This window comes from Bombyx mandarina, chromosome 09 (assembly GCF_030267445.1).
Source record: "Bombyx mandarina strain Sakado chromosome 09, ASM3026744v2".
NCBI lineage: Eukaryota > Metazoa > Arthropoda > Insecta > Lepidoptera > Bombycidae > Bombyx > Bombyx mandarina.
Genome location: NC_143216.1, coordinates 179,743 through 294,542, shown reverse-complemented (window position 1 = coordinate 294,542; position 114,800 = coordinate 179,743). Strand labels below are relative to the sequence as shown.

At 40.8% G+C, this 114,800-nt stretch overlaps 7 protein-coding genes and 1 long non-coding RNA gene across 9 annotated transcripts; 3 read left to right on the top strand and 5 right to left on the bottom strand.

The window, feature by feature from the left end:
* The first annotated feature begins 17,220 nt into the window (after window positions 1-17,220).
* LOC149502277 (juvenile hormone acid O-methyltransferase) lies at window positions 17,221-17,960 on the top strand. Its single transcript, XM_089730088.1, has one exon. The coding sequence runs from the start codon at window positions 17,457-17,459 to the stop codon at window positions 17,820-17,822; it is 366 nt and encodes a 121-aa protein (XP_089586214.1). The 5' UTR covers window positions 17,221-17,456; the 3' UTR covers window positions 17,823-17,960.
* A 476-nt stretch (window positions 17,961-18,436) lies between these two features.
* Window positions 18,437-21,585, top strand: LOC114253317 (uncharacterized). The gene is made up of 3 exons (XR_016323612.1): window positions 18,437-18,878; window positions 19,641-19,749; window positions 20,816-21,585. It is a non-coding gene; the product is annotated as an uncharacterized LOC114253317 (long non-coding RNA).
* Window positions 21,586-23,633: 2,048 nt separating this feature from the next.
* Window positions 23,634-39,130, bottom strand: LOC114253274 (uncharacterized). Its single transcript, XM_089729618.1, has 16 exons — window positions 38,998-39,130; window positions 38,017-38,150; window positions 37,415-37,539; window positions 35,495-35,652; window positions 33,542-33,708; window positions 32,878-32,980; window positions 32,108-32,329; window positions 31,521-31,724; window positions 30,640-30,826; window positions 30,431-30,573; window positions 29,799-29,921; window positions 28,916-29,120; window positions 28,205-28,371; window positions 27,642-27,737; window positions 26,450-26,578; window positions 23,634-24,583 (listed from the first exon to the last, which is right to left on the bottom strand). The coding sequence occupies exons 1-16, from the start codon at window positions 39,070-39,072 to the stop codon at window positions 24,434-24,436; spliced, it is 2,388 nt and encodes a 795-aa protein (XP_089585744.1). The 5' UTR covers window positions 39,073-39,130; the 3' UTR covers window positions 23,634-24,433.
* fh (frataxin) lies at window positions 39,099-40,600 on the bottom strand. Its single transcript, XM_028188082.2, has 2 exons — window positions 40,236-40,600; window positions 39,099-39,488 (listed from the first exon to the last, which is right to left on the bottom strand). The coding sequence occupies exons 1-2, from the start codon at window positions 40,515-40,517 to the stop codon at window positions 39,240-39,242; spliced, it is 531 nt and encodes a 176-aa protein (XP_028043883.2). The 5' UTR covers window positions 40,518-40,600; the 3' UTR covers window positions 39,099-39,239.
* A 2,086-nt stretch (window positions 40,601-42,686) lies between these two features.
* On the bottom strand, window positions 42,687-48,118 carry LOC114253414 (putative carbonic anhydrase 3). Its single transcript, XM_028188288.2, has 6 exons — window positions 48,094-48,118; window positions 47,265-47,480; window positions 45,218-45,378; window positions 44,135-44,221; window positions 43,306-43,533; window positions 42,687-42,950 (listed from the first exon to the last, which is right to left on the bottom strand). Exons 1-6 carry the CDS (start codon window positions 48,116-48,118, stop codon window positions 42,687-42,689), a joined length of 981 nt encoding a protein of 326 aa, XP_028044089.2.
* A 907-nt stretch (window positions 48,119-49,025) lies between these two features.
* LOC114253162 (MYCBP-associated protein) lies at window positions 49,026-51,684 on the top strand. The gene is made up of 2 exons (XM_028187924.2): window positions 49,026-49,535; window positions 50,444-51,684. The coding sequence occupies exons 1-2, from the start codon at window positions 49,036-49,038 to the stop codon at window positions 51,681-51,683; spliced, it is 1,740 nt and encodes a 579-aa protein (XP_028043725.2). The 5' UTR covers window positions 49,026-49,035; the 3' UTR covers window position 51,684.
* Window positions 51,685-54,124: 2,440 nt separating this feature from the next.
* Window positions 54,125-86,856, bottom strand: CAH3 (Carbonic anhydrase 3). Of its 2 annotated transcripts, XM_089729617.1 has the most exons (8): window positions 86,601-86,856; window positions 85,277-85,404; window positions 84,860-84,940; window positions 71,682-71,831; window positions 68,952-69,093; window positions 65,856-66,052; window positions 63,548-63,687; window positions 54,125-54,517 (listed from the first exon to the last, which is right to left on the bottom strand). In XM_089729617.1, exons 3-8 carry the CDS (start codon window positions 84,873-84,875, stop codon window positions 54,392-54,394), a joined length of 771 nt encoding a protein of 256 aa, XP_089585743.1. In that variant the 5' UTR covers window positions 84,876-84,940; window positions 85,277-85,404; window positions 86,601-86,856; the 3' UTR covers window positions 54,125-54,391. The 2 variants fall into 2 exon arrangements, with proteins under 2 accessions (XP_089585743.1, XP_089585742.1); XM_089729616.1 differs by lacking the exons at window positions 84,860-84,940; window positions 85,277-85,404; window positions 86,601-86,856 and adding an exon at window positions 83,107-83,356.
* A 7,149-nt stretch (window positions 86,857-94,005) lies between these two features.
* Window positions 94,006-111,465, bottom strand: LOC114253407 (carbonic anhydrase 3). The gene is made up of 9 exons (XM_028188276.2): window positions 111,396-111,465; window positions 107,100-107,209; window positions 105,533-105,607; window positions 104,503-104,554; window positions 103,691-103,717; window positions 101,225-101,392; window positions 97,952-98,199; window positions 95,303-95,512; window positions 94,006-94,113 (listed from the first exon to the last, which is right to left on the bottom strand). The coding sequence occupies exons 1-9, from the start codon at window positions 111,463-111,465 to the stop codon at window positions 94,006-94,008; spliced, it is 1,068 nt and encodes a 355-aa protein (XP_028044077.2).
* Window positions 111,466-114,800: the final 3,335 nt, after the last annotated feature.

Below are 114,800 nucleotides of genomic sequence, written 5' to 3'. Positions count from 1 at the left end.
TGGAGACTTAAGGCACAATTTGACTCCTTTTGTCCATTTTAAATTAACAACATTAGTTGATGCCGTATCTTAGAATTGTTTTTTAAATATTTATAGAAGAGTACAAGGAATTAGATTCGGCATTTTAATGATGTTTATTTAGGTGAGATAAAAACAAAATGATTTAAGAGCTTTTCCAGAAATTCATGACATTTGAAAAAATCTGTTGTAATGAATTTCTCTTCTAGCTCATTAGATCATTGCCACATTTCACTTGTAAATTGAAATTGTGTCATAACGACGCTATCCATTAATAAATCTATGTTTATCTGACGTCCTAGCTCTAGACATTGATGCAGTGTAGACCGTGATTACGTAATTTTTAATTGGACAGACTTAGGTTTCGAGATTTTGTTCTGTTTGTGGGCCCAGAACCCTTCTGGTAGTGTAAGACACATTGTGCTCGGCCGCATAGTAATCATATGTTTTGGTTTACTGGGTCAGAAATGCACGGTTCTAGTTAACTTGAGGCTTTCAGGTATCATAAGAACTTAGGTTAGGAGTTAAGTAGTTTAGGTGTCCCCGGCACCAGTAAAAAGTACATCAGTCAGCAGCGCATCGTGGACCCTGGATTCAAAATGAATCTAATCTCATCAGATCACATCACTTACCAACCAAAGACATAATAGAGCACGCTGGCTCCCTAATCTGTTGTAATCAGCTCGAGTTGAATGGACGATTGATGTACAATGCTGAATTGGTTCCGATAGATTGATTTTCTAAAACGGTGGCCTCATTGTACGGATCGGATTGAGAGGTTGTTTCGCAGATCCTTCTATTGTTGTTACACATAAAAGGACAGAGAAATTTTGAAGAATTTTACTATTGATAGGATTTACTATGTACTTGTACCGAACATATAGCTCAGCTTAAAGTATTCCATCAGTTTCACTGTAGCTGATCGAGGAGGTGCTTGACGATACTCCACAGGTGCTTTAGTTTTGCAAGCTGTGACTGCGAAATTACACCATTTTTGTAATGAATTATAGTATAGTAATTTCAATGCATGTTTTGTTGAAGTGTTTATAGTTCCATTTTTATTTATGACGTAATGTTTACTTGTCATCCGGCAAGTAGAGGCATTTTTAATAATGACAATTGCGAAAATAGCGGGTCTTTAAAAATTAAACCTGGATTATTGGAACACCCTAAATACAATATAGATTTATTGGTGTTAATTAATAAAAACGCATTAAATAACCCAGACTAATCACAGAAATCTTTCTATACTGATATTTATATTATTATTTCAACAAGACTGGCTAGGTATTTGGAGATAATGGTAAAGATATTTTAAAAATTACCGTCAGCACCATCTTCGTGTTGAGGCGTTCTGAGAACAATACCACTTTACTAAACTTCATCGTTCAACACTTTCAAGCTTTCGAGGCGTCAAAATTAGTGTCCGTTTAATTCTAGCGTTATTTTATTATTATTTATTGGATATAGACATGCCTGTCTTTGTTTATTATCGATTGTACCAAGGATGCTTGCGGATTCGTCAAAAAGGCTTCTTGTAGTGACCGAAAGGTCCTCAGTCGGTGTGCCGTAGATAACTGGCTTATTTGGTGACAATTTTATGGTTGAGTGACGAGCGAAAAAGGATTCCATTAGGGTGTGACTCCCAAACTACTGAAGTCAAGGTGCCCCGCGTGTTCCTTCGGGACCAAAAAATGCAAACACGAACAAAAAAAAATGCTCATCCTTACACTTGACAGTAGAAATTGCTTACAACGTAGGAGAAAGGTAGAGGAAGTTTTCGTAGCACTTGTGACTTAATAATTGCGCATAATTTACAGTGACGAAGTTTTACATGTATAATAATTTTATAATTACAACTGTGCAGTAAAAGAATTCATCGTGCATACTTCTTTTTAAGAAAGCTAGTTATTTTTCGTATTGATGTGACTGTCCGTAGTAGTGACGGCATCAACTCGAGTCATGGAACTTTCAGCTTCCTTGTCTCATCAGCTCGCGATAAAGTTATCGGTTTTTTATTTTATTTTATTGCTTAGGTTAGTGAACCAGCTCACGGCACACTTGGTGTTAAGTGGAGCTCATTGACATCTGCAACGTAAGTACGCCTCTCACCTTGAGATATAAGTTCTAAAGTCTCAAGTATAGTTACAGCGCCTGGCCCGCCCTTCAAACCGAAACGCATTACTGCTTCACGGCAGAAATAGGCGGGGTGGTGGTACCTACCCGTGCGTCGTCCTACCACCAGTAAATTTAACCAGTTTAATCGTGAGTTTCTCATTTAGAAACTACAGTCTGTGGTTTGGTTTGTTTTGATATTTAAAAGAATGGTTCATAGCCTAAGATGAGAAGCAAGAAGCGTTTAGGAACAGGCGGGCCTTGAGTTTCTTGAGCTCGTCTAGCCGTCATAGGAAACAGATCACTGTGAGTAATGCCGTTAGCATATCTAACAACACATGGAGATTGCGCTTCGATTCATTGTATTTCATCAATTGAAAAAATATAGGAAATATTTTAAGGAAATGATCGCAAAATCTAATATTAATAATAATAATTTAATAAAAATGCATTCCAAACCTAACAAACATTTACAAAAAATGAAACAAAAATTAAAAGAAAAATAACAAGGCTTGGAAACGGTTACCGGCTCAGTAAAGCCTAACAGTACCGAGACAATCGGTACTGCGGCGCTGATCTTCACGATAATCCTATTTATACACCGAATAGAATCAAATAAAAGCAAATAGGCAATCAGTATGCGTCGAATTGGGATGAAGGATGGAAACGAAAGACCTTCCCGGTAGCTAATTGGATTAGTTGTAGAGTTGTAATCAGAGTGCCGTGTACAGCTCGCCTTACTCAACTTTATTAACTTGTGTCTCGCATATAACTACTATAGATTTGTTCTGTAAATATAAATATTCTGATCAACTAACTACACAATATTTATTTTTCATTAAACGAATATTCCTCGAAATAATATTTGTTTCATAGTTATGAGTTTTTGTGTATCTAACAAAAAAATAGTTTTTGAAACCTCTATATTATTTTCAAGTCTCATTTAGCTACATGTTTGCGCTAAATTTACGCTAATTTCTTATTGTCATCACTTACTACCATGAATGTGGTGCAACTATTGCTTTGTAGTTTCTAAGACGTAATCGGTAAGAGACCCGGTGTATTTCCGTCTGTTGATTCGTCTGTGCCGAAGTAGTTACAAAATTCTATTAGGACAGAATGGCAATCCCGGGCCTGAACGTAATCTGTTACGCGGACGACACGTTGGTCGTGGCCCGGGGGGGAGTTTTGCTGAGTCTGCCCGTCTTGCTACGGCTGGGGTAGCGCATGTCGTCGGCAAAATTAGGAGATTGGGCCTCGACGTGGCGCTCAGTAAATCCGAGGCCATGTGGTTCCACAGGCCCCGGAGAGTGCCACCTGTCGATGCCCATATCGTGGTTGGAGGCGTCCGTATCGGGGTCGGGGTGCAGTTGAAGTACCTCGGCCTCATTCTGGACAGTCGTTGGACCTTCCGTGCTCACTTTCAAAACCTGGTCCCTCGTTTGTTGGGGGTGGCCGGCGCGTTAAGCCGGCTTCTGCCCAACGTCGGGGGTCCTGACCAGGTGACGCGCCGTCTCTATACGGGGGTGGCGCGATCAATGGCCCTATACGGGGCGCCCGTGTGGGGTCAGTCCCTGGCCGTGGGGGTGGCGAAGCTGCTGCAACGGCCGCAACGCACCATCGCGGTCAGGGTCATCCATGGTTATGGCACCATCTCCTTTGAGGTGGCATGTGTACTGGCTGGGACGCCGCCTTGGGTTCTGGAAGCGGAGGTGCTCGCCGCTGACTATAAGTGGCGGGCTGACCTTCGTGCCCGGGGCGTGGCGCGTCCCAGCCCCAGTGTGGTCAGAGCGCGGAGGGCCCAATCTCGGCGGTCCGTGCTGGAGTCATGGTCCAGACGGCTGGCTGATCCTTCGGCTGGTCGTAGGACCGTCAAGGCGATTCGCTCGGTCCTTGTGGATTGGGTGAATCGTGACAGAGGACGCCTCACTTTCCGGCTCACGCAGGTGCTCACTGGGCATGGTTGTTTCGGTGAGTTCCTGCACCGGATCACAGCCGAGCCGACGGCAGAGTGCCACCATTGTGGTTGCGACTTGGACACGGCAGAGCATACGCTCGTCGCCTGCCCCGCATGGGAGGGATGGCGCCGTGTCCTCGTCGCAAAAATAGGAACCGACTTGTCGTTGCCGAGTTTTTTTTTTTTTTTTTTATTACTTAGATAGGTGGACGAGCTCACAGCCCACCTGGTGTTAAGTGGTTACTGGAGCCCATAGACATCTACAACGTAAATGCGCCACCCATCTTGAGATATAAGTTCTAAGGTCTCAGTACAGTTACAGCGGCTACCCCACCCTTCAAACCGAAACGCATTAACTGCTTCACGGCAGAAATAGGCAGGGCGGTGGTACCTACCCGTGCGGACTCACAAGAGGTCCTACCACCAGTGATGTGGCATCGATGCTCGGCGACGACGAGTCGTGGAAGGCGATGCTCGACTTCTGCAAGTGCACCATCTCGCAGAAGGAGGCGGCGGGGCGCGTGAGAGACGCACAATCCCGCCGCCGTCGAGCGGGGGCCAGGGAGGCGGATCTCGCCCAAGCCCTGGCCCTCTAAGTGTTTCGGGTCCCCCTCACATGTCGGTCGGGGACCGGCGAGGGGGGCCTAAGAAGACGACGTGCAAGCTGCTCTGCACGCGTTTTACGCAAGAGCATCCGGGTGATGGAAGGCCGGCTATCCTCGACCCACGCTGGTTCTGGCCCAGCGGGGTATTCCGTAGGGTAACCCACTCTAACCGGCGCCATCTAGGCGGGCTTCGGACAGTCTGCCGACCGAGAGGGCTGGTGGTCGTGGCGCCGACGACCGCCAGTCCGGCGTCCAGAGGGGGAGGGTGATGGGAGAGATGTGCTCCGCACTAAACGCTTCACTTTCCCCCCTTTGCCTTGTCATGAGTTCTGTCTCATGCGAGGTTTGGACGTTGGTTGTTGAGCGACAGGAGGTTTTAGTCAGTTCGACTCTGACATACCCCGCCCAGTATCCCCAGAAAAGGGCGGAAGTCCGGCGATTTCCTCCTGACCAAAAAAAAAAAAAAAGGACAGAATGGCAAAAACGAGTACACACCTAACAAGTTTTTATAAAATCATCCCCAATTAAGTCCCCAAAGAAATATACTCATATAAATAATATATTCATTTAAATTCAAAATGTTGACTTTTGTATTAGAAGTGCTCAGTCGAGAATTTCAACAGAAGCGACTCTTGTCAATTACACGATTTCTTCGATTTGTGATGTCCGTGAGAATATTCTCGAGACTTATTCAGTTGGATTACAATTGGTTCGAGCTGAATAGGAATCCTTGCGACTTATGGACAAGCGTAGCGAGACGCGGATGTTACTAGGCACATTATTAAAACCGTTTCCTTGTACCTCGGCAGCTCCTCATAAAAACTCCGCCAAGTACATTTAGGATTCACTTTAATGCATTAACTGATTATGCTTTAACTATACTGTGGTGTTACTGTAGCAGATTCTTAGAACGAGAATGGTGACGCAGTATTCGAGGCCCGACGTGATTCTTCATTGCATGGAAATGTCTGCTACTCTTCAAACCGATAAGCACGATTGTTTAGTGGAAGAAATTTGCAAGATCGTGCTCACAATATTTCCTACCATGAGTATTTAGAATTAGGAGCAGGGGAGAAAAAGTGGTTATGGTACCAGAACCAAATTTCGGTCTTACAAGGTAGGCAGAGGAATTTTATTTTTACCGGCCAAGCTCCCAGTGAATTAGCTATGTCTAGCTATTTAACAAAAAATTCAACGACGTTTGACGTTGTTTTATTTTCTATACTAATATTATAAAAAGGATAGATTTGTTTGTTTGTTTGTATTGAACAGGCTCCGAAACTACTGAACCGATTTGAAAAATTCTTTCACTGTTTGGAAGCTACACTATTCCCGAGTGACATAAGATATAATATGTTTTGAAAAAAAAAATAGAGATCCTTACTAAAATATAATGTAACCAAAGGTGTAAAAAATTACCTAAAATATTCTTTACATCGCGTGCCCTGCGAAAACTATTGATGATAGAATAAAATAATGTACTACGACTTTTGTAGAACACATTATTATTTACAAAAAGTGTCGCGACAGCATATATCTAACTATTAAAGTTATGCCGCAATAAGTGTTCTTTTATTACAAAAAATAAAACCACGTCAAATATCGTTGAAATTTTTGTTAAAGACCCGAGCGGAGCCGGAGCGTGCCGCTAGTTTAAAATAAAAGAACACTTAATAATAGTGCGGCATAACTATAATAGTTAGACATGCGCTCTGTCGACACTTTTTGTAAATAATAATGTGTTCTACAAAGTCATAGTACATTATTTTATTCTATAATCAATAGTTTTCGCAGGGTACGCGATGTAAAGAAGATTATAGGTAATTTTTTACACCTTGGGTTACATTATTAAAGTTTGAGTAAGGATTCCCAATTTTTTCAAAAAATATTATCGCCTATGTCACTCGGGAATAGTGTAGCTTCCAAACAGTGAAAGAATTTTTCAAATCAGTTCAGTAGTTTTGGAGCCTATTCAATACAAACAAACAAACAAATCTTTCCTTTTTATAATATTAGTATAAATTTATAAAAAAAATAGATTTTTTAATAAAAAATAGATAATACTTTATTTATTTTTATCAAAATCAAACAAATAAGAAATTGTAGGAATCGGTTCAAATTATGTACAAATATGTGCAAGTACACATAATGTTTCAAAGCAAATGAAAGTAGGTAAGCATCTAATATTCTGTTACATTACATACTAGGTACTACATAACTATAACGTTTGTACTATATTTGTTCTGGTTCCATGCTTCGGGAGTCTCTGTTTGATTTAGATGGAGCTTAGACAGTTTTAATTGGCTTTTAAAGAATCTGGAATATAAGTAGGATAATTTTGTGTTTTGTGTAAGTTTTTTTTTGCTTCGAGAGGAGATAATTGCACCTACCTTCTGCCTACAAATATACCTAGGGGTGCCCGGGACACGGAATTGAATACATTCCGAGTCAATTCCGTGTCACCCAATAGTCTGTATCGAACGAAACAGAACGCAAGCGAGGCAGAGAAGGCAGAGGAGGGATAAGACTAACCAAGAGCGCATTACATACCCGGCCACTAGCAAGAATAACCGATTCAAATATTTAAGTTCGTGTCGTGATCATTTTGATACTTAGATCCAGAATCGTATAGCTGAGTTGCCAAAGTAATTGGTAAGAGATGGTGGTAAGACGTGTGCACACCCGATGCTTCTTACCGTTCTGTCTAATTGATTCGCACGTCCTGTACTACAAGCGCGACGCTATATTCAAACGCGATGCCTTTGTGATAATTTGTTTTTTTGAGCATCCCAATTCTGAAACAAAAATCTCCTTGAAGCGAAATTAGTACGAAATAGGGAACTTCGATTTGTATTCCAAATGAAACCGAACCCACGAGCCTCATTCCTTTTGGAACGTCGCCAACACAAAGCTCACTGCACGTATTGACTACGATCCTATTGACTATATCTTATATGATATTAGATTTTGTCCTCGGACTAATATTTTTATGCTGATTTTAATAAAAAGATAAGGCAACCAATAAAAGAGCCGGCATTAAAGCTATTTTTATTAGCCCACGTTATAAGAATTGATCTTTATGAGATCTAAATATTAGATTAGACATATGAGGAATACAGTTTCACATATAAATGTGTTTTGAGGTCGAAATGATGTCTCAACTCATGTCTCATCTCAGGCGGGATGTGAGTTCTTCTACATGACAATGCTTGTAGATATAGACGGGCTTGAAATTCCATTCGAACTATGAAACTAGTGACTGTGCTTTATGCCATAAGCATATTTTACTAGTGGTAGGACCTCTTGTGAGTCCGCACGGGTAGGTACCACCACCCCGCCTATTTCTGCCGGGAAGCAGTAATGCGTTTCGGTTTGAAGGGTGAGGTAGCCGTTGCAACTATACTGATACCTTAGAATTAATATCTCAAGCTGGGTGGCGCATTTACGTCGTAGATGTCTATGGGCTCCAGTGACCACTTAACACCAGGTGGGCTGTGAGCTCGTCCATTCACTTAAGCAATAAAAAAAAGCTAATCTAGCGGCCACGCTCACAAGCCGTCACCAGATGTATTGTATCAGCGATGCCCCTAGACTGCTCGAGTGGCGCGTCAATTAGCGGCAATTGTACGTCATGTAAGTTTCCTATATTTATTTTCCCATTTCATTTTATTATTGTATTCGTGGTAAGAAATTGTAAACAAAAAATATTAACAGTGTATTGATCTGTTGAATGGTGGAGCTCGCCATCTCACTCCGAGTCTCTGGTGTTGCCTGAAAGTCGGGGGAACATTATTTTTCTTTCATTGAATCCAGAATAACTACAAAGATGTTTGACAAGAAATTTTTCGATGGCTCCAACCCTCAGAAATCTTGCGCTCGTAGTAAAGATTTCTGTGGAACGGAATTCTTATTTTTGGTTAGTGATGCCCGATGCCCGATGTATCGCTATGCCACAGATTGTATTCAATCAAACATACTACCGTTTTGAAAACCGAACAACTAAGATTTGGTCAAGAAGTCATTGCTGTCCAGTGCATTGAATGATCTGATTTTCTATCTAGCAACCGTTCTTGTAAATATTTCTCCAGAATATCGTCGTCAAACAGATAAAAACGCATCACGATGTCTTAGGTCGATTGACTTGTTTACAAAATGACAATGAAGGAATCCTCATCGTTTGGTCGAGTCGAACTGTCCCTCCCTTCGTTCGTATAAAACACTCATTTTGGTAATGTAGATGCATTAAATAGAAAAATATTTAAATTAAAACTTGAACTAGCACTGTATATTCGATTATCTCATTTGGGATGAATGAATCGATAGAGCTTTTCAGAGAAAAAAACGTTTAAAATTCTCGTCACAGCTCTTTTTCTAGGTGTATTAATTTCCCGTTCACTCGGCTAGCACCATATCTCTCATTTATAATACTATTTTAAAATGAGCGACTTTACAGCTGTGGCGGATGTGCTTAAAACACTAAAAGAACCAAAGTAATTTGTTTATTTATTACTTTAATGTTCTTTTTTCTTAAAATAGATCTCTACCGAAAGACATGCAGACCACAGACCACAAAATGATGCCGTCAGTAGTGCAACAACGTTGAGGACTCCCATGCCCGGACCATCATCGGACATTATAATTTTTGTTTGCCCCTTAAAAAATATTTCAGTTTAACTTAGGATGAAAATTGTAAATTGCACCAAACAATTTGGCGAAATCGATAAACAATATACTCAAGTCAAAGTTAAGATCACGATTCTGAGATCAAGACCGACGTCGAATAACTAACCCATTGTCGGAGTCCGGGCCGCTATAAATTATGTCCGACTGTCCCCTTCCCGGGCCAATAGTTTGTAACTAAAGCCCGGGATAGGAAAGAAACAGTGAGACAGTTTGATTTAATTGAAATATCAATTATAATTTAATTGCGTTAAAATAAACAAATCAAATCAAATCAAAAAAGTTTTATTCAACATAAATGAAAGTACATACTTGTTGAACGTCAAAAGAACTACCACCAATTCACAAGAACTAGCCTCCGTCCCTAGAAGAATTGGCAAGAAACTCAGCGGGCATGTCTTTTTTTTTTTTAAATATTAGTTTTTTTTTTTAATATTAGATTTTTAAAATATTCATTTTTACAATAAGTAATTATAACATAACAATTATTACAATATTGAAATGTCCGGAGCGAGCGCACAATTCGACCCTCAAAATTGGAAAAAATAATTGCTCTATTGCAAAAATAGGTACAGTTTAAATATAGATACTTCTCGTAGGCTATATTTGAGAAAATCAGGTCCTCGCATTTGTATCACCACACCGCTCGCCACCGAAGCAGAGAATCACCCCGATGGAAGTTAAAGACTTGATCAAAGACCTACGTCCTCGCAAGGCTCCCGGTTCCGACGGTATATCTAACCGCGTTATTAAACTTCTACCCGTCCAACTCATCGTGATGTTGGCATCTATTTTCAATGCCGCTATGGCGAACTGTATCTTTCCCGCGGTGTGGAAAGAAGCGGACGTTATCGGCATACATAAACCCGGTAAACCAAAAAATCATCCGACGAGCTACCGCCCGATTAGCCTCCTCATGTCTCTAGGCAAACTGTATGAGCGTCTGCTCTACAAACGCCTCAGAGACTTCGTCTCATCCAAGGGCATTCTCATCGATGAACAATTCGGATTCCGTACAAATCACTCATGCGTTCAACAGGTGCACCGCCTCACGGAGCACATTCTTGTAGGGCTTAATCGACCAAAACCGTTATACATGGGAGCTCTCTTCTTCGACGTCGCAAAAGCGTTCGACAAAGTCTGGCACAACGGTTTGATTTTCAAACTATTCAACATGGGCGTGCCGGATAGTCTCGTGCTCATCATACGGGACTTCTTGTCGAACCGCTCTTTTCGATATCGAGTCGAGGGAACCCGCTCCTCCCCACGACTTCTCACAGCTGGAGTCCCGCAAGGCTCTGTCCTCTCACCCCTCCTGTTTAGCTTATTCGTCAACGATATTCCCCGGTCGCCGCCGACCCATTTAGCTTTTTTCGCCGACGACACGACTGTTTACTATTCTAGTAGAAATAAGTCCCTAATCGCGAAGAAGCTTCAGAGCGCAGCTCTAGCCCTAGGACAGTGGTTCCGAAAATGGCGCATAGACATCAACCCAGCGAAAAGTACTGCGGTGCTATTTCAGAGAGGAAGCTCCTCACGGATTTCCTCCCGGATTAGAAGGAGGAATCTCACACCCCCGATTACTCTCTTTAGACAACCCATACCCTGGGCCAGGAAGGTCAAGTACCTGGGCGTTACCCTGGATGCATCGATGACATTCCGCCCGCATATAAAATCAGTCCGTGACCGTGCCGCGTTTATTCTCGGTAGACTCTACCCCATGATCTGTAAGCGGAGTAAAATGTCCCTTCGGAACAAGGTGACACTTTACAAAACTTGCATAAGGCCCGTCATGACTTACGCGAGTGTGGTGTTCGCTCACGCGGCCCGCACACACATAGACACCCTCCAATCCCTACAATCCCGCTTTTGCAGGTTAGCTGTCGGGGCTCCGTGGTTCGTGAGGAACGTTGACCTACACGACGACCTGGGCCTCGAATCAATTCGAAAATACATGAAGTCAGCGTCGGAACGATACTTCGATAATTCTATGCGTCATGATAATCGCCTTATCGTTGCCGCCGCTGACTACTCCCCGAATCCTGATCATGCAGGAGCCAGTCACCGTCGACGCCCTAGACACGTCCTTACGGATCCATCAGATCCAATAACCTTTGCATTAGATGCCTTCAGCTCTAATACTAGGAGCAGGCTTAGGGACCCCGGTAATCGTACTCGTCGAACTCGACAAAGAGTTCGACGTGCAACCTAACCCATGCATCAGCCCGCTGAGTTTCTCGCCGGATCTTCTCAGCGGGTCGCGATTCCGATCCGGTAGTAGATTCATTTGCGAAGCAGCTACTCTTGAGTTGTTAGGTATCCTTCGGAGGTGCACGGGCAGTTGTTAGCAAATCCCGCTCCTCTTGGCTGAGCCTTTGCTCGCCCACCTGTCCTGGTGAAACTGGAAAGGCCTTCGGGCCACCAGTAAACTTTCAATCATAAAAAAAAAAAAACCGAAGCAGAGATCATCTAAGCTTTGTAGAACCACTGCGTTCACCCGCTGTGCATCCAAAAATCATTATTGCGGCATATTAAGCGGTTTTGGAGTGAACTTGTCTGAGAGTACTCAGTAGTGGGCAGCTTGTGACTATGCCTTGGTATTGCTGACGTCCACGGTAGCCACTCATCGTCAAGTAGGCCGCAAGGTCGTTAGCTTAGAAAAGGAAACTAAAAAAATGCAACATCAACAAACTGCGGTAGTGAATGGAATATATCATTTAATATATAAGTAAGAAGATAAATATTTTCTTTGTAACAATATTTTTGGCACTACTAAGTACATAATCAACTATCTGCATATTATGTGTTATTTGCTGTGTTATATAAAAGTTACTAGGTGTACTCGTCCGCTTCGTTGGGCATTTAAAATTAACATTATTGTTTCTCACCCCCACAAAGAATTTCATCATTAACACCCCCGCAACTGGTGTAGAGAATCCAACGCTCATATAAATATTCGCCTATCTATTAAGTACATGTATTTCCTACATGGATACCAAGTTTCAAGTCAATCAGATGCATTGTTCAGTAGTTATAACGGAACATCCGTAAAAATCACTGCAGATTTAAATATTAGTATAGATTAACGTATTGTTTCATCACCACCTTTGGTTTCCGTTCCATGTAATCGATTTTCTTAGTCTTCTCCCACAAATTGTGCCCTGGATCCATTGTTGTTGGGTGCAGCCGGCAGCTTGCGGATTGCAATGACTTTTGCCACTTTTGTCTGTTAACAATGGGTCTCTGACAGACGATAGTCAGTGAGAATAAGGAAAAGAAGTCATTTCAATTTTCGCTGAACAGATTTATTTTTATTCTTTTTGGGTTTGTTTCAATCGTGGACTTATCGGATGCTATTATTGTTGAAGATTCATAAGTACTCACAGTTGTCAGGTGGGCGGTACTCCTTTTGATTTATCTTTAATATTGATAGTATTTTGAATTCTTTATGTAACTCAGAGGAAACAATGTGTAAAAAGAACTTCTAAAGCTAGTAAAAGTAGCTAAATGTAGCGGACAGATTTAATGACGTCATACCCACGAGCCCGGCTCATCTGACGTCATAAGTCTACCGAAACTCATAAGCAATACAGCTCGAATGTCAGCAAATGAGACGTAATATTGAAACCTGAAAATTAATTAGTAAAATGGCTCTTACTCTACAAACGGGAATGAAAGATTGAAACTAACTGAAAAATCGATAATTCTCCCGCGAATTAGTTGAATATCTGCGCATTTACAAGGAATGGTAGAAACCGACCATTCAAATTCGCATATTGCAAACTAATACCAATATACCTATTTTATTAATTGTTGGGAACCTCTGGGTGTACGCATGGATTTATATTATCTCTGGTTTTGATATTTACCGAATTTCCATAGTGAGATTCTTTGAGGAACTGACGAGATAATCTCATCCATTCCCTTTTCACGAAATCCACACTTTATTATTGTCACCGCTTATTTCCTCCCGCGTTAGGAGGAGTAATATCACACCCCCGATCACACTCTTCGGCCAACCTATACCCTGGGCCAGGAAGGTCAAGTACCTGGGAGTCACCCTGGATGCATCTATGACATTCCGTCCGCATATAAAAACAGTCCGTGACCGTGCCGCATTTATTCTCGGCAGACTCTATCCCATGATCTGTAAGCGGAGTAAAATGTCCCTTCGGAACAAGGTGACACTTTACAAAACTTGCATAAGGCCCGTCATGACTTACGCGAGTGTGGTGTTCGCTCACGCGGCCCGCACACACTTATACACCCTCCAATCCCTACAATCCCGCTTTTGCAGGTTAGTCGTTGGGGCTCCGTGGTTCGTGAGGAACGTCGACCTACACGACGACCTGGGCCTCGAATCGATCTGCGAACACATGAAGTCAGTGTCGGAACGTTACTTTGATAAGGCTATGCGTCATGATAATCGCCTTATCGTTGTCGCCGCTGATTACTCCCCGAATCCTGATCACGCAGGATCAAGTCACCGTCGTCGCCCTAGACACGTTCTTACGGATCCATCAGATCCAATAACTCTTGCATTAGATACCTTCAGCTCTAACACTAGGAGCAGGCTTAGGGACCCCGGTAACCGTACTCGTCGAACTCGACAAAGAGTTCGCCGTGCAACCTAACCCATGAATCAGCTCGCTGAGTTTCTCGCCGGATCTTCTCAGTGGGTCGCGATTCCGATCCGGTAGTAGATTCATTCGCAAAGCAATTGCTCTTGAGTTGTTAGGTCTCCTTCGGAGGCGCTCGGGCAGTTGTTAGCAAATCCCACCCCTCCTGGCTGAGCCTTTGCTCGCCCACCTGTCCTGGTGAAGCTGGAAAGGTCTCCGGGCCACCAGTAATCTTACAATCATAAAAAAAAAAAAAACTTTATTATTGTCAAGAATCACGCTGTTCAACTTTGCTCCCAAAGATATTTTCTCCCTTAGTTATGTTTAAAATACAATTTGATATACGACGCTGTTGGCAGAGTGATATATACAGCTAAGATTGCCCAAATCCCCAGCGTTTCGGGTCTCCTCCTTACACGGAGCGGTGAGGGAAACAAAAGAAAACGAGGAGGTGAGACGTATGCACCCTTCTTCTAATTAAGAAACCGCCCCTCTGCCGTTATCGGATCCTTTTACTTCCATATTTATAGAGCATACTTTTCAAAAAGTAGCGTCAAAGTTTAAGTTTAATAAAGTCACAACGTCGATCCCAGACCATATTATTATAGTTTGAAATAAATTTACTGCATAACTTGTGACACGAACTTTCCAGTTTTCAACAACTTTTCCACAAAGCTCCGACCAGGGAGAAATGTTTTGAACTCATACATTCTTCATGTAATTTTATCAAAATGGTTACATGTTTATCACAAAATTCAGTTAGTATTGTATTTGCATAATTCAGTTTTATTCATCAAAACTGTAAAAGAAGTTTGATTTTAACAGCATGTAGGTATATTGCCTTTAATTGTTCCTTGAGGTGACTTAGCTTAGCTAACTAACTTAGCTAGTCTTTTGCAAATAAATAGTCTGTGAGTATGTCTTAACATTTAGAGTATGCCAACGACATTTTCAAGATAAGGTTTTAAATAAAAGTTCCGAACAATAACATTAAGACCATAGGTAAACCGAGCAATTTCAAGCACTCGGTGAAAGATCTTCCCTTTGTCGATGTTTCCAAATAACCAGTTACAGCATTGAACTCATATCATTAACTCCAGGTAGGCGGAGCCATTGATACTCGATATCGCATCCGAGTGATGTGGGACAAAAACTTATCGAAGAAAACAACTAGAGGAGGCTACGAATACTAAGTTTGAAAATGTTCAGAATTCAAATTCATTGCGTTGCTGTGTAGTGTATATTCAATGTATTTTGGATATTTGTCAACAGATGGCACTATAACAAAATGTTGTTACACCACTCAAACAGTACGCGTACGACATAGAAAATCATTTAAGGGTATAGTACTAAAATTGGCTGCTGCTAATTGGTAAAAGGCATTAACAATATACATATCGACGCTTGAAAGGCAAACGTGACTAAGCGACAATGCGTGAACTTTACAGTAGACTAATTTAAAGTTGAAATACCTGAAAAAAGTTCTATTTTAACGAATCTAGCTGTAGGATTGAAACGATTTTAATAGACCTAGAAATATTTTTTTTTTTTCGCATCGAATATGTTTATTGCCTATCATTTATGTACAAAGAAGTTAGGTATTGTCGCTTAGTCACGTTTGCCTTTCAAGCGTCGATATGCTAATTTTGTGACAGCTGCGACAAGTTTTGTGACAATTTGGAACCTCAACAAATTCATATTTTGTTTGTTGGTGACAAGTGCCATGTATCGTATATACATATTATTATGTACCACATTCCGACCCGGCAGGCTAGTTCTGGTCCAGTGAGGTACCGTAAAGGAACGACCGACGTAGAGTATCCAACTACCGCCTCGATGATCCGCCGGCCTTATGTCCTTCGAAGAGGCGGTGCTGTCGGCATACTGGACTATCCCACTTGGCCAGAATCAAGCTGCCGGATCGAAAGCACCATACACCGCCAACCGATTGTTCTTTAGCAGCGACTCTGTAGAAATGCTGTCATACGGTCCGTTAAAATGGTCGGTAGCGCCGCGCGGCTTTTCCCCTTCAGGTCGCCATGTAACCATCACCGGGGGGAGACCGCCGCCATCCGTCGGAGCCGGATCCTATATTGGCCCCCGGGTCGGCGACGACAAATCACCATCAGAAACAAAAAACAAAAGTCATGTGGCGTCACATAATCTATTCGTAAAGCGTACAAAGTCGTTTGTGTTACGGAATACTTGTGAAGCAGGGTACAGCTGTCATTACATAGAGGGGGCCAAAAATAATTAACAAAAAAAAAAATTTTTTTTTAAATCGTGCTTCATTTAAAATGCTTATGAATTTTATAAATGTTAAGAAAGGTAAGAACGGTAAGATCAATTAGATTAATTTGTGCTTAAAATAGGTAATAATGCATACGCATGTAGATAAAATGTACAGGAATTAGTTCAAAATCTCTCTTTTTGAAATACAAAGATATTATTGATATATTTGTCTTTTGTTTTTATTATTATTTTATATTCAATTGCAGAATATTAGAATTACACTTTGAGTTAATTACAGTCACTAGTCTGGTTACTCTCTCTGTTCCGAATTATAATTTAGAACTTGTTTTTGTATGTAGGGTTATACATAGACACGTGTATATTTAAATATATACATATATAAGATTGTAGGAGTATGTGTATTAAATTTCATCCTTTGTATAATTAAAGCTTTTTTTATTTTATTTTTATTGCCCTTGTAGGCAGACGAGCATACGGCTCACGTGATGGTGAGTGGTTACCGTCGCCCATAGACTTCAGCAATGCCAGGGGCAGAGCCAAGCCGCTGCCTATCGCTTAATACTCTCCACAAGCCTCGTTTGAAGAAGGACATGTCATAGCGTTCAGGATACACCGTGGAGGGGAGCTCATTCTATAGCCGGATGGTACGTGGCAAAAAAGACCTCTGGAAACGCAGGTATATTTGCTTGCAATGTTGAATCCGGTTGTAATAAATACTTAAGTCAGCTTGGCGCGATACAGTTCACAGTTTACAATGAGCGAGCACTGCGAGACTGACTCTAACGCAAGGAGGTATGCGAATTAATGTAATTAATTAATGTATCAATTAATGTAATAAAAAAAAATTTCAGTATTTTTCTTGCAAGTAAATATTTTGTAAAACAATTTTGCTAAGAAAGAAATGACTTTTGAGTTGTTTAGTTCTATGTTCATTCGTTTTTACTTATATTTTTTTGTTTGGATGAAATAATAATTCTATAAAGGAAAAACATAGTTCTATCTGCACAATATCGAATGGGCGTAAACATAATATTATATTGTACTATGAAAATAGTATTGCTAATCTTTTCACTCCGACGTCAATCCCCTTTGTAACCCAAAGTTGTATATTAATACAACTTTGAAATACATGAAACTTTGAATCATGAAATAGATGAAACCATATAATAATGAACAACTATTGTAGAAGTTCCCCATTTCAGTTTTACCATGAACGATGATGCTGAACTGTATGGGAACAGTAGCAGTATGCAAAGGCGAGACGCTTTGAATTCGTTAACTGAATATTTACCTAAATTTCAATGGAAGGAAAGTAAAGAGAAGATTTTAGACATCGGTTGTGCTGACGGAAGTGTCACAAATATCCTTAGCTCATGCTGTCCCACGGACTTTGAACTTTTTGAGGCGTGCGACGTGAACGTTAAATCTGTTAAATATGCTACGGAGCATTACGGAACCAGTAAGATGAGGTTCAGAGTCATGGATATAGAGGGTGACCTACCGAAGGAGATGGAAAGAAAGTTTGATCACGTCTTCTCATTTTACACGCTGCATTGGATCGAGAATCAAGAGTGAGTTTTCAGTAATCAAATGCTTCGTATCATAATGAAATTGTGGCGGTAGCCATCTCAGAACACAAGATGTTTCGTGTAATGAAAATCAAACCCGCAAATTTTAATTTGCGTGTTTACTGGTGGTAGGACCTCTTGTGAGTCCGCGCGGGTAGGTACTACCACCCCGCCTATTTCTGCCGTGAAGCAGTAACGCGTTTCGGTGTGAAGGGTGGGGCAGCCGTTGTAACTATACTTGAGATCTTAGAACTTATATCTCAAGGTGGGTGGCGCATTTACGTCGTAGATGTCTATAGCTCCAGTAACCACTTAACACCAGGTGGGCTGTGAGCTCGTTCACCCATCTAAGCAATAAAAAAAAAGAAACACTATGTATACGTAAGTTTGTTTAATTTTTTGACAGATGCCTGAATTTCGATTATGACATTTTCAAGATAATCTTGCATTTAGACAAGTTCCGAACAACAACATTCGGATCGTCGGTCAAGCAATATCACCCTCTCGATGGAAGATCTTCCCTTCATCGTTATACCTTCCACAAAACTTCTTTTTGCATTCACTTATTTGTTGACGACAAAGATGAGTCCACGTCGGCTATTCCGGTCGGCAGCCCGTCAGACCCAGGCCGCCACTGCTCCGCGACGAGCTCATGGGACTGCAGACTACTGGACTGCCTCATGGGTTTCAAAAGCGAAAGCGACTCTTGACCGGCACTATCCAGAACGATTCAAATCCGCTGTCTTCCGCCTTCATCGGTTGTTAACAATTATTATTTTTATCATAGTGTACACTCTGGTATCTTCCTGCCGCGATGGCGTTAGATACTAGGCGCGTGATTTTTAGTTTGTTAGTACTGCTTCATCACCTCACGTAATATGAAACTTCCAGGAGAGCCTTTCAAAACATTTACGATCTCACGGCAGATGACAGTGAGTGCTTCCTAACCCTGCTGGCTCAAATGCCTGTCTTCAACTTATTTGATGCTCTCAAACACACTGATAAATGGCGACATTGGCTAAGATACATCAAAAACTTCATCTCACCATACTATGAGACTTCGGTAAGACAGATTTGTTTATTAAAGTTTTTTCTTATACAGTTTATTCTAGCATTGTAAAATTATAAATTATTGTACGTCAAGTTTTCTCATTATATTATCTTAAACAATCAACATTGATATATTTTTTCTATTTAATATATGCAGTATATTCCAATTATGATCATACATCATTGCGCTAACTTTCAAACTAAAAAGTTGATATTTTTAAATTGAAAGATAATATTTTAAATGACAATTTGATAGTATAATGCCATTAAAACTATGACGAAAAGTTTTTTGATACACCAAAAGAAGTAGAATGTAGTAAAACTTATTGACAAACAGAAAATCATATAATTTGATTGTATTCGCTCAAAAATTTGTGTATTTACTGAGTGATGCAAACGACATGATTTGACGATGATACAATTTGGAAAACATATTAAATACTTCGATCATTCCTTGGGAATAGGGTGACAAAGTTTGGGTGGAGAAAACGGATTGTTTTACTGGGTTATTCAATAATGAATAGCCGGATATGTGTTTTACAGAATTACAGAAACTCTCATTTGGTGCAACGGAGCATCCAAATTTGTAAAGTAATAAAGTTTAGTCGAGAGAGTGTACTGATTTTCTAGGTCTCACGGTGCTTACGGGGGTGAATTAGGACTGTAGTGATACTGTCATTCAATATTTTCCCTGGTTGTTTAGCGAGAAAAGTTGCCAGCTACTAGCACGTAATGCACTACTAGCATGTAATAAAGGCATTTGGTGATTGGTCAGGATCCAGATGTGGTGATAGAGTTACTACTCAAGAAAGTGGGTTTCCGTTACGTGGACGTGCGCTGTCGACAAAAGAAATTTGAATTTTACGACTTAAAATAATTTCGGAGTGAGTATGACTCTACCGTCAGGATAATAATACGAAACTGCAGCAAATGGTTATGGGAACTATTTATTAGATTTATATAATATGGATGATAACTCTCAGAGCAATCCCGGCAGCCGCACCCGTACTCTAAGACAGTTCACTCTCTACTGCCTGTTCTCTGGTCTCCTCTGAAGTCTCTACCTCGGACCGTCTAGTCAGCGGTTCGAGGGTATCAGCATTTTAGGACAAATATATAACAGAACGAACAATGTTTACCATTATATATTGAACCTCTTGCAACCTTGCCGTGCTCTCCGTCCCCAGTAGTTGTGCAAATTACAATTTATGCTTGTTTGTTATTTTCTGACTCTCATTGATTTTCGACTGTCGTGAGCCCTGAGTGATATTCCTCGAGATTACAGATTTAACCTCGCACTATATTTACACACCCTGTATATAGTTCTCATTAGATACATACTATATTTATACTCTATGTACTATATTTATACAGAGAGTATAAATATAGTAGGTATGTAATGAGAATTCTAATATACGAGTACATTTGGAAACCGTAATCAGGCAATTATCGTTTTGTGAAAAACTAGGAAAAGTTCTCAACAAAAACGATTTGATGCGTCCATCTCCAAGTAGAGCCAGTAGCTTGCTTGATCAATACGTTATTTTTATCCGAAAATATTATCAACTTAATTGTCATCATAATCTAGTTGTTGAATGTCTAAACCTGTTCTTTCTACCACCGGCTCCGATAAATAACCACATTCCTGATCGAAAAACCTGTGTAAATAAATAAGAATATAATATGCAACTTGACCTTTATATAAGTTATTTAGGTAAAAAACGGAGTATTAAATAAATATACACAGGTAAAATATGGTAAAATTCGCGACAAAACGATGTTTTTGTATAATGTATGGTAATGCGGTGTCCTCTGTATTCACGTGCGCTCACATTGAGCAAACTGTTTGTTAGTGACCTGGATAAGTGTTATTATGAAGTCGCATACATGTCTGTCAGTGATAACAAGCAGTCCGCTTAAAAAACATTTTAGAAGCTGTTCTGTTTCTAGATCTACTAGAGGCGGTGAGTCCCTTCAAAGTAGGACAAGAGTTGCAGGAAGAATTACTCGATGACGTCATGGAAGTCGCAAAAGAAATGAGAATTATAGACACACAAAACAACACAGCCAAACTTATATATAACCTAGTTGTTATACACTGTCGAAAATAATATAATACAATATTTTAATGTACCTAAAAGAAGACCGAATTCAACAAAATAAAATTAGAATATAACTAACTTTACTAAGCCACCATTTCAAAGCATCGGCTACAAGAAAAAAAGAGTCATCAAAATCGGTTCATGCAGAAAAAGAGTACGAGATAACACGCACATGCAACAGTAGGCAGCGGCTTGGCTCTGCCCCTGGCATTGCTGACGTCCATGATTGACGGTGACCACTTACCATCAGGTGGGCCGTATGCTCGTCTGCCTACAATGGCATTAAAAAAAAAAAAATGCAAAATACAGTCGGCTTGAGAACTTCCCCCCTTTTAAAGCCGACCAAAATATAAAATTGTAATACTTTAGGTATTCATGTATTATGATAATCTAATTTACAAAACATCAATGTAACATAAGATTGTTATTGTATCGAAGCGTGTTTGTTTCTTGTTTTCTTGTTTTTCGTTGATGTATGAAGACTAACAATGTAAATTCATTATTTTGTAGTAATGAAAGAATATATGTTCATTTTAGATATAATTATTGTGCAATTTAAGCAAGAATAAATAATGAGTTTGATGAAGGTCCCGTTAGTGTACCAAAGGTCGGACGCGCGACCGCCCCTCCCCCCTTCAAACACCATCCTACATCCATTTAAGCTACAATGTGCTGAATGCTGATTTTAATAATAACAATAATAATATTTATTCAAGCCTCTTAAACTAGAAACACGTACAAGAATTCTTAGCACTAGTATAATAATATACATGGCTTTTTTATGAGGTGTACAATAACAATATTCCCTGACTTTTATGTTAGGAAAACCTGTGTTACAAAAGTCAGTGGTTCAGTGCTAGGTCACCAGGTAAAGTAAGTTAACCAGGAAGGGCGATCTGTAAGAATTATTGTCTGTATCTGTAATCTGTAAGATTGTTTGACGAGTGTGATTATCGTCGTTTAAATGCCAATTACGGTTCGACATTAGCCCTGTGAACTCCAGTAATCACTGACCCGGATATGTGTACTTAAGAAATGTTCTCGAACGACTTTCACGGTGAAGGAATTATATCGCGTAATAAAAATTAATCCCGCAAAAATAATTATTTACGAATTCACTCTTGTGTGCCCGCACGTGTAGGTACCACTACCTGCTTTTTGCCGTCGAAGTTTATAGTTATTGTATTATAAAAACAGAAAGTCTGCAGTTTTGGTTCATGAACATAATTTGGTTCTGTCACGCGCATGCGCGACCGAAGAAATCTAGGAGGCCATTATCCCGGTGCCATTAACCAAAAATCATTGTACATTTTTACATGAAATAAAGATTTTATTATTTTATTTACAGCCGCTTTTATTTAAGCGTCCATTTTAGGTGACCCTGATGTGATTTGAAATAATTAATAAGCATTATTAATAACAATATTCGCTTAACTATTCCATTTTAGTCGTATATTTAGCACCGTTATTACTAGTTTTAAGATACTCCTGTAAAAAAACTCTTCACGAGACAGGCAGTGCCTAGTGTGGAGATTTTTTAGCAAACTGTTATGTGTAAATGTTTTCAAGGTTAATAAATAAATAATAATAATTATTATTATTATTATAAACTCATGTCACAAGGTGATTAGCAGCATTGATCTTGTTGATATTTATGGGCATCAGAAATTATATAGAACAGACAAGGCTGTATGGGCTTATATCCCCTTGCCTTTCCTAATAAGGAAAAATTGTACAAAAAAAATTTTTTTATGGGCTCTATAACAACTTAACACCAGGTTTTTATAGCTTAGATGGGTGGAATAGCTCACGGCTCACCTGGTGTTAAGTGATTACCGGAGCCCATAAACATCTGCAACCCACCTTGAGACATGAGTTGTAAGGTCTCCGTTTTTATAGTAGAATCGCCGCGCCCATCTATAGTGCAGACGGCTCCTACATCCTGCTTTAAATGAAGTCCCCCGTGGCATCTCAGCACGGACATGTCCTTGTGCGCTCGAGGTAGGCAGGGCTTGTCGTTGTCTTCGACATGGCCAGTGACCGCTTTGTTTCAATAATATCCTTAGTAGCTCTTCACGAGGTATTATTAATCAACTATCCGATGATTTGCACGCGAAGTAAATTGTCGCTTCGTAACCAGGTGACCCTCTACAAAACTTGTACACGCCCGGTCATGACCAGTGCAAGTGTAGTGTTCGCTCACGCGGCCCGCACTCATTTGAAAACCCTTCAAGTCATTCAATCTCGGTTTTGCAGCATAGCCATTGGCGCACCGTAGTTAATGAGGAACATTACTTTGGGAAGGCGTCACTACACGAAGATCCTCATGTCGTGGCCTCCGGAAATTACATACCCGTCGACGTCGCCCTAAACACGTCATTATGGATCCTCCCGATCCATTAACGGTGCTTTTAGGTACCACAAGCACCGGTCACCGTCCTTGTCGAATCCGTCACTCGCGACGAAGGGCTCGACGAGTGAATTAACCTATAGACACAGCCCACTTAGTTTCTCGCCGGATCTTCTCAGTGGGTCGCGTTTCCGATCCAGTGGTAGCGTCCTCAGGTTAGAGCCCTGAGAGTTCACCTACACGTTATGGTTACGCTAATAGTCTCTTAAGACTATCGGTTAGGTAGGATTTTTTTATGAATCAATGAAAAACGGCATTGCCACTGGCTTCACAGTTCATTTATTTTTACTAAATTCACTATAGCGCTATTAACATCAGTTTGTTTATACGCTGCAAGTGATTAAGCTAATAACCCTAAGCAAAGATCAGGGCGGCAGGGACTAGTGAAGGCTCTCGGGTCCGTGGGACTAGATTGTACAGAAGATGAAGTCGTTATTTTGATTTTGTTTAAATTTTAGTAATTGATACGACGATGGAGTACCTCCGCCCTGCAGGAACTGTAAATGGCATGACGGTGAAATTTAAGCTATTTTATATATCAATATTACTATCAAGTAATCTGCTTGTCTACTGGTACCTACCGATTAGATTTATTAGGTTGAGCGAGGAGCCCGTCCGTACAGTAATTATTATTATTATTATTAATACTTTATTTCAGTTTTTTTTTTAATGATCGAGTCTTATTTATTGGTTTGATTCAGTAAAATATAATTTATGAGGGGTGTTTAGTGCGGTCATAATTATTATAAATCGAATAAGTTTTGAATGCATTCATAAAAATAAAAATGCTAAAAAAGCTAATTTTTTCTCTCTGGACACTAATATAAATAAACATGTAATTTTTTATTCCAAAACTAAAGTTGAGAATTAAATTTAATAAGCCACTTTTGTAACGACTGCTGGTGCGGGACAGCAGCGCGTCTCTTCTTCATAGTGTTACGACAGTACTGTACGTTATGATATTATTTAACCCTCTGCGAAGAAAGTTTTGAGAGAGTCAATGTTAGAGCGCAACTGTTCCTCCCTGCGCAGCGCGGTGCCGGTACAGCTTCGAGACTACCAGGTCCCTCCAGCGGCGCGGCACAGCTCGCGCAGGCGCCGCGCGTCCGCCCGCCTGCAGACGTGCGCGCGCGCCCCCGCTGCGCCCCCCGCCCCCGCCGCCGACACCAGCTCGCTCCACGGGAGTGGCCATTCGTCTCTGAGATACTGGAAGTAGATAAACGGTTTTTAGGCCCAGCACACACCTACACATTATTTCGACGTTGGTACTCTTTGTTTGGCCCTCGACAAACTGCCCAGACAACAATACGGTTTGGAACAGTATAAATAATGTCTAATAAGGTTGACCACTACACGTGAAGCGTTTAAGACGAAGGTTCGAGAACTGTTTCTCAGAGAGTTAGCAGAGTCATCTAATTGATAATATTTGTTTATATATGTTTTTATATATATATATTTGTGATATGTATATGTATATATTTATGTACCTAGTCAGGTCATAAATTCTGTCACATGTTTACTGTAAAATAATTGAAACAAGTTTATTCATTATGTAACCATTCATATACCAAAATGAACTTAACAAAACATAGATTCTTATGACACTAAAGTTTATTCAAAATGACCTCCGTGATTTTGAATACAGGCCTTCAATCTGCGCGGCCAGTCGTCTATCGCAGCACGAACGAGGTCCATGTCAATATCGGTGGCTGCCTTAATCAAGGATGTCTTGAGTGACTCCAAATTGGGATGAGGCTTTGAGCACGCCTTTTCCTTCAAGTGTTGCCGTATTTTGTAATCTAACGGATTCAAATCTGGACTGGAGGAGGGCCAGTCTTCGTGCCGGATGAAGTCGATTTCACGCGCCGCCAGCCAGTCTTGTGTGCTCTTCGCTCTATGAGCTGGCGCCGAATCTTGTTGGAATACCCAGTGCCTGTTATTGAACATGGTATGAGAAACAGGTTCCACGAGGTTCGTCAGGACTGTATTTTGATACACAACTGCATTCGTTTTTACACCTTTCTCACAAAAATGTACCTCTGTTAAGCCCCAATAAGAAACTCCCAACCATACCATGAGCGAGGATGGAAAATGACCTCGTTGGACACGCGGAATAGGGTTGCTCGCTTCTTCACTACTGTGTGCGTACACCTTATCATTTTGTTTGTTGTAGCTCTCTTCTACGTTAAAAATTTTTTCATCCGAAAAAAGAATTTCCCGATATTTTTTTCCCGCGTACCGCTTCAACAAAGCGCGGCATCTCTTCAGTCTCAGGTCCATTAGACGAGCATTCAAACGATGTCCTGTTTTTCTTCGATATGCCCGAAGCCCTAAGTCTTCATTTAACACCCTTTTCACCGTGGTTCTGCTTAACCCCATCTGAAGGGCCAACAGTTTCTGCTTACGTTTGGGATTTCTTTGAATTCGCGCCTTCACAGCTTTTATCACTGCTGGAGTCCTAACAGACCGAGGGCGACCACTTCTTGACCTGTCATCTACACTAGAGTCTTCATTGTATCGTTTGATGGTACGATAAACGAATCTTTTGGTTATATTCAAATTTTTCAGTATGTTAAAAATTAGAATTGGCGCGTAACCGCAACGATGCAACGCAATAACTGCAACACGGTCTTCTTTAAGCGTAACTCCATATTTAAAAATGAGTAAAATTCTAAAAGTATACATTTTTATTTTCATGAACAATTCGAAATTCGAATTCAATAAACTTTTTTGTGGCCAGCATTCTAAAAGAAAAGTTTTTACTGTGTGACAATACTTATGACCTGACTAGGTATATGTATTTATTTAAGTACGAGTATTTGTATCTATAAATATTATGTATGTTATATATACACATATGTTTCAGCAATATCACCTTCACACTACACCTACCAAGATTCATTTCTGCACTCCCCTAAGATAGACTGTTAGAGAATGCCTATGGCATTAAGTCCACCTTTATACTTTCTAGTATATGAATCTATAAATAAATAAATGAAAACAGTCGAAACTTAATGGGTAACGAGGTTGGGGAGATACGACAGCACGCAGCGAGGCGCCGGGTACACTCACCTGGTCGAAGGGCTGGTGCCCTATGTGGAACATGGTGTGCAGCAGCGGCGCGCGGGGGCCGGGCGGGGGCGGCGCGCCCAGCTGCCCGTACACCCAGCGCGCGTGCAGCCGCAGGTGCTCGTACACAACCTGCAGCACCACCACGCGCCTCTGTACTGAACTCACTTGACGTGCCGACAGATTGCAATTCAAAGATTTCATTTGACAGAAATATTTTTTGCAGTCCTGTCACAAAAGGACCCTTATACTTCTCTCGACCGTCAAAATAGTTTCAATTGATCAGTACTCGCTACCAATACGACGCTCGCTCACGCCGGCAGATCAGTAGTTTGAATACATCGAAGGCCACGTCTCAATTGCAGAGCGGTTGTCCCCCCGGTCCCACCGCACGCACTGCTCCGCGGCACAAACACGCATTGGAGTCGCATTAGTACGTATTCCGCTACCAGGCGTATCCCTGACGCCCAGCGCGTCTCGGGCTACCACCACCCGTTGGGACCAAGTACTGTGTCTATAGTCCTTATAGTGCACCCCGCCCTTTAAAATCGGTGAGAACGTAAAAAAAAAAAATTTTTTTTCCTACTTAAGCTGATAGCCTTGAGAGGCTATTTCAGCGTAACCTTAACTAGTAGGTGAGCTCACGGGGCTCAAGCAGGAGTGATGCTAACACTGACTCTAGCAAGAGCAGTGCTTTGCAGAATCTACCACCGAATCGGAAAAGCGACCCACTAAGAAGATCCGGCGAGAAATTCAGTGGGCTCTGTCTGTGGGTTAATTCGCTCGTCGAAGCCTGCGTCGCAAGCGACGGGTTCGACGAGGACGGTGACCGGTGCTTGTGGTGGTACCTACAAGCACCGTTAATGGATCGGGAGGATCCGTAATGACGTGTTTTGGGCGACGTCGACTGTTTACCGTTCGGTCTACAGGATCGGGTATGTAAAACAATATACTGATAACAAATAAATGAAACCAAGTCACACTAGAATTACCTGTAATGTTATAAGTTGAAGCTTGAATAAGAATTATATGTGGATGGACTGTGTGACAGAGAGTACGAGACAGCAGGATGGGAGCGCAGAGATGACGTATGAGAAGTCGGAATGAAAAACGCGGTCAAGAGGAAGAGGAAAGCGAATGGGGAGGGGGCAAGGCGGAGGGAAGTTATAGGGTCAAGCTAAAAGGGGATAGGAACCCGCAGACTGTCCCGGCCCGGCGCCGTCATGAGCAGCCGGTCCGTGAGCGCCGCCGCGTCGCCCCCGCGCTCCGCCCCCGCGCCCGCCACGTCCCCCTGCGCGTACGCATACGGATACTGATGGGCGGGACTACTTCAAATAATGTTTGGATTCAGGTTTTTATATTATTAATGAATTATAATTTGTGATAAATACCTACCTACATAGAACTTGAAAATTAGAAAATATTGTTTCAGAGGTCCTATCACCCACCAGTTATCACGCAAATTATAATTTGCGTAGTTGTGAGTCCAGACGGATAGGTACCACCGCCCTGTCTATTTTCTGCCGTGAAGCAGTAATGCGTTTCGGTTTGAAGGGTGGGGCAGTCGTTGAAACTATACTTGAGACCTTAGAACTTATATCTCAAGGTGGGTGGACTCCAGTAACTACTTAACACCAGGTGGGTAGGTGTGAGCTCGTCCACCCATCTAAGCAATAAAAAAGAGAGTAGAAAGACAGAGGAGGCTCGTCCTACATGCCCTCCGCGCGGGAATTGATAATTCAAATTAATAGAACTAACCTGTAACTTCAGTTGAGCGAACTCAGGGAAATCCTGTAGACCGTGTTGTTGGGACAGACGTTGCGGTCGCCGAGACTTGCTGAGCAGGCGCTGCAGCTGCGGCTCCAGCGGCCCGCGGTCCGCACCGCACAGCGCCTCGCACACGCAGCGCGCGCCCTCCGCGCTCTCTGCGGACCACCACACTGAGCTAACCCGTCCACGCGTGGACCTCAACAACCAATCGCACGGGGAAAGAAAATAAACTACATAGATAAACAGCTAATTGTATTGGTATAATTTTGTGGGTAGGATTAAACGACGAAAGGGAAGATCTTCCACCGAGCGGGTGATATTGCTCGGTAGACCGACGGTCCGAATGTTGTTGTTCGGAACTTGTATATATGCAAGCTTGTCTTGAAAATGTCGTAAGCGAGATTCAAGCATCTGTCAAATATCTTGCGTTGTATTATGGCTACCCGCAGAATGGAAAGCAGTCGACGTCGCCCCAAGCACGTCATTTCGGATCCTCCCGATCCAATAACGGTGCTTCTAGGTACCTCAAGCACCGGTCACCGTTCTCGTCGAACCCGTCGCTTGCGACGAAGGGCTCGACGAGTAAATTAACTCACAGACACAGCTCACCGAGTTTCTCGCCGAATCTTCGTCTCGAAACGTGAAAAGTTACGAAGTGTCAAAAGGGACTTCGTAATTGGAATAGAGTATATACTATACCTTTTTTCCCTTTTTCCTCTTCTTTCTTAGCCCAGTTCTGTATTTCTTCGTAAGCGATCATGATCAGAACCTGCAGCAGCACCGAGTCCCCGAGCGGCGCCACGTGCGCGGGCAGCGCCGCCTGCAGCGCCTCGCACGCCAGCTGCAGCGGCGCCCCAGTGCTGTCCACGGACCGCTCCACGTACGTCAGGCAGAGCGACACCGTCTGCACAACGACACACAAGCGGACGTTCAATGTTGTGTCTAATAACTTCAATGTCTGCCATAAACCAATAATTAGCCTGTTTTATTCGACGTTACGGTACCTTCGGAAGGCGGCAATAAACACAAAATATAAGCAGACCGAGTCGAGTTTCGGAAGCGGATAGCACCGCCGGGACACCGCGCGTGGAATGGTAACTAAGAACTAATCGCAGAATTATTGTGATATCTCAAAAATTTATTATAGTTTTCCTAATTACGGTTATTTTTCATTTTTGTTGTTGGCCTCTAGTCTTTTGAATGCCTTCTAAAGCCATTTTTACCTTAAAAACTCTGTAATCGGGAAACAAGAACGAATTGTTTTTTAATAATGTGGCAGGTAGCCATCATACAACGCTAGATAATTGACAGATGCCTGAATCTCGCTTACGACATTTTCAAGATAAAGCGCATATATACAAGTTCCGAACAACAACATTCGGAGCGTCGGTCTACCGAGCAAACATCACCCGCTCGGTGGAAGATCTTCCCTTTGTCGTATACCTGCAACTGGTGACCCCGACGTGATTTGAACACGCAACCTTCTGATCAAAAATTGATCTGCTCAAAAAAGTATTCTTACTCGAAAATATTAAATTACTATTAAAAGACATACAAAGTTACATATTTAATCACAAGTTACCTGGAAGAGTGAGGCGCGGGAGGCGAGGGCGCGGGCGAGCAGCGGCCCCGCCCCCCGCACCACCGCGCCCCCCGCCGCCCCCGCCACCGCGCTCAGCCACGCCGCGCGACGCTCGCTCCAGATCTATACACGAGGATCATTGTGTTCAGACCAAAACGCGTTACTGCTTCACGGCATAAACAAGCGGGGCGGTGGTACCCAGCCGAGCGGACTCACGAGTTGCCTTACTACCGGTAAGAGAAGCGAGGCATGCCGCCCCGAGCACATGGCTTGGTGAGGAACTTGTTAAGCAGATGAGGAACCGCGTGCACCGGTACAACGAAACTTAGCGGCCGCCGCGTCCCCGGACAGACGGGGTGCGATGCAAGATGGCGCATCGGCACGGAAAGTTGCGGCAGATCGTGGCAGATTACGAACATTATTATTACGATTTCCCCGATGTCATTTGAAGCTAGTTCCACCAAAATTTTTAGTTGATATTCTTTTGGTCTGTGAGTCTAGGGCCGATGTTTGTAAAAAACAATCTCAATAAAACAACACGTATTTTTATGTTCACAAATTGCATAAGTAAAAACTGAGTGCTAGTGGTGCCACGGGGGCACTCAGATAAACGCGAGTGAGAGATCGCCCACCTGTCTGCGGTCCAGGCCGGCGGCCCAGTCCCGGCCGGACATCTCGAGGCCGTAGCACAGCGTGGACTTTATCTCCGCCTTGCTGCCCACGCTGACGAGGATGTAGGTGAGCGCGCCGGCCGCACGCGCGTACTCCTCGCCGCCTGGAAGCGAGGGGGAGGGGTACACGCAAGGCGGGGGGGCGCGCGGCGGGGGGCGGGGGTACGTACCGTCGCTGTCCCCTTTAAACCTGCAGTACCCGTCGGCAGTGCAGAGGAAGCCGTCGCAGCTCTGCGGGCCGGCGCCGGTCGCGTACCACTGCGCCCGCACCGACCACTTGCTGTTGTCCGGGCTCATGTTTCGCAGAGCTCTGACCAGCAGCATGCGGGCCAGTAAGCAATCTCGCATTGTCAACACCTGGAATTAACACTTATAAGTTCTTCTCAGTGGAGAACTGATGAATTGATTGAACTGAGAAGGTATCAGCGTGCAGCCAGCGTGCTAATACCTCACTTCTATTTAACCCTTTAACTGATGTGTAGATCACCGGTGCCCTACACGGCGCACTGAAGTAATTATGTCGATTTCCGTTACTATAGCGCCCAAGGTTTGCCTAACTTTCCCTTCTTTTGTTGGTTAATGTATGTTTTAGTCTTATGTATCTTCGAAACAGATTCATTTTCAGTATCGTTTGAGTTCGTCTTTCCTCAGAGTCTACTAGATATTCCGGCGCCTGTGTAAGAGAAGTTCAAAGAGGGATATCGACATAGTTACTTCAGTGCGCCGCGTAGGGCACCGGTGACCTACAAGGTAGTCAAAGGGTTAACTATGCTTATCAGTTCATTGCTGTCACGAAACATCCAGGTACACATCGACGTTACAAAGTATATATTTAAATAGTAATATTTCCTTAATGGTGCTCTTAGCAACACTTACGGTCAGACGAAACCCAATCTCATACCTTTTACTATCGTTGACCGACATCCGGTACAAGCCGGTACACGATGTCCGCTTGCTTTAATTAACTGCTTTGAAATTAACTTTACTTTAATTCAAACAGAACGAAAATGTGTCTTCTTTTTGTAACAAAATACTGAAAATCTAAGTTGACCTTAACGATCAGCGCCCAGGAAGGTTGCGGCTGAGCCAACAGCACCATCAGCTCTAAAGCCAACGCCGTTCTACTGGGCAACTCCGCGCCTCGGGCCGCCCCTCCGTCGTTGACGCGGTCGAAGAGCTGAGGACTCACGAAGGTGTACCAGGGCTGCGGGCCGTCCTGTGCTGGGATCTGCGTTTGATCTTCGTTTGTCAAGGCCTGGAATCATTTGTTAGCCATTACAATACTAGCTGCTCTAAACTAAGCAAAGCAAAGATGCCTTGAAACATCAGGACGACTTCAAACTCAATGAATGTGTTCAGGGTCCAGACGTTTATCACCTAGGGACGACAAGATGGAGTCACCGGGCGGCAACTGTGACACCGACCCGGGCTTGGGACAGGTATCACGGCAGAAGTAGAATGTAGGAAACGCAGAACGGCTTCGAAAGCAAGAGTAATTAGGGGAGCCAGGATAGTAAATATTATTTAATTTACAGTCGGGCTGACAATTACCGTGGCACACTGTTTAAGTAAAACAATTTCGAACCTTTGTGTACTGAATAACGGAAGCTTCTTAACGTGTGACAATCAAAAATACACCTGGTGTATAAAATGTAATGGGGCTCCTCTATACACGAAGCATTTGAAGAGCTCGTTGCACTTGGCGTGCACGTCGCGCACGTACCGCGCCCCGCCCCCCGCCCCCGCCCCCGCCAGCTCGCGCCCGCCCCCGCACACGGCCGGCAGCAGCTGCGCCACGCACAGCAGCGTGTTCAATATGTCGTTGAGGAGCAGTGGAGTTGTCGATGTACTCGTGTTGGTCTGCGAGAGTCCAGAGATGAATCATCGGTGTAATATACTACGAGCACTGTCCTCTATGTGCATGGTCTCTTCAGAGGACTGGTTACGAATATCTGGAGAAGCGAACATAGTCCAGCTTGTACTGTACTTGTACTTGTACTGGGCAGTAACAATAGAGCCAAGTACCAAGTACTTTATGCTAGGAGTGGTGGAACTGTAGAAATATTAGTATAGTTCTACAGTTCCACCACCCTAATAAAAGTACTTTTTTAGTGCCATTACCGTAGTCCGAATTTTGTAATTCATAAATGTTGTATGGTTATACGTTCCTGACTATCATTAAAGACATTGCTGTTTCCAAACCAATACTATTCAGACTAAGCTTGTATTAAGCTGTGTGTTCACGGGAGCTCACGATTTTTAGTCAATTAGAAAGTTGAATTGAAGTTGCTCAGATACAGCTGGCGCTGACGCCGCCCGCGGTGGTTACATATTTACTTAGATATAGTAAGCTACATTGTAATCCTCAAAACGAATACTATTTTTTTAAATATTTTAACAGTAATTACCTGGCAATACCGAACAGTTAGTATTGTAAGAGTTTCATTAAGCATTCCCGCGAATATCCTTTGCGCGACGCGAGGAGGCACCGTGTCCCACAGGTCCTGTCGACTTCCTGGCAACAATGAACGTGTGTTCGTATCTCCAAATAGTAGTATTTGTGTATTTACTATTTAACTTTAATTTTCAAGTGTCATTAAAAGGCCACTATAATTCATTAAGATTGGAAAATAATCTGAAAAACTTCACTCGACGCCACTCAAAACAGATCATATAACCTACAATTCGCTCTTATTTATTTAATTACAAAATTCTAGACGGTTGAAGCCAATAATATAAATAAGTTATGAATGTTTTTTATTTATTTTTATTGCTTAGACGGGTGGACGAGCTCACGGCCCACCTGATTTTAGTGGTTACCGAAGCCCATAGACATCTACAACGTAAATGCCACCACCAACCTTGAGATATGAGTTCTAAGGTCTCAGTTTTTACAGTACAACGGCTGCCCCACCCTTCAAACCGAAACGCATTACTGCTTCACGGCAGAAATAGGCAGGATGGTAGATCCGTGCGGACTTACAAGACGTCCTTCCACCAGTATGACACACTAAACAATCTTCATTTATAATCACAGCATGCTCTACCCCAGTACTACGAGTAATGTGCAACTCGCCATTCATGTAGAGCCACCAGCCCTGCACGGAGGGCGCGCCGCCCCCCACGCCCCCGCGCCCCCCCGCGTCCTGCAGCACGTACAGGGACAGCACCCTGCAGTGCAGGTCCAGCACGCGCTCTGCGACCGCCTCGGACATGGCCACGTAGCGCTTGTAGCACGCCTGGGAACATCACCATACTTCCAACTACTTTACTGGTAGTAGGACCTCTTGTGAGTCCGCACGGGTAGGTACCACCACCCCGCCTATTTCTGCCGTGGAGCAGTAATGCGTTTCGGTTTAAAGGGCGGGGTAGCCGTTGTAACTATACCGAGAACTTAGAACTTATATCTCAGGGTGGGTGGCGCATTTACGTTGTAGATGTCTATGGGCTCCAGTAACCACTTAACACCAGGTGGGCCGTGAGGTCGTCCAACCACCTAAGCAATAAAAAAAATGTATACTAAACAAATCGTCAGATAATCGATTCGTTTGTACCAGCACCACTCACGTGACGCGTCGAAAGATAACGTACTGTCGTGCTGCAATACAATTAGTAATTTAGAAGTGGTATGTATGCAGCTTGGATGTGCCCTCGGCATTGCTGAAGTCCTTGGGTGACGATAAACACTCACCGTCAGGTGGGCCGTATACTCATCTGCCTACAAGGCCAATAAAAAAAAAGATTGTGTGGTTTTATGAGACCACGGTAAAAGTGAAACTTTTCTTCACATTATAGACATTTAACAAAAAAAATTTGAAGTAATATTCCATTAAGGGTATAAAAATCGCTTTATCAATCTTAATTTTATGCTTGGAAAATTGGAATGATAATGGGAAAGGATAAAAGTAGACTAAGTCTCCAACTATTTTTTTTATTGAACCCGCCGCCATATTGACCTTGGCTGCTCTGACGAGTGCCTTTCACTTTATCCCTACTCCGCGGCCGACCGTCACGCGACATGCAACACACAGACGAAAAAGTTTGAAACGATGTAATAAAAGTTTCACTTTAAAAGCTATCAGAGAACAAATCACTGATGAGTCACACGTGTGATGTGATGATAACCGGATATAACCGTAATTTCAAGAACTGCAACCCAAGCCCTCTTGCACGCCCTCTTGCACGGTCAATGTCTCAATTATATTGAATCATGTTTGCCAAATCACGTCACAATGTGAACGCGAACAAAATTTTAAAATACACAACCAATAAATGAACACGTGTACACCAGCCGAGACCACGTAGCTACCTAGGCGGCACTGAAAATTTCGGGAATTAACGAAGTGACACAGCATTACTATTTAAAAATATATTTATTGCTTTTCGAAGTATTCTCCGCGAAATTTGACACATTTTTCCATACGATGGAACCAATCATTGAAGCAACCATTCCATTCGGAAGTTGGGGTCTCCAAAATGGCCGTTTTGTACGCACAGCATCAACGTTTTCTTGGGTGACTGCAGTTTTTGGACGACCTTGACGGGGATCATCACTGAGCTTGACACGTCCACGTTGAAACTCAGCAAACCAGCGATAAATTGTGGTTTTGGATGGGACTTCATCATCAAATGCAGAAATCATCCGGTCAACACACTGTTTTTGTGTTAAACCACTTCGAAAGTCATAATAAATCATCGCTCTTGAATTTTCTCGAGTCAATTCCATTTTCTCAACGACTAAACAAGTTTGACAAAACCTCGTGACAAGACCGAGAATCTTTTTTTAAATAAATAAATGGTATTCGATTTTTAAAACCAAGGAGTTTTCAATTAAAAAGATTTTAATATGACAGGAACAGTGGAAATATTCCATTCCCGATACTTTTAGTGCAGCCCTCGTACACAGTAAAGTATTTGAAACGTTGAAATGAATAATGTAGAAATAATAAACGCGAGATTAGTCAGTTAAAGTACTTTTGGTGTCCGAAGCGCGAAAACCGAAGAGAATACTGTAACTTAACATACTTGCAATATAGAGAATCTTTCAGCGTTGCCAGAGTCTTCCACGTGCTGTAAGTAGCAATACAGACTGTTTTTAAGCAGTGCTGCAGCTCCCAGGGTGGCGGTTAGCACCGGGAGGTCGGCGTGATCCAGTGCCTCTTGCACCAACATGTGGAGATGCTCTAGAGGCGGAAAACGTACACAGATTAATAATAATAATATGAAATTATAAATTTTACCCTTTATGGTTTGAGAAATAGATTTTTGAACGAGCCAAGTAAATTGTTTTTTTATAACTTAGATGTGTGGACGAGCTCACAGCCCACCTGGTGTTAAGTGGTTACTGGAGCCCATAGACATCCACAACGTAAATGCGCCACCCACCTTGAGATATAAGTTCAAAGGTCTTAAGTAGTTACAACGGCTGCTGCACCCTTCAAACCGAAACGCATTACTGCTTCACGGCAGAGATAGGCAGGGTGGTGGTACCCACCCGCGCGGGCTCACAAGAGGTCCTACCACCAGTAAAATGTAGCTACCGATACAAAAGTGGAAGATTAGTTATAACTCCAAGCAATAATTTGGTATTTGTTATTAGTGGTGAATTAAATACAAAGGGTTTTTAGTATTTTTTTTCGTATACATATTCAATACGTAATCAACAATCGCTTCCGTTTTAACATTGCTAATGTCCACGGGCTCACAGTTCATGTTATTGTAAGTGCTTACCAAAGCCTAGACTGTCACTGTAGCCAAATGTCTTAAACGGGAATGTATTACTAATTTGCGGCAAAAAAAGGTGTTTTTTTATTGCCCTTGTTGGCAGTCGAGCACACGGCCCACCTGTTGGTGAGTGGTTACCGTCGCTCATAGTCTTCAGCAATGCCAGGGACAGAGCCAAGCTGCTGCCTACCGTTAAGTACTCTCCACAAGCCTCGTTTGGAGAAAGACATGTCGTAGCGCTCGGGAAACACCGTGGAGCGGAGCTCATTCCAAAGCCGGATGGTACGTGGCAAAAAATATCTCTGGAAATGCACTGTGGATGACCGCAGTGGCTACAGGTAGTATGGATGAACTCTGCTCCGGTGGCGGGCGGTGTGATGGTAAAAACGAGACGATGGAATCATTCAAACAATTCCTCAGAGCATATGTATTGTTTTATTACATTTGAAGTCAAACGACCCACCCGATGGTGAGTGGTCCCGCTTACAGAGGACAGTAAGGCCAGGGACGCAACCAAACGGCTGCCTACACCAGAGTGGGTTCAAAATATGATTAACAGTAAATACGCAATTTAAAATCTGCAGAATTCTAGGGATGTTGAAAAAGTGTGAAAGGTCTTCTAACAAAAACTTTTTCCCTAGAGGTCCGATATATTTGAAGTTTCATGTATTCTAATGCATAATTATTACATACGTAACATGACATATATTTACAACCATCATCGTTGGCGACCTGCTGCCAAAGTACTCGTCTTATTTATTTCAACGACATGCGATGAAGCGGCTGGCACACTGCGTGCGGACGTGTGCACGATTCCAAATAGAACTTTCCAGACAAAGCATTAATACAACATTAAGCTTGCTCGTAAAACTCAGAGCCGCGACTAGCTTTTTGTAACGCCATTTTATTATCGTACCGCTGTTATAGGTCATAAAATATGAACATACTTAAATCATCCGGTGCGTATAATGGGCGCTTAAAGATAAGTATCCAAATAAATGTGGGCGCTATTCTCTTATGGAATAAAAACAGATACCTACTCTAAGGCTTTGGTAACTTTTAGTATTTAGTATGCACGTAACCTAATTTGATACGTAACATCAAAGTCCGCTTTATTAAAACTTTTTTTTACACCTTCAAGATCAATTTGCAAATTGAGAGAAAACTGTTTCGAAGTGTTCAATGTAATTTCTGTTCTCATTTCCCGACCCGGGCCGTTACCTAACAGCGCGTCACTCGACTTGACGGTCAACTGTACGAATTTATCCGGATCAGAAGTCTTCGCCACTCCTCCTTCTAGTTTCTCTTCTTCTTCTTCGGTGTTCACGAACATTCCAGAACCTTGTCTGAAGACACATTAGAACTATCATTAATAGCTGTCTACTGATAAGAGCACTTAAAGCTCAATAGTTCTTTCTGAAAAGGAGTCTATCCTAAATACTAATGAAAGCTGCATCACATTTCGTTATTTCAAAAAATAATTATTAAGGTATCCACAGACAAGACCTTCCAATAATCATAAGAATTTAATTCCTATTTTGCAACTTTCTATAGAAGTGAACGAGTTCACAGCTTATCCGGTGTTAAGTAGTTTCCGGATCTCAGAAACGTGAATGCCACCAATCTTTAGATATGAGGTCAAAATACACAATAAACTTGCCATTGTTTGTAATCTGTTCCAAGTCTTGTAAGTGGGACGCATGGCTGAGCGGGGACTATGGTACCTAGCTATAAAGGCTCAGCAACGCTCAGTTTAACTATAATTTAACCCTATACCACTATAGAAACCATTTCTAAATAAATAGTTGAAAAGATACAATTACTTGAAAGCAATCGAAAATTCCTCTTCAAGCCATAGCACTATTTTGACAGCAGCGAAAGAAGCGTTTCTAGGGAAATCGAGTCTACCACCGACTACACTGCGGCAGATTGTCTCCGATAAAACTGTTTGGTTTTTCTGAAAACACCCAAATAAATAAAATATCGGCACCTGAAGTTTAAGGATTAATTGCATTTATCCTACTTGCTATTGCAAAACACGGTTTCTCAGTTTTTAAACAAAAATTTTAGTATCATGCTTTTATTAATTTAACAAAATTTTATCCTAATATGTATAACTATATATGTATATGTTGACAAATAATTAACTTGTTAAACAAAGACATGTTTACTTCTCCTTTTTAATTATATATAAATTATTTTAAGATATCATAATTAAATTCTGATTTTTTTCCAAATTTAATACTTATTTATAAGCAGAGCTTGATATATATATATATGATATAGCTTGACTAACATTAACCTAAATAAATTTTGAACCAATTTTGAAATCAGATAAAAAGTTGTCAAGCTAAGCCTGTTGATGAGTCGACTATTATCAAAGCCGGCAATGTGACTTTTGGACAATTATTGGTAAATCAGAAAAACGAATTATTGACTTTGTATTCCATTAGCAGTCACAAAACTCTTCTGAACGACATCTTAGATAAATAATAAGTTATGTATTAACCTTTATTTAATGCAGGTTTTGAACCGTATTCTTTGAAGGAGACGATTATATTCAAATCAATCTGTATTGACATATCAATACCATTTTTTTGTTCAAATGCACAGATTGCCACCTTTGATAATAGACGACTTTGATGTAGTCATTAATTTAGTATTTTATATGTATTATATATAAATAAGACATTTACCCATTTAAGTAGTATTTAGTACATAACAATTGAGTTAGCTTTTTATTATGAAACTTTCAATCATTTTATGTTATTATTAATGTGAATAAAAACTCTGGATAAACAAACCTGATAATACTCCAAATCTCTTTGCAACAAAATTGGGATCCTATCAATAATATTTCCATCCTCAATAACTTCCATTATCAAATAAAATAAAAAATCAATAATAAAAAAAACAACTGTATATTTAAAATAAAATAAAAACTGAAATGAAACCAAATCTAAGGAGATTGCCTCAGTTACTGTTTGAAACTAAAGCAAAGCTTATGCTGAAGTACCACACACTATGTTCTTATTTCTTATGAACTTTAAACTAAGCTGTGTGAGCACTTCGATAAATCAACTTTATTTTTAACTATCACTGATATTTCTTGTTGCAGGAGTTTGTGGAGTGTGACTCCATCGTGTTTGTAGATCCAGTAGCCTCCTCCCTCGAGAACTAAGTCATAGCGCTTTGGTCCAGACGTGGGGGAGCTCAACCAAATCTGTTTATTTGGTATCTGCCGGTTTATCACATATGTCCCGTGCTTTCCTAATGATATGGTTAATACACCATCCTGAAACATGGATTATTTTATTTCTAAGAAAGAATTAAGAGGCAGAAATGTTTAGGGCTTTTATATTATCATTACTCATTATCATTATCAGTCTGGGATTGCCCAGACTGTACTGTACTGTTTTAAAGACAAATCTTTAAAACTGTCACATCTCGCACTTCTGGCATTGCTGACTTCCATGAGCGATGGTAACTACTCACCATCAGGTGGGCCACATGCCTATCTGCATACAAAAAAAAAATCTATGTCTCAAATGCTATCAGAATTGTTACTGTTCTACTCTTATAACCAGATAAGATGACCATAAAAAATATACACAGACTTTATCAGTTTTTAATATTTAATATTAATTAAACTATTTTAACAGTATAGTATTGTATTTATTTAGTTTATTTTACTTTACTCTTTATGTTTCAAATACTTTAATCTTTGTGCGCACAGAAAATTACATGTAATAAGAAAATAAGGTTACTCTTTTAAATTATTGACTGTTAATATGGTGTAGTAACATTACGCTTTGAAAAGAATATTTTAAGTTACAACTGGAATTTAGGAAGAGCATACTTTAAATATTAAATTTTATGTTAACTTAAGCATTTGTTTCATTCAATCCCACCTTTTATTATTGGATTAAGTTTCTCTCACAACTAAAGTTTTTGCAAAAGGTTTTATAATGTCCACTTTAAAGAAATTATTAAGTAAGAAGTGGTTAAGTATGTAGTTACCCACATTGAAAATTTAACTTACGCTGTATGTTACGTCAGCTCCTTTCAAATTCGGTGCATCTTCGATTAACTGCTCAAAAAAATCACACAGCGACTCTAAGGTCTCGTTGCAAGCCTCTTCAAATACTAGAGGTTCCTCTTCATTGCGGATATTATCAGATAATCTTCGGTTATTAAAACCACAACTAACATTCAGTCTGCAGTCTTTTAGTATACTACTGCTTTTTCGTATCGCGATAGGGGCGAGACTATTGATCTGCGGCCGCACCAGCCACCGGCGGGTACGTATTATATTCCTAATCATTTCGTTAAATTCTACTCCGTAATATTATTTTGATTCGCATTCTTCAGGAGGTTAAGGTTTGTTGACATAATATTGTCAATGTGACGTCTCGTTTGTCATTGTCAGCCTTGACTTTTTGTATCATTCGCAAAGGGAAACTTCTAATAGTATACTCAATTTAACTATTCAAAATCGTTGCCTTTTAGTAATTATTTTGATCGATATGATTTTGCATTTCAAAAAAGACGATAAAATATTGCAATGGTTGAAATTTTAGGCAAATCTTTGTTCTGCTCTTAATACACATTAAGACATATATATTTAGGGTATTTCGAACAATCAAAAGACACTAATATGCATGAAAATTATTCCATAATTCTTGTAAAGTCAGTAACCTATAAAAACAAACAAAAGCGTCATTATCTTTTGATTTATTGCCTTTGCATGTTTAGATGAACATGCTGATACAGCACCTAATTTATTTCATTCTAAAGAGTGTGTATCAAAAGTATATGTAATATGTATGTGTGATTAAAATTATAAATATACAGTCAAAATCCGTTATAACGACCTCGAAGGGACTGCTCATATTCAGTCGTAAAAACCGATAGTCGTAACAACCGGTGATGTTTAATGTGTATCGTGCAAGTACAAACAAATCGGTAGGGAATTATTGGAAAAATATATTTATACCTATATAATACCTACGCGATTTTTTCTTCAATATTAATTTGTTTTATTTTTCTTTGCGACATTTTGAAAGTTTCACGAATAACTCCACAAAGTTTAGGTGCGTCTTGTGTATAGATAAGTAACAAACTAACTGAAGAGATATGAAGAAGCGGGCTTTGACTACCGCATGCACGTGTTTTGTTTCTAAGAATTAGAAAAGACCCTACACTAAACTAAATCCTATTGTTTTCTTTCCTGATTTTAAAAGCCATTGAAGTCAAATGTGGATACCTATTCAAATTGTTTACAATACAGCTTAGCCGGTCGCTCTAACAGATCTAATTCTCCGAAATATTAGTTAAATGTGGTCGTTTTATGAGGTATGTCGCTATTACCAATGTCGTAGAAAGCAATATTTTTAATAAGGCGGTCATATGGCATTCAGCTGGGACCTTTGTTCTTGGTTATTATAACCGGCACGTTGTATTAAACGTGCAGTGCGTGCGTGCAGTAAACGGTTTTGACTGTAGTTTTCTTTATTCTTTATGATTAGATGATTGAACGAGCTCACTGCCTAGCTTGTGATAAATAGCCTAAGAGTCCATATGGACTCGACTTTTCGGGTAGGGTGCCAAACCTCATACGAGGTGTCTGCCCCTAGGGGATGCGTGGGGCATGTGGGATTTCACGGTCTGCAAATTTTAGGAGTAGACCATGGGACCAAGGATATTTATGAGGCCGTATCCACCAAACGGCCTCCCTGGAACTCTCTCACCCGACGTCCGATCTATATAGGGGTTCAAAACTCGGACAGAGTAGAAGGGGTAGAGATGATAGTCGACGACACTATGTCTCCGTTCCGGTGCGGCAGTCATTCAGGCCACATCAGGGGTTGACGCTGGTGTCCCGACATACCCCGCTGAACCAGAATGTTACAGCATGCACTACCGTCAGATTTGGCGAATGTAGTATGCCACCGGACGACACTTCTGCAATAATTATTTAAATTAAAATATATTTTGTGGACTTTGAGTTGTTAGATAATCGAATTACGCAACCAAAATATAACTTCCTATTTTAGAAAAAAATATTTATCGCTATGATGAGTGGACGAGCTCACGGTTCACCTGGTGTTAAGTGTTTACCGGGGCTCATAGACACTTACAACGTAAATGCCGTGACCCACCTCGAGACATGAGATTGTCTCCGTTTTTACAGGGCACTGGCTGCCCCACCCTTCAAACCGAAACGCAGTTTGCTGCACGACAGAAACAGGCAGGGTAGTGGTACCCGTGTTTACTCACAACTACTCACGCTACTTTGCCCTGTCACCAGTACCTTAACGTATTTGCGTTATTACCTTTAGCGTCTCCGATTATAGCTGCCATTTTCCTTTATTTCGTATGTAATTGCGCGCCCGACATCCAGTTCTTGTTTTTTTGTCGTCTTCATAGGTACAAAAGAAACATATACATATGGCTTAGATTATGTTGCAATACAAGTACATAGCGCCAGCAACTACAGCTTTTCTTCACATTCTTCAGATTCTTCTGGTAGCATATAGGCATTTTGTGGTGGAAGCAAACTTAAATTGTTTTCATAGGCAGGTGAAAGAGCTGATATTGAAGGTTCAGGTACCCTCGGTAGCGGCAGTAGAGTATTGTACAAGCTCCAGTGTGAATTCACAAAAAAAACGTGTCTGTTTTCGTTTTGTTGGAGTGGCCTGAAATTACGGAGATTAGGTTCGTCCCACGGGTCCCAGAGCTGACGGAATTCGTTCATCTGTAAATAAAATATTTCAAATGAGGATTTAAAGAAACCTTACCAATACTTGAGAATACTATGTTGTCTCTTAAATTAAAACAAGTTTGTCTGATTAAAAACTCGAAATAAAAGATATTACTTAATAAATTAAATTAACATTTTTTAACTAATCACCAAAAAATGACAGAAAATACGCCTCAATGTCAGTATTGATTTAATACACCTTTGCCATTGAGTATTACTTATTGTGAGTAAAAAACCTATGACAACCACAAAAAATAAATAGCTTTCATGCGTGAGATTGTCCTTTGTTCATGTTAAAAATGTCTGCGAACAAGATTAATAATAGTATGTTATATCAGGGTACTATTACCTGATCAAACGAAGCAAACAAGCAAGCCCTCGGCACCAGCCAGCGGACCACAAAGCTGTCCCCCTTGACAGTTCTCAGCTCGCCCCAATACAAAAAGTAATCTTCGTAAAACATTGGCAGTAGGTGTGACAGTGGCTCCGGACCTATGCGGGTACTCGTCTTAGCTTCCTGAATCCTTGAGAAACCTTCAACTACCCAGCTTAAATGTTTGTCAGGATTCACTCCGTACTGAAATTTGTGGTATAGCAAGAATATTTACCCAAGGCATTATGGGTGGCAGGTCCAGTTCCGTAGGGTAGAAACACAGGTGGACGGACGTGCTCACGGCTTATCTTGTCTTGCAAGGGTTACAGACATTACTTGACTTCCAGCAACCGTGGGTCATGAAGTCAAAAAAAAATTTTAAGGCTAGAATACGAAGACGTGGTACTAAGCTCTGGGAAGGCATTGTTATTGAGGACACAACTAAGAGGATGCTGTCTGGCCTTTATATTTTAGCTGCCAAATGAAATGGAAACGGCAATACGCATGGCCTCCTTTGTCTGTGCTGGTACCACCTATTACATTTTGCTTTGGGTTACATTTTATGACTGACCACTCAGATAATATCAAATATCCTTGCGATCTTGGAATAGTCGAAATAAGCTTTTTCTTTCAATACTAATGCCCTGAGGAAAACTGCTGAGTCCGAGCATCACCTCTAAGTGAGTGAACAGATTGAAAGTCAATCAGACCAAATGAGCATATAATTTGTACAACCAGCATCCTATTTTTTATGAATTGAGGAGATAGTACGGCCATTCGACCTAGTAGATAGATACTAACCAACCTTTATCAAATAGCATATCATTACAACTCCGTCGGGGTGACGCAGAGCTTCCTCCTGCGTCATGTACTCAGATCGGAAGAACGTTACCTGTTCGTTTAATAAATTATTCTTTTAGAACTAAAACAGAAATCGAATGAGTAAAATTTATGTGAGATAATTATAATAATAGTCATTCAGTACAGCTCAGTTCACCAAACCAGTCTAATGGTATCGTGTTGATTTACGACCATCACAAAAAGCAATTATTATTACTAGCTAGGTACTTGATGATACATAATAATATGTTAGAAGTTTGACTAGTTAGAAAACAAAGGGTGCATGTACTTATATACGCGCGTAAGAAGTTATACTTTATTTATATATATATATTTTTAACTATTAAATAATTAATAATAAATATGAAACGTTAATAATTTAATAATATTTAGTATGAATTCTATTAAATAATAATTTTATCATTTATATTACTAAAAATGAATGCTAATAACACTTTTTTTACGAGTGTACATGCGCGAAAGTTCACCTGCGGCTATATTCAGACTCGCCAAGTTACGTTGGTCGTATTGTAATGAGCGATTTAGTGGGCAACTTCATTCTGTTAATTTTGTGTCACCGTGCGCGCGCATCGTAAAATTTCACTCTCATCAATTTTTCATAACGCGCCTAAAGAAGTATAACTTCAAAATATTTCTTTCCAAATACTAGTTATAGGACCTCTTGCGAGTCCGCACGGGTAGGTACCACTACCCTGCCTATTTCTGCCGTGAAGCAGTAATCCGTTTCGGTTTGAAGGGTGGGGCAGCCGTTGTAACTATACTGAGACCTTAGAACTTACATCTCAAGCTGGGTGGCGCATTTACGTTATAGATGTCAATGGGCTCCAGTAACCATTTAACACCAGATGGGCCGTGAGCTAGTCCACACAACTAAGCAATAAATAAAAACTCAAATGTGCACTGATGTTTACTTTGTTGTCAGCGGATGTTGCTGCTGAAATTGTGTGTTTCAAATTTATATTTTTTGTTTAACTACTAATACGTCTGTTTTATTTCATACTTATGTGCGTCCTAAAGAATGATTCACCTGCATTTCACCAGGATACCTTCTATCGTCGACTGTGTGGTCACAGCCCTCCATCATGTCAGCTCCCCAGTGGAAATGAATTTGCGAAAAGATGTGCTTGTCTTGGAACGGTCCACCTTCTAAGTACGGTCGCTCTGCTTTCCATTTCGCTCCAATGAGGACTGCGAATTTATATATTATTTTGTGTGTTTGGCAGGGCAAATTTTAGACTTCTATTTTTGGGTTCTTCAAGAGAACAGTATAAAGCAAAGAGAGAATATAAGCAATCCGGCGTAGGCGAATTGCCAGCCACTTGAGCTTAACGCGAAACTCTGAGACGTGATCATATTTTCGTAAGCCAAATATAAATCTAATATTAATAAATAAACTGCTTAATGAACTAAGGAGATCTGCGAAAGCTTAATAATTGAGTTGGTAAAGTTGGTTGGTTTTATATTATTAATAGATCATTAAAGTTTTGGTGTTTCTCTGCTGAATATTCAGGATATGGTACCATTTTGAACCTTTTCTACAATGATTAAGTGAGTTTTATTCGGCTGTTTTGTGACTCCCAATCGAAGGAACTCATCTTGTGATGCGCTTGCTCATAGCTTTGCAGGCATGTTAATTGAGTTTAAAGTAATATTTTTATTAGCTAAATTATATAATAGCTTTATAGGATCTTATGACCAAGCTGTATCTAATCAGCATAGTGACATCAGAACAACTTGTTAATACACTTTTTTATAGCTTAAATGGGTGAACAAGCTCACGGCTCATCTGGTGTTAAGTGGTTACCGGAGCCCAGACATCTGCTACTTAAATGTCGCCACTCACCTTAAAATATGAGTTCTAAGATCTCAGTGCAGTACAACGACTGCCCCACCCTTCAAACCGAAACGCATTGATGCTTCACGGCAGAAATAGGCAGGGTGGTGGTACCTACCCGTGTGGACTCACAAAAGTCCTACCACCAGTAATTACGAAAATTATATTGTCTCGGATTTAATTTCTATTACGCGCTGCTATTCCTTCACCGTGGACCTCAGTCGTGAACATTTGTTGCGTACGTATTTCGTTAGAAAAATTGGTACCCGCCTGCGGGATTCGAACACCGGTGCACCGCTAGATACGTATACACCGGACGTCTTATCCTTTAGACCACGACGACTCAATGATAAATGAAACTTTTTTTTGCTAAAACCATTATTTACTGAAGATGCATCATTTTACAAGTGGGAACGAGAAGGGGACCGAGAGAGGACAGACAGACCGTGTGTACACGTTTGAAGTTATGGCAATAATTGTAGCTGCGTTGTGTGTTTATGATGTTGTTTTTGTGCTTACTTTAGGACTACGTTGGCCGACAAGCAAGCCATATTAAATTCCTCGACACTATAAACATCTAAATATTACAAGCAAGTTTCCAACCGTAATTATTGCGAGCGCTCGTTTGCATGCGAAGCGCTCGGGGCACGAGCTGAACAATTTTGTATTGCGCAAATGTCGTACATGAGCAAACAAGCTTTCATAAGTAAAACAAACGCCACACACGAACGCCAGAAAATTAATTACTTAGCGCCGCTCAAGCTCAACCTTGTCGCGGTTGTGCTGATTCTGCTCTTAACAGGAATTTTGTACCAATTCTAACGCTTTACTTGATTTACTTTTAAATAAGTAGGAATAAGTTTTTTCTGGGCAAGCCAAGCGGGAAGGAACCGAATATACTCCACGAAAATGTGAGTGGGCCACCCAAGGGGGTAAAGAGAGGGTGGGATCATTCCCTCCAAAGGTGTGGGGGGAATAACAGCTCGTCCCACGAGGGCACTCATTATGAGCGCTCCCATACCACTCCGGTTGGACTAAACATCACTCCATAGCGGGGGTCCAGAAGCTCCCTCCGTAACGCTGTACCATCAAGTGGTCTTGCGTGCAAGGGAGCTATGTTGTGGAGGTGCTTATGGGTCCAGCGTCGGCTCGCCCATACATAGCAAGAGCTAGCCTCTGATATTTACTGATATGATATTACTTTATATAAAAGGTTTACTTTAAAAAATGAAATAAGTACCTGTATATCCAGTGTTTGAAAGCTTAACCTTATGAGGGAAAACATCAAAGTTGTACCATTTTAATTCAGGGCATGTATATGGTATGGAGCCAGTTATAGAAACATTGATGGGGGTTGGGAGGTGACCTTCGAAGTCACTCCAGTAGTATATCCATTGTAACGTGCCATAGAGAGGGACTTTTTCTGCTTCTTCGTTTGGTGTTTCTTTCACCTCATCTAAAAGTAGCATCTTCAGTTAATATTTTGTGAATTCGATAAAAAGTCGTTTCGTTTATAGTGGGCCGCACTGTACACATGTGCACGTTTTCATTGCCTTTACGATCATTATACAAGGTAGAGAGAGGTGCTTTATTACGAAATCAAATTAATACGTTCCTTTGATATTGAATATCGATGTCGTTATCGTCTTACTTCGTGAATGTGTTAATAAATCAAAAAGTTTACATTATTACGAGTATTCAAACAGGCGTCTACGGGCGCTTTCAAATCGTTATGCCTTTATTACAGAACTTATGCACAAAATTTACAAAATATTAAACTTGGGCGAATATACTTAGTATATCTATCGGTACAGTACCGTGAGGCGGGAAAAGTCTATTTTCACACAACGATACAATAATGTTATGGAACTTCGCGAACACATATTTATCTATTTCAGATTTATACAGAAAACGTGTGCGGTCGGTCGTCTGTTGCCGAGAAAGCTCGTTCGTGGATGAGGAGTACGAAGACGACGAAGCCTAACACCAGGTGCTATTTTATAAATGTAAACATATCATCATATCATTTGAAGGAATTTGAAGGAATGGATAATTCAAACGTTGTTTACCCGTTTTCGGTTCTGTGATTTTCATTTTATTACTTTAAGCGTTAACACTAAAATTTAGATTTTCGAAAAATAAACAGATATTACTTTTATAGGATTTTTTTTTATATTGTCCTCATAATGTCAAAATGAAAACAATAAACCACATAGATTATGTAACGTCATAGTTTCTGGACGAAAGATACGAAATGTACATCGTCGATGTCTGATATATGTATGTATATAAAATGTTCGTTTGCGCGTTTGGAAGACGTGGCCTGTACGAGTTCCGGTCCTGTACACGTCGCATGTTCTTCGAGCGAGCAGCGTGGCGCGGCCTGTGCCGATGCTAGTTGATCTTGATACTCCAAGAGGATGCCGAGAGCACGCAAGATACTCTTCCGCTTGATATAGAACAGTATCTTATGATTTCAGTTACATTAGTATCGCGACTATAGCAAATTGAAAAAATTCATTAGATGCTAATGTTAGATAAAAGAAAACGCACAGGAGAATGTGAGTCGAGGAAAGAACATTCGCAGGGTTCGATCTAGTTCAATCTGAGTTTCCGTATCTACGGCCCCATGATGATTTAATATGAACCAAGCTGAAATGTATTGGTGTTTCAATTGTTTGGGCCTTGCCAGATGCAGCTTCCTTGAGCAATAAATCTTGAAAGCGAAGTTCACTCTGCACGGTAAGCGTGATGCCTTTTGCTTTCACTTCAAACGCTTAGCGATACATAGCTAAACGTAATTAGTTCATTCCTCTATCTCTTTGTTTTGAGTTTTTTTTTATTCATTCATAAAAAACTTCAATAAAACTTTTACCACTGTATTCAAAGATAATGTAATTGATGCTTTTTCTTATAATCAATCAATCATAATCTAAACAAAAAATTGACATTGTAAATGTCATCAAAGTACATGCTTAGAGATATAATTGCATACTATAAATAGAAGAAAAATGAAGAGCATTAAAACTATAAAAGAATTTGAAGAAGAATCAAAACCGGATCCCGAATTACTTTTGTGGGAGAAATGGATACAGGTACGAAAAGAAGAAGCAATGAAAATATCCAAAAAAGTTAAAAGGCCACAAATAGATTTAACAATGAACTTAGTAGAAAAAGTTAGAGAGGAACGAGAGCGTAAAATAGCATTAGAACATGCACAGATAGATAAGAAGCCATCTTTGAGAGGAAGTCTTTGGGAACAGCCACTAAGGTTACACCAGACATGTGAGTGTGGGCCCATTTATGAAGTCCAAAGAACTGCAGCAGAAGTTGGTCGTCCTCATATTGTAAAATACATTGGTGTACCGCGTCATATACAAGAGGAGGAAAAAGGTTTAAAAGGGGTTTCGGAAAGAAATAAATGCAAGAAACTGGATGCAGATTACCAAAGATATAGAGAAAAGAAAGAATTCCTTTTAAAAGATAAATTAAAGAAAATAGATCCCTATAGGTACGGTTTACTGATTTTTATTTATTATTTATTTATTCCAGCTTTTCGAATTCGAGATCGCCTCACTAGTTTCGTGGTCAGTGATGCTATCTATATACTGCGGGGTCCTGGCTTGATTGCCGGTTGGAGTCATAATTTCATTGAGAAAGATTATTCGAGGTAAAGGCCTCGTGTCAAACATAATTTAAAATTCCAGCCTGGGGCTGTTGAATCTGTAGCTTTTTATTATTCAGAGGACCAGAATGAGAATAGTATAGGTCTATGCGTAAGCTATGAATCCCGTGATCCGCTATCTTACGGTTAATAGCGACCTACAGCTACTACAAGCGACTGTTGTATTTACCCGTCACCAATACCCAGCAGCCGTCCGGCGTCCGTAGAAAATTATTACGTTACGTTGCGTTGCGTACTGTTTACAATCCAGAATAATACAACGGTTTAAAAAAAAAATTTTTTTTAAGTTATGTTTATTGCCTTTTTTGTAGAGGGAATCCTAACAATGTTGTACACTTGCTTCAGGTTAGCTATGAAGTTTTCATTTTCTTTATTTTTCCTCCCTTCCTTTCAATTGAGCTATCATAAAACAAAAGATATTTGGCAAATGCCGAAATGCAATAACAGTATTTTTGAGATAAGTTTACATTTATAAAAGTTTTGAACGTTTTGACATTTGAATATTCGAACCATTGGTCTATCGACCAATTTCACTCAATCGGTGGAAGATTTCCCTTCATCGTTACCTCTAAAAAATTATCAGCCCCACCACTTGACTATTTAAGCTACTACATATACACCAGTTGTGATACTTTGATATCGTAATACCTTTTCAAAATATATAAATAAATGTAACTAAAACACTTTCCAATATAGAAATGTAGATAATGTAAATTCTCCGGAATATTTTTCAGGCCAGAAATAGATGGTTTGTTAGTCATTGGTAAGAAACCTAAATCTCCTCCACCAAGAAAACCTAATATACCTTCCATAACAGTAACATCATCCGCTAGTCGCTTAGAAGACTTTTCAAACATCTACGCGGTTCGAATTAACAATACAATAATATACAAGGATCTTCCTGAACAATGCGTGGAACATTTCACAAAAATGCGGAGTGAGTGTTGGCACGAGGATCGAACCTCTTGGAGTTATTACTTTAATGCGCCAACCAAAATTGCCAGTAGAACTAGTTTGATGCTTGAGAACCTTGGGACAATCTCCTTGAGATATTGTTGGAAGAAAATAAAAAAGACAATACCATTTATACCCGAAGATTATTATGAACAAGTTTACTTCTTCAATAAAAACGAAAATGTTCTACATCCAGGGCAAAAAATAAACATTAATTTTACGTTTTTATCTAAAAAACCTGGAGTTTTTAGTGAATTTTGGGAACTCAACTTTTGTAATATATGTTTCTTTGATACACTAGCTCATAAATTTACCTTAAATTTGTACGCTGATGCTGTTGAAAATATCGAAGAAATACTGCAAAAGACTGGTTCCACAAAAAAATACATTACAGATCAAGTTTTAATTGATTATATCCGCAAGATATTACAAGAAATACTCATAAAATCTACGGAAGAACAATCATTGAAGTATCCTTATAAAGACAAGTTATTGGAGGCGGATTTGTTTGTGATGAAAAATCCGGTATGCTTCTATCATCAAACACAAGTTATGAGGATGAAAGAATTGTTTTCAGAGATGTTACCGAACGCTCCATGGGACTTGTCCATAACCACTTGGAGGGCACTAATTATGTCTAAAGGCTTTGAAGAACGAATGACTTACTATGAGCATCTGAAAGAGTCTCATGCTGAGTTATTAAAGCCTTGGTATGAAGGCGAAGATTTAATGAAGCATAAGTATCGAATAACGAAACATCTTTTAGGTCAATTGGCTGATAAGCTTGATGAGGAATATGATAGGTTGAGAAAGTTTTGGGTACACGACAGCAATATTTCCTTGAGCTCAAAAGTGCCAGTGACGGAAGGAACTTTAGCCGTCGTTGAGTCTGAGAAGTTGAGAAATATTTTCTATCTACACGTTTACGACCACGTCGCAATTACTGTCGAAGCTTTTTCTGGCATCCTCAGTAGCTTGGATTTGAATCGATGGATAGAATTCGATTTCTGTCGGACGTGAAGAAGCCTTAGTAGTTAAAATAATTTACAATATCTAAAACCATCTACACGATTTGTAGATAAATGAAAATAAATTTGTAAAAACAGACTTTCGTTCCTTGATTGTTCGATTATGTATCCCCATCTTCCTATTGAATAAAATAATTTTGTGAGAAGCACCAATAATAAATTTAGGACTAGGAGCATGACAGTCGTTCGTAATCGAAAATGTAAATTTATGTTGAAATTACATTTTACTATCAAAAATATAGATAGACGACCCGCCCTGTTGTAGTTTTGCTTGGCTACAGGAGCTCATTAGCCGCATGACGTGGACGTGACGATGCACTCTGAGACGTAATGTCCAGGTCTCACTTGCTTTAAAGATGACTATCACATCCTCAATAGTCAAGAGGAACGATTGCTTCGTGGCAACACTGGTCAGGACGGTGGTACCATATATACGCATAGTCTTGATACAAATTTGGAAACTGTCGTGGCCTAAAGGACGGGTGCATTCGTATATTGTTATGCAACGGTGGTCAAAACCCGCAGGCGGGTACCAATTTTTCTAATGAAATACGTACTTAACAAATGCTCACGATTTGACGATTGACTTCCACGGTGAAGGAAAATACCGTCGTGTAATAAAAATCAAACCCGCAAAATTGCAATTTGCGTAATTATTAGTGGTGGTACGACGTTTTGTGAGTCCGCACGGTTAGGTACCACTACCCTGCCTATTTCTGCAGTAATGCGTTTTGGTGTAAAGAGTGGCAGAGCCGTTTTACTGTAAAAATTGAGACCATAAAATTCATGTCTCAAGGTTTATGGCAGCATTTACGTTGTAAACACCTATAGGCTTTGTTAATACCAGGTAGGCCGTGAGCTCGTCCAACCATATAAGCAATAAAAAATATGTTACAGCAATAAAATTATTAAGGTATAAAATTAAAACTTCTATTACGGTTTAACCACATGCTTAGTGCTTAGAACAATTCAGTGGTTAACCTTTCATCGGATCTGAGTCGGCGATTCTGACCCAGTGATAGATTCAGCGAAGCACTGCTCTTGCTAGGCCTAGTGTTAGAAATCAAGTTAGCCCCGTGAGCTGACATACTAGCTTTTTTTTTTTTTTGTCAGGAGGAAATCGCCGGACTTCCGCCCTTTTCTGGGGATACTGGGCGGGGTATGTCAGAGTCGAACTGACTAAAACCTCCTGTCGCTCAACAACCAACGTCCAAACCTCGCATGAGACAGAACTCATGACAAGGCAAAGGGGGGAAAGTGAAGCGTTTAGTGCGGAGCACATCTCTCCCATCACCCTCCCCCTCGGGACGCCGGACTGGCGGTCGTCGGCGCCATGACCACCAGCCCTCTCGGTCGGCAGACTGTCCGAAGCCCGCCTAGATGGCGCCGGTTAGAGTGGGTTACCCTACGGAATACCCCGCTGGGCCAGAACCAGCGTGGGTCGAGGATAGCCGGGCTTCCATCACCCGGATGCTCTTGCGTAAAACGCGTGCAGAGCAGCTTGCACGTCGTCTTCTTAGGCCCCCTCGCCGGTCCCCAGACCGACATGTGAGGGGGACCCGAAACACTTAGAGGGCCAGGGCTTGGGTGAGATCCGCCTCCCTGGCCCCCGCTCGACGGTGGCGGGATTGTGCGTCTCTCACGCGCCCCGCCGCCTCCTTCTGCGAGATGGTGCACTCGCAGAAGTCGAGCATCGCCTTCCACGACTCGTCGTCGCCGAGCATCGATGCCACAACACTCGGCAGCGACAAGTCGGTTCCTATTTTTGCGACGAGGACACGGCGCCACCCCTCCCATGCGGGGCAGGCGACGAGCGTATGCTCTGCCGTGTCCAAGTCGCAACCACAATGGTGGCACTCTGCCGTCGGCTCGGCTGTGATCCGGTGCAGGAACTCACGGAAACAACCATGCCCAGTGAGCACTTGCGTGAGCCGGAAAGTGAGGCGTCCTCTGTAACGATTCACCCAATCCACAAGGACCGGGCGAATCGCCTCGACGGTCCTACGACCAGCCGAAGGATCAGCCAGCCGTCTGGACCATGACTCCAGCTGACATACTAGCTAGTGAGTAACTGGAGAAGCCCCATAAGCTACCAGAAATTCGTTAGAAAAAAGGTTTAGTTTTCATGTTATTATTTTCCACGTTTTAATAGTAGTTTTCTGTAATTAAAATTATTAAGCAATGCCGTTCAGTGCACCTCAATTAACTCATACCAGTGGAGCTTTGTTAAATGTTCTGTTCGCTTTCGATGAACTCTTAAAGACACGTAGAATACTCGTATACCTGTATATACAAGTGACATGCTTCATGCACACGTAAAAATGTACATAGTTATCGTAATTAATATGTATAAACTACCTACCTATATGATTTAATAATTCGAACTTTCAAGTAGGTAGAGTCATTGTAATAAAACACAGCAAAACGCAAAAATAGATAAATAGTATTTTATTAAACTTAAACGAAAACAATAATTTGATTAATCTATTAAATTTCGTAAGAGGTAGTGCGGGTTGCTATAACGAAAACGTTATAAACATTTCAATATTTAAACAAATTACAGTAAACTTAATAACGAACCGAGTTTTAATTGGTGTGAGTTTATTGTTAATGCAAAACGCTCACACAAACAGAATACCCTTACGTCATCATTTCACTGTTCTAGTTCTTGTTTCATTGATCGCAGAAAATTTGTTGTTTTCAGAGTTTTGACCTAACTTGCTTAACGTAAATAACGGAGTGGCCCGGCGGGTGTCTCTGGGTCGGACGAACGTTTCTCTCAATGGGTTGACTGTCCGGCCCTTCAAGTTGTCGAAGTAGACCCAGCTGGGAACAAAAACGCTCTCATAAAACAATGCATTAGGTCAAGTGTAAAAGGCATCATGAAGCAATAAAACTAAGTAACGTTTTACCCTAATTATTTCTCAATTTTATTGGTGCCAGTACAGCATTCAGTGTTGGCCTTCAACATTTTTTATAACTGCGAACAAGGCATACGCGGTCATACAGCCCCAAGCTAGGTTTCCCTGTACTGTGGGACACGGAGACTGATATATGTAATTATGTACGTTTAAATAGATACATAATAATATATAGATATTGAACATTTAGATAAAGAGCAAACAAACTTGTAAATCACACGAATGCTTGCTCGATGTGGGAATCGAATCCACGACTGTCGGCCCACGACTCTCGGCAGGAGCACAAACTTCTGCCAACAACAACCAAGTCACCCAGTCAGTTGCACTTTAATTGATGAGATTACGACTGACCACCAGCCTACGTAGTTTCATACAATACTTATCTAGTACTCATATCCTCATCTATTTCTTATTTTAAATACCCAATATGTAGTACCGTAGCTTTTAAGAACTGGCAATATGCCAATATTGAAAATTAGGATGGATGGGTTCCACCATTAGCTAAATCTGCTGAAAAGCCTCTTTGAGGGTAGTATAACTGATGCAACGATGAAATAACAATTTGAATGTTCTCTCCCAAAGAGTGCAATGATGGTCGGGCAGTGCCGGTAGTTTGGTATAGCAACCGGACAGATCTTTGGGTGCCATGGTGCTTAGTTATTACTGAAGTTTGTATAAATTGATACCACAACGAAACATCCATGTTGAGGTACTAGATCAATCTCTTCATTGCATTAGAATCTATAAAACTGAACATAATATTAATCCACGGGATGACAGTAAAGGACTGTCTGTTTGTAGAAATTATACTCGTACAACAAAAACCTGTACTTCACTATAAAGTGGGTTGCAAAAACTAGTAAAAAAAAAAAAAAACATACGTGTGGCACTCGGGAACTGCCGCGGTAAAGCTATTGCATAGCATTTTTTATCAACTTATGCAATTATAATTAGACAATGATAATTTAATATTAAAACAATAATAAAACAAGACCACGCTATATTAAACATTAATAAAAGCAAAACATTAACAGCTGTCCCCTTCACACTCATAAGCTAGACCGTGCGAGAGAGAGTGGGCAGACTTTTCATGATGCGCATGCAGTGTGACGTCACGCCACGCGCTTATTCACAAACACTACACAAGCGCAACGTGTGAATGTGTTGAACGCGAGCTGCATGGTAGGGTTAGATTTTTTTCGTTACGGAATTTCATGATTTGGTCGCCGCGCTCAAGGCCCGGGATCAAAGCTATGCAATAGCTTAATAAAACTCATGTTTTTAATAATGTAATCAAATCAAAATCTAATCTTTTTTGTATAGTCAGACAAAATGTTTTGTACCAACAAGCTGTCAGTTCAAATACAATATTACGGATTACGTTCACGAAATTGTAGGCTTTCTGTTAGTTTTCTAAGGAAAGTGAGTGATCCATTGACGAGCAGCGAACCGACGGCCTGCTTAGTTTTCTCCATGTTCGTCGGTTCGTTTTGCTATTTTATTAACAAACTAGCGGCCCGCTCCGGCTCCGCTCGGGTCTTTAACAAAAATTTCAACGATGTTTGACGTTGTTTTATTTTTTTAAATAAAATAACACTTATTGCGGCATAACTACCTATATAATAGTTAGATATATGCTGTCGCGATACTTTTTCTAAATAATGATGTGTCCTACAAAGTTATAGTACATTATTTTATTCTATCATCAATCGTTTTCGCAGGGCACGCGATGTAAAGAATATTTTAGATAATTTTTTACACCTTGGGTTACATTATTGAAGTTTTAGTAAGGATCCTGAAATTTTTTTTCAAATTTTTTTTCAAAAAAGATTATAACCTATGTCACTCAGGAATAGTGTAGCTTCCAAGCAGTGAAAGAATTTTTCAAATCGGTTTAGTAGTTTCGGAGCCTATTCAATACAAACAAACAAATCTTTCCTCTTTATAATATTAGTATAGACTAACTCAATGTGTGGCCAGCGCAATGAAATCAAATTACAAAGTACAACAGAAGTACGACTAGCCTTTAAGAACAGTTTGCAGCTCGCCTGATGTGGCGATCTGGGCCAGGAAGGTCAAATATCTGGAAGTCACCCTGCATTACTCAATAACCTTCCGTCCTCACATCAAGATAGTCCTCGATCACGCCAAAACGGAGTATGCTGTTTTTTCGTAGTGAGGTAACGCTTTACAAAATATGTATCCAGCCCATCATGAAATAGGCAGCGTGGTGGTGTCTATCCGAGCGAGGGCACAGGACAACCCTTCCACCGATACATAATTAGACAAATTTTAATTTTTCGGATTTTATTTTTATTCGTGCACCTTGCAAGTCATTTGTCGATTAAGTACATATTTAATTGGATAAATCCAATTATTTAATCTTTGTATAAAATACTTAATAAATACTTAATCGACAAATGACTACTGAAATTTATTTCAGTAGATACCTAAATACTTAACCTCTTTTTTCCGGGCCGGGGGCCGAACCTCGCAGGAGGTTCCCGTGAGGCTCCCCCGCGCTAGATAATGTGGGAATGAGGGATTATTTTTTAAACTTTAACATGACGTTTCACCCTCATCAGGATTGCGAGTTGACTGACCTTAGATAGGCTTCTATTTAATTAGAAATAAGAATCTCCCAATAAATCTAGCTAACCATAACCGCGCGTGAGGGATGAGAATGAAGCTGGGGTGGTACTTTGTTGGGAGTTGTCATACGATATTACAATTAAAAATCAGCCGACACGAGAGAACACCGTCTGGCAGGCCTCGTGTATACTAAGGTTCATAAAAATATTAACTTGTTACGGCGATGAGTAATCTGTAGATGAACACTATTTTCAGTTCACATTAGGATAATCGTTTGACCGCAACGATTTCGCCTACCTTACTCTCCATTTAAGAATGAAAGTAGGGGTTACAGCGTTCTGATTTTTACAATACATCAACAAACAGTATATGAATATTTATGTTTTCAGGATGTAGTTACCGCTGATTCCCATCTTTTATCATTGCGTGTTTATACATTTGGTCACTCAGTCGGTAAATCGATGATGTGGTACGAATATTTTCTTTTAATTGTAAATACTGCATCAATCTTCCAGATTTCCGGACGTGTGCGGAGTGTTTCTGTATGTAAACAAAAATTCCAATAACCGGCGCTCGAGATTTGTGTTGTCTACCGATGCTATTCTGGTTTTGAATGTTTTGACTAAACGTTCTGCCAGCCCGTTTGTCCGAGGATGATATGGAGATGATGTGACATGTAAAATGCACTGTTTTGTGCAATATTCTTTAAATACATGAGTTGTAAATTAAGGTCCATTATCGGATATAATAATTTTTGGTGAACCAAATGTACAATTTATGTTATCTAATGTAAGACAAAGCGTATTTATTTATTTATTTTGCTTTTTTGGCTGATTTATTTGCTTACATTGTGTAATCTAGTGTTGACGTGTTTCATAGGTCGTATTTTCACCCATTTGGAGAGAGCACGCACAATACCAACCAATACCATATTTCGAACGTTCCAGCAAAGTCGATATGGATTCTCTCCCATACTTCTTCTGGTATGAACCAGGAAAATACAGGAAATTCAGGGTTTCAAGGACGGATCTGTTGGTACCTGGTACATTTCTTGACAAATAATTCTGTCTTCGTCAAGGTTAGGCTACCAGATATAGTAACGTGAAAGTGCTTTCATAGCAGAAATGCTAAAATGTTTTCGATGAAGGTATGTAAGAATGGCTTCTCGGAGTGCTGTAGGTGTAACGATGCGTCCTTGTTTCATAAGTATCTTATTCTCAACAGATAATTCAGTCACGTTTCTGTAGAATGGTTTTATTTCTGGATTGTATCCTGATTCTCTCCAGCCGGTTTTTAAATTTTGACAAACTTTTGTAAGTATGATCTTTTGAAGCTGTTTTCATAAGTAACTGTTCTAATTGGTTAAGGTCAGTCATCCGAGTGCTTAAAAGACGTAGTTCATTTTATGTACAAGCCCTTCTACCTCGGAGGGTTCCGTTTCAGGGTTTGATAATCTAGAAAGGCAATCAGCTAACGTGTTATTTTCACCTTTCTTGTAGTAAATGTCATATTGATAGCTTCCCACTACTAGGGCCCATCTTACCAATCTGTTATTGGCTAGTTTAGGAAGGTTGCGGCGTGCTCTCATAATATGTTTATGAGGCTTATGGTCGGTAACTAGATTAAATTTCGTTCCTCTCAAGTACAAGATCATTTTTTTTTATATCAAATACAATATTGCTAAAGCCTCATGATCAATAACAAAATATTTCATTTGCGCTGGTCGGAAGCAAAATCAATTGTTCTATGTTCGAGTCCTGGTGGAATAATACTGCACCCAATCCCTGTCCTTTTCGGAAGCGTCACATGCTAAGTAAAGGGGACGTTTCTCGTCAAATGCAATCAATTGTTGTGAAGAAGTTATGCATTTCTTTGTATCTTCAAATATTCTGTTTTCATGATCATGATTTCGTGAAGATGTGGTACAAGCCGATCGTAAAAGTTATTCCTAAAAATGATCGTAGTTCTTTTGTATTACACGGTGCTGGGGCCTTGGTTATGGCGTTAATTTTGGATTTGGTTGGGTGGATGCCATGTTCATCTATTATATGACCTAGGTCTGATCCTGTAAAAAATTACATTTCTTTAAGTTAACTTTCAGGCCGGCGTTTTTTAAGTGATTGAATACAATAGGTAAAGTTTGTAAATGTTCTGAAAGATCTTTCCCTGATATATGTCGTCAAAATATATAACTACATTGGTGCTATCGTCTAGCAGTTTAGCCAGAAAATGTTGGAAAATGGAAGGAGCAGTCAATACTCCCAAAACCTACTGTATTGGAAATACCCTTTATGTGTTGACAACGTCAAGTACTTTTTCAAATCCGGTGCTATTTCAAATTGTAAGTATTACATGCGTCTTTAATGTCTATTTTTGAAAATAATTTATCGTTTGCGAGATTTTGGCGTAGTTGATCGAAAATTGGAACTGGGTGTAAATGTTTGATAAGTACTAGATTAAGTGTAGTTCTGTAGTCTCCACATATCCTAACTTCTCTTGTAGATTTCAGAATGCTAACTGTGGGTGTAGCCCATTCAATAGGTGTAATATTAGGATCTACTTTTCTACTATACCCGCTGAGATCAGACTCTCTAACTCTCTTTCTATATTTTTTCATGTTGAATTTTATAGGACTTGCAGGAAGGTGGATCGGTTCAATTTCTGGTTTGACATGTATGTTTACGTAATAATTGTTAACTTTTCTTAGGTTTCCATCAAAGAGTTGTACATGTTTATTCAGTATTTGTCTAAGAGTTCTCGCTGTTGATGTTTTGATGGAGTATACTGATTTTGGAAACTCCATTTCAAAATCTTCACTCCAATGTAAGCCAAATAACATTGGTTTGGCTTTTTTCATTACGAAAACAAGTAGAAATATTTGCAGTCCGTCGACTTCGACTGTCACTTTTGTAATTCCCTTTGTTTTATGTTTGTGTTGCCCTATGCTTTAAGTTTCGGGGCGGTTTGTAAAGATAGTGATTCTAATTTTTCCCATAATTTTGTGTTTATTATTGGATACGCAGAGCTGGGGTCCCAATCCATAGTGTAAAGTATGTCATTGATCCGTACATCGATTTGTTTGCATTCTCTCTTACGTTTACCCAACACGCTGCAGATAACATTATCATCGCTTTCTTCCTCGTTATTACTGATAGATGACGATGATGATATTGAGGACCTATGAGGTCTTGTTATTTTTTTAACTGAATTCGGCTCCCTTCAGTGTAGCTGATGTAAGCCCGCACAGCGTAAACAATGCATTGGATTTAATTTCGTCTTATATTTTAATGTAATGGTACGTTTTTTTGTTTCGCTCTTATTTATTCTTTTAATACATGTTTGTGGTGTGATTTATTCTGACTGTTCTGTGGATTGATCGATTGCAAAAATTGTTAGAAAGTTACTTCTCTTGGTATTCCGTCAACCATTTGAATTAAATCAGGCCATCTTTGTTTCAAGTCGATTTCTAAATATTGATGATTCAATCCAGTGGCAAAGCGGTTACGTAAATGTCATTCCAGGAAGTCATTAGTGTAGTCAAGTCATCGTGGCCTTACGGATAAGACGGTGTTCGAATCTCAGGCGGGTACCAATTTTTCTAATGAAATACGTACTCAACAAATGTTGACGGTTGACTTCCATGGTGAAGGAATAACATCGTGTAATAAAAATAAAACCCGCAAAATTATAATTTGCGTAATTACTGGTGGTAGGACCTCTTGTGAGTCCGCGCGGGTGGGTGCCACCACCCTGCCTATTTCTGCCGTGAAGCAGTAATGCGTTTCGGTTTGAAGGGTGGGGCCGCCATTGTAACTATACTTGAGACCTTAGAACTTATATCTCAAGGTGGGTGGCGCATTTACGTTGTGGATGTCTATGGGCTCCAGTAACCACTTAATACCAGGTGGGCTGTGAGCTCGTCCACCCATCTAAACAATAAAAAAAAAAGTCACAATCCCGATTAAGACTTTATAATATGTTTACATAGTGTCCTATCGTTTCATTTTGTTCTCTAGTGCAGTTCCAAAATTCTGTTAAGGCTCGATACCTCGTCTTTTTTATGCCATAAAAGTCTGATACAAATTTTGCTGTATGTGGCTATATCGTCAGGATATAATCGCTATATAATCAGGAGTTAAAGCTACTTTTAATTCTTGGAATATCTCTGGTGTTAGTAAATTCAGAAGCAAATCTTTCTGTTCGCTGTTATCGATATCAAGAATTTTGCATTTGTTTTCCAAAAAATCAATGTGATCGTCAATTCTGAATGTATCTGGGTTGTATTTACCCATGTTGAAATTTTTGATTATACTTATCTTGTTATCCGTACCATGTTTTGTGATAAAGTCGTTCGTCACGCTCTTGGCTGTTGTATTACAAACTGCTTGTACCAACAATTTCAAGATTTGTAAAATCTGCTTTTGCTGATTTTGTTATGCATGTACAAATAATGTGAACTGTTCATCAATCATCTTAATTTAATTTAACTCAATATAATAAAACAAGGTTTTTAAGACATAACGTAAGATATAATAATAATAATAGATGGTAAAATAATAATATGTTAGAACTATAATTTAATAGATAGAATATGGAAAATAAGGATACAACATAAACCCAATACAAATCAGTAAGATTTCAAGGTTAATAAAGTATCAACTTGTTGTAATACGTCGAGTACTGCTCTGTAGAATGCTACTGGTTGTACTACTCGTACTAGTAGTTTTTAGAAACATAAAACATTTTTAGGCATCATTTTAACATTACAACTGACGTGATTTTGCGACACTTCTTATTGTGCCGATTTATATATAAAATTACACCACGAATAATCGTTAAACTACGAGTATAAAAGAATAGAGGTAAATTAATCAATTGGTCTGGAGCCGAGAAGTGCCTTATTATTATTAATTATGTGATCATAAGCGACATTAAGGAGACTAAAATTCTTAATTAATGATCGTTATTCAACGTTGCGAGATGTCCAATTCCCTGTCAATTATGTCCGGGTCAAAGCTAAAGATCTTTAAATCTTTAGTCCTTCTCGAACAGAACTATTTCACGACAAGAGAGAGCAGGACAATATTATAGACTTGGGATTTTTGGAATTATTAATGTTGAGATAAATTAGGCTGTCCATCTACAAAAAGTCATTAGCGAGTGAGTATTTTTTATATTTTAGAAAAATATGTACATATTTCCGTAGAAAAATCAGATGCGACAGTTATCCGTGTTCTTTGAAGTATCCATTATAAAATTGAAACGCTCATCACGTTACGTCATCATCACACACAGAATACAATATACTATTATAATATGCGATTTCGAATTTGTGAGCTCCGAGACACGAGGCACTTACGCGTGACACCACTACAACAAAACACTTAGAGAGTCTAATGCGGTTAGTGAAGACAATTAATATTACTGCTATTCATACAAATATATCCTCATAAACGGCGAATATAGCATAGTAAATTTACTTTTATATATTACATTATGTGTGTTGCTCCTAGACCCTACTTCGAACTGTACTCGTATGTCCCAGCTAAGCCCCTACAACATATTAGAAAGTCGGATGCAGAGCTCCTACGAAACAAGCTGCGGTCAGTGGAGATACCGCCGATAATTTATGTATATGTCGGAGACGGTCATTAGTTTGGTAATAAAATGAAGCGCAGCACGATTTCCGAGAGACAAAATCATCATAATTATCATTATCCTGCCCTTCTCCCAGTTACCTGGGGTCGGCGCAACATGTTTTCTCCTTCCATACTCTTCTATCATATACCATTTCTTCGCTCACTCCCCTCTTACCCATATCATCTTTCACGCAATCCATCCATTTTTTCTTAGGTCTACCTCTTCCTCTATATCCTTCCACATTCATAGTTAACATTTTCTAACATATTCATTCCATATTCTATCCATTCTCGTTACTCCACACATCCATCGCAACATTCGCATCTCTGCTGCATGCAATCGCCTTTCATCATGAACATGATGACAACATGATCGTAATATCATCAGAACTGGGCTATCTTGGTGCTACGACAGAGCCTATCTCATGGAGGCGCGCATAGATGCCACTTCACTTACCAACCAGACTTTTTGAAGGGCGGTGCCTCCATCCTAAGAATTGTCATTTGTTTTCGTTTGCTAACGTCAAGACAAGATTTCTAAAATTTTCTAAGTCAACAAATGTGTTTGGTGTACTCACTATTTCTCTTAACTCAATCACCCTATTAGAATATGTCTACCACCATCTATCAGTCTTAATAATGCGGTTTCTCCGACATATATATCACAAGTTTGATGGAAATACAATATTTGTATTCTTATTTACCTGTTCGGAACCAATTTGTACAGGTTTCTCGTAAATGATCCAAGTGACACACTCGGTGTAGGGCGGTGTCGTCAAGGAGCCCTTGTAAGTCACGTAGTTGCCGATTTGAAGGTCTTCTCTGTCCATCCATAATAGGGATTCTGGAATATTTGCAACAAAATGACAAACACCACTATTTAAAATACTCCTGAAACTAGGTGTGTTGAATTATTTTAAGAAAATAGCACTAAAGCTGCTCATGACGAATGAGCGATACCTTATTTTCTGAAACACCGAATTTGGTAGTTAAGAACTTATGAGAGGCAAATCTTCCGGTTGTCGTGGCTTAAAAGAGGCACCGGCAGATACCGGTTTGCGCAATTGCTATACAATTTAGTGGCCCTAAGTATATATTCAAATACCCATATGGGTACGTACTGAAAGCCTCCTTTGATATTGCACTAGTTCGGCAGGCAGGGCGTGTCATTGAAAAACGAATAAATAAAGCTTAAATAAATAACTAATGGAATGGACATAATTCATGAAACCTTGAAACCATAACGACGTGCTACGTTTGTTAGTAAAATATTAAAAAGCTATATTTTAAGAGTCCAACAGGCGTTCCGTGTACAGCTGGCGAACGACGCTGGCTCCAAGAGTCACCTTTCTTTTTTACCTAAACAGGAACGCGGCCCAGGTCATCTTGTTGATGAATGTTCCCAACGAATATGACTTACGTACAATTTTGTTATAAAATGATGTGGCGCGCTTTAATAATAATGTATTTTTTCAAAATCTACTTATGTGTACATACATATATTTACAGGTATGACAGATCATGGTAGAGTGATGGAGATCAAATGATAAAGCTACTGATAACACGGTTTGGACTGAAGTATTTATTCAAACCATAGAAATTTTAGCGTGAATCGTCTGCGTTGAAATTCACTTAACAATAAACATCGGCGTATGGTGGTGCAAAGTCGCACGATCTCGCAATGCCCCACCGGGACGGAAATTAATTCAATAAAAACTCAAAGAATAGTAATTTTATTTTGACCACTCAGTAATAGTGGGAAGTAGTGGGAAGGTGGGGCACTCCACATAATTTAATCATTTCGAAACGAGAAAATACGAACGAACTGAAATTGTTTTCTTCGCGTGCTGAATCTCCTCGCCAAATTATACTAAAAATGTATAGTGACCATTCAATGAAAAATCAATTCCATATAGAATAAAACACAAATATAAATTTGTGGGTGGACGTCTTGTGAGAACGCATGAATGAGACCAGCAGATCGCCTGCTGGTGCCGCGAGGTAGACATTTGTATGTTCCGGTTTCAAGGTTGGGGCAGTCTTTATAATATAGTTGCGTCCGAGCTTCAATAGAATACTTAATAGGTGTTTACGATTTTAGAAGCCCGGGAGGGAAAATTGCTCGACACTTGACCCTTGGAATTTTTTCTGTCAAATCAGCAGTGGTATAAGTACTGTTAAAAATACAGGAAAACTCGGAAAAAATAAAAAGAAATACGATCGGAAATGTAACGAGCGAATTACATTATTTTTTGCTGAATTCCCAACTAAGAATTTCATTTTTGATCATTTAAGAAGCAATTCTTGATTCTAGAAGACAGTGTTAAACGAAATAGCTATAACCGAGCTTTATACCATATTAGATTAGATTACTACGTATCTTCCAACAAGCATGGAATAATATAAAATAAAGCAACTTATATAAAAGGTCAAGTTAGTGCAAAAGTTTCCTTCACTGATTCCTAAATGAGAAAGATAGAACACCCAATGCAAACAATCTCGGTAAAGTTTAGTTTCTTTTTATACCTTTATTACAGTCACTCCGGTTGTTAAGAACTTTTATGACCTTCTGATCAAGGAATACCGTTTATAAAATATTTAGTATAAAACTTATTTTTATTGACAGAGTTCTGGTTCTGGTCGTGCTGTTTGGCAAAGTCACCAACTATAATTGCACGAATGGCCTGCGTTGTGTTCAATGGTTCAGTAACAAGCAGATGTAGGTAATAAGCTTCGGTCGGCTTACTAGCAAAGATCAAAGAAAAGGAAATGACAAAGGGGCCCCGGAGCGATCTGGTTTGATCGCGTATCAGGGAAGGATTCCGCCTGGAAGTTCTTGAGTTAAAATGCTACGGGTGTGTTCCTACATTAGTGACCACCCGGGACTCTCTGTGCTGTAGCACGGGTCCCGGCCTCGATTCTCGATCGGAATCAACAACTGTCAGTGTACCGTATTTTAGGCGTCGACCCTAGCCTGCCAGGATTCAATATTTGTTCTTTGAAGAATCTTACCTGAAGTAACATTCATGACTGACTCCCTCTTCTGAATCCCCTCCAGACCTTGTACTAGTCTATCGAACCTCGGGTTGGGAGCGTCGACAGTCTCCAGGAGGAATCCGACCACAGCCAATCCATCGGGATGGCCCACCGCCGTCTCCAAGGATTCGTATTTACTGTTATAGTGGACGAAGTGGCATTCTGCGGCATACCTGAGCAAGCAGTCATTAAAGGTATTTAAAGTCTGTAATAGCTTGCGCTGTAGGTCAAGTTAGTTCCCAACGTGAAAACTCTGTACCATATCAACGTATAAAAATACAAATGTTTTAATAACAGGTTCTCGACTATCGGGGATTGATATAACTTTTTTCTTGTCGTTGGTGGCAGCGTATGGTTCATCTGACAGTAATAGCCGGGCATGACCAGGAAACTGACTACTGGTGTAGAATATTTTCCAATACAATGAAATAAATTCATATCTCTGCAGAATACCGGAACATTTATTACAGGGAGTTAATTTCGGAGTCGGATGATACGTGAGAATAGTGATATCTTAAAACGTATCGCGGATGCTCGCAAATCTCCGCAGTAAGTAAATAAGTAAGGATGTTTTTTTTTCTATGGTGCGAGAATATAAAGTAGATCACGGCATCATCTTAAAGAATTTCTGAAAATTTTCTGTGTGAGCTTTTATAGCAACCCAACGGCCAGTTGTTACTTGTTTTATATAATGCGACCATGTGACAATGTACCCCAACTTCGAGCCCGAGGTAATTAATAACATAAGTGATAATGAACTTAAAGGCTTGTTCGTTTCTGACAAAATAAAACATTTAAGTAGTTCTTAAATATTTTACTAGGGTTAGGTATTTATGGGACAGAAGTGTAATCGCGCGACCTCTAAATTCCACAAAACGGTTCGGGGCACAAGTGAAAATTTGCTAACAATTTCACGGATAACCACGACCTGAACTTTAATCAGTAAAAGTCACTTTACGACCCTGAACATGATGTCAAACTACTTGCGTAGCTTAATTGTTTAGGGGTATAATGACGTAAAGCTTCATTTAAAATATATCATTTTCTGCAAAGCTTATAAATAAATAAGTAGACTTCAGTTCAATACCATTTTGTCTTCAGTCTGTGAATCAATTTTCTTTTTTACACAACGTGTTTTAGTTTTGGGAAGAAAAATATTTAGGATCATCATTTTCATAATATTGTTATGTGGTACGTAAAATTAATCTGAATCATGAGGTCAAATATAGCTTATTCGGCGAAAAATTGAAGCACGGAATAGCTTAAACACGGCGCATTCAAATTTTGTTCTCGCCAGGCCGTTTATAGGGTGGTACAACACTTATGATCGTTTGCATTCCCTGGATCACCAAGTTGGCTTAGTAATTTATTAATGCAATGGCCAAACAAAAGGTTTGACGTGGAACTTAACACACAATCCACCGAGTTTCTCGCCGGAGCGTCTAAGGGAGAGTTGGAACCGTCCAACTCCCCCTTAGAAGCGGGAACCTCGTGGAAGTTCTAACAACCGTGTTAGAACTTCATCACTTCGAGAAGCTGGGCCCCCAACAGATGGCGGCGGCTGGCTCATTGAGTCGGCTCTAGCCAATCGTTAGGGGACCTGAACCAGTGGCCTTTAGCTGGGTGTGATGTGGTCCATGGCACTGTACGAGATTTCCATATGGACTCCTGCGTGTATGCGTATCGTTACCGCAGCACCTTCTTCGAGGCAGCGTGCGCTCTCACCGGAACGCCTTCCCTGTGATCTGGAGGTAGAGGCGCTCGCCAATGATTATGCATGGCGATGCGACCTCTGCAACAGGGGGAGCCACGTCCCGGCATAGGAGCGACCAGTGCTTGGAGACTCAGATCTCGATGATCAGCGAACCTATTGACTGGTTTTTGGACCGTCGAGGCGGTCCGTTCTCACGCGGAACATCGGGGCGCGGCGCGCTGCCTACCTAGCTATCTTCACTCTAGCGTGCTAAACATGGAAGCAGTTTTCCGGAACTGGAATGGAACCGGAGCAACCGGTTGATGGTGTATCGCGTTCCGACCTAGTAGTATGGTTTTGGTCCAGCCGGGTATACCGGAACGCCAGTGGCACCGCCTGGGGCAGCCTGGTGGCTGTCGTACCGAGACGGCCGACGTGTAGTCGTCGACTATCGCCTCGACGACCCGTCGGTCGGGCATCCTAGGGGTGGCGCCACGAGTCTGGTTGTAGTGTTGACCGCGGCCCTTCTTCCCTCCACTGGCTGAATTCTGACCCCGGCCGGAGATCGGATGTTCGGCGAGTGAAGGGAGCAAGGGGAGTCGCGCCGCCTAGAAGATTGTCGGCTCTCTCTGATACCTCTCATCGTTAACAGTGACCGTAGTTGTTCAGGATCACATTTTTATGTGGAGTGTATTTAAATGGTATGATCCCGGATATGTATTACGTATTATATATTTTATAAATACATGTAACCAGAATTCCTTTTCCCTTTCTCAACCCTTCTCTTCTTCAGTAAACTCTATAAATTTATCAAGACTAGACTATTAGCCCTTTAAGACAAGAGATAAATTGGGAGCTTAGTTCCTTCGGTTGTAGCTTTGAGTTCATAAAACAACGTAACGTATATTCGTTGTAAACTTTTATGTTATAAATGGACAGTAATTTATTTGATAGGCATATTATTCGAAGAGTAGTTTTGAGCGGACTGTCACGGAAGTAAAGTCTTATATTATAATTTCGTTTATAAGTTAGATCCTCTAGTTATTTATGAGCCTTAGTGTTAAAATGGATTTAAATAATGAAGTGTCAGTGATTGTTGGCGAATATCGAATATCGCGCGAACACTATTTTAGGTAATTTTTTACTATTAGTAGTGTTGTTTATTACGTGTATGGCGTGATCATAAAATTATTCTAAAGAAAGACATTTTATAACAAGTTTTTATGAAATCACTTGTACATTAAAATTTAAAGAGAATTTAAAGACAGTATATTTTTTTAAACAAGATTATAGTTTTGCTTTATATATACTTTCTCTATATAAATTTGGTACTGTATTTTAAAGATCATACTAAAAATATAAAGATATTATTAGCTCACCCGTGGCCATCGAGCACGTGCTCGCATCCGGTGAAGTCATCTACAGACCAGTGGAAGTGCATCTGCTCGAAGATATACTCTCCGATCAGGGGACCCCCGCTGAGGGTCGGTCGCACTGACGCGTCGTTGAACGTGAAATATGCTACAACACAAAATCTTCCTTAGCAACGGGTGTAGGGAAACAATCACGAAAACAAAGATCATATTACTAAACAATCGTGTTGGGTTGAAATAAATGTAATCTTCCGGAAATTATTACGGTAGACAGCGGCTTGGCTCTGCCCCTGGCATTACTGAAGTCCATGGGCGACGGTAACCACTCACCATCAGGTGGGCCGTATGCTCGTCTGCCTACAAGGGCAATAAAAAAAAACATTATAATTGTGTAGTAAAAATTTATTGCGGACGCAATGTATCAGATATAAAAAATAGACTTGTGTAGTCCGCGGCAGACACCCTCATTTTGGATTTGCTAATTCCGGTAATTTGAAGTTTCTAAAACGACAAGTATATAGTTCATGTTTATTTTAGCAGAAGTTTTTTTTTTTTGTACAAACTATAAATATTTAAGTTTCCAATTTCAAAGCAGTGACTTTCCGTTTATCAGGTACGTACGATACCGCCGTGTCACATCTTATACGTTATTGAAGGCCTAAGTTTGTATTTATTCGATTAAAATAGAGAATACGCCATTTCATCATTATTCTATTTTCTTTCCAACAACTTATCCGTTTCATTCTATACTTACTTCAACTATCACAAAAGCATTGTCATGAAGAAAAAAAAAAACAGCAATACAGCTATGAAAGGGCTTGTCTGTAAGTACGAGGATTACTGAGTTAGAGGGTGAAATAAATCCCAATAACATCTCGATTGACATCTTGAAAAAAACTCATCCATTCTGTAAATAAGGTTCCCTTTCCTAAATCACTAAAAATCATACATATCCAATGCGGTGACCTCGATGGAAATAGGTAAGCTACTCGTTCGTCTGTGTACAATACTGAAAGTACGTGTGCTATGAGAATATTAGACTTATTCCAAATCAGGGTAAGGCCATTGCCGCCCGGTCTAGCTTGTTACGAGAACAGTTTTTCGGCACGAAATCCTGGATTGTACGCCCCTAATGTCATTTGCGATGTATTTACGCTTTTAAAAGAATATTTATGTTATACCTATATCAATCTTGCGAATAATTTTTGTTCGCACTAAATCACGATTTTGGCTACCTCATTTATCAATGCGCTCTGATAAGATAAAACTGAAGTCTGTGTAGTTGTAACTAGTATGTACTAATAATAGTTTTCGAGTGCTTATTTATCGAATTAATATTGAAACATTATTAATAAATTATGTAGTATACTTAAAATAGTTTGTGATTACTCGTTATAGGTTATGCTTATGTTAGCATTATTTACGACGGGCATCATAATCATAAGTGCATAGAGAATGATTGCCAAAGTCTATAGTCTAGAGTTAACAAGCAAGAAAACGTAATAATAATATGAAACAAACTCGTTTTGTAAAAAGAGAAAAGGTAAACTGTATATTTTAGTCAGTCTGTATCTAGGGTGGTACTTATTCTATGGTCTGTGAGTATACAGTGGCGACTGCCCGCGTCGTCACCGCTGGACCTGACCGAGGACCAGAGCCGGCCGGCCTTATGATGAAGAAAAACGGAATTAAGCTATCTTTTTATATTTACTGGTGGTAGGACCTCTTGTGAGTCCGCACGGGTAGGTACCACCGCCCTGCTTATTTCTACCGTGAATCAGTAATGCGTTTCGGTTTGAAGGATGGGGCAGCCGTTGTAACTATACTGAGACCTTAGATCTTATATCTCAAGGTGGGTGGCGCATTTACGTTGTAGATGTCTATGGGCTCCAGTAACCACTTAACGCCAAGTGGGCTGTGAGCTCGTCCACCCATCTAAGTAATAAAAAAATAAAAATAAATTTAGTTATAGGCGTTTTTATATTAAGAAAATAATTTTTTGTTTTTTTTTAAACTACAGTTACATATTATCTCTAATAATATTTGTGTTTAATACAAACGTTTCCATTTAAAAGACCACCAAATGAACGATTAGCTTGTCTCTATCCACAACGCCTTTACCAACATAACATATTATACTCTGCTTTAGGCCACAATTACTTCTATCGGCAGCAAGAGTCAGGGCTATTAGCGGCACTCGGGGCTCATTGCAAATACATTGGAAAATGTTTACAATACTAATTGAATTAGTAGGTATCACTCGAAGTGAGACGTGCTTCTCAAGCTCACTATGCAACAGTGGGTTATACAAAGAAACCGTAACGTAAAGACTTTCCGCAAGCGTAAACGACATGTGATGAGTGTGTTGATGAGATCGTTTCTAATTAAGTTAAGTCTAACAACTTAGCATGGCTTAAAAAGACGACCGGTATCAAGAAGAAATAACAATCTAAAATGAAATTTTGATGACTCACATACTTCATTATAGAGGCCATTCATCAAAGTAATCATTAGGAAGTTTACTAGACATATTGATATGACAAGCCCACGAACCGAGTTGAGGTTGCTCGGATGGCCGCATGACTACACTGAGTGACTAAATTGTAGTTGCGTAATTAAGTTCTCAAATTTGACAGTACGAGGTAGGTATGCTAGAAGTGTATTAATCTAATAATGGCCTTGGTTAATTGCTTTAGGTGACTTACTCGTCTCGCAAATAGGTGAGCGGTTACATACCAGTAGATCCATTATTTAAAAGTATGGCGTTAGCGTTGCTGTCCCAATATCCCTTGAACTTCAGAGGATCGAGCGAAGACCAAGTCGGGCACCGGCTCAATGATATAGCAATCGGTGATTGTGAAGGCCTTAATCTTGAAATGTGCTCGGCTAAAATAAGAAAAATATATTACAGAACATGATAATCAGGAACAACATTAAATTATAATTCTAACTTTGGAATAAAAAGTAACAAGCCACGACATCAAGGCGTAAGAGAATGTTCAGTTTTAATGAATATCTTACGTTTACGAACTTATTAATAAACGAGTTGTAACGAATCCTATCTCGTCCTGTGATTTCTCTATTTCGATCGTGTTTCAAGCTGTAAGTCGGATAATTAATAAAGGCAACGCGTCGTCACTATTCCCAGAAGGCCGGTTACCAAACGAAATGATAATTAAAAAGTTTTCCTGCTCGAAAATGAAAACGTTTCCCATAAGGATAAAACTTTGAAAACATAACATAGCTAATTTATACCTAAATTGGCTCGTGGGGCATAGCATTACAATGGAAATGTCGCCACCCGCCGTGACATGAGACATGAGGTTACAGTTCTATTCTGACTGTGATGTGTAATGGCGGAGCGGATGACTGCTTCAAGAAGAACAATCGGACGATGGTACCAGCCCGGGCGGCTCCGCGCTACCACGAGTAGTATGACAACGACGTACGACGCAAGATAAACGATTTGACGATTTGTAACGAAGTCTGTATTTAGATAAGATTTTTTTAAGTATTTATCTACAAAATATAATACAAATATTTATATTTTATATTTATCTACATGTGTGTATATGAATATCTTTTCTGATAAAACGCGATTTTATTTCATTTGAAGTTCTAAATATAATTTAATCTATATATATAAAAATGCATTGCTGTTCGTTAGTCTCGCTAAAATTCGAGAACGGCTGGACCGATTTGGCTAATATTGGTCTTGAATTATTTATCGAAGTTCAGAGTAGGTTTAAAAGGTAGATAAATATGAAAATTCTCGGAATTAAATAAAGTTTAGGTCTTTTATTTATCGATTGAGGCACTACGAAGTCTGCCGGGTCAGTTAGTAATATACCTAGTCAGGTCATAAATTCTGTCACATGTTTAATGTAAAATAATTGAAACAAGTTTATTCATTATGTAACCATTCATATACCAAAATGAACTTAACAAAACATAGATTCTTATGACACTAAAGTTTATTCAAAATGACCTCCGTGATTTTGAATACAGGCCTTCAATCTGCGGGGCCAGTCGTCTATCGCAGCACGAACGAGGTCCATGTCAATATCGGCGGCTACCTTAATCAAGGATGTCTTGAGTGACTCCAAATTGGGATGAGGCTTTGAGCACGCCTTTTCCTCCAAGTGTTGCCATATCATATAATCTAACGGATTCAAATCTGGACTGGAGGAGGGCCAGTCTTCGTGCCGGATGAAGTCGATTTCACGCGCCGCCGGCCAGTCTTGTGTGCTCTTCGCTCTATGAGCTGGCGCCGAATCTTGTTGGAATACCCAGTGCCTGTTATTGAACATGGTATGAGAAACAGGTTCCACAAGGTTCGTCAGGACTGTATTTTGATACACAACTGCATTCGTTTTTACACGTTTTTATACTTATGACCTGACTAGTTATATACCTAGTCAGGTCATAAGTATTGTCACACAGTAAAAACTTTTCTTTTAGAATGCTGGCCACAAAAAAGTTTATAGAATTCGAATTTCGAATTGTTCATGAAAATAAAAATGTATACTTTTAGAATTTTACTCATTTTTAAATATGGAGTGGACGCTTAAAGAAGACCGTGTTGCAGTTATTGCGTTGCATCGTTGCGGTTACGCGCCAATTCAAATTTTTAACATACTGAAATTTTTGAATATAACCAAAAAATTCGTTTATCGTACCATCAAACGATACAATGAAGACTCTAGTGTAGATGACAGGTCAAGAAGTGGTCACCCTCGGTCTGTTAGGACTCCAGCAGTGATAAAAGCTGTGAAGGCGCGAATTCAAAGAAATCCCAAACGTAAGCAGAAACTGTTGGCCCTTCAGATGGGGTTAAGCAGAACCACGGTGAAAAGGGTGTTAAATGAAGACTTAGGGCTTCGGGCATATCGAAGAAAAACAGGACATCGTTTGAATGCTCGTCTAATGGACCTGAGACTGAAGAGATGCTGCGCTTTGTTGAAGCGGTACGCGGGAAAAAAATATCGGGAAATTCTTTTTTCGGATGAAACAATTTTTACCGTAGAAGAGAGCTACAACAAACAAAATGATAAAGTGTACGCACACAGTAGTGAAAAAGCGAGCAACCGTATTCCGCATGTCCAACGAGATCATTTTCCATCCTCGCTCATGGTATGGTTGGGAGTTTCTTATTGGGGCTTAACAGAGATACATTTTTGTGAGAAAGGTGTAAAAAGGAATGCAGTTGTGTATCAAAATACAGTCCTGACGAACCTTGTGAAACCTGTTTCTCATACCATGTCCAATAACAGGCACTGGGTATTTCAACAAGATTCGGCGCCAGCTCATAGAGCGAAGAGCACACAAGACTGGCTGGCGGCGCGTGAAATCGACTTCATCCGGCACGAAGACTGGCCCTCCGCCAGTCCAGATTTGAATCCGTTAGATTACAAGATATGGCAACACTTGGAGGAAAAGGCGTGCTCAAAGCCTCATCCCAATTGGAGTTACTCAAGACATCCTTGATTAAGGCAGCCGCCGATATTGACATGGACCTCGTTCGTGCTGCGATAGACGACTGGCCGCGCAGATTGAAGGCCTGTATTCAAAATCACGGAGGTCATTTTGAATAAACTTTAGTGTCATGTTTTGTTAAGTTCATTTTGGTATATGAATGGTTACATAATGAATAAACTTGTTTCAATTATTTTACATTAAACATGTGACAGAATTTATGACCTGACTAGGTATATATATTTTATAACGTCATTACAATGAGGTTGTTAAGAGAGTTTTAACTATGAATATGAAAGGGCTTAGAGGAAGAGATGAACTTAAAAAAATTGGAGAGATTGCGTGAAAGATGATACCTATGTATAAAAGGGGAGTGAGCGGAGAAATGGTATATGATAGAGGAGTATGGAAGGAGAAAACATGTTGCGCCGACCCCAGGTGAGTGACTGGGAGAAGAACAGGAGAATAATGATATTTTATTTTTTTATTTATTTATTTATAATGTTATAATAATTTTTAAAGCAATAAATTTTGTATTAGACAAAAATAATCACATCGCTTGGTAATTACTCTGTCTACAGGTTGCACCGTGGTTGATCGAAGGTTGCACCGCCTTTATTAAAGAGGATGTTAAAGTTTTGATAAGTAAACTATTCGTCACTACAACTATCATAATTCATAGATTTACCAGTAAAAGTCTCGGTTGTTTAATTGACAAAATGATGTTTAGAATCGGCAGCCCTTTCCTCGTTAATAAACTGACAATGTGATAAGAAGAAAAGCAAAAGATAGAGTCAAAATAAGGTTCAGACAACGCGACATTATACAATAAGAAGGCGCTCCAAAGATACGAAAAACTCCTTTATTTGAAGTTAAAGAAGAATATAAGAAAACACAAAACAAAATTTGGAATGTTAATGATCGATACCTATATTGTTTTCGGCAGAGTCATCTTGTGTCTTCTTGTGGTGGTTGAACACGACTGAATAATAATTAAAAAAACATTTTTTTTAATAATTATTAGTAAATCGACATCATACAGAAGGACTAAATAATTGAGGAAGAATAAATAAATATACATTTGACATTATGGTAAAATATATTTAATTGTCAAATGTTAACAAACATAAATAGGTACATAATATGCTCATTCTTCACCGTAAATCCAAGTATGCTATTAAAGACGATAGAAGAAATGTGTAACTGTTGTAATTGTGGGAACATCGTTATGATTACAATATAGCGGTAACAAGATGATTTTATAGAACGTCTTTGACATTCAATTACCGTAACTGAGTGCTGTGATATAAATGTAAACCAATAAAGCTGTGGGTGCTGCAGATTGATTGACAGAATCGCGTACTGAAAGTACACACGCAAACCAAAATCATAAACACGATGACCTTTTCACCTAGGACAGTGGACCTAAAAATAATAATGTGACCTTTTCCGATTTGACAGTATAATCACCTCATTGGTCTAATATTCACAGCACATCTTCTGGTTATTTATCTAGCAAAAATAGACCCGATCGATTTGTGATTTGATAGTTGGTTTTTATTTAAATGAATATTTGTAAATTAACAAGAAATATGTTCTCCATGTACATACTCTTTGGAGCGTTTCTTAATGCTTATAATGTTTCGTCAGATGTGAAAATGGTTAAAGGAAACGTCAACGCCAAAAAACTATGGAGTTCCAAACTAAAATCGCAAAATTGTAGGTCATGCTTTGATTACACGATTGCTACCACTGGTCTCTTTTTTTCCCTACCTAATCGTTGATAGCCTAAAGGGCTATTCCAACTTCGCGCTTCCAATTAGCCCTATAAATAACAGTGCTTCGTTAAAATATCTACCACCGGATCGGAATCGCGACCCACTGAGAAGATCCGGCTAGAAACTCAATGTGTTGTATCTATGGGCTAGTTCGCATGTCGAACTTTTCGTCGGGGTCGACGATTTCGACGAGGACAGTGACCAGTGCTTGAAGAGCCTAAGAGCACCACACCACTTGTCTCAAGTGAAGTCTCGCGCGCAGCACGTATTTACACAGGTCCAAGTATTTTTGCTCGATTTAGGAAAACAAGACTACTTGCCATTTCTAATTTTATTTTAGTAATCTTGTGCTTAAATTAATGAAACAGAAATGTACGGAGAAGGGACGAGCGAGGGTGTCGGGTATTCCTGTTGCGATTAATAATTTATGAATTCTCTTCTTCATTTTCGGGAACAGTTGGGCTCAAACGTACATTTCTCGATGGTTCCATAGAGACTAAGAAAATAATCTCAAACAGAAAGTAAACACACACGAAAATGTTCCATTAAGGATTCAATACTTTCATCGGCTGCCCGAAACTATATAAACAACCTTTTAAAATATATAAATTAACCTAAACATGAATAAACATGACGTAGACAATAATATTACTCTTTTCAAAAAAGTTCTGATATGAATAATATTTAGTTTCAGGCTTCAGCAACCTTCTGGTGTGTAAAATACAAAATAAAGTCTGTTGGAGCAGCTTTTTTTTGAAGTGTATATAAAATATGTACAATTTACAATGTACGTAGATTGTATTAGTTGAGAGTGAAACAAAAACATTGAATTTTAGTTGTGGTTCTTAATGTTTTAATTATTCTTAAATTGATAGGACACTGGTAGGCGTCGGAACAACAGACAGGCTGTTCATTGTAATCTCAATTTTGCCGGAGTTAATAGATTTCACAACGGGGCTGCCTCTGCACAACAGGGGGCCTCAAAAGACATAAGATTCCGATGATAAAATGTCAATGCTATAGCCTCAATGATGCTTTATCTCACTCTATATAAATGCATACGCTCGAATGCGTTCTTGCTTCGCAGAAGAAAATGACAGAATCCGAGATTTTACAATGGGCCAGTAGCCCACGTTCTCGCAACTCGTTGTCAAATAAACTATTAAATAAGCAAAACGTTGAAAATGATAAAGTAAACGCGACCTTACCCATCAAAATATGTACTTGTCGATGAAATTTACCTCCGAAAAATCATAGGACACAATTTTTTTTTTAAATTAGCGGTTTAAAAGGTCTGAAATTCTCCAGACAAAATAACTAGTGATTCGCTAAATAAAATTTTAACTTAAAAAAATACGAGTTAAATCAACGGACGGATAATATTGATGGTCCTGCAAGTTCGCAAGGGGAGATAGTACACAGGACGGGTATACGGAGATTTTTTTACAGGGAAAAATCACCGTACCAAAAACTCCTGACGTTCATAGCCGGGGCCCGACCCGGACCGGGCCGAAGCCCAGTCGGGGCCATTGAGACGGCGGGACAGGATCGACGTAGAGCATATTTTATTACATCCATCCCGCCGTCTGGGGACGCCAGACCGGCGGCCGCCGCGACACGACCACGGGTTCCCTCGGTCGACGGGCCGGGAGCCCGCCTTGATGGCGCCGCCCTGCACCTTCCCCCGGTGCGGTCGGGGGAACGCGGCCTACCATCACTCGGCTTCCTATTACGGGCGAATACACCGAGCACGCTGCCCTACGCCTGGATTTCTGCGTAGTAAGGAGAGCTTTGCCTCACTGGCCCCGCTGCCGCTGGTGGTACCGTCATTTACTACAGAAGAGTCCTGCATTGCGTCCCGCTCGATCCTCCCGCGCTCGCTAACATCGAAGCATCAATATGTCGAATCGCACTAACGGGACACACGCCAATCGTTATAGCGTCCGTTTATGTTCGACCTGATAAGATCGCTTTAAGAGTGATTTCGAGGCGCAGCTCAGCATGGGAAGCTTTGTCATTCTGGCAGGTAACCTAAATTGTAAGCATATCAGGTAGAACTCGCGTACCACAACCCTCAACGATAGACGCCTGGGCGCCTTAGTTGATGATCTCGCTTTCGATATCGTCGCTCCGCTAACCGCGCGTGTCGCGCATATCGCGCATCGCCCGGATGTATTGGATATAGCATTACTAAAAAACATAACTCTGCGCATACGTTCGATCGAAATAGTTTCAGAGTTAGACTCAGACCAACGTCCCGTCGTTGTGAAGGTCACGCTCCCGATTCCGTTCCCGTCACAAGAATTGTGGTAGATTAGCACACGCTGAGCTACAGCCTAGCTGAATCTGATCCACCGTCGCTCCCGTTCTGTCCGGACTCTACCTCGTCCCCTCAAGACATCGTTGAAGCGATAGACATCGTAAGTCATATATCACTTCGACACCAGATAGGTCATCGCAACAAGTTGTAGCGGAGGACTTTTTTCACCGCTTCAAATTACCTGACAATCTTAGGGAACTCCTTAAAGCCAAGAACACCTCAACGCGCACCTACAATAGGTATCCTACCGAGGAAAATCATATTCGAATCATGTCCTACAACGCGAGGTAAAGTCTCGCATCGCCGAAGTCCGAGATGCCAGATGGTCTGATTTCTTAGAAGGACTCGCGCCCTCTCAAAAGTCTCCTTACTACCGCTTAGCTCGTACCCTCAAATCGGATACGGTAGTAACTATGTCCCCCCTCGTAGACCCCTCAGGCCGACTCGCTGCGTTCGATGATGACGAAAAAGCAGAGCTGCTGGCCGATACATTGCAAACCCAATGCACTCCCAGCACTAAATTCGTGGACCTCATGCAGAATTAGTAGACAGTGAGGTCGAACATAGAGCCTCCTTATCACCCGTCACTCCGATGGAAGTTAAAGACTTGATCAAAGACCTACGTCCTCGCAAGGCTCTCGGTTCAGACGGCATTTCTAGCCGCGTCATTAAACTTCTATCCGCCCAACTCATCGTGATGTTGGTATCTATTTTTAATGCCGCTATGGCGAACTGCATCTTTCCCGCGGTGTGGAAAGAAGCGGACGTTGTCGGCATAAATAAACCCGGTAAACCAAAAAATCATCCGACGAGTTACTGCCCGATTAGCCTCCTCATGTCTCTATGCAGACTGTATGAGCGTCTGCTTCACAAACGTCTCAGAGACTTCGTCTCATCCAAGGGCATTCTCATCGATGAACAATTCGGATTCCGTGCCAATCACTCATGCGTATAACAGGTGCACCGCCTCACGGAGCACATTTTCGTGGGGCTTAACCAACCAAAACCGTTATACACGGGAGTTCAACTTCTTCAACGTCGCAAAAGCGTTCGACAAAGTCTGGCACAACGGTTTGATTTACAAACTATTCAACATGGGCGTGCCGGACAGTCTCGTGCTCATCATACGGGACTTCTTGTCCAACCACCATTTTCGATAACGAGTCCAGGGAACCCGCTCTTGCCCGCGACCGCTCACAGCTGGAATTCCGCAAGGCTCCGACCTCTCGCTGCTTCTATTTAGTTTACTTATTAAGGACATTCCTCAGTCGCCAACGACCTAGTTAGCTTTATTCGCTGACAACACAGCTGTTTACTACTCGAGTAGGAACAAGTTCCTTAAAGCGAGTAAGCTCTAGAGCGCAGCCGTGACTCTCGGACAGTGGTTCCGAAAATGGCGCATAGACATCAAACCAGGGAAAAGCTCATCGGTGCTATTTCAAAGGGGAAACTCAACATGCATTTCCTCCCGCATTAGTAGGAGAAATTTCACACCCCCGATCACCCTCTTCGGCCAAACTATTCGCTGGGACGGTCAAGTACCTAGACATCACCCTGGATGCATCCATGACATTCCGCCCGCATATTAAAACAGTCTGCGACCATGCCGCGCTTATTCTCGGCAGACTCTACCCCATGATATGTAAGCGGAGTAAAATGTCCCTTCGGAACAAGGTGACACTTTACAAAACTTGCATAAAGCCCGTCTTAACTTACGCGAGTGTGGTGTTCGCTCACGCGGCCTGCACACACATAGAAACCCTCCAATCCCTACAATCCCGGTTTTGCAGGTTAGCCGTCGGGGCTCCATGGTTCATGAGGAACGTTGACCTACACGACAACTTGGGCCTCGAATCAATCCGGAAACACATGAAGTCAGCATCGGAACGGTACTTCGATAAGACTATGCGTCATGATAATCGCCTTAACGTTTCCGCAGTCGACCGTCGACGCCTTAAGCACGTCTTTACGAATCCATCATATCCAATAACCCTTGCATTAGACGGCTTCAGCTCTAATGCGAGGAACAGACATACGGACCCTGGTAACTGTACTCGTCGAACTCGGCAAAGAGTTCGACGTGCAACCTAACCTAAACATCAGCCCTCTGAGTTTCTCGCCGGATCTTCTCAGCGGATCGCGATTCCGATCCGGTAGTAGATTCATTCGCGAAGCAGCTGCCCTTGAGCTGTTAGGTCTCCTTCGGAGGCGCTCGGGTAGCTGCTAGCAAATCCCACCCCTCCTGGCTGAGCCTTTGCTCGTCCACCTGCCATGGTGAAACTGGAAAGGCCTCCGGGCCACCAGTAATCTCTCAAACCTAAAAAAACCATTTCGAAAATCACACTAATGTAAATGCATATTCATAGATTTGACAGATATGGTTTTTATTTTATAAAATTAGTCACTAAGCAGTCAAAATAAACTTTTTTAAATACATCACTGCGTATTATCGAAACGATAATAATTAGTGACCGCTCGCTTAACCGCTTAAAGCGATATGGCGATGTGGCGATGTGGCGATATAATCACGTCCGCTACCGAACTGTGATTGATGGTCCGCACGAACAATAATTTCTCATTGGGGTTTGTTCCACGCACGATTAATGAATAATACGAACACCGAGCCTTCATTACGGAAAACAAATTTACATTATATCATATTTATTATAATTATGGACGGTATCAATACAGTGTTGTAGTAAAACTTGATATCAGCTCCATACTGAGGTCGTGATTTTAACTTTTTAAGTCGAATATTCCAAACGGCATTTCAAGCAAGTGACAAATTTGGCGCGTGCCAGTACCACTGCCGCAAAGTAATTATTCGTCCCGACTTTAAAAGCAGGGCAGTAGTTACGTGTTATTGTAACAATACCATTAGGACTTCGACCTTCAAAAGTCTTAGGGTGAGCGGTTTTATTCACGTCGTGGTAAGTGATACCGCAGGTATTGTGAGCCCGTCCCTCACAAATGCGGATAGAACACAACAATCAAATTATCGCGCACGGGACTTATAAATTTTATGATAACAATTTTGTAAACATGTTTCAAAGTTATATTTATCTTCTATGGGCATGTAGCCTTAATATAAAACTGTTACGGAAGTGTTATCTGCAAATATAAATGAAATTAAAGAAATAAAATTGAAAATCATGTGATTGCTGTATTCCAAATGATCGAACTTTTTTGTGTTTGATGCCAAGTGTTTTTCAGACCTCATAGACATAACGACGGGAATGCCGAATGAGACATGAGCTCAGCATAGGTATATTTATGCTTCACTTGCTACACACGCTATCTTCATGATGATATAATTGCACAGTGAATACAAATGATAGTCATTAAATAAACGCGAGATATAACTATAAAACTGTTTTCTAAACAAACAAATATAGTATAATGTAAACTAAACTTCCCATGTTCAATTCATTGATTTCTCTATTGTAATTACACTCGAATAAACAATACAAAACATATCAGTTATCCACATGAACGAATCCGGACTCCAAAACATGTATTGTTGTTAAGTCGAGTGTTAACTTTTGTCAATATCTTGTTTAATATTAACTGATGAAACTAAGCTATTTAATCAACCAGTGTTCCGGTGTGGAAATCTATTTTTAACATTACTACTATTCAATTTATATCAGGCGAGATGTGTAGGTAAATCTATATTAAATGGTTGAATGTTTTTGGCTGATTTTAATGCGGTTAATACTGCAGTGAAACAAATAAAAGAATCCCTTGTAATATCCGCTTGTCCGCATGTTTATTTTGCTTAGATAGGCGAAAGCCATCGGTCCCACGGATATTAATGCCGCCACTAATTGTAAGACGCGAGTTCGAGGTTTCAGCTGTACTGTATATCAGTTGCTCCACCCTTCAGATCGGTACGCAGAACTGCTTCACTGCGGAAGTAAGTGGGACGATAGTAGATACTGGGCGGCTTATCCACCGGTTCATGTTGGGGGTGCCCTCATGATTCGTACTCTTAAATAGTTCGTTCGGACAGTGGACCGAGAAGTCCGGTCGTCGTAGTTTTCGCTAACGACCAATGGCTTGGAATCAAAAGAAGAAGGGTGCTGAGAAACGATGGACTTGGCGGCGGCCCATCGCCACCGCTCGTGCGAATGTCGGACGCGGATTGTTGACGCGGCAAAAAGTTTTAATTCGTTCCATTACGAAGTGCCCCGTCGCTAACCTTTTACGCTCGGGCTTCCAGTTCTGATCTGATTGCCTTGTGACCCAAAAAAGGATTCACCATCGATTATCCGTAAAATAGATATTGCTAAGCTACAAATAAAAGAACTGTAAGCTTATGTTACGTGAGCCACCTGCGTGTAGCTACGCCGGGGTGTCTTCTAATTTGTTATGTATAAAAAATATATTAATTATTATTTAAATCACAACTTTTCTTTTTTTTATAAATAAATAATCACAGACTCTAATTACCAACCTTGTTTTCCCGAAAAGTTCCCTTACATGTCGTGTTAAGTAAATATTACAAGCAAGAATATTAACGAAACATTGCGAGTTCAAAGATCAACTTCGCTAACACGGTTTAAAAAACAAAAATAAAATATTTTACCATCAGAAGAAGTTTTCTTCGGTTGAGCGCTCAGAAACTTTGGATCGATTTTCACTGTCCTGTTGTCCATCTGATCGTGAATATTATATAATATAATAGCAATTTTAAAATTGAATAGACCTGCGTTCGATGTGTTTGACTTCCTTATTGTGTAAGAAATGTTTTTCGATACTAAGTATTTTTGGGTGAGATTAGATAAACCTAATAGATATAGATTCTTTGCGGATATTATTTGCTTCGTCAACTAAAATATGTTATGTATTACGTAAATTAGTAGTAAAGAATAATATTATTCTGTATACGAGTCCGTGCCCTTTTCCTGAAACTATTGCGCTCATCGAGGTGAACTTACTCGGATAATTTTCCTGGAGTTCATCGATATTTCAAGGTGGCTTTATGTTAGGATAAGTTACTCCTTGATTATTATTTTTTCCGGCTGGTGGCCGATCCTCCTACAAGGTCCCCGTGCCTGAGGGCGCGTGTGGTATGTGGGATTGGCTCGCGACTGCGAACCGCGAGGCCAAGGGTGTTTTTAGGGCCCTACCGCACTAAGTGACTCCCTTGCACTCTTAAACCCAACGTCCGGTCTCCGTCCGGAGTCACAACCCGGTCAGAGTAGGGGGGCTCTCACAGTCAACAGTACAAACAGACTCGTGGCGCCACCCCGAGGACGCCCGACCCCGGTCGTCGAGGCGATAGTCGACGACCAAAAACGCCGGTACCGGCGATGCCGCTGGTGTTCCGGGATACCCTGCTGGGTCAAAACCAGCCTGCTGGGTCGGAACGCGATATACTGCCGACCGAATTGCTCTTCCACAGCATGTTCTGCGATGACAGCGACGACGACAACGCGGACCGCATCGCAGGTCGTAGGCGCCGATAGGTTGTCCCATTCTCCTGGTGCCAGCACACTAGAGTGACGGTAGCGTGCAGTGCAGCCTCAACCCCCTCAGGTCGCCCCGTGACCATCACCGACTGCCTCCTCACAAAGGGTGGAGCTGGACGAACGCCCTCCTCAGTCAGTCGGAAGTGAAAAGTCCGGTCCTATTTATGCAACGAGGAGGCAGCGCTGCTCCACGAAAGCAGGGCAGTACGCGAGTGTGTGTTCCACCATGTGCTCATTACAGCCACTACAGTGATGGTACTTTGGCATCCGGGCGACAAAGTGCAGTGCAGCTGCGTCGCTTGGAAAGCGAGACATCTTCGGTAGCGATTTACCCAGTCCGAGAAGACCGGGCAGATCGCCACAATGGTCCGTCGCCCGTTGACGGGGTTCGCCAGGTGGCGAGACCACGCCTCGAGCACGGCACGCCGAGATTTAAGCTTTCGCGCTCAAACCTCCGCTGTACAGGGACGCGGCTCACACCTGGAGCGGAGATCGGATCGCCACGCGTAATCCGCAGCGAGTGCCTCCGCTTGCAGGTCCCAGGGAGGTGTCCCAAAATCGCAACAGCTACGGTAGCTAGGAAGTAACTTACGAACCCTAAGCACCATCAGTACTATGGCCACTCTGTAAGCAGTGTGTGACAGCAGAGATAAATGGTGAGATGAAGAGAGGAAAAAACAATCGGAGGGAGAAATAAATATAGGGAGACAAGGTCGTCTCGTACTAAGAGGTAATCGAAGTTTAGAAAGATATTGGGGACGTTTACTTTGAGTGATAATATGGGATTCACAATAACATTAAAATAAGGAGATTCCTTTCAGCAGAGCACCCAACGGCACCACTCCATGAAACACAATATAAACTTACCCAAATTATATTTCATTACATTTCTTTTTTTTTGTTATAAAAATCGCATTATTTCTGTTTCCGTAAAATCCATCCAGATTTCTGTGAAATAATAAATATGTATTTAATTCTATAAACTAGTAAACATTAAGTAACTTTTGTATAATCTATTTTGAATGAATATTATCGCCCAATCGTGAGACCGTTTTGAGGCATCAGCCTTCAGACTGCAACGTTTCACGGCCGAAATAGAAAGAGCAATGGTGTCAGCCGAATGGACTCAGAACTTTATTTATTTAGTATATAAATCAGTAAATAATCTCACTGCTCACCGGTACCGAACTGAACTCACTATGCATGACACATCCGAGTTACAGGTGTCTTTCATCATTCATCGTTATCACTGACAATATGTACTACTTTAATGAGTTTTCAGACCTGGCGTATTCAGGGATGATCACCAACTGTAGTGGACGTGTCTTCATCGTCGGGTGTGGTTGTCGTGGAGTCGTTGGCTGCAGGTATTAAGGTGAGTCTGACTATATGTCTGATACAGTGCAGTATTGCTGAAATAAATTAGTTGTCAGTTTTAGACCACATTTACCTTTCTCGTACGACTTGGATACGTCAGTGATGACACGTGACGTTGACTGTAAGAAAGCATTCGAATGTGTCAACTGGGGTTGGAGTGGGAAGTTCTACAAAAGTTTGGGGCTGCCAAATCATCTCATGGCCCTACTTCGCAACATATATATGGCTCAAGCCAGGGAGTCGTAAGAGTCGATGAGACAGCTTCAAAGCCTTTTAAATTTCACTAAGGAGTATGCCAAGGTTGCATTTTGTTGCCTCTTCTCTGCAACACCCATGGAGAGCACATAATCTGACGGATCTGCCAGAATTCGTAAGATGCCAGAATTAAGTCGCCGTGGCCTAAAGTATAAGACGTCCGGAGCATACGTGTTGAGCGATGCACCGGTGTTCAAATCTCAGGCGGGTACCAATTTTTCTAATGAAATACATACTCAACAAATGTTCACGATTGACTTTCACGGTGAAGGAATAACATCGTGTAATAAAAATCAAACCCGCAAAATTAAAATTTGCGTAATTACTGGTGGTAGGATAGGACCTCTTGTGAGTTCGTACGGTTAGGTACCATCACCCTTCCTATTTCTTGAAAATCTCCAGCCTGCGTTATGCCGACGATACTACTCTTCTTGCAGTAAACTTAGATCGAATGGAGCAGATGAGCAAGGAGATGGGGCTTTCCAAAGCCAAGGTCATGGTAGTAGATATGTCTGGAAAGTTAGAACTCACTGGCGCATTGAACCTAGAAATAGTAGATAACTACAACATCAGTAACAATGGCTTTCGATTTGATCACTCAAAGCTTCAGACCGTAAACGCATTGACGCCTTTGAGCTCTGGTGCCGAAGAAAGATGCTCCGTATTAGTAGACAGTATTTAGAACTAACGTCTCAATTTTGTAGTGTTGTAAAGTGGATGGGAAAAGATTTCGGGCTTGCGTCCAATAAGTTGGTCCAACCAGATCCGCACCACTCTTGATTCCACATTTCGCCTTCAACGCCGTCAGAGACAAAAACAAATGAAGAAAGATCCTGCGAGAGAAAGAAATACCGAAGGTGGTCATGACCCTTAGCATTGAGGAATACTAAGGAGGAGGATACCTTTCTCATCATTTTGAGAGCTCGGGAGCTTTTAAGCATTTTTATTCATTATCCATTTAACAATTAATACTCACGATTCCGGTCGTAATCTGGTTCACACAGGTATGACAACATAAAGAAGCAAGGACAGAGCAGCTCGTAATGTTTGGGTATTGAGCGCATGCACTCTCCTTAAAAACATTGTAATCTATCATAAGTGAACTTAGTCCGTTACATTAGCCCGTCAATCTATCATGTGCGTCCATTGGGATTAGTGATTATTATATTTCGCTGTCGTAGAGTTCAGTGTCAAATTTATCGATGGATCACGAAACGAACGTGATAAGATACTAGATAGAGCAAGCATGCCTTTGACAGGAAGAGACTACGTCGCGTCATAAGGAACTTTTTCACTGATGCAGCTTGTATAATAAGAACAATTTAGGTAATTAGTCGTGAGGCACCAAATCCAAATAGAAAAATTATTAAATAAATATAAATAATAGATAAAATTTCTAGGTTTTTTAGGTAGGGGTTTGTTGCCGAGCATTTTACTAATTATGTATTTTCATGTATTGATTTTGGAGGCCCTAATAATTTTGTTAACAGCAAGTTTTACACTGTATACTTGATCATAGCTCCGATACTCTGCCAAATAACGTCAATTGGCAGCTGGACAGTGGATGGCCCCCAAAAGGGTTCCAAGCGCCGCGGCGCCGCGTTAAAAGCATTTTAACTCTTAACTCTCTCTTAAAAACATATCTTTTAACTAAATATAATAATAATTAGTCTCCAATTCCAAACGTGCCATTCATTTAACTTTTGTAATAACACGGCTAGTTACAGATGGCCAGTCTCTCTACCTGTGCTCTACTGTAACTGTGTAGAGTGTAGTCGCAAGTGGCTGTACGTACACTTGCAGTTCGTCACAACTATTCATTATAATATTATTTTTGACTTCAAAAACAACTTTACAGAATTATGTTGCTTAACTATTAGCTACCTCAACCCGGGATTTTACGCATAAGACAGAAAACGAAGTATTCATAGCTTTTGAAATATTTTTTAAGTCGATTTTTAATCCGTGCTCACTTTCAGAACCTGGTCCCTCGTTTGTTGGGGGTGGCCGGCGCGTTAAGCCGGCTTCTGCCCAACGTCGGGGGGCCTGACCAGGTGACGCGCCGTCTCTATACGGGGGTGGTGCGATCAATGGCCCTATACGGGGCACCTGTGTGGGGCCAGTCCCTGGCCGCGGGGGTGGCGAAGCTGCTGCAACGGCCGCAACGCACCATCGCGGTCAGGGTCATCCGTGGTTATCGCACCATCTCCTTTGAGGCGGCGTGTGTACTGGCTGGGACGCCGCCTTGGATTCTGGAAGCGGAGGCGCTCGCTGCTGACTATCAGTGGCGGGCTGACCTTCGTGCCCGGGGCGTGGCGCGTCCCAGCCACAGTGTGGTCAGAGCGCGGAGGGCCCAATCTCGGCGGTCCGTGCTGGAGTCATAGTCCAGACGGCTGGCTGATCCTTTGGCCGGTCGTAGGACCGTCGAGGCGATTCGCCCGGTCCTTGTGGATTGGGTGAATCGTGACAGAGGACGCCTCACTTTCCGGCTCACGCAGGTGCTCACTGGGCATGGTTGCTTCGGTGAGTTCCTGCACCGGATCGGAGCCGAGCCGACGGCAGAGTGCCACCATTGTGGTTGCGACTTGGACACGGCGGAGCACACGCTCGTTGCCTGCCCCGCATGGGAGGGGTGGCGCCGTGTCCTCGTCGCAAAAACAGGAAACGAATTGTCGTTGCCGAGTGTTGTGGCATCGATGCTCGGCGACGACGAGTCGTGGAAGGCGATGCTCGACTTCTGCGAGTGCACCATCTCGCAGAAGGAGGCGGCGGGGCGCGTGAGAGACGCACAATCCCGCCGCCGTCGAGCGGGGGCCAGGGAGGCGGATCTCGCCCAAGCCCTGGCCCTCTAAGTGTTTCGGGTCCCCCTCACATGTCGGTCTGGGGACCGGCGAAGGGGGCCTAAGAAGACGACGTGCAAGCTGCTCTGCACGCGTTTTACGCAAGAGCATCCGGGTGATGGAAGGCCGGCTATCCTCGACTCACGCTGATTCTGGTCCAGCGGGGTATTCCGTAGGATAGCTCACTCTAACCGGCGCCATCTAGGCGGGCTTTGGATAGCCTGCCGACCGAGAGGGCTGGTGGTCGTGGCGCCGACGACCGCCGGTCCGGCGTCCCGAGGGGGAGGGTGATGGGAGAGATGTGCTCCGCACTAAACGCTTCACTTTCCCCCCTCTGCCTCTTCATGAGTTCTGTCTCATGCGAGGTTTGGACGTTGGTTGTTGAGCGACAGGAGGTTTTAGTCAGTTCGACTCTGACATGCCCCGCCCTCCATCCCCAGTGGAGGGCGGAAGTCCGGCGATTTCCTCCTGACAAAAAAAAAAAAAAAGTCGATTTTTAAAATACAATAACATGATATTTGGTGATCGAATACTAAATAACTTCGTCGCTGCGTAATACAAACGTATGTAGTAATAGAACCAACCGGTCTTTTTTATTTATGCTTTTATTATTTTTGTTGACAGACGAGCGTATGGCCCGTCTGATGGTAAGCAGTTGCCGTCGCTCATAAACATCAGCGATGCCAGGGGCACATTCAAGCCGATGTCTACTGCTAGTCTTGGTGCAATAGTACCTTAAAAATGATAACAGGCCAGTAGTCCTCGGGACGATTAGATTGCATTAATTTAATATAAGAAAGGAATCGATAGAATACCTACTGACGACTTATCATTGAACGTGTCATTTCCCCGTCGCCCGTCGGTCGCACGGTGACCCATTAGCCTAGTTCACAGCAACATACACGGTTAAAGCCTATCCCTAAACCGGTTGTATTGTTTTAATTATTAAAATATTTTTTTAATATTTTTAATGATTAATTTTTTACGCAAGTGCCGCCACCCGCCTTGAGATATGAGTTCTAAGGTCTTAGTAGTTACAACGGTTTGCCCACCCTTCAAACCGAAACGCATTACTGCTTCATGGCAGAAATAGGCTGGGTGGTGGTACCTACCCGTTTGGACTCAAAAGACATCCTACCACCAGTAATTACGCAAATTATAATTTTGAGGGTTTGATTTTTATTACCTACTCGATGTTATTCCTTCACCGTGGAAGTCAATCGTGAACATTAAAATTTGTTAAGTACGTATTTCATTAGAAAAATTGGTACCTGCCTGCAGGATTCAAACACCGTTGCATCGCTAGATACGAATGTACCGGAAGTCTTATCCTTTCGGCCACGACGACTTCAGAATGTACTAAATGTAAATATTGGTCATCATACAGTATGTACTTTTACTTTAGTTGTTGGGAACAGGTGCTCACGGCCCACCTTTTTTTTTTTTTTTCCGGGCCGAAGGCCGAACCTCCTACGAGGTCCCCGCGCCTAGGGGGCGCGCGGGGTATGTGAGACTCAACGATCTGCAGGTGTTGAGAGCAGACCGCGGGCCCAAGGAATTTAGGGCCCACCCACTAAACGACTCCCCTGCACTCTTACACCCGGCGTCCGATCTCCGTCCGGGGTCAAAACCCGGTCAGAGTAGGGGGGTTCCCGCGGTCAACACTACAACCAGACACGCAGCGCCACCCCGAGGACGCCCGACCGACGGGTCGTCGAGGCGATAGTCGACGACCAACGACGTCAGTCTCCGCGGTACGGCGGCCCTTCAGGCCGCCCGGGCGATGCCGCTGGTGTTCCGGGATACCCCGCTGGGCCAGAACCAGCCTGCCGGGTCGGAACGCGATACACCGCCGACCGGGTTGCTCTTCCACAGTATGTTCGGCGACGACAGCGACGACGAAAATGCGGACCGCATCGCAGTCCGCAGCCGCCGACGCGTCCCCCGTCCTCCTGGTGCCAGCGCGCTAGAGTGACGGTAGCGTGCGGCGCAGTCTCAGTCCCCTTAGGTCGCCCCGTGACCATCACCGGGAGGAGACTGCCTCCTCATAGGGGCCGGAGCTGGACAAACGCCCTCCTCCGACCCCCGGCTCGACGGCGGCGGCACGGTGCCGAGAGGGAGGAAGAGTTCTCCCTCTCCCGTTCCGCCGCCTCCTTCTGCGAGATGGTGGACTCGCAGAAGTCGAGCATCGCCGGCCAGGACTCATCGCTGCCGAGCATCGCAGCCACGACGGTCGGAAGCGACAAGTCCAGTCCTATTTTTGCAACGAGGACAGCACAGCGGGGCAGCACGCGAGCGTGTGCTCCGCCGTGTCCTCGTTGCAGCCACTGCAATAGTGGCACTTCGGCGTCGGCTCCCTCCGGGCGACGAGGTGCAGGTAGCGACCGAAACAGCCGTGTCCCGTGAGCACCTGCGTCGCTCGGAAGGTGAGACGTCCTCGGTCGCGATTCACCCAGTCCGAGAGGACCGAGCGGATCGCCTCGACGGTCCGTCGCCCGTAGGGCTCACGGCCCACCTGACCTTAGATGATTCACGATAGCCAATAATAAAAATCAACAAAATGTATAAATTTCGGTAGTCGTTGGTAATAGTGTACGCTTGCTATCGGCATTGACAAATGTCCCTTGTATAAAATGTCATACAGCTGTAGTGCTCGTGGAATCCAGCAACTACATACTTCAATAGGAATAATCAGAACAGAGCTACCTATACGTATGAGAAAATAAATCTGCCATTAGTAAACTCATCTACGATTAATCAAGGTCATCCAGATTTACTTTTTATCATCGTGGACAGATGAGCTTAGAACTATCTTAATAGTAAGCGGTTGTCGTCACTCATGTTCATCGACAGTACCGTATAGTCGAGTCCTTGCCTGCGGCCAGTTTTTTTCAAACCTCGCCTGAAGGTAAGCATGTGATAGCGCTCAGGAAACACCGCGCAGAAGAGCTTACTACAAAGTCGTATAGCATGCAGCAAAAATGTTGACTGAAAACTCATAAATACGCCGGTATCAGATATTATAGATGATTTATGCTCGAATGGCAAGTTAGGAGATGATCTTGATAAAGGTATTGTTACGCCGGTAAGAGTAACGCCATCTATCGCCAAATAGTCGAACACATATCGAAGTATGTAATAGCATCTAGAACGCTCGAGAAGTACAACGCCATCTATTGTCAGATGGCGGAAACACAACACTCGAAATGTGTGGAATATTCTCGATACTTCTAGGGATATGGTATCGGCTATAAAAGCGTTGCAGAGATGACACGCAGTTAATTATTAATCGGAACTACTCGAATGAAACAGCGAACGGATCACCTAAAGTGAAGCGGAAAAAGCGAATTGAGAATTTTAAAGTGTTTGTGAAGTGTTTTAAGTGCTCTAAGTGTTGAATACAGTTTTAAATTATTCAAGTGTTGGATACAATTTTAAGTTATACTTCGGTGGAATTTTATTTATCCCGAACCCGAGCGCGTAACAGTTCATCTCAAACATCGCTTCAGTACACTCCCTACGAAATACACATTGCCGTGCAAAACGTAGGTATGATATCAGGTTTCTCGACAATGTAGATGCAATTCTTATAGAATCAATTTGAAGACTTCATGGAGATACATAGTACTATCTAAGCCATTTCCAGTATATCAGCAAATAAACAGCGTATTTAGTTTATAGTAAATCTGCATCATCGTTAAGTTATACCCCTGCTTCCTACGACCTTAACTGTGTAGATATTTCTTCATTTTTTATTTCGGTGGGTAAAGTCAAGCAATATTTAAAAAATCTTGATATTTCCAAGGGTGCTGGTCCGGATGGTATTCCGCCTGTTTTTTTGCGACAATGTTACGCTCAGCTGTTTTACCCTTTGCATCTTCTTTTTAATCACTCATTATCAACTGGTGTTATGCCCCGTATTTGGAAGCGGTCGTTCGTGGTGCCAGTCTTTAAGAGCGGTGATAAACATAACATAGCTAACTACAGACCAATTTCTAAAATTTGTGCCATCCCTAAGATGTTTGAACGTATAGTTTATGATTTTTTATTTCCATTGATTAGGCCTCATATTATAGAGCAACAACATGGTTTTATAAGCCATAAATCTACTGAGACAAATCTCTGTGAGTTTTTGGATTATGTATTGAGCTCCATGGAGGATGGTCATCAGGTTGATGTGGTGTACACGGATTATTCCAAAGCGTTCGATCGAATAAATTTTGACATTTTGATTGAGAAATTGCATGGACTTGGGGTCCACGGTGATTTGCTGCGATGGCTTGAGTCTTATGTTAGAGATCGCAGTCAGGCTGTGACTTTCAATGGTTTTTGTTCATCATTTGCACCTGTTCCCTCGGGAGTTCTTCAGGGCTCTCATCTCGGTCCTATGTTATTTAATATATATGTCAATGACGTTTCGAATGTTTTCAGGAAATCCAAATTCATTATGTACGCTGATGACAAAAAAGTATATAAAGTTAAAGTCCTTAAACGACTGTTTGGAATTACAGGATGATTTGAACAACTTATTTGTTTACTGTCAAAATAACTTACTCACAGTGAATACTAATAAGTGTACTATTATAACATTCTCACGTGGAAGATCGAATATCTTGTATGACTATTCTATTAATGGTCAAACTTTGGTACGCACCACAGTTGTTCGTGATTTGGGTATTTATTTGGATTCCAGTTTGATTTTTGATTTTCATGTTAATGAAATAGTAAATAAGGCTTTTCGAATGTTAGGCTTCATACTTAGAGTTGGTAAAGACTTTAAAAGACCATCTACTTTGATTCTGTTGTACAACAGTTTTGTACGGTCTATATTGGAATATGGCTCCGTCACATGGAACCCCCAATATAATATTTATATTCAGCGACTAGAAAGAGTCCAAAAAAAGTTTTTTAAGCATCTTTTATACCATTGTCGTCGCTTTAACTCTCCAGAACCGACAGAATTTGTCTCTCTAGTCGATCGCAGGCTACTGAGGGATCAAATGTTTTTATATAAAATAATAAATAACGAGATTGATTCTAGCTATCTTCTTTCCAAAATTTCATTTAAATGTAGTCGTATTTCCGCGCGTTCTAAACAGACCTTCCACATGTCCACGGCTCGAACGAAATATGCTTCTAACTCTTTTGTCCGTAGATCTTGTAGGTTGTATGATGCTAAGTTCTCTAATGCTGATATCTTTTGCTTGTCACTTGTAGCATATAGAAAAGCTGTTTTGGAGTGTTTATAGGGTGATTTGGCCCGATAAGTGTTGTAGTTTTATAGTGTGAGTTAATGCATAAAATGATATGTGCGTATTGTGTTGCTTTTGTTTTTTTGTAATTTAAATTTCTAAATTTCTCTTCTTGTTCACTGTCTACTTATATGTGATTTTGATTGTGGAAACATATTTGGTTATTGTTTTAGCTAATTTTTTTTAAAATATTGTATGTTTTGTATTGTACTGTTTGTTTCCCAAATAAATAAATAAATAAATAAATAAATGAAAGAAAGACAATGTTATTGTTCATGTACAAATACTTTTAATTGAAGAAGTACACTTTTCTGTCATTTAAAGGCTGCGGTTGGCGGGAATACGATTTTCTCTTTTCATCAGAAATCAGGATTTGACGTATGGACTCAACTGCTTCCTGTTAAGAAATAAAAATAAATTTCCAAATAATTAGCCGCCTATAATTAACATGCGGATTGTAGTAAAAAAGCAAGAATAATAAGTTAGCATTTTAATTAGTTGGGTTACCAATGTCAAAACTGTTGATGTGTTAAAGTCCTTCAAGTCAGTGTCTACGGGCTTCGCTAACCTCGCTAGTACTGAACATCTACTGAACATTATCAGTGGGCTAAGCTGCACGAAAACTAAATCCGTATTTCTTTAAGCCTTTTTCCTTTTTTTTTTTTTTTTTTTATTGCCCTTGTAGGCAGACGAGCATACGGCCCACCTGATGGTGAGTGTTTACCGTCGCCCATGGACTTCAGCAATGCCAGGGGCAGAGCCAAGCCGCTGCCTACCGCTTAATACTCTCCACAAGCCTCGTTTGAAGAAGGACATGTCATAGCGCTCGGGAAACACCGTGGAGGGGAGCTCATTCCATAGCCGTTTAGGTTAAATAATTTTTGTCTGGATTTAAATTGCACCACAAGTCAATGAAATTAATCACAAAAGTTCCAGGTTTAATATTTATTTACATACAACAAGTTGAACACGCACAACAGGTAGCACAGCACAGACGAAGAATAATTAGTTCATAGAATTAAATAGTAAGATAGAAAGGTAAGGTGGAAACTGAATTTAAATAAACATACAGGAAACAAAGAATTACGAAATAAGTAAGCTATCGATAGGCGACATGCGATCTGCGTGAAGTCGAGAGAATCGCTGTCGGTTGGGACGATGCGCCGGAGCGGGGTTGTCTCCCCGCACACTCCACTGCAAATACCGTTAGAATGTGCGTTTTCGTTACACATTCTATTGCCGTTATTTTATCGTGTGGTGTCGGTGTAATTATAATAAATATGTAAATATACTAATATTATGGTTGTAGTATAAATGTGTGCGTGTTATTATTAAATGTATTTATTATATGTATATATTATATAAATGACAATATACATAGTAAGTGTGCTAGTGTGTGTCTGTGTGTGTTTGTGTGTGTAGGTGGATAGGTAGATGCCACAGCCGGATGGTACGTGGCAAAAAAGACCTCTGGAAACGCACTGTGGATGACCGCAGTGGCTCCAGGTGGTTCCTGTTTTGCACAAAGCCGAGTGAGGGAATATAAATAGCGTAAATAAATATTGGATTCTCGTTTAAGTTCTTACTCTTTGAACGGGTAAAGCCTTCGCTCTGACGAACCACAGCACCGCTTCCGTACACGGAGGCGCGGTCAGAGAGCCGTGGTAACACGAATATTCCTTGAAGGGCGGATTGAAGTAGCTCAAAGGCTTCGTCGGCAACCCTTTGCGTTTCAAAGTCACCCGCGACGCTGCCTCGATTAACATCTTGAGTCCCTTCTGTGTTTTGTTGGCAAACTAAAAAATCAATTATAATATATAAATTTTTTTTATTGCTTAGTTGGTTGGACGAGCTCACAGCCCACCTGGTGTTAAGCGGTTACCAGAGCCCAGACATATTATTATCTACAACATAAATGCCGCCTCCTACCTTGAAATATGAGATCTCAGGTCTCAGTATAGTTACATCGGCTGCCCCACCCTTCAAACCGAAACGCATTACTGTTTCACGGCAGAAATAGGCATGGTGGTGTTACCTACCCGTGCGGACTCACAAGAGGTCCTACCACCAGTAAAAATAAAAATAATTTGCGCCAATATTGTAATCTTGTGTAGAGTCGATAGGTCTAATGGTATGGTCGCAGCGCTTGGGCACAACCACACCCTACGTCTTATCCAGCCCACGAAGATTTCAACTATATTACTAAAGCCTTGATAAATTTTATAATAATATTGTAAGATACTCGGAAAATAATTTCTTAAAGTGAAAAAAAAACTTAAAGATTAAATAGAAACAGGTGTCAAATTTGATCCGGTCTCATTACCTACAAACCAAAAAAGTATTAAAATAATAACTTAGGTAAAATGTACAATAGTAAAGATTGATAAAAAACATTAAAAATTTTCGTATAATAAATGATGAAATTCCCAGAGCTACTTGATTTATGAAATGTCTGGAATGTGATATACTGCTTATAGTATACGTGCATTGAAAGAAACTTAGGCTATAACTCTCAACGGGTCCCGATAATTGAATCTATAAAATAAGGTTACAAAGCTTCTACGGTTATCAAGTAAAGGATTATCCAGCTGAAAACTTGAAGCCAGCGCCGGATCCATTCCAACTGCCACATGTGGCATTAGAACAATTATAGCAGCTTAAGTAGTCGTCGTGGCCTAAAGGATAAGATGTCCGGGGCATTCGTATGTAGCGATGCAACGGTGTTCGAATCCCGCAGGCGGGTACCAATTTTTCTAATGAAATACGTACTTAACAAATGTTCACGATTGACTTCCACGGTGAAGGAATAACGTCGTGTAATAAAAATCAAACCTGCAAAATTATAATTTGGGTAATTACTGGTGGTGAACGTCTTGTGAATCTGCACGGGTCCGCCATCCTGCCTATTTCTGCCGTGAAGCAGTAATGCGTTTCGGTTTGAATGGTAGGGCAGCCGTTGTAACTATACTGAGACCTTAGAACTTATATCTCAAGGTGGGTGGCTCATTTACGTTGTAGACGTCTATGGGCTCCAGTAACCACTTAATACCAGGTGGGCTGTGAGCTCGTTCACCCATCTAAGCAATAAATTAAAAAAGTAACGAACGATATGAGTATTATCCGTAAAACAAATCTAACGGACTCAACGCTTGATAATTTTACTAAGAGCCCTTCAAGGTCAGCTCTAGAAGTCATTACCATTATTAATTTTGAAGTCGTGATGCCCTGGAGGGTTGTTGTCGGAGACAGTAAATAATTTGTAATTAAATTTTTATTGAGCTATTGAGCTCACGATCACGGATTACTTCTATGATGAAGAAAAAGCATTTTCCAATAAATAATCAAACCCGCAAAAAGTATAATTTGCGTCATTACTTTTTTGTTTGCTTAGATGGTTGGACGAGCTGACAGCACGCCTAATGTTAAGTGGTTACCGAAGCCCATAGACATCTACAACGTAAATGCAGCCACCCACCTTGACATATGAGTTCTAAGGTCTCAGTTTTTACAGTATAACGGCTGCCCTCCATTCAAACCGAAACGCATTATTGCTTCACGGCAGAAATAGGCAGGATGGTGGACCCGTGCAGATTCGCAAGAAGTCCACCACCAGTAATTACGCAAATTATATTTTTGCGGGTTTCATTTATATTGCACCTTGTTATTCTTTAACCGTGAAAGTCAATCGTGAACATTTGTTAAGTACGTATTTTACTAGAAAAATTGGTACCCGCCTGCGGGGTTCGAACACCGGTGCGTCGCTACATACGAATGCACAAGACGTCTTATCCTTTAGGCCACGACGACTTCATATTATTATTACTACACAATTGAGGCATAAACGTCTCTGTTGTGTTTTGTTATTGCTACCCGATACGCGCCAGGTGTCAGGGTGGATTTATGTTGGGGTGTCATGCTATTGACTCTGGCAACCACTGCGTTCCAGGAGAGATGTGAACTCGTTCACCCGTCGAACCATTATAATAATAACTGTCTTCCATTTTATAGATTCTCCCACACCCGGTGTATTATTGATTCAAAAACAACAGTCGAGCACTCGCGGTTTTCGTTACCACACGTCCAGATAATATTTTTGCCACGTACCATTCGACTACTCTACGACTCTAATACACACATGCTTAGATTAAAGTAAGTCCTATACAAGACATTATCGCAACACGCAAAAAGTACCATGGCAAAACATTACACAATAAATTAAAACATGAGTTGCTTACCTTATATAAATTGGCTATTCCGAGCATCGCCAATGGGTCCCGCCGAGACGCGGCAACGGCTTCATCAAGCGTGTTGTACTCCGCCGATATATGGAGAGCTTGGCTCTCCAACGGGTATTGCAGGTTCCCTATTGTGTGTTCAGAGGGCCAGTGAAGGGACAGCGAATAGAACACGTAGCGATGGCTGTGAGCTGCGCCTCCGTGTAATAACGGACGATGTTTCGGATCCCAGAATCCCGTGAGGGTCACTGAGATTTAAATGGAAATCCACGTTCGATCATCGGATTGAAACACAACACGTAGTGTATATCAAAACCTTATTGGTTTTATTTACGTTCCGAGGGTTTGCCTCGAATCGGAATATCTCAATAACATGCTAATTGTAGGTAGACATGAAATATCAGATTCGTTGTTTCCGCAGCGAATTGAATCAAGAATCAGACAAAAATCCTATCTTGGAATATCGATATACTATGACTGCAGACTGAATCAGTGCGACCAACACGAGCACAACCAGTTTCGCCTGGCCTCCGATCAGCTCGATTAATTTTACAGTTATCGTTAACTGTTCTATCAAATAAGAACTGATTTTGCGAAACCTCTTAAAAAAATATCATTTTAAATAGTGGTAGTGCAAAACGTTTAGAAGAAACTTCGACTTATTGAAGATATGTATATAGCCCTTTCTTTATTACCAAAACAAAACATATCGCCAATTACATTTTAAGCACGGCGCGGCGCGGCGCGGCGACATGAACAACGCTAGTCGCCTTTACATTTTATACCGCTCGCCGATAGCACCCCCAGACGGGGACCGACCTCCAAAACAAATCTGTGCTCCTATTTTGGATTTTGATAAAACTTGTATTATCACAAATAGGCCTATTGTTATTTTGTACATTTATTTTAAAGTTATGGCAATTTAATGCTTTTCCAATAATATTACACGTGTACGTAATGACACATCGGTGTCGAATTGATAGTCTCCTTTTTTTCGGTTGAATAGCAGTTTAAATCGTGTCTACCTGCAGTACAAACAAAAGTTAGCGTACTATCTTATGGTAAGGTAGGAACACAAGATCTTATTGCAGCTCATTTTATATGATCATATTCCTATAATAATTCAAAATTTAAGTGTAGGCACTGGGTTAACCCGCCCTTTGAGAGGACCGACTTATGGGCTTTTTCTAAGTGCTTTCTATTTCCTTTATGTGCGTCTTAAGCGTTCAAGTGTTCGATCCTCGTCCAAGAGTCGTAGCCCATAGAGGTAAGTGCGGTCACGTTGCTAGAGTTGGCGAGCGATTGAAGAGCTATCCCTCTGGGAGCCGTGCTTTTTGGTTGCTCGCCAAAGCTGCAGAAGGAAACTTTTGCAGGTCTAGTCTCCCACCACTGCGCAAGTCCGATGACAGTCTGGCCCACAGCGCGAAAGAGAAGGCTGATCTTCTGGTCAAACTCTTCGCCTCGAACTCGACTGTGGACGACGGGGGTGCCACACCACCGAACATCCCCCGGTGTGATAGCTCCCTGCCGGATATCTGCTTCACACAGTGTGCAGTCAGGCGGGAGCTCCGACTCCTGGACGTCCATAAGTCGAGTGGGCCAGACGGCATCCTCGCAGTGGTTTTGAAAACGTGCGCCCCTGAGCTGACACCTGCGCTAACGCGTTTGTATCGCCTCTCTTATTGCGCTAACAGGGTTCCGTCTTCATGGAAGACTGCCCACGTCCACCCTATCCCCAAGAAGGGTGACCGGTCGGACCCATCGAGCTACAGGCCTATCGCGATAACTTCCTTGCTTTCCAAGGTGATGGAGCGAATAATAAATGCACAACTCCTGAAGTATCTTGAAGATCACCAGCTGATCAGTGACCGACAGTACGGTTTCCGTCACGGTCGCTCAGCTGGCGATCTTCTTGTATACCTTACTCACAGGTGGGCTGAAGCCTTGGAGAGCAAGGGCGAGGCTCTTGCTGTGAGCCTTGATATCGCGAAGGCCTTCGCTAGGGTCTGGCATAGGGCACTTCTATCGAAGCTACCATCTTACGGAATCCCCGAGGGTCTCTGCAAGTAGATCGCTAGCTTTTTGGATGGGCGGAGCATCAGGGTCGTTGTAGACGGTGACTGTTCTGACACCATGACCATTAACGCTGGCGTTCCACAAGGTTCGGTGCTCTCCCCCACGCTTTTCATTCTGTATATCAATGACATGCTGTCTATTGATGGCATGCATTGCTATGCAGATGACAGCACGGGGGATGCGCGATATATCATCCATCAGAGTCTCTCTCGGAGCGTGGTGCAAGAAAGACGATCAAAACTTGTGTCTGAAGTGGAGAACTCTCTGGGGCGAGTCTCCGAATGGGGTGAATTGAACTTGGTTCAATTCAACCCGATAAAGACACAAGTTTGCGCGTTCACAGCGAAGAAGGACCCCTTTGTCATGGCGCCGCAATTCCAAGGAGTATCCCTGCAACCTTCCGAGAGTATCGGGATACTTGGGGTCGACATTTTGGGGGGATGTCCAGTTTCGGAGTCATTTGGAAGGCAAAGCCAAGTTGGCGTCCAAAATGCTGGGAGTCCTCAACAGAGCGAAGCGGTACTTCACGCCTGGACAAAGACTTTTGCTTTATAAAGCACAAGTCCGGCCTCGCATGGAGTACTGCTCCCATCTCTGGGCCGGGGCTCCCAAATACCAGCTTCTTCCATTTGATTCCATACAGAGGAAGGCCGTTGGGATTGTCGATAATCCCATTCTCTCGGATCGTTTGGAGCCTCTGGGTCTGCGGAGGGACTTCGGTTCCCTCTGTATTTTATACCGTATGTTCCATGGGGAGTGCTCTGAGGAATTGTTCGAGATGATACCAGCATCTCGTTTTTACCATCGCACCTCCCGCCACCGGAGTAGAGTTCATCCATACTACCTGGAGCCGCTGCGGTCATCCACAGTGCGTTTCCAGAGATCTTTTTTGCCACGTACCATCCGGCTATGGAATGAGCTCCCCTCCACGGTGTTTCCCGAGCGCTATGACATGTCCTTCTTCAAACGAGGCTTGTGGAGAGTATTAAGCGGTAGGCAGCGGCTTGGCTCTGCCCCTGGCATTGCTGAAGTCCATGGGTGACGGTAACCACTCACCATCAGGTGGGCCGTATGCCCGTCTGCCTACAAAGGCAATAAAAAAAAAAAAAACACTGCTACTAGGTGCGCAGCTCAACCCGACGACCTGGGCGACCTGGGCGGGAACTTAACTGGAAGAAAAATATTTGCGAAACTAGCCTCTCCTCTCGTCTTTAATTAATGTCATATTTTCTGGTGGCACATTATAGTTGCAAAAGAGCAGCGGTCGGCCTCTCCGCGCTTTTATTAGTCCTTTAACTGGTATGTCGACTGGAGACTGGGATCTACCACTGCATTGAGGGTACTTCTTCCACCAATTGTTTTGTTCTAAAAATAAAATTCGTCATTTGTTAAGAGCTTGTAATCAATTCATCAAATCAAATCAATATGGACATTAGAAAATAAAACGTGTCACTATTAAAACGGTGATGGTGGTTGTTCTAAAGAAAACTATACTACTAGTCGCTGGATCAAAGTACTACGTGGAACCCTAGCCTTTACGCAGAGTACATTTTCATAAATAATATTCCACGAGTGATAGTAATAGGTCTTTATCTCCGTTTTATCCCCGAAGTTGCCGTTTTATAATACTGCCCATTTAAAACGTAGTTTATGTATGGCTGATGATCAATTCGGAATTCAAATTATTTTTAGTTAAAAAATATAGAAATTTTAGTTTAAAATTCAATCATTGACTTGTATTTTCTTTTCACTACATTTATAATCTAATCAGCATTGTGGTCACGATGAAAGCTTCCGACGTGGAAATTTTTATTAAAAAAATATGAAACCCGTGGTCGCCCAAAAAATATCTAAAGTCGATACTAAATCTACCGCCGAGTTAGCAGCAGCTTTCAAGGTTAGTATCAAAACATTGTTGGTTCATTTGTGTCAAATTGGCATATTAAAAAAAATATTGATAAGTGTGTGCCGCATGAAGTGGACGATCGCCAGCGCGACGGACGTGTTATTCGGTAGGGTGTGCCTTGTGTCGCTTAACAGATGCAGACACAAATGAATTTTGAACTATGCTATCACTTGCGATGAAAAATTGATTCTTTTTGATAATTGCAAATCATCATATTGGTTAGATCCGAGTTGAGCGCCTAAGCTCCGCACCCTAAACGAAAACACACCCCCAAAAAAGTCATGGTTACTATTTGGTGCTTTAGTGGCGGTATTACTGATCACAGCTTCTTACCAAATGGCACTAGATTTACTGCGGATGTGTATGGTGAGAACACAATGATAGAGCAGCGTTGGTAAGCCGCTCGTCACCGCTTCTCCTACGTGACAACACTCAATACATGGTCTTTAAGCAACGCGAGCCACGGTTGGATGTTTTTCGTCATCCACTTCTACTTTTCTTTTTCCACTTCTACTTAAAGTTTTTATTTTTTATTTTTATTGCCTTTGTAGGCAGACGGGCATACGGCCCACCTGATGGTGAGTGGTTACCGTCGCCCATGGACTTCAGCAATGCAAGGGGCAGAGCCAAGCCGCTGCCTACCGCATTTGGGCCATTTCTTACCAGGGAAAAAAATCAATACACAAGAGGCAATACAAAATTCCTTTGAAGAGTTTTTGGATCCCGTATACCTGACTTCTTCATTAAAGGCATTGAAAAATTACCACTGCGCTGACAGATGACTCGACACTATGGATGCATATATTGATTGATACAAATAATAAAATTTAATAAAAAAAACAACTAACTTATTGTAAACTGAACAGCAATTTCGTAGATGAACACCTAATACTATTTTATCATACACTAGCTGACCCGGCAGACTTCGTAGTGCCTCAATCGATAAATAAAAGACCTAAACTTTTATATAAAATAAACTTAAAACAAATAAAGGGAATCCGTCCGACGGGGGACACATCAAAGGAAAAACAAAATTGTTATTTTTATTTAATTCCTAGCATTTTCATATTTATCTACCTTTTAAACCTTCTCTGAACTTCCACAAATAATTCAAGACCAAAATTAGCCAAAGCGGCCCAGAAGTTCTCGAGTTTTAGCGTGACTAACGGACAGCAATTAATTTCTTAAGATAGAAGATAACTAATTCTCGCTCACTTTCATCATTATTTCTGATTTACGATTAAGTTTCAAGGTTAAAAGTAACTTGTTCCTCAAAATGTATCACTATGTCAAAAACAAAAGACATTAACAAGTTTATAACAGCGATTCAACAAATTATGAAATTCATATAAAAGCTTTCTAAGTCAAGTTAAATAACTTTAGTCATTTATTGTGCGTTAAGTAACACTAGATGTAATGTAACAGTAACGTAATAAATTTCCTTTTACCATCTTATCAAACAAGATGTATCTAAACTTGCCTCGCCTGGTTTTAAGTGGATACGAGAGCAAATAGACAACACAACTGCAATGTGACCCGCCTTGAGACATGAGAATAAAGACTCGTTTCTGAAGTACCCTCACGGAATCTTCGTTGAAACTGCAACGCGCAACTTCGCGGCATACATGTGCAGGGTGGTTGAAGAAGCAACGTATGCACTTCACGGAGCTTAATGCTGTCGCGTACTACGACTGCGACCTGAATAAATATTAAATATTCTTTTCTCCAAGCACATACCCATCCACGTATGTACATACCTGCATATTCCCAATCATACGTAACATCTGTGAACAAGAAAAGTGTTTGATATAAGAGTCTAATTCTAGTCCATTATTATGTCAAAAGTTACGTGCTCTTGTTGTGACTTTAGTCAGTTTTGTTTATGAATGAATCAATTAATAAAAAATAATACTATTTTATTTGACGGTGGTTTCTATCAAGTAATATAAATATAATAATATAAATGTTGAAGCGTTTCCGGCTAAAACAGATAGAACAATTTTATTGTAGATATTGAAATACCAGCCCCAACCTTCGAGCTTTACGGACCGCTTGCTCCTGCGCAGAAATTAGCTTTGTTTTCATTTTAATATCAAATGTAGAATGAACTGGATAATGTTTAGGGCCTTTGTTTTTTAACGGAAAATACTCAAACGTGATTTTCTGAATATTTTTTTAAACGATCAAGATGAAGGGCATTCGACGCTATTAGTTATCTTATTGACGTAACGTAAACCGTTCTCACGAGTACTCATCGCTTTACTATTGCCCTAAATGTATTTAAGTTTCTAAGCTAGTTAGATAAAAAAAGCCTAAAGTGACGATTGCGTTCAAGTTCCAGCTCGTCTGCAAACATAAGCTACAAAGAGAAAAATATATGTTATAAAAATACTCAAACAAACAAACCAGTTGCCTGCAGCTTCTGGTTATGATACAAAATAATTTGTATTGTATCTACAAAGGAATTTTAATCTTTATTTGTTCATAAAAAACGAGTTCTGTGAATAGCCGCAGGTTATTATTTTGATGCCAAATTTAACTAGGCAATGTAACTATAACGATTCCTTACCCGCGTTAAACATCGCTCGCTGAGTTATAGCGTCAGGTTTCGACAAATAATTCTGCGAAGAAACAATTACCATCACAACGGAGCTGCACCACCATCCTGCCTATCTCTGTGGTGAAGTAGTCAACGCTGAACTCGGGTCTCAACGATCGATTCGATGATCCCTCATCCACTTTTCACAATCACACCTCCCGCCACCGGAGCAGAGCTCATCCATATTATCTGGAACCGCTGCGTTCATATCGACCGTACGTTTTCAAAGATCTTTTCTGCCACGTACCATCCGGCTTTGGAATGAGCTCCCCTCCACGGTGTTTCCCGAACGCTATGACATGTCCTTCTTCAAACGAGGCTTACGGAGAGTAACTAAATAGTAGGCAACGGCTTGGCCTTGCTCCTGGCATTGCTGACTTCCATGGGCGACGGTAACCGCTTACCATCAGGTGGCCCATATGTTCATCTGCCTACAAAGGCAATAAGAAAAATTACTCTGATGATTGCTTAACGTCGAGTGAGCTGTGCGATATTCCGCCCATCTAGTGCAATCGGGATTCAAGTGTAAATTTTTGCAATTTGTCAAGTGGAAGCCAATCAGCAAGGTAACAACATTGTTCGTGATTATTTGTTGAATTTGTAGCGTGAAAAAGTTCTCCTCGTGTTAGTGTCTATCAATAGATGACCCAGTTCTGGAAATAAATCTAAAGATTTTTTCCGAGAACTAAATTACTTTCTTAAGACATTGGTTATACATTGGCATGAATAAAGTAGGTAGTTTTTATTTTTTATTGCCCTTGTATTCAGACGAGCAAGCGACCCACCTGATGGTGAGTGGTAATCGTTGCTCATGGTCTTCAGCAATGCCAGGGGCAGAGCCAAGCCGCTGCCTACCGTAAGGTTAAGTTATCAGGAGAGATCCTAAATATACAAAGTTGAACACGTCATGCAAAAAAAATTGCTTTTGATGTCGTGTCGGCCTGTAATAATTTATTTAAGTTTAAAATGAAATATTAGATTCAAAGCTCAAACAACTTACAGAGCTTAGTTGTCGAGTCACAGCGTGTCCTTCGGGAAATTTCGGCGGTAAATGAAACACCCATATTGCTTTGGGCTGCAAACAAATTTACATGAATATTGCAACAGTCTATTTAATGTAAATATTGTTGAACTGTAAATAACTTTTGTGGCCAACCACATTACTGTGGAGTGACGGATCATGCTACAACACGTGTAGCCTCTACTCACTCCTCCTCCTCCTCCAATCGCTCATTGCTGAGCATCGTGCTGCGACCGTCTGAGACCTTTTCTTCTGATTTTTAGTCACTCTCTTCGACGCAATAGCATTTAGACAGCAGATCGACTCTCTTCACGTATGCATGAATCCTTTGCTAGCTCACGCGTAAAGTTATAAGGTTATATATATATATATATAGCCTCAACTCGGAATTGAACATTTGAAATTGTTATTGATTGGAATCTATAAGGGATATAATAGGGGTTAAAGTATGAAATTGCCGTTTTATTGTAATAGGTACTTCGAACTGACATAGAGAGGAACTGCAATTAGAAACCATTCGTCGCCCTCTGTATTCGTCAGAACTTGCTCCAACGGACTACCATTTTTTTCCGTAATTTAGACAATTTTCTACGTGATAAAACGTTTTCTTCCCAGGAGGCAGTACAAAAGGCTTTCACACAGTTTGTAGAATCTAGATCACCAGAGTTCTGTCGCAGAGGCACAAATGACCCTCTTATTACATTGCAGCAATGTATAGATAATAATGGTAGATATTTTGATTAAATAAATATTTTTAATGGAAAAAAATTTTTATTTCAATTTTTCAGTACAAATCGGCAATTTCATACTTTAACCCCTAATATTACATACTCGTAAATTTTCAATTTATAACATGTGCAAATTATTTGGCAATATTTATTATTACGAATAGAACTTCAATAAAATATGATTATCCCCGTATACAAATCCTGAAATTAGGTAGAAAAAACAAGAAAAGAATATTTTTGACAGCCATACCATTTCAAAAGAATAAAACAAATTAGTGTAAGCAAATTATGCAAAAAATAGTTGCCTTAGATTCGTACCATTATTTACGCGAAACCATGTACTATATCGTACTAATATGTACTATATCTAAATTATAATAAGTATGTTCAGAGTTCAGGATGGTTGTGTGAAGATGTCAACCAACTAATTGTAAATCCGTCGCCATGTTTTTAATAGAAACAAAAAATGCTATTCGGACTATAATTGGAAGAAAGGCCAATCGCTTCTACCGTTCTCAAGTGATATTCTGCTTACAAATAAAACACCTATTAATCTTTATTTACATGTACAGATGACAATAACTTTGTCCTACGTTTTCGTATAACAACATTGAAAATTTCATAAAATTTTATCTCAATATTAACTACCGTCTAATAATTTAGGCCTACTGAACAGTACTATGATTTGTGATATTTGTTCAAATTCGAGTTTCAACTTTAGTATAATACGATGATCCCGGAGGATCCCAAAAGCTGTTATACAATCCTGCACATGATTCAAAACACCCTCAGAAATAACAAAGAAACACCACACTAACACTTCCGTATACAAATCGGTTTTTAGCCTCAATCTCCAGTTGCTTTTGAATATCGTCAGCATCGTCAAAGAGAGTGTTAGCTCTTGAAGTCGTTTGATCATGTGTGAGCTCTACAACCAATAAAAGCATGTTAAAGATCTTAAGCGTTTTAGATGCACTGGCTGAAGACACCCGTTGTCATCAGTCCTATGTTTGAGATGATCTCGCCACCTCCTTTTTACCAGCAACGCCCGCCATCTGAACAAAAACCACCTGTAACGTCTGGAACTACTGCATTCATCCATAGCACGTTTGCAAAGATAATTTTTGCTACGTACTTTGGAATGAACTTTTTTCCGCAATGTTTTCGGAGCGATATGATCTGAATCTTCTTCAAAAACCCTTCTAAAGCAATTTTTAATACTAGGCAGCAAGCCTAGCTTTGCCCCTGGCGTTGCTGATAACCGTGAGCAACGATGATCGCTCACCATCAGGTGGGCCGTATGCTCGTCTACCTACAAAGGCTGTAAATAAAAAATGTGACTGCCATAATTGTCACGTGGTTGTCCTATGTTCCTCAACAGATGATAACATAAACATGGTGATGTCTATGGGCTCCACTAGCTTTGTAATACCGAGCTGGCCGCGAACCGTCTACTTATCTAGAACAATAAAACAAAGTACAATGTGGTACGCTAGTACCATATTCTCTAGAATAGAACCTAGATGTTTGAATGAACTGACAGCCCACCTGATGTTTTATAGTTATTGCCCAGTTCAGAAGTGAACTTGAAGCCTGAAGTCCCACGCTTCAAGCCTGCGCCCCACTACCCAGACGGATTTACAATACGCCCTACCACCATAAGAGCTGAAAACGAAATCAAATTTCATTTTCAAATTTAACGCCACCATAATCCCTATTTCAGGTAAACGGAATAAAAATCCTCCTCGCTCTGAGCTGTAAAAGTTAGATTCGCATTCATAACTCGACACAGTAATGTCCTAATAAAATTGTTTTAAGATTCAAAATCAAAATTGTTTATTGCTTGATTTTAATTATTGTTCCGAAATTGCGTTTAAAAATTACAATGGTGGATTAATTCACGACTTCACTGGATAGCATTCGTGAGCATCAAATAGATCGTTCGTTCATATTTTTAGTCATTTAATAAGCAATCCGTGTAACTAACTACATATTATTTAAACAGATACATAGACGATTGTACAGGAAAAAAAAATTGGAACTTACTGAGTCTAGAAACTGCGCTATTTATAGCGGCGGTTTCCCCATTAGGGGACACGTAAGATATGGTTAGACTGCGAAGGTCCACAGGCTATATTGGATAAAGTTTTGTGACATCTAGTTAAATAAAACGAAATACTAAGCAATTATACGGATAAAAATATTTCGCGCAAAAGAAAACAAATTAAAGAAAACGAGCTTCCATAAAAAGTTATTTATCTTCACATTAATCAGTCATCTTTTTTATTATTTTTGTTTCCGAATTTAACTCTCTTGGACTTAATTTATGTCAACTTGATGAATAGAGATAGATCCATTACTCCGATCTACAGTTGAATATTATCAGGACACTTCTGTTTAACTTAACGCTATTTCCAATATCTGTCCAAGTCATACCGGCAGCCGGCCGATTCTAAATCCAAATTCAGCTTAATCTAGATTAATCATCTATATATTAATACGTGAGGCAAAAACTTTGTATCCCTTTTTACGAAAATTGCGTGGACGGAGGAGTATGAAATTTTCCACACTTAAAGAGAATATAGAGAAGAAGTGCACAATGCTAATATTTTTTTTAAATAATGCATAAAAGATACATTAAATCAATAAAGAAAACATTACACACACTACATACCATGTATTTGACGCACACACGCATGCATACTATTTATTGTCAAACTTTTGTTCTTGACGTCTGTTGTCAAATTGAGAATAGATTAAATATTGTTTGTCTTTGTTAATATTTTTTATAGTGTAGTCTTGGCGAAATTTGTGATTGTGAAATTTGTGTATAGAAGTATAAAATACAATCATAATAGTGTACAAACTTACAATTCCAATTAATTATAATCGAATTTCGACTACTGCGGGACCTCTAGTTTCCATTAATCGTCCACTTCATTAGACAGAACATACAAGATAAAATTGATATTCAAATTTATTACACATAATATATGGTAGTAGTTTCACAAAAGCGCGTTAGTAGTGGTAGCCCAACGACACAGTGCTCTAACCCTATTACAGTATTAGTAAACAAAAATATTCAGTAAACGAAATCTAAATACACAGTTAATCAAACGACACCTGAGTTCGAACGTGCAGGATATCGAATCCAATTTGTAACGCAAGGTTCCTCTTAATCCTGATCTGATCGCTTCATTTGGAAAATAACTGTTCGTTAACCGGCTGGACACAGCGAGTCATTTCATTCGGTAGCTTATTGAGGACTTACGCGAACGATTGAACATATTGATAAACGAAATATCCCGTTTAAGCTGATTTGTTCACCGAAGCTCTCCGTACCCCTAATATGTATTATTGATTGTAAATAGAGAGAGGTGACTTTTTACACTGGTCAAACAATTAGGGAAGGATTAGATGGAGAAAAGTCAGATCAGGATATTACTACTACTCGCGTAGGTACTAGTGTTGCGTGCTGTCACATCTAGACACAGACGGACTGCCTGATGTCACACCTGATATTTGCAGTTAAACATTATTTTAATAAACTACGTATTCTGTTATAAAAGTCTCGTGCGAGGTCAGAGGTTTACGGTTTTATTTTGTCTGCTGTCATGTCGTTCCCATGGAGCGAGAATTAACTAAGTCTAAGTGCTTCTTCACGAAGGAACGCGCGGGCGCGGCGGCGGGTGCGGGCGCGGTATACATAGGGAGTTCGTGTCCACATTGGCCGCCAGGCGTTTGCCCGAGTGTGACTGTTTTCAGAGATTAAAAACATGGATGACGTTCTTTTATTTATAACCGAAAATTCATACCTAGAGTGGGAGATGATAAAAAATAGAATTGGTGTGCATGAAATTAATAAAGAAAGAGAACGGTATGGTGAATTTCGCACTATATTCATATTTCTTCTGTATGCATGATATCGTTTCTAGCGACAAGTGCATATTGGTTGAACTTACCTGACGTCGCGAGTGAATCGCGCGCTCCGCCGCTAGTTTGACGTCAACACACAAATGCAACTCGCGCGTTTGATATTGTCGCGAGCGCCAATCGCTAGCTTGCCCGCTACTTAGACCGCGCGTGCATTTGTTTCGTACGTGAACACTTGTATAGTACGCCATATGTTTGATACTTCGTGACCGCGCCTGCCACCGCGCCCGGCACCGCGCCCGACACCGCGCCCGCCACCGCGCCCGTCACCGCGCCCGCCACCGCGCCCGCGAGTCAACGTGAACAAGCACTAAACGTACGTGTTCAGACAATCGCATTTGAAAGTTCGGGAAATTTAAATGCGATGGCCTTGCTTCAGATAAGTCAGACTATCAAAATTTTTATTTGACTTTGAATAAAAAGCAACGTATTTACGAGTTAGTTGTCAAACTGAGAAGGCGTATCATTACTTTTCGAAACAGAAACAAAGACACTCGCATACAATACAATAATACAATCAAATTAATTAAATCTGTGCGAGGGTCTTCGCGTTTTTATTTTGGTATAAATTATAATATGAATTGAGATGATTGAGATGATTGATTAATTAAAGCCGAGTTGGTTCATTTTCGCTATCTAATCTTAAACGTGTTTAGCCGATTCTTGTGATCTCCAAATTAATCAAATTGCGTTAGTGATTTATGAAATCAAGCACTACTAAATTCATGTTAGGGAAATATTAATTAAGTTATATCTAATTAATTTTCTTTCCATGATATTGTCTATAATCAGGCCTTAGTGTATTTTCACATTTTCTAATTAAAAAACTATGACAGTTACAGGAATATGAGTGAGACAGGAATAAGAAATTGAAATGCTGTTTCATTTTATGAAATAAAAAAAGAAATACCTATGTCTACTTAGTTAATTATCGCTCCATGGGGACGATATTTTCATTAAAGGTATAATTTCATTTGACATTTGTCATCGTAAACCCAATGAAAGGAAATTATTTTCATAAAATACTAAAAAAACGAGGAATTTAATCTTGTAAAATTAGCTTTTAACTGTGAAACTTGGTAAAACACAATTTCCGCATTTCTTGAATCTCTTATCCCGAGGAACATTAGCATCTTACATGGACCAAAAAAGCTTTGATGTTTTACGAAAAACAATTTAACCTGTAGAGCTGGACGTTGAAATGCAAGCCACGTACATCAGCCAGCACAAGCTCTCGATTCCGTCGCACATCTCTCTATTTCGGTCCTCACATAACACTCGACAAAAACATATTAAGAAACAAAATTTTCAAACCCATGAAGCGTAAAACATAGTTACATTTTCCTTACGCAATATTTGGCTAAAACGTCAGCGAGCAAGCTGTCTGTCAAATTTGTGCACAAACAAACCTTTTTGCGCTGTTTATTTTACATAATTAATTTGTATTTATTATTTACCTATTTACATATTTTACTCGGTAACTGATGATAAGCATGTTTGTCATTTGACAGTAGCAGGTCTTTAGTGCAGCAGGTTTTTAATTCTGAAAATGTAAATTGACCGCGTCAGTCACCACCAGCCGGAATTCGGAAGCTCGGCAACTACCCCGCGTTATTTCATAATTTTCCCACGTAAATAAATTTATCTCGATCTTATTGTACAATTACTTTGGTAAAAATAAGATGAGAAGCTTTAATATTAAATAGTAGCAGTGTGTTGTAGTTTCTCGTGACTTACTTGCAGCTGCATGCTAAAAAAATATCAGTGACCCAAATAGTTTTAATAAAATTGCCATAAAATCCCAGGAAAATCTTAAAGTACGGAAAGAAAATATGACTTAAGCCGGACAGGGACATTTTCCGTTAATATGATATATGGTTTATCCTCGAGGATCTCTATGTAAGCTCTTAGTTTCCATGACAATAAAGTGACGGCACGGGCTCCACAACGCGCTGGCCGCGACCTACTTTGTCTGTTGTTTTTTTTCCAAAATTTCCAGTTGATACCTCTCACAATTCTCCCGGCTGCAATCTGCCGCTAACCAGTCACGCGTTCCCGGAATAGTCGTCATATATAATATATACAACCAGCACTTCGCACTCATATCTCAAGGTGTGATGGTTCTATATTATTAGTCATATAAGAATGTATTACGATGGCCAAGGTTAACCAGCTGACACCAGATGAAGAGGAGTGGGTCATGGGTCACGAGTTACTGTGTCCCTTGTCCAAGCAGTCGGTAACGCAACGACGGGCTCTCGCTATTATTATTATATTAGTCACATTGTAATATCCACCTGCGACGGTACTATTTACAACGCCGACTCGGGTGCCTGAGCGAATAAATAAATAATTACAAACTGAAAGCCTTCTAAAGACACAACTAATCAACCATCTTCTAAATGTTCCCAGCATTGACATTCCGATATTGAATCGACTCATCAAAGGTTTGACGTCACAGCGGGCACTGATAGTACGATCACCATTACGTGGGTGGCCTCATGCTTCTTCGCTAAATACATCATGAAATTTAATTCGAGCCTAATGATATCCCGAGCATAATTCGAGACACGTTCGTCCTTGACCGACTGCTCTCCTCCATAACTCGTAATTTACTTCAGCGTCATGTTGATGAATTCCGAGCTGGGAGATTTTAGTCGACGTAATTGACCCAGAAAGTCTTTTAGACGATTATAAAGAATACCTCTCAAAAAACATGAAATATTAAGGAGATATACAACAATGATTATATGATTTAGATTTTTCACCAAGTTTCGCCTGCCTGTATTCCTTTACACCCGGTGTTTTAAGACAGGGTGGCAGCGCCGGCTCCGGCCCAAACTGTAAAAGAAGGCCTCCATTAGCGCGTATCGCCGGAGCGTGTCTGTTTGTTCCTAAAATGAATCTCTCTCGTAAACGTTAATGCTGTTTATATTAACGACACTGAGTTAATATTGTTATTACAGAATATTTGACCGAGCAAGGCTTCCGCAAGAGGAATACTTTTAGGAGAGCTTTCGCATGCTTTCTACATTTTACTCCTATGTTGATGCGCGTTGTACTGGGATTTGTGAGCTATGTACGAGTATGTATCAATGTTGATTATGTTAAGGTGAAGATCGGTAATTTCTTTTTTATAGCTAAGCCAAATATACTGTAAGCTAATGTAACGGTGTCGGTCTATGCGCACACGCTACCAACTGAATGACGATCGATCGCGTAGCACCACTTGCAACGCACTCACTTCACTGACTATAACGCTACTACGGAAAGTGTACGCGTGTTGCCGTTATGTAAAAATACAAGTTGAAAGGAATTGATAAAATATCCATTTTTCGTACACCATTGCTCGTCTCCTCTTCCTTAACAGCTTCAGACAGCAGGAATGAATCCTGCTTCAACAGTGGGTGATAGGATGATGAAAATGAGATGACATAATTACTTGAAATAATTTCTTAGAGCAATTGACATGTAACATACACACACATACAACACACAGAAAAACGAAGTCTCTGCGTAAATACAAGAGCTCCAATAGATTGTAACGTCTACGATGTGACCCGGTGTCTTGTTCTCGCGACCGCTCGATACCATTATAGATGGGTCGTGCCTTTATACACCTACAGCACATCTACGCGAGTAGCCTGGGATCCTGTTCACAGCAGGCAATTACTAAGAGCTGCAGATATCACGTTCTGTGGCCACGTGTTAAGGCTTTGATACATCGTCATAAAAATGATAATCACATCCAAAGGTCAATGTTGAATACACAAATAATGTCGACTAATATTAGTAGTATTAGTAGTGAATTTTGTGTACATCTCTTAAGTTTTCCATTTAGAAATGTCTATTTCAAAAGTAATGAAGTTACGTCGTTTGTTAGGTCTATGAAATATCACTGGACATAAAGCTTATGAATGTCAAGTTGCTTTGTGATTCCTTCATCAAATGCCGTCTGTTGATTTTTCAACATTTTTTTATACCTTTTGGTCTATTTTGAAAGTAAAATGAAAAGAATAAGTATTTTGAATTCTAGTCAGTGAAAACTGGATGTCATCTAAAAAGAGCCTTGGACAAAAAAAAGTTAGTATTTTGTACACGCATTGCTATTCAAAAAAGTGAGGGACTACAATTTTCAACTTTTTTTATGGTGAAAATCAATAACAATTTGTAATTATTGTTGTTCATTTATGTATAATAAAGTAATTAGTAATAGCTGTTTGACACAGGTAGGGTAGAGCGAGGCAAATCGGGTCAATTTTTTTTGACATTATGAAAATCATACAAAAATGTAATTTAAGTAACTTTTACTGCCAGAATTGAAATCAGCAACAATCCAGCTACGCAGTAAACATTTTAAAACTTAAGTAGTTCATAAATTCTTAAAATTATAAACTAAAACTTGAAACACAGAAATATCCGAATCGCCCCAATTCTCCAGGCGAATGGGATCGTGCAAAATAAGTATTTTAATAAAAAAAATTCTTAACACTTTGCTTCAGCTTTGGAATCATAAATTTTTTGAATAATAAATAATAAGAACAATTATTAATTACTAACACATAAAACACATACGTGTGGGCCAT

Bases quoted from the DNA above. Each gene is read 5' to 3' on its own strand.
- LOC114253162 (XM_028187924.2), top strand. From the start codon at position 49,036: ATGAAGAGCATTAAAACTATAAAAGAATTTGAAGAAGAATCAAAACCG. The intron at 49,536-50,443 runs GTACGGTTTACT...AATATTTTTCAG, and splicing joins AAGAAAATAGATCCCTATAG to GCCAGAAATAGATGGTTTGT.
- fh (XM_028188082.2), bottom strand. From the start codon at position 40,517: ATGATTAGGAATATAATACGTACCCGCCGGTGGCTGGTGCGGCCGCAG. The intron at 39,489-40,235 runs GTAAGTTAAATT...TCCATGTTTCAG, and splicing joins GAGCTGACGTAACATACAGC to GATGGTGTATTAACCATATC.
- LOC114253414 (XM_028188288.2), bottom strand. From the start codon at position 48,118: ATGAAAATCACAGAACCGAAAACGG. The intron at 47,481-48,093 runs GTAAACAACGTT...TGCTACTTTTAG, and splicing joins AATCACAGAACCGAAAACGG to ATGAGGTGAAAGAAACACCA. The intron at 45,379-47,264 runs GTACTTATTTCA...ATAAATTCGCAG, and splicing joins TTCAAACACTGGATATACAG to TCCTCATTGGAGCGAAATGG.
- CAH3 (XM_089729616.1), bottom strand. From the start codon at position 83,176: ATGGACAACAGGACAGTGAAAATCGATCCAAAGTTTCTGAGCGCTCAA. The intron at 69,094-71,681 runs GTATGTAACCGC...TTTGTGTTGTAG, and splicing joins TTTAAATAATGGATCTACTG to CATATTTCACGTTCAACGAC. The intron at 66,053-68,951 runs GTGAGCTAATAA...CTGCTTGCTCAG, and splicing joins CACGTGCTCGATGGCCACGG to GTATGCCGCAGAATGCCACT.
- LOC114253407 (XM_028188276.2), bottom strand. From the start codon at position 111,465: ATGTGCGACGGAATCGAGAGCTTGTGCTGGCTGATGTACGTGGCTTGC. The intron at 107,210-111,395 runs GTTAAATTGTTT...TATTGGTTGTAG, and splicing joins TTCAACGTCCAGCTCTACAG to AGCTCACACATGATCAAACG. The intron at 95,513-97,951 runs GTAAGCAACTCA...TTGATTTTTTAG, and splicing joins GAATAGCCAATTTATATAAG to TTTGCCAACAAAACACAGAA.
- LOC149502277 (XM_089730088.1), top strand. From the start codon at position 17,457: ATGAACGATGATGCTGAACTGTATGGGAACAGTAGCAGTATGCAAAGG.
- LOC114253274 (XM_089729618.1), bottom strand. From the start codon at position 39,072: ATGGAAGTTATTGAGGATGGAAATATTATTGATAGGATCCCAATTTTG. The intron at 29,121-29,798 runs GTAACTTGTGAT...GTCGTTGTGCAG, and splicing joins CCCGCGCCTCACTCTTCCAG to ACGGTGTCGCTCTGCCTGAC. The intron at 24,584-26,449 runs GTGAGTGTACCC...ATCTACTTCCAG, and splicing joins GGCACCAGCCCTTCGACCAG to TATCTCAGAGACGAATGGCC.